The sequence below is a fragment of the Ascidiella aspersa genome, chromosome 5 (assembly GCF_963924565.1).
Source record: "Ascidiella aspersa chromosome 5, kaAscAspe10.2, whole genome shotgun sequence".
Classification (NCBI taxonomy): Eukaryota; Metazoa; Chordata; class Ascidiacea; order Phlebobranchia; family Ascidiidae; genus Ascidiella; species Ascidiella aspersa.
Window position 1 is genome coordinate 2199409 of NC_139451.1, and position 144179 is coordinate 2343587.

Genomic DNA, 144179 nt, shown 5'->3' on the forward strand with positions numbered 1-144179 from the left:
TTAACAGACAGCTTTCAAGTTTTAGCTTCACCTTCTTTTGCACACTGTGTTTTTGTGATTCAACAATGTTTCACGACTTTGCCCAATACAATATGGGTAATGCAATAGTGGCATAAAATCACGCGGGGGTATTTCACTTTGTTGTTCGTGAGCAAACAAGTATGTACATATTTATTGCCTTTTTTTATAAGTTTCCGATATTGGACGAAAACGTGGATTGCTTCGACTGGTTGAATTTTTTTTGTTTCGCTAGTAGACTTAAGAAACCTGCTGTTCCAAGGGAAACTGAAATGGAAAAACAGGTTTTCAATGAAACAGCCTAATTTTGAAAAGGTTTTCCATTTTTCAATTAATACTTCAAGATTTAAATAGGCACCTAAAACTAGTCAACGTAGCCCCAAATGTCCATGGACCCCAGTTTAAGAATCCCTACTTTAAGGTGTCTCCTTGGGACACATGGCAGTCTTATGGGGCCATGAGCATATATGATAATGTTTATTACCCAGTATAGAAACAAATTTGTGATTTTCATGATGGCTTTGTAGACCTCCACAGTGACTTTTCATTGGCACGTTTTTCAAAATGCTAAAATTACCCGAGCAATGTCAAGTCCTTTGAAAAGAGTGACTTAAGTGTACTTGGTAGTCTGTATGTATTAGTTTACTCATCTTACAGTTAAACTCTAAAAAGTGTTTTAAAGCATGACTTTAGATACATTGGACGTTCTGTAACCTATTTTTCAAAATGGTTAAAAAACTTAAGCCAAGTCAATTTATTTGAAAAGAGTGAGACTTAAGTGTTCTTGGTAGTCTGCAAACATTATTTAATCATTTTAGACCTTAAAATGTTTCTTAAAATATAACTTTAAAGGCCTTTTGAGGTTCTGTAAAGCATTTTTTCAAATGGTAAAAACACTTAGGTTCTATTATTTGTTGTAAAACAAAATTTATCATTTTTCACATTTTATTAAATTGTTGTTCCAGTATTGTTTGCGATAATCGGAGTGGCTGGTACAAGTCGACCATGCTTCAACCAAGCACCACAATGGCACCACAATGCAGACATGCAAGGGGCCTGTGGCTTGGAATCAGTGTTTTGAGGTTCGTACGATTTCCTTAAGTTGTTTGATGAATGTACTGTTGCTGTCAGGCATTGTATCAATTGTAAATTGTTTTTTCTTACGTTGTTTGCCGGCCAGAACTAAATGTTAAATTCTTTAATTTTAAGCATCATGGTCCAATAGCTAGAGTTTAAGTTTAACTGTGTTACTTCAACTTTGTAATTACCTGAACAAGTTTTCAGATTTGTGTTAATATTCCACCCTTGAAACACACCAACAATTAAAAAATCATTTGTGGTACACCTAACCAAATGTTCTAAAAACAATAATTCATCGGCTTTCTTTCACAGCCTGACTTTTTCTACATTTTTGCTTGACATAATCATGTATTCATGGCTGTATGTATACAGGGCAGTCCGAAGTAACTCATGTGTTTAAATAACTTATGCTTACACGTGTCAATATAAAGACAAAGGCGAAAACAACATTTCCAAAAATAAATGCGCCCGAGCATGTTGTTCTCGGGTTTACGAACTTTACTTTAGTGGACTTGCGTCGCAGTAGCTGGTCGCACCTAGGCTGAAAAGAATTTCGGATTTGAAAAGTCTTCAAGCGTTTGTCAGGTTTTAAAAGGATTTTAGCACAAAAGCACAGGTATGGGTTATTCTTTAAACGACGGATTGAATACAATTTCATTCAGTGAGCAATGTTCACGTGTATGGTCTTGGATTATATCCCCTTTAATGTCAGTTGCAATACAATAAAAGTAAGCCAATATTTCCAATTAACATCAAAAGGCGAAAACAATACATATGTATAGAATATCATCTTAAAATTTTTACATAAAGTACACAGAAATACGTTCGATAATAGTTGGAACTTTACAAGCAATAGAAAAGAAACTTGATATTGAAAGCGAAATAATACAAAGGTGTTTCCAGAGCGAAACAAAATAAACACGATTGTTTAATGCGACTATCCAATTTACAATAGGAAAATCAAATTAAATTAAAAGATTATACTGAACTTTGTAGATGTTCTAATTATGGCTTTGATTGGGTTGCGAAAAAAAAACAGAAAACTAAATCAAACTCAAATAGCCAACAAAATAACAGTGCTAGCTTAACATCGCAAGAACTCAAAATACAACACGGTTTCAGGAAATAAAACCGACAATAAAGCTACAGAAATCCCACAGATACTGCAAAATTAGTATTTACTTGTTATCCGCAAAAATGCAACTTTTTTGGCCTGTTTATAGCAAATTAAATTCAGGCACTTTAAATTACGCAGAAAAACACACAAGAAACCAAAATAAACGATCAAAAGCTCTTAGCGGTAGATTTCAGTAATTCATGGCGCAATGCATTTACAGTACTCGTATTGCACAAATAAAAAATATCAGACAACATCTCTTTTAATACTTTAGACGACATTGGTTTTTCGAATCAGCAAAACAAAATTAATTAAAAAAACGCTATTTGGGTGCAAAGAGATTTTAATTAAATTAGACCAGACTGATAGCTGTTGTTATATAAAGCGATGAATAATCGAAAAGATATCGCTTTAGACGGTGGTACTTTTTGACCCACTTTACGTATTGTTTTCACGTAACATCATCGAAAAAATACAACTATCGGGCAACCCCTAATTCATCGAAAAACAGAATCGGCTTTCCAATTCAGTTGTCCAATTATATAAATTGCGTCATAGCGTTGGCTAATACGACCAGTTTGTAGAAAGTTTGTTATAAAAACGTGTTTTTATCAGTTAACCAGTTACAAAAACTTGATTAAAAATTGTTCAATTTGACCAGTTTGCAAAACGTTGGTTGTAACAAGTTGATTTTTTAAGACGAGAATTGGTTGTGTATTGATTAAAAAGACCGTCCAGTTGACTAAATGCTGGTTGTTGATTGGTAATACAACTAACCAGTTTACGAAAAGTTATTCGCCAATCCAACAAAACGTTCGTTGTAATCAGGTTTACGTCTAGGATTTTTTTCTTGGCAATGTTGAGGTTGTAGTGGATAAGTACTGGGGGTTTGAAGACGACAAGTTGTTGACCCGAGATCCCAACTGGTCGTATTTGCCACAACTTATCTTCTTTAGGAGAGGGTGGAGCCACAACTTTCTGATATTCGGTTGGCGAAGGCAGTTCATGATAAACATGGAGAGTCCCTGTGCAATTACAAGAGTTTTTAGCGTTAAACTATTGATACTTAAGCCCTAATCGTTGGTCAAAATGCGGGGACTGAAGGGCCTAGATCACAGTTGTTAAAGACATGTGTGTGTGTATCGTACATTTAACTCAGTGGGTAAAGCGACGGTTACGGTATGGCCGGAGGTCGTTAGTTCGAACCTCACTGCGGGCTAGTTGTTTTTCTAGCTTGCCTTGCTTGCATCAGTGATCGACAGCTTCGGTGAAATTGTAATGGTTTCGGGTGTACTAGTGATACGTTAGTTGTAAAAGTGGGTCAAAAAGCAGTTTCAGAAAGTAGGTTGAAGGTTACTCAACACATATGTGTGTGTATTTATCCGTTTAACTAGTATCTTGTATTAATATTACGGGTAGTTGCAGCTCGAATTGCAAAAATCGTACAAACATGGTAAATCCTTTTTTTCTAATTGAGAGGCAAAAATTTTCTTTATTGTTAAGTAGTTTAGTTACCTTCAGTTGTTAACCTAATATTTTTCAATAATTTGCTTTTCAATGCAAAATCGCTGCATTGGATCACAAATAACGTCAAGAGTTCAATAATATGAAAATACTATTTGCATATTGCCCGAATAGGTGGTCGAATTTTGGTACTTGAATAAAATAAAAACTTTTTTCAGGCTTACTTGTAGAGAATTGAAGATCGTGAATAGCCAAGCCATTATTTCGATGTAATAAACGTTCTCGGAAAAGAGCATCAGAAATCCAAACACCCACGTCAGTCCCATCATAAGCACCAGCGTGACGACGACAATCAAGTCTTGTGACGTAGTGCGATCCGCTTTGGTTGATTGAACCTAAACAAGGTGAAAGTTTGCTTCTATTAACACAGTTATTTATCGTTGTGCTTCAAATTAAATTCCTTTTTATTGTGAAAAGGCGAGTTTCACACAACTTGAGCCAGAGCAGAGGTACCGTGTTTCAAACAAGTCATTTTGAAATGACTTAAGTCTTGCGACTTTAGTTCGCTTGAGTCAAGTCAACTCATTTATAAACTACGACTTGAGTGCGCTTAATCAAGTCAAGCCATTCACCAACAGTGACGTAAATGCACTTAAGTCATCTAAAAACAGTCATTTAAATGTCCCTAGTTTAAGTCAAGTCACGTAAAAACAGTGCCCAAGTGTACCCAAGTCATTACAGCACCGATAATTACTTACAGTTCTTCGTTTGCATGTGAGATGAACCGTGATAGTGATGCAGAATACGGCGTTGGTGAGGGCCAGAAGCACCATTGGAAGCAAGAAGGCAAAGTTGAAGACGTGCTTGCCAACAGCCAACCAGCAGATGTTGGAAGCTTTGTAGCCGGAAACGTAGAATAACTCGTCTGCAACGAACAATCAAAGTTAGTAGTTTGTCAAACAAATGCCCTAATACACGAACATAAGACGCCCCAAAATACAAAAAAAAAAATTAGTTCCAGGGCTTTAAATGAGTATTTGGAGCTGTGTGCAACAGAACACATAATCTGAAAATAAAACTTACCCAAATAGTTATTACCATTGATGGACATTTTTGTATTTAAAAAAAAAAAAAAACAATTTTGTATTTTGTGGCAAAAATGTTTCGAATTTTCTTAGCAAATGATACCATTAGATATTTATATTATTCTACGCGAAAAAAATATCTCGACTGGAATTTTTTTTACTTTCAAAACGCAAAAGAAAAAAAAAAGTTAAAAGTCATTACCGATAAAAAAGTCATTTACCGTTGCGCTTATTGATTAAAAACAATGCTAATTTGACTTCTTTTCGAAACGCCAAGAAAACTTACATTGAATGTTGTAAACAAGGCCCCAATATAAAACGCGTTATTCTATGTGAACAGATCTAAAAGTCATTAACAAGAAATGAAAAACTTATTTTCAGTACATACTATGCCTAATAACAACAACATATTTTATGTAGGCTGAGGTTGCAAAGAAATGATTAAACAAAGTATTTCCCCTGTAACCTCAACTGAAACATTGACATTTAATATAAAAAATAAAAAAGAACTTACTCTCAGTCAATTTTTTTCGACTTGCTTAAAACTTACTTCGCTCGTCGGGCAGAATCCCCGGTTGTTGGTCTCTGGGGTCCATGTAGAAGATAGTAACCCCAGCACTGAACGCCACTATTATGAATGGGACCCCGTATGAGAATAAAGCCGCGTACTTGCCAGTCGAAGGCGACGAGGCACCTAGGACCTTAAGCGAGAAAATTAAGTGTTATTTAGGCTTTCTGTCGTTATTAAATTATGTCATTTTTCATGCATTGTGCAGAGATATATATTTCGCAAAAAAGGCATTTTCGTCTCTTAATTGGATTGAATTATATTTTCAATTATAATTTCTATGAATTATATTTTAAGGGCAAGCTATCTTGTTTAGAAATATAAAAATAACGTTGAATCGAAGACAAATTGGCAGCAGGTTAGAACACTGCTCCGCTAATGCTTGTGTGAAAAATTAAAACTAAATATCTCCTTTACTTAATCTGTTAGATATCGACCTTTTTGGCTTTGGCAGTAATTATCAAGCTACATTACAGACCTCACCTTGACGAGCACGCGGTACATGTTGAGTCCATTTGCAGCCATCCAGCACCACGCAACCAGCAGGAAATAGTGGAGAACTACTGTGTTGAAGTAGCAGAGAGATGTGTGGCCCACATTGGTGACCCCGAACAAAAAGGTAAGGTTAACTGCTAGCAACGCGACGCACGTGTTTGCTAGGTAGAGGGTAGGCTGGCGGCTTCGAAGCTCTCTGTGGAAGAATGTTAGGTGTTAATCTTTGCAAATTGTCCTATTTGTCTAAGTCTAAAGATGGTAATCAGTTGGCAGTATATAAAACAAATTGTATCGAATTCTTGACAAACTTTCGCGTTATTAGGCCAAAGTAAATAACTTGGCTACTTTCCACATGATTTTCTACTTTGACCTGATAAAGCACGGTTGTGCGAAAGGGCACATGGTTTGCTTTCTATTTGACCCTTTCGTCCGGCTTAGGTGGTAATTTTTGTAAATGGCTGTATTTGTCCAATTCTTAATAGGGTAATCAGGCATAGGCGTAGCCAGGGGGCCACAGGGGCCATGCCCCTCATAAAATATATAAATATTTTACTCTTAATAATTTGTTTTGTAGCATTTATGAGCATTGCCAAATCAGTCGATCACAGGCATGCCACACCTTCAATTGTCATGCACTGTTACGTCACGAACGATGTAGTTATTATTACGTTTGCTATACTTATTAATCTAGTTTTGCTACTTTTAAGTCAGTTTGGTTTTGCTCTCTTGGGTATTGCGCTAAAACTCAGTCAGGTTCTGCTCATATCGGCCATCCTTAACCATTTTTTGACTTTTTTTTTTCTGGAACCAATTAATGCCTTAAAACCATGTTTTTACCCATTGTTTTCCTGGCCTAGACCAAATAAAAGCCTTGAGCCCATTTTTCCCGAGCCCAAAAAACACCATGACCAAATTATTTTACCCAATTTTTTTCCTGGTTTAAAAAAATGCCTTGCCCCAATTTCTGGACCCATTTTTTTGCTTGGCAAACACAGGTTAAAATAAAACTTACGGTACACAGACATAGACACAGAAAGTTATCAGGAGTCCAACTGTAGAAATGCCAAGTCCGATATAGGTGAAAATTGTGAGCGCTCCCGCAGATGGAAGGACCTCGGAACGCTGTCAACAGTCGAACAATTGAAACGTAACAATGGTAAAGAATGAATTGGAGAATCAATATCGAAGCCCATACAGAAGTGGGCGGCATTTTGTAAATCTTCGGAATAAATCCTAAGATGATGACTGGAGGTTGTAGTTAGAATCAGATTTCATATTCAAATTCATATTCATTCTACGTCTCACTACAACCATTAACCATTATCTTAAGATTTATTTAAAACGTTTAAAATGCTACCTACGTCTGTATGGGCTTTAATATTCCTACTGCTTACTACATATTTGTCATATAACAAAAATGTGACAGACTTACAAACAATGTTGAGAAGCTACCCAGCAAAAATGCTACCTACTTCTGTATGGGCTTTGATATTTGTTCTACGGCTTACGTTAAACCTCCAGCTGTTATGCTACAAAAAAGAGACAGACTTACAAACAATGTTGAAAAGCTCCCCAGCATGTTAGAAGGACACTCTTTGGCGCCGATGCTGGCCGATCGAATTCGTTCAAACTCGGCCAGTTTTTCGTTCCAAATCGTGCAGTAATGGATTGTGAAATTTCGCTGAAATCAAAAACATCTCCGTCAATTTTTATGGAACCTTTTTTTAATTATTTTACTGTATCTGAAACCATTGGCAGAACAAGTAGTGATCATAAATTTATTTCGCTTGTTATCTCATTAATAGGTTCTCCTATAACATATTGTACACATCAAGTAGTGGAAATCAGGCAGTCTTTAGCGATCAATTTTAACACAATCTCGACAAGCTTTCACACAAGCGTGCTTCGTCAGGTCAAAGTAAAGAAAATTACTTATTTTGGAATTTGTCGATTTTTTTTGAGATTCACATTAATTTTATTCATTTTGGTCAAACTACTTGTCAAGTCAAGTCATTCGAATATATAGATTTAAGTGCACTTAAGTGTAGTCAAGTAATTTGAATATATAGATTTAAGTGCACTTAAGTGTAGTCAAGTAATTAGAATATATAGATTTAAGTGCACTTAAGTGTAGTCAAGTAATTAGAATATATAGATTTAAGTGCACTTAAGTGTAGTCAAGTAATTTGAATATATAGATTTAAGTGCACTTAAGTGTAGTCAAGTAATTAGAATATATAGATTTAAGTGCACTTAAGTGTAGTCAAGTCATTTGAATGTATAGATTTAAGTGCACTTAAGCGTAGTCAAGTAATTTGAAAGCAGGAATTTGAGTGCACTTAAGTGAATTCTTATCATTTGAAATTCGGGACTTAAGTGCACTTAAATTTTTTAAATCATTCGAATTGACTTACCGTTCCTGTGTTAAATGACTTAACTTAAGTGACTCATAAATCTCTTGAAAATATGGACTTAAGCCAAGTCAGGTCGTTTACAAAACTTGCGATAGTAATGATGCCACATATGGTAACGTCATGCAGTAGTGACGTCACAAAATTTGAAGCTACCTTGGTTGAGTCTTTGCTTATGATTTGTCCGTCCGGGTTGGACTTGCTCACATTGAAGGAGGTTATCACGTCTTTTTTGTTTGGAAGGTTCGTAAAGTTCCCGAGAGTTATCATGATAATCTGAACAAAGTTAAAGTTGTTTTTAATAAACTGTTGTTACCAGGCATTATATTATTTTAAAAAGCCTCTCTGGAAGCTTATTTTCCAAAGTTACAGAAACTTATCTATTTCAACCTTGCAAGTATCACATACGACTATTACTAACAATTTAAGACAATATTAGTAAAATCACTAATTTCCAAAAATTTATTAATTTCCCTGAAACACAAAAATCGAATAACTCATTAATTTTAACCCTTGCGGAAATACGAGAATATATAAGTTTCAACAAAAAAAAACACAAACCTAGATTTATTTCATTTCAACTTCTGTGCTTAATATAAAGTGATAACTTCGCCTATGAACCGCTTAATTTCGACCTTTGTGCCTAATTAATTATTTTAGCCCTATGGAAATTCATTTTCTTCCAAATTGCACAAACCAAGCAACTTACAGAAGAAAAAAAAAATAATTTTCAAAATTTGTCTAACAAGTCTCAAAAGCCCAAGAACCAGCATAGTTTAACGACGTTAAATCTCCAAAACATCTAGATTTTTTTTTGGGGGGGGGGGTTGAAAAAATTGTTCAAATTTTTTTTTATTAATTTTTTTGTGGTAAGTTTGCGTAATTCATTATTTTATTCCCTGTGGAAATTTAAGAATGTAATAATTTAGCCCAAACCACAAAATTAGATAACATATTAATTTGAATTCTGTGAGCAACAAAATGTTGATATTAATACTTGTTAAAATGCAAGATGTTTTTGAATTTATCCCAAAAAAACCTAAAAAAACTCACTAAATAATATATTTTAACCTACAACCTCCGAAACACCTAGATTTATTTTGTTTCGACCTTTGTGCATGTGTTAAAGTGATAATTTCGCCCCCTGCTTACATCGGTCACGTGTTGTTTGGTCGGGTAGAGGTTCTTGTCGTAGAAAAGGACGAACGAAATCCTGACGTTTTTCGGCAAACCTTCGAATACACTCCCTGGAATGGTTGCGTTCACCGGAACACTTTTACCCTTGGCCTCGGATTGAAAGGTCACCGGTTGAAAGGTCGTGACCCCGCCCACTGTGATGTTCTTAGGAATTGAGATCTGTTGAACATAAGAGATTACCGATAACCGATATTTTATTCCTATACCGATACACGATATTTTGGATGACAAGTATCGCGACTCATTGCGATACCAAATGACGTCATTACTGTGCTCAACCAAGCAAAAAATACACGATTTGGACAAAAGTTTTGGAAGCCCTTTCTCATTATCATAGTTATATAAAGGCTTTTTGTGAAAACAATGATCTTTAAATGTCTTGCTCGTGTGTCCGCATGTTTGTTTGTGGTGATTTTGTGTGTCCTTGTCTTTTGGTGTACGTGTGTTTGTGTGTCTGTGTGTTGGTATACAAGATATGTTTGCCTGTTTATCTTTGTGTTTGCAGGTATTAAGGCAGTGCTTGTCAATCTTTTGGAACAGTACACACTTGTACGTTCACTGAAGAACTTGTACACCCCTGTCTACACAATGCATTGAACTTATAGAAGCATGTACACTGTTGTGCTGCAAAAAGAACTATTAACCGTTACTTATGACGAAGAACTAGTTTGTACCTCACAATAACGATTATCAAGAGAAATGTTGATTATGATGTCACATATAGAATGTAGAATTTTACCAGCTATTGTACGCTTAAATACCTGTTGTGTCGTGTACCAGTCACTCTGGTAATAAACCTGTTTATTTATTATGATACCTGATTATAAGCTTGTTGCAATGCGGTATCTCGTACACCCCAGCACTGCCTTTTAATGTGGCGCACCCTTTAAAAATTCTGGGACACCCTGGTATGTACAATACACCCGATTGAAAATCACTGTATTAATGGATGTGTATGTCTGTGTGCCTGCTTGTACGTCTATGTGTAGGGTAAGTATCTCTGTGTATGTCTTTGTGTCTATGTATCTGTACGTATTCGGGGTACCTCGTGTATTTGTGTGTGTTTGTGTGTCGGTATGTCTGTGTGTATTAGGGTTTACCTCACCTGCAGTTTTGTATCCTTGGTGGTCAAGGTCAGGCTGTGTTGGTTCGGAGGCAAAGTCACCTTTTTCGAGAAACTTCTGATCACATTGCGTAGTTTCGCCGTCTCCCTAAAATCACGAAAAATGGAGGTGTTCTGACGCGGCTGTGACGTAATGGTCATTATGACGCAATAAAGGCGTCATTGGTGTTGAAGTTGATGAAACATATAGCTTTTGAACTCTCTTCTCGTTTTAAAAAAGTTTTCTATGAACACATGTCCGACCATAGAACACCGAAAGCAATCGCAGGCTAATTTGTCGATAATCATTTCCCTTATTAATATTTCCGGTTTAGGTTATCGAAGCTTTATTCGAACATTTATTTTAAAAAATATGGCCGAACAATTTTATAATTGACACAATGCCAGAAAGCAACGGTAAAAACGCTTCTACCGGATTATTAAGTTTATTATTCTCACATAATTGTATTTAACGTGGATAGGATAGGTTAGGTAGTCAAATATATAAAATCAATAAATACCTTCATGATTTGTAATTTAAACTTTAAGTTATGCTAGACACTTAAAAACGCTTTATATCACTGACTCACGTTGCTTTTGTTTGTTGTGACGTGTCATTCTGTGACGTCAAGGTTCCCGATATAACGCTAACGACTGCGATCGTATTGTACAGGGTGGAAGCGGGAATCTGAAAGAACAAGGGTTGGCGGTTCGAATCCCACTTAGGTACATCTCATAAAAGTAAGTTACTTTGTTGTTCAGCGAGAAAAAGCTATGAGCTGTTTTGCAAATGAAGATGACATAAACACTGATTTTTATCAGAGAGGGACCTTACAAAATTTTCAGTGAAGAAAATTAGGTCACAAGAGCTTTGATGTTATACGTACGTTCTAGTAACGTTCTAGTAAAAAACAATTTGATTGCTGTATGTTGCGCTTTGTTTTTTATTTTAAGTTTTGCCTCAGGATAGGAGATGTTTGCAAATTTTATTTTTTGACTTGACTTCTTTTTATCCAAAGACTTGACTTGGACTTGAGTCATTTCAAAATGACTTATTTACAACCCTGTACATTACACAAACCTTCACGGTTGCTTTTGTGTAATAGTCGAGAACTTGTAGTGTTCGGCTGCTGTCCGCTTGCGTCACGTTAGTCGAGTTTGACGTCACAGTGAACAACTTGGCGATTGTGACGTCGACCTGTTTGCTTGTGACGTTTGCGGCGCTGCCTGTGGTCGTTACCTGAAGCGGTGTAAACACATTGGTGGTGATAATATTTTTTTCATATAAAGTTAGTTGATCACTCGAGTTAAAGTTTGAAGTAAAAATATAGTTCACAAAAGTTTTAAATTAAGTTAAAAAAGTGTTTTTTAACATTGAAGTTTTTTAGGTGTGAAAAGGTTTGCGTTACTTAGTGATTAAATTTTTTTCAAAAAAATTGGGTCAATTATTAAGTGATTGGAACAAAGTTTTAATTGAAACAACATTTGAAGAAATATTTTAACATTTTGAACATGGTAAAAAGTATAATACATTAGGTTAATTAAATTTTTTCTTCATTTAACTATTTTGTGTGTAAAGCAGTAGTGAATAAAATACAACTTTTTATGGAAAAGTTTTAGAAATTAAAGTTTTTAGTAAATATTTGTTTAAATTTTAGGTTAATGGTAAATCATCTAATCGGTCACTTCTAAAGTCGTCCGATACAAAACCTAAAAAACTCACGTTTGTAAGAACACTTGCTGCGGTGGCGGCGCAAGGCACAACGATTGGTGCGGTGAAGTCGGCGGTGGCGACGTTCGGGTTGGTTGTTTGCTCACAAGAGCTCGACGCGATCGAGCGGCCTAAAAAAACGCAAGAAATCGTGAAACTCGAGTCGAAAATAAATATATAAAAGAGATTTCAAGTATGGGAAAATAGTTTGAACTGTGGTTAGTATTATCGACATTGCTCTGCATAAAACGTCATTGTGCAATAGAACGAGGTCCACCTCAGAATGTGGTTCTAACTTGTTATAGAAGCTTAAAGTGTAATTATTTCTATAATATCACAACAGGATACCTAAAAAAAGCACAAAGTTAACGTGACGTCACATTTAGCGGTAAGGCGAATTTGCAAAAACGAACTTTTTGAACCCTGGAAAAACGGCCTAAAATAAACGAAACGACCCAAAAAATCTGCTATGGTTGTGTAACCGTCTGCATGACTTTCGAAAAGCTATGTATGTTTATGTATGAGTTTTAAAAAATTAAGTTTTCAAGCATCGCTAATTCTTTATTTTTTCCCCCTACACTTACCATCCGTGCACTTTTGTTGGGATAAGGCGGTTTGACCAACCAGAGTCTCATTAAACGTGTAATTACCGACGTCAGCTTGGACGCAAGAAACTAGAAAAATCAACAAAAAATTAAAATTAAATCCAATTACCAGCTGTTGTTTGACTATTGTTATGCCTGATAGCAACAGTTTATCTATTGAACCTAAGAATTTTTACAACTTGATATTACGGATTATTGCTATAAAAACAATACTTTCTTCATCAGTAAAAAGTTGTAAAATATACATTCTAACTAGTTCATTGTATAGGTCAAAAGTATTTAACTAAACAACTGTTTTTAGTAAATGAAAGATAGTCGAAAATTTAAAACAGGATTTAAACAACCGCAGTAAAATGAAAAAAATCTGAATTGAAAATTTGTTTTTAACAAAAAGGTAAAAAATCATAAAAAGTTTTCCCAAAAATTGGTATTCTTTCATAATTTTATTTTTTATATTTAATCAATAACAATTCTCACGCGTGCACAGCGTCTTTCCGTCGCCATGGTAACCAGGTAGACAGTTACAGGTGTGCCCTCCAGTGGCGGTATCGGGGGAGCAGGTCGCCGTCTCCACGCAATCGTTGTTCAGACAATAGTCGGGCACTAGGTGGCGGCAGAGAGGTAAAATATTTGTTGTAATTAGGATAATTTATGTTTGTTTATAGGCAACGAAAAAACATGATCTGATCTATCTAACTTCAAAAGCGCTTATTACGATCCCTCTTTGTTTCATATCCTCATTATTTCAGATTCACTTTTTTCCCGCGTTTGATACGAGCTTGAGTCATTATAAGTAAATGTAACTGACGAGTAATTCAAATCATCAAAAAAAAAAAAGGGTCTCAGTCAGAATGATAACAATTGCGTCCCACCTTTTTATGCTTGAATTACTTTAATATACTTTAGTTACATTAACTGATAAATTTGATAATGATACAAGTGCACATCGGAACGTCTTAATCACGATGATGTCGATCTACTCGACCTTTTCGGATTTAAAATTCATTATCAAGCTACATTACAGATCGGTGTACTGTACATAGTGTACCCAAGTAGATGTAAGTTCTTAAAAGTAATTTCGTGACTGCGTAATGTTGAGTACACATTTAAGATTTCTTATTCAGGATGTGTGTTACGTGCTTATCAACACGTTAAACAATGTGGCTATAATAATATTCAATTACTTAATAGTCCAGGCAATTTCAAACATGTGAGGATGCAAACCATTTTAATTTATTAAAACTGTCCGCGAGCATTTGGGTATAACGGCGTTGAACTGAAACATAAAAGTCGTACATACACACAATGTATGTTCCCATAATCAAGACATTCTGGAGTCGTACGTTTTAAATTCCTATCATGGTATTTCACAACTGACTGCCTCCACAACTTGTTCGTAATTTCTATAGCTAAACTACCAAATATAATACAAATAAGAACTGAAACGTTCATATACACAATGTGAATACTGTGACCAAGCCCTTCTGGAGTCGTATTGGCCAGCACTAACGGCTCACATTCTTTCAAGAAGGCATTTTGTGTACGTAGAGCTACATCCATTGTTTATGGTCGAACGTAGGTGAAATAACGGACCCTTAAAAAATTCCTACAATTTCAAACTCCAGAAGTAGAAAGGACATCCAAGCCCATAATACTGACAAGTTAAAGATAAATAAAGAGAAATGATAAACTAAACATTCAAATTGCTACCAGCCTTATACCTTTTTCGCAGTTACGACCTGTGAAGCCATTTGGACAAGTGCAGCTGTAGTCAGCAACCAGGTCGACACAGGTTCCACCGTTCTTGCAAAGGTTGTGCGAACATTCGATGGTTTCTAAACAAATACGTAAGTTGCGTTTGAAATTGTACGATAACATGAGATCGGAGCCGATACCCGATGCCAAGTGGTATCGGTACTCGTCCGATACTAGGGTGGTATAGGTAGTCGTCCAACTTGAATTAAATGTCTTTCGACTTTTATGATTTTTATCAGAAAAGGTTATGCCAAAAAATGATTTTTTTCGAAAGATATGCCAAAGAAAATAATTTTCCATTTACACCCTTTATGAGAACAAATTGCGATTTAAAGTAAATTTATTGTCTAAATAAAATGCAGTTCAAGTTCCCATAAGAGTTTTTTTTCTAGTTTTGCGAATCCGGTATGTTTAAACCTATACTAACATAAATAAACTTGAATCATCTAAAATTTTAATTCCAATCTCTTTTAAAAAGCTAAAGCAAATCAAATCTAGTTGTCCAAGCTTCCAGATTGCGACTTTCGTTCACAAAAGGTAAGTTACCGTTCCCGCAATCAGCACCCATGTATCCCAGGACACAAGAACAAGTGTATCCGTTTACTTTGTCAGTACATGTTCCGCTGTTCTTGCACGGATCAGACAAACACTCGTTGATATCTAAACAGAAATATTTCGTTTGAAAGCATAATAGCTGGAGGTTGTAGTTATGATCAATCAACTAAATGACACCGAGTATAGTTAAGACTTAGTGAGTATAGTTCGATTGAAAACTGATTGTCTAGTTGTGAATCTGGAAATCAGGTATCACCGTTTTTTTTTATTGATTTAACAACAGTCTTACGAACTAAAAAAACTTTTATCATGACACCGTTTACAGCAAAAATTTAGATACATAGCCTCGTTTATAATAAACGTTAAACGAAAACATTTCTGGAATCTCTTAAGTCAAGTCATTTGCCACAAAAATTCTAGCCAAGTCAATTTAGTGGAAAACAGTGACTTAAGTTATTCAAAATCAGTGATGTCAAATACCTTGGGTTTTAAAGAAGTGGTTTTCAGTAAAATTTAGCTAAAGTTTTGCGCATTAAACAATTTGATTGTTGCATATTGCGTTTGTGCTATCTTTAAGTTGAATTGTAGTTAAATAATAATCAGAAGAGATAACCAATTTTAATAGTTTACCAGTTAACTTCAAATTGACTTGCTCTCATAAAGCCTTGGAACAGTGATACACTAATTATACTTATGTACGTTATAAAACATGCAGTAACACACAAACCAATGTGTACACGAGATAAATTTGAAGTTGGTTGAGTGCATTCAGTTTACAAACATTTAAAATCTGCTAGAAATCGTGATAACACTTATTTTTCTCCCGAACCTAACGCTAGAACACGGAAGTACAGATTCGGCGCGCAAGGTTTCGGGTGTCTCGTCACAATCTCCATTATGACGTCATAACCTGTACGTGGCCAGTTGCATCATTCAAATATCCGCTGAGTGCGTTCATTGTTCGGGGCCATTGTTGTCAATAAAGGATCGTAGCAATCGACGCCTCGCTAATTTGCAACGCTAAGCGCCAGAATGTAGGGAGCAAGAATTGGTTGTTACGTCATATAGACCATTTGTAACATTATAATCGCGCACGCGGTGATTGCACCATGCTGCCAAATATAGGTCGAGTCCAAGTCATTTTGAAACGGCTTAAGTACCAATAAAGTCATTTTAAAATAATTTAAATCCAAGTCGAGTAATTTTGAAATGACTTAAGTCCCATTCAAGCTATTTCGAAATGAATTAAGTCCAAGTATAGTCATTTTGAAATGATTTAAGTCCCAGTCAAGTCATTTCAAATGACTTGATACCCAGTCAAGCCGTTTTTTGAAATTACTTAAGTTCCAGTAAAGTCATTTTGAAATAATTAAAGTCCTAGACCAAGTCATCAGTTTGCCCAAGTCAAGTCAAGTCTTTGTTATAAAAATAAAAATAAAAAACTATTGCAATTGGTACACTCTTTCGATTATGAGAAATGCCTTTATAAAAAAATAACGAAAACGCAACTTATAGAAATCAAATTGTTTTACTTAAAGAAATCGAATATATAACCCAATTTTCTGAAAAAAAAATTCACAATGAAACACTTCATTTCTTTTTTAATTCGTTTGGCCAAAATATCTAAGACGAGTCAACACACTTAAAAAATGGCGCACTTAATCGGTCATTGACTTAAGTCATTTCAACACTATTGTTTAGTATCAAGGCAGGGTTGCCAGTTAGGATTTTTTAAAGCCAAATTTGAAAATTTAGGCTTTTTTTGAACCTCTTTGGATTTTATTTTTTCAAAAAAAAATCCAAAATGAAATTTGGCATTTTTAGGCTTTTTTCGTCTCATTCCAAAATGTCATGAGTGTTATGTTAAGAAGAGATCAAACTAACACAAAAAAAGAAAAAAATTCCAAAAACTATCACAAAAAGAGAAAAAAATTAAGAAAATTTGCCACGAAAAGAGAAATTCAGAGTAGCAGCATGACTATTTATTGCATTTTTCATTTAGTTAAGGAAAAACATAGGCTTGTTAGAGTTTGTAGCAGATTTGACTTTTTTTGGCCTTTTTTTAGAGTAAGTTTGGCTTTTTTATTTTTTTCATCTGGCAACCCTGTATCAAAGGTGGTGTTTCTTTCACCTAAACAGTAAATTGTCGACTAAATTTGTAGCGTTTAAGCTTATAGCTAGACGAGAACGCCTATATTCGTGCAAAATTACCCTTGAGTCATTTAGAAAACCGACAAACTCTGGAACAGTTTTTTTGGAAGTAAAAGACTTGCTGTTCACAAATTTTATAAAAAAATAGTAAGTTTTTTTTAATTCTGACATCACAGCGACAGTACCTTCTTACTGTGTTCAAAATGAAAACAGATTATTCAAAACGTTAAAATGTCATCTGTAATTTGATATTTTCAGCACGAAGTAATTGTAATGTATGTGAAACATTTAAGTGTGTAATTGTAATTGCAATTAAACTAAATTAATGTAATTGATCCAACTCTACTTCGGTATGGGCTTTTATATTCTTACTACGGATGACCTAATTGTGCGAATGCCCATCGTAAAGTTTTAGTCATTTTGATCTGATCTATTTTTTATAATATGTCTATAAAACAGAGTTGGTTTACTTAAGGGTGTTGACAAACTTTACAAAATTTTTTTTCTTTTTAATATCATGTGTTTTTTTTTACAATAACCGAGTATTCGAATATCAAGGGGTTTACTTGATAATTTACAGGAATATTCCTACTTTGACTTACATGGCCTATATTAGACGTCAGTCAAATTAACGGTATTTTAAAAGATATGTGCTGTTGGAAATAAAGTTAGTCATTTCAAAATGACAGGTTTACAACAGTGACTTTGATAAACAAACAGTTGTGCAAAATGCTAATCGCAAATATTTGGTCATTTTTGATCTCAATTTTTAAATATGCCAATCAAACAGAGTGGGCACTAGCAAAATACTTTAGCAAATATATATTAAGATCTGTTTATTGTGTCTGACCTGTATTGCTAGATTTGCTAGAGAATTTTGAACTATTAATGATTAGGAATTAAGGTCGGCTTTTATTTTGCAAGGTTCAAGCTGATTTCTATTATCACATGTTCAGTGCTACAACCAGTGTAGGTTTACGTGAGGTAAACATCATTAACAGCCCCAATCGACCACCCATGGTGAAATTCCCTTTACTAATTGATTCGTCCTGTCGATAAGTGCTCCTCTTACGCGCCACTAGAGCAGCTACAGTGGCGTCACTGCAATTTCCGCTTAAAGTAACAGCTACTAGGTTGTATAGCAGCGTTTTGCAACAAAAACAAATATGTTAAAGTGAATGATCTTAGCCAAAAGCGCTGTATGCTAATTTGTAAAATCATTTACTCAGATTGGAAAATTTAGATATTTATTAAGGCGTTTATTAGTTGAAAATAATAATAAAGTTACTTTGACAAATTTTTTTTGAAGTTCAACAAGAGCCATCGCTTGTAGTAAATACCAATCGGACTATTCTTTAATAATTCATAACTGCTTAGGTTCGACATACCGTATGACCTTTCAAATTTAAAAGTTTCTTAAACAGCAACTAATATTTACGTTAGAGATTTGAAATTTTCAAACTTTTCTTGATTTCAATTCAGAAATTCAGCTCTCTCCCTTTTGGAAGAAAATATGAATAAAAAATTGATATTTCAATAAGTTTTTTTGCTAAAAGTGTGTGTAGTGCTAATTTAACTATAAAATGCCAAAAAGTTTTTGGCAATGAAAAGGCCAAATGTCTGTTTTTTGGTCGTAAAAAGGCTTAATTTCTAGTTTTTGACCGTAAAAAGGCCAAATTTTTGTTTTTTGGCCGTAAAAAAGGCCAAAAATCTAGATTTGGCCTTAAAAAGTCCGATCCGGTCTCCCTGGCTGTGCTTACCGATAGAGCAGTTCTTTCCTTCCCAGCCAGGATCGCATGTGCAGTTGTAGTCGGTCTTGGTTCCATGTGAACAGTTGCCGTGTTGGCAGGGCGAGTCGACACACTGGCCAATAACTGCGAGAAGTAACACGTTATAACAAAAGCATCGTTTTTAGGCTATTAAGTCTACCTATGTTTCTTGGCAGGGTTGAAAAGTCGGTTTAAAGTAACCCGAGCCCGACTCCGTCGAAATTTGTTACAAAACAAATGACTTATTAACGACCGAAAAGTCTAAAGAATATTTACTTTATTTTAAGTCATTGTCGTCGTTTGCTTGCAATGGTGCGGAGGTATATTGTTTATAAACATTCAGATATCCTTATTTAGCTTGCAAATACAATACCCTTAGTTCCAGATTACATTTCAACTCACAGTTAGTGCAGTTTGTGTCATTGTAGCCATAAGTGCAGTCACACTTGTAGGAATTCACTTTATCAACACAAGTTCCGTTGTTCTGACACGGGCTGATTACACAGTCGTCTGTATCTGCAAAAATATACAGCAAAACATTTAGTTCCAAATCAGTTTAGTTTAGATGAACGATACACACACATATGTGTTTAACAACTGTGATTCTCAACCTTTTTTAGAACCAGAGCCGCATTTCAAACCTATAAAGTTTGCAAGGAGCCGCATAAAAAAGGCATATGATTAAAAAAACATTAAGAAAGAAACAAGAAAACAACAAAAATACATTACGCTAGCAAGGCTAACTAATTAACACTGTTGAAAAAGCTATTGCTTGTTGATCAAGACTAAATATATTATGACGTCACAAACCACAAAATTATTTTAAAGAGCCGGACGAAAGTAACCCGGGAACATTAGTACTTCGTACTCGGGATCCTTTCTGATCAAATTCATTCACTTTTAATTTATTTTACTTTCTTTGTTGCAATTCTGCTACTTTTTAGTGAGAGCCGCAAAATGTACAGTTGAGAGCCGCGGTTGAGAATCACTGATCTAGTCCCTCTGAAGCTGGTTTTTGACCAACGATTACGTTTCAATATAGTACACCATCGCAGACTAACCGAATCGATCAATAATGATACACTCACACACACATATGTGTTGAACAACTGTCATCTAGCCCCTCCAGAACCCGCCTTTTTGACCAACAATTACGGCTTACGTCTCAATAGTACACCGAAAGACATCGCAGACTTACCGAATCTGTCGATCAATGATGCAAGCAAGGCAGACTAGAAACTAGCCTGCGGTGAGGTTCGAACTCACGACCTCCGGCCGTACTGGAAGTGTCCCTCATATGGGGACCATAACAGAATGTAGCAAGCATTTGGCAAAATATTTCACGACTTGCTTCCCTCTGAGCCTGTGTAGCTCAGTTGGTAGAGTTACGGTCCCCGTATGACCGAGGTCGTGAGTTCGAACCTCACAACAGGCTAGTGTTTTTTTGACCTGTCCTCCTTGCATTATTTATCGTTAGATTCGAGGAGTCCGTTCGGTGTACAGCTTAGTTCATTAGTGAATCTACTACTTTGGCCCAAAAAGTTAAATTAGTACAACTCACCCATTTTCCTACAATATTTAAATTTAGAACATTCGTGACCCTCCAACTAAAGTAAATTATCTTTTTAATAAAAAATCGGCTCCTATCCAATAATATCGGCCATCTCTAGAAGTGAAAGATGCTCACACATATGTGTTTTAACAACTGTGATCTAGCCCTTCTGAAGCTGATTTTGACCAACTTTAAGGCTTACGTATCACTAGTTATTAATACGAAATACTGGTTTAATGCACATATTTGTTTAGCAATTGTTAACTAGCCCTTCTGAAGCCGCTTTTTGACCAACTATTACGCCTTACGTATAATAAATACACCGATCAATGACCGGAGGTCGTTAGTTCGAACCTCACTGCATGGTATTTATTTTTCTAGCCTGTCTTGCTTAGATCATTGGTCGACAGATTCGGTGAGTCTGCAATGGCTTTCGGTCTATCTCTAGAAGTGTGTACTTACTGTTCTGGCAGTATTTTCCCTCGAATCCTGGTGCACAAAAGCAGTGGAAAGTGTTGACCCCGTCCATGCAGCTCGCTCCATTCAAACACTGAACGTTGTTGAGGCAGATGTCTCTCTCTAGAACGATAAAATAGCGGTGAGTTGCTTTTCTACGTTGTCTAAACAAGTCATATTGAAATAACTGAAGTCCCAGTCAAGTCATTTGTGAAAAGACTTAATTCCAAGTCAAAGTCTTTTTGGACAAACTCAAGTCAAGTCATTTTGAGTAATAACAAGTCTACCAGTCAGGTCATAATTAGAACAAGTCTAATTTAAGTTCTTGTCAAAAAAATAAAACGTTAATTTAGAAATGGTAAACTCGTCCGACTCAAAAAATAACATAAACGCAAACACATAGCAAGCAATTCGTTGCTTGTATCTCAAATAATGGTAGCAATGTGCAAAACTTAAGAATAGTCATATATCCGTAAGACAATTAGTTTTAAGTTTTTATTTATGACAAAACGTGACTTAAAGTAGACTTGGGCAACTGATGACTTTGACTGGGAGTTTTTCACAAAAACCTGACTGGAACTTGAGTTATTTCAAAATCAATTAACTCGAACTTAAGATATTTTACAAATCACTTGACTGGGACTTAAGTTATTTTACAAATCACTTGACTGGGACTTCAGTTATTTTACAAATCATTTGACTGGGACTTAAGTTATTTTACAAATCACTTGACTGGGACTTAAGTTATTTTACAAATCACTTGACTGGGACTTCAGTTATTTTACAAATCACCTGACTGGGATTTAGGTCATTTTACAAAAGACTTGACTGGGACCTAAGGTATTTTACGAACGACTAGAGTGGGACTTAGTTATTTTACAAATCATTTGACTTAAGTTATTTTTAAATGACTTGTTTACAACATTGGTGTATAGCCCGCCTTAAATCCCTTTTGCGCCTTAAATCCCTGTTTTCGTTTTCTTACCTCACAATCACATGCGTCACAATAATGCTTACTTGGTTCAAAGGTGAAGGCGAAATCTGACGCTGGGCAGCTGTTAGAGATCGTGACCCCGTTTTGCGGGGTTGATGAGGCGTAACTTGGTTGTTTCGTCACGCGGTAGAATACTACCTTTCCACCTACAAATTCAAAATACTAAGTTAGCATTAAATTAATCAACCGATTAGGAATGTTGTTTTATTGTTAACTGCATTCAATTTCACCTTGTTTATAATGAAACAAGCAAGGTACTGATCAAATCCAGCTCTTATCTATAGTTGAGCTACTTAATTTAAAACTGAATTTAATGTTCGCAAACTTCAAACCACAGTTTTTTTTCAATTACAGTCACAAGACTTGTTGACTGCTTTTTTTCTATTTTAAAGGATAAAATTATAACTGTAAATATCCTGACAACGATACCGAGGTTTAAAGTGTGTTTCTTTTACATCGTTGTGTCAAAAACTTGCAAGCTAGAGAAACTAAACTGCATAAATTAGGCGGACACAACATGGCCCTAGTACCAAACATGGCGTCCGATTTACTGACGTTTAAGTGAACTGATTTAAGCTTTAATGCAAGAACAACGTCCATCCGCATTTTGGTTTAAATAGATAATTAGCTCACTGCTGAAGCCCTTTGTTAAGTTAATGTATAAAGACTAGCAGATCTAATTCTGATGTAACTACACTGAAGGTTGCACTATTTATGGTAGCTCATTATTTATTCAAAAAGTGTATGAAACTTTCCTGAATTAATATATTTTGACTAGCTGGTTTTCATATTTTATAAATTCATACTCCAAATAATGAAAAAAAAAAAAATAGGCCTATGTTTGCTTGCAGCAGGAAAAAAAAGCTGGTGGAATATTTAAATTTATTAATATTAAAAAGGCTTGTTGAATACCTGCAGCTGTAGTCTTCCCGGCGTAGATAGCAGCCTTACAAACCGCGGAACTTCCTGAATAAATTTGGCTTCCACAAACTTTAGTGGAGGTTCCTGCGCAGTTCGACGGACAATTAACTGTGTTGATGTTGAATTGGGAATCCCCGGGTGTATCGCAAGTCACTGTGACGTAACAAATAACAAGGATTCAAATGTGGCCGATAGATGTTAAACAACTGTGTACAATGAAAGATACACCCACGTATGTGTTAAAAACAACTAGCCCGCGGTGAGGTTAGAATGCGACGTTAAAAATACTATTTTCAAAATATTTTTAATTGTGGTGACCATGGCATTTAATATTTCTTTGAAATTGCAAGCATGATAGCGGGAGGTTGTAGTAAGACATCAGATGTTGAAAATAAAAATGAATAAAGATTTATTCGAAACAAAATGAAACCTACTTCTGTATGGGATTTGATATTCTTATTAAGTCTTACTACAACCTCCAGCCATTATCTTAAGATTAATTTCAAATGTTCAAAATTACACCAACCTCTGTATGGGCTTTGATATTCATTCAATGTCTAACTAAGACCTCCAACCATACGGATTTAGTGGAAACATTCAAATTGCTACTTACTTCTGTATGAGCTTTAATATGCTTATAAAGTCTAGCTAACCAACATCTTATGATTTATTCGAAATGTTCAACATGATATCTTCTTCTGTTTTGGCTTTCATATTCTTATTACGTCTTTGAATTGGATTCGTAAAATTTTGTGGCAACCCTTCCCCGGTATAATTTAAAAAAGGTTTTATAAACGTGTCACTTACTGCTGAAGGAGTAGGTTTGTTGCATTGAGCAATTTTTCGAGCTCATTCCATGGCTCATATGTCCGCTAGGTGCCGCCATACCCGCTTTGTAGACTTTTACGATTCCACCGTTTCCTAAAAAGCAACAGCATGTTCGGTTATCTATAGTTTGGTTTTGATGTACTGTAATATTTTGTCAACTCAATAATCATATGGCTACACTATGCGCGGATCTGTAATATAGCTTGATAATGAATTACAAAGCCAAAAAGGTCGAGTAGATCGACATCATGTTGGTTAAGACGTATGATACAAGGTTTGTATTATCTTCAGATTATTAGTTCTTTCTGTTTATATTCTTCAGTTTATAGTTTATGTGAGATGTAATTACGGTTATCTATAGTTTTATTTTGAATTAGCGTAATATTTAACTTTATTTTAGTTAGATTTTTGTCTATATACTGATTCATTTTTGTACTGAAAGTCAAAATACTAATGTTCCAAACTTATAAATATATATAAATAATGTTGTTTCAGGACTTTTTAAACACTTTTAGTTGTTTAAAAAATGTTGATGTTATAAATGCGCAATTCGCAGCTCTGTTAATAAATAAATAAAAACACAGAAAAACAAAATAACTCTGCGCTTTTGATAAAGTTGTTTTATAACTTTTTAAACACTTCTAGTTGTGTTTTGACGCTAAATTGTACAATTATGCAGTTCTGATAATAACCAAATTGAACAAAAAAAAAACAACGCCGAACCTGCGGCAGCGCCGGAGTGTATTGCCGCCCTGCACACTGATCCACTTTCGCCGTAGAGCACATTTCCGCAAATATCTGGATTGCGTTGCCAGCAGCCTTCGGGGCACATCACATACTCCACAGAGAAGTTCAGCTGGGTGAAGGTCACGTTGCAACCTGCGTGTATGTTACGTCATAAACGTAAACAACGGCGATTGTGCCCCCGACAGAGAGTGTAGAACGCTTCGATTGTTCATTGAAATACTCTTGTTAGACTGCAGGGGTTCTTAAACTGGGGTCCACGGATCCCTTTGGGGTTCGTGAACTAATTTTAGGGGTCCATAAAGGCCAAATTGAAATATTAGTTTATATTTAGGAACTAGGCCTAATCAATATTTCAAAGAAAGAGTTTAATTAAACGTAAAACGTTTTAGCACTGAATGTATTTAGATTCCATTTAACTTAAATCACCAGCATTTTCTGAAAGCCAATTTGATTGTGACGGCTTTTTATGACGTCATTCATGAAATTTTCTTGCTTCGCGTGTCCCACGGTGAATTATAGCCCGTGGTAAAAAAATTAAGAACCCCAGTGTTTATTAAGTGTTTTTTGTAAAATGTGCATAAAAAGTTGTCACAACCACACTGAATAGATCTTTACCGTCGAATGTACTTACCGAATGTAAAAACACTTTTATTTTACGTTTTTGAGGAAAAAAACAGAAGTTAGGAAATCAAATTGCCTGGGGTGTACATTAAGAACAACTTTGGGAATTCAAAAATGCTAAAGGCGACTAAAGTTAAACGAAACCTTTGAACCTAACAAAATTTAAAAAAACATTAATTTTGGGACACAAAATTAAAAAAAAAGATTTTGTCCACTGTAGCAAATAATATTAGAAAAAAAAATTTATTAATTAAATAGCGTCTTGCAATACAAATTCTTAGTGTGCACAACGAATATGATATGTCACATAACGTTATAAACACGAGGATAAGGCAATGCTTTCAAAAGCTATTTATAGAACAATTGGGCCGCGATAAAAATATCACTCGACTGTTAAGTATGTGACGAGTTGACTGTTCATGTAACGTTTAGGTGTTTTCGTGCTATTTGCAACATACCTTTCCAAAGCATTTTTTTGTTTTTTTTTTAGTCAGACGCGCAAATGCTTTTGCATATATTTTGCAAACCAAATAAAATTTAAATTAAACTGATTTTTAGTTATCTAAGGTGATGTTCATTAGGGGTATCCGGTAATATCAAATTAGGGCCAATACCAGATGGCAAGTGGTAGTATCGGTACTTGTCCGATAATAGAATGGTATCAGGTATCCGATGTAATAGCTAAATTATTTGTGCCGTTCATCCATGGCTTTCTTGTTAGACAAAACGTGCTTTTAAAAGCCGCCAGAGAAGGTTCTAACTTAAAAAACCTGAAAAACGTCCATTTTTACATCTTGTTATTGATTTAAATATTGCATGTTTTTTACCCTTACTTGGATAATGAAAAAATTAATAGCGTTATTACAAAACAAAATAAAATATTAACAACAAAAAAGGGCATTTTTACATTTTTTGGCGGGGCTGTACATTTTGGGAAAAGGACCTTATTCCCCATAATTGCGACCCTTAAATATTTGTTAAATCTTACCCATGATTTTTAGATGAAAAATTATATAGCGTTTATGTATTAGCAAAAAATAACTTACGTATTTAGAAAAAAAAGAAGATTTTTTTCGGGATGGTGAGTAAAAAAAATTATTTAAATTTCAAATAATTTTTACTACGTGGATAAAAAACACCCTTGATAAAAAAATATACAGCACTTACGAGTACCAAAAAGTTAATTTTTTTTTATGGTTTTGATTTTATTATTTTTTTTGAGGAGGGGAGTTAAATTTAGGAAAATTAACCCTAAAAAAATAATATTATATTTTACCTTTTAAGAGTGCAGATGACCTTCCAATCCAGGAAATAAAAAGCAACGTCGCTAAAAGTCTCCACATTTTTATCAAACCTTAACTTAAAACTGTATTTTTGGTAAACTTCTTAGAATTCTTAAACGTCAAAAGAAAATCTGCAAAAAAAAAAACGTTATGTACAATATACATTAAGTACAGTATGCACCGATCTGTAATGTAGCCTAATAATAATAATGTACGTTCTGCTCAAAAAAGGTAAAAAAATCGCCACATTTTGCTCAAAAAATCAGCTCATAAATTATGCTTAAAAAAGGTAGAAAATAGCTACAGCAAACTGGCTTAATAATGAACGTGAAATCGACGTCACCTTAATGAAGACTTTTTGATACGAACTATAATATCATGATCAGTTATTGCGACTGAAATATGTTCAAATCTCACTTATAAGGTGGTAGCACTGAAAATGTGATAGTGGAAATCACTTTTGCCCTTGTAAGATAAATGATCTTAATTCCTGTTCAAGATTTATTCCAATTAAAATATACTGTCGATACCTTTGCCAGCGAAATATATATATTACCTTCATGAGCTTGTAACAGTGTCTGACCTGAATGGCTAGCTAGAGTATTCTGCTGTTATACAACACGTGACACAATTCAAATCATTCTTAAATTTTAGTCGCATAAACTGAGGATGATACAGTGCGTATTGATATGTCTTTATTTAGTCCAGCAGTTCCCAAACTGGGGTCCGCGGATCGACTGGGATCTGTGCAGCAGTTTCAGTGGGTCCGCAATTAGAATTAGTCTTTAAGTTAGACATTTAGTCTGTGTTTAAAACAATATCAGTCGTCTTTAGTTATGCATTATTATTCTATAATAAAGCGTGTTTTATGATGTCTCTTGTGACACCATAAAGTATCTATTATGCTGTACTATCTGCTATCAGCGAATCGTCCATATTAGTTAGAAAGTTGTTACATTAGAATGAATAGTATTGCACTAGTGTACTACAAGAAACATAGGTCAACTGACCCTTGAATTTTTATAGGGCCGCGAGATATCAAAATCATTGCTAAGATTCCGCCAGGCAAAAAGTTTAGAAAGGTCTGGGAACCGCTGATTTCGATGATTGTGCGTTTACTCAACCTATTTGCCTTTGACATTCTTCAGTCTGTGTTGTGTTGTTTAAACAAATGTAGTTGTTTGTTTTCACAAGGGATACGTCAGGATGTTTACAGCAAGTTTTATAGCTTCATAACATCTCTCCTATCGTTAAACCTTGGGCACTCCCAACGAAAAATGCTCAACAATTTTTGCCGAAACCAGACCCAAGGCGCCGGGTCGCGGGTTCGAATCTCACCACGGCTGTTTTTACCATATTTAATCCAACGACCACCTACGAGGCTAAAAAACGCCACGTATCTAAGACGAGTTGAACTAAATTAACATGTTCTTGGTGATATTCAGGTGTTTTTGTATGTTCAATAGAAACCCTAACACTATGTATAAGTTCCTTTGCATACCCTGTGATATTCATTGCTAGGGTTGTTTAACAAACCTTCAACGTAGCCATAATAACGTAATGTTGGAAACACACAATACGACCTAGAAAACAACAATACCTAAAGCAGAAAAATCTATAATACAACAGCATTAGAACCAACGAAACAATATTTAAATAAAATACGAACTAATAGCAAAGACATAACCGTATCTAAATAGACCTGTTGGAATACGTCCAAAACTCAGATGAATAAGATCCAATAATAATAATACTATTTCATCAACAAACTTCAACGTAATAAAGCCTAAATAGCCATAATTACGCCTGCTACTGTAGGGCGAGTGTATGGGACGTTTAGGGGCCATCGGTCTGGCATCGGCCGTTTTGGTGTCGAAGTTTGGGCGCCCTAGTTTGAACAGCGCCGTTAGGACTGTTGGGTCCTTGTTGTGGTAAGTGGTGGGCAATGACAACATTAAGATATTGTATTTAATAACAAATACAATCATTTAAAACCTGTACCTTAAATAATGTAAAATTTCTGCGTGTTTGTTTTGTCTACTATAAAAAAAAAACTCTAAATCTGCCAAAAACACGATAAAAACAAAAATAATATACCTCCCCAAAAATCATATAAACCCTAATATTTGTCAGAAATCATTACCATTTTAAAAACGTACGATTTACGAATATTTTGCCATTTTACTTTATTATACCAGACATCAGCTAAGCTAACCGAAACACTATATAAGCCAATAAAAATAATACTCCCAAATTCAGCAGTTTTCATAGACCTCTGTCAGTCAATGTAAACCATGCTAATAAACCTCTTCTAAAACTACATGGACCACAATATTTGTCATAGCTCACTACCATATTAGAAAAGTATGGGTTTTAGAATTCTCCAATATTCTACCGTTTGGCTTTTGTTGTATCTACTATATGATAAACGACAGCTAAACTAACCGCTTTTTTGCCATTTTGTGCAATATGTTATCTACTATATGCAAAACGGCAGCTAAACAAACCTAAACACAATAAGTGCCTATGAAAAATCCACTCCAAAATTCAACAGTTTTCATAGACCTCTGTCAGTCAAATATTCTTTAGAGTTTCCTGTCTAAGTCAAAGTTAGTCATTAATTAGTTCTGGTCTTTTAAAAGAGATATATATTGCGCCCCAAACTAAGGATATAACCAGTTTCTTATTAAAATAGGAATATTTTCTTCAATTTGAAGCCATTGTCGTCATTTACGTGCAAGAGCAAGGAGATATCTTCTTATTTCAACAATTCATTATGTCACCTCTAGCAGTCAATATACTCATTATACCACAACGCACTTTATTTATGAATTAAATTGGGTTAGTGTGCGGTTTAGAGTTTGGGTGGTTGAAGAATATTATGATTACATAAATTACTTGACCCATTCACACCCAGACCCTAACCTGCACCACGACTTTTTTGCCATTTTGTACAATATGTTATCTAGTATTTATTGCAAAAACAACAGCTAAGCAAAACAAAACACAATAAAATCCTATGAAAATTCCACTCCCAAACTCAGAAAATACTCTTATTTAAATAGAAACATTTGCTCCTATTTGAAGCCATTGTCGCCATTTAAGTGTTAAGTGTAAGGGCGAGGAGATATCTTCCTATTTTACACATTCAGTTTGTCATCTCTGTACTGTGCATAACCTCACCACCACATACGTATAGAAAGCCATTAAACGCCTCATCTATTTGTTTTCTACTGAAACGCATAGCTTCACACCTTCATGCCACCTGTCGTAGGCTCATTAAGCACTGCTTTCCTCAAATTACCGGGAAATGTTCGCATTTGTAATATTTTTCTAGTTTCCATCCTTTGTGTTTCACGATTGAAACCCATCGAACATTATGACGCAACAGACGCATTGTGACGTCATTTCGAGACGCATGTTGCTTGGGATTATTGGAACAATTAGATAGCCTATGATTTTTCCGGTAATATCGGATCAGAGCCGATACCCGATACCAATAGTGCTAGTATCGGTACTCGGTTGATATTGGGCTGGTAACAGCAAAACTAGAGAAATATCGAAATAACCATTACTGAAAGTTTCACACTTTAAAATATAGTTCTATTTTAATTTTGTTTACAAAGAACGTAAGTAAGTTTTTTTGCGCGTTTTTCAAGCATCAATTTGGTCTCCTTTGCTTGTTTGAGAATAGTATTAATCACATTATTTGGTATCAGATTAAAACAATTTTGGTTCGAAATGTCGGGTATCGAAAAAGGAATTAATTTTTAAACAGATCTATAAAAAATATATTCGAAACGTTTATAGATGCAACCATGGACTCATGTAAACACTGGAAGCCTTCGACAGGTTAACCGAATCTGTTGACCAATGTTGCAAGAAAGGCTTGATTAAAAAAACAACTACTGCGGTGGGGTTCGAACTCACGACCTCAGAATGGTTCGATTACAGTTCTTGTACACGTATGTGCATGTTTCTTTCATTAAATTCACATAATAAAATCAGTTTTACTAACGTAGTAAGAATATCTAAGCCCATACAGAAGTAGGTATTTCAACATATGTTGAAAATGAATAAAGATTTATACGAAACGTTAAAATAATACTTTCTTCTATATGGACTTTGATAGTCCTGCTATACGTCTAAGTACAATCCCAAGCCATTATCTCAAGATATATTTGAACATTCAAATACTACCTACTTCTATATGGACTTTGATATTCATTCTACGTCTAACTAAAACCTCCAACCATTATTTTAAGATTCAATTGGTGCGTTCACAAAATACTACCTACTTCTGTATGGGCTTTGGTATTTATTCTACATCTTATTCTTACTATACAGCCTCCAGCCATTATGCCCCAATTTTTAATTGCTCATTGACTTTAAATGTTTTTTACTTGATATGTAAAGGAACGCGTAATAGCATGGGATTTTATAGTATAGCGCTAGGTCGACATAATGCACTGGTAGCCAAGTCATTACGAATCTTAAAACGTGACCGCGTTAATGTTTATAGTTAAACAGCTTACCAGACGGCAAGATTTAGTAAGCAGCTTATCAACCTTAGAATCGGAAATAATTATATCTCTAAGCGTATGGTAAGCAGTAAGCGGCTAAGTTTAATAAACCTTCAACTGATATCAACAAACGAATAACAAAGCTCCTATAGAAGCTGGTTGCATCATTATTTTGAACTTTTCGAATAACACTTTTATTCGTTTTATACGTCAATGTCAATTGAGCAAAAATAGCACATTTAGAACGTTTCGCATATCAAAATATGCTACATTTATCGAAACGTTTAAAATGCTGCCTACTTCTGTATAGGCTTTAAAATTTGTTCTAGTGTTAATTACAACCTCCGGACATTATGTTAAGATTTATTCGAAACGTTCACAAAATGCGTCCTACTTCTGTATGGGCTTTGATATTCATTTTATGTCTAACTACAACCTCCCGCATTGATCTTGAGATTTACTTTAAACATATTATTCTGATTTCCGTCCAATTTTTGGCATATCAATATAAAAAGGTTCGTATACTGTGGTTTTCGAAGTATTTTGAATGCCTATATTTGAAGGTAATCTTAGTAATCGTTTAAATGCCCAACCCTTTACAAACTTTAATAAGTTTATCTAGTATCAGACAAGGATTAAAAGCTTTTGTTTGCGGAAAATCAATATTAATTAATCAAACTCTTTAAACCAGGGTTTAAATCAGGGGTGGGCAGGTTTCTTCTAATCGCGAGCCTTTAAAGTATAACCGTGTAGACTTAATGCAGCTTATTATAACAACCGCAACGACTGTTAATCAGGAATAACACTAGGGTGTTTTAAAATTTAAAGGGTGTCCAATTACATGTTATAATCGATGCAGGAACACGATTTGCGCAAAGCGCCAAATAAAATTGATTTACACCAAAAGTGTGAGAAATGTTTGCGTGTTGGGGCGAATTTGGACCACGGGCCGTAGGTTGCTTGGTCTAAATTAATTAAGTTTTTTTGGCTTGATAAGTAGTGTCATTTTGCCAATTATTAAAATAAATCAAACTCTGTAAATTAGGTCCCAGTTCAATAATTGAAAAAACTCGTGATTTCATTACGTGCGTAGATCAAGGCAAGAAACAATTTACATATTTCCCAAACTAAACGACACCAAAAATTCTGGGGCAAAGCACAAATTTCCGATTTACGTCAGAGCACGTTTGGTGCTTCCTTTAGCTGCCGCATGAAGAAGCTTGTGCATTAAGCGCACGACACTTTCATACTAGTCATTAATTAAACCGAAAAAAGTCAATTTTCACATCCCTAGAATAGACACGGTATAAGAAAGGAGTACAGTAGAAATACATTAACCTATTACATGTACAAAATTTTGGTAATTAACCATCATGTATAGTGTGAATGATTTACCTTAATGTATGCCAGTATACTTAGGTACACGATGCACGGATGTGTTATGTAAGTTGATAAAAAAAACTTCACGTCAATTTCACTTCCGTAAAATAGACACGGTATAAAAAAGAAGTACAGTAGAAATACATTAACCTATTACATGCACAACACTTTAGTAATTAACCTTGTGTATGTCACAAATGCACAAAACTATCTCTTGTTTTTTTTTCAATTTGCTGTCTGTAAATCTCGTAAATCCAAAGTTAACAAAATTTAAGCTTTTTTTCCCCCCTTAAAATCACCCCTTGGTTTCGGGGCACGAATGTTTTATTTTTTTAATTTAATTTTGTTTGAAAAAAAACAATCTTGCAAGGGTCTCTAACAGCTAGAAAAATTTGGAATACTCTGTGATATACATTTCGTGTATTCCACATGAATCTGTAAGACGCTTTCGTGTAGACCAGGGATGTCCAACCTGCGGCCCGCCTGAAATTTTTGTGCGGCCCGCTAGTCATTTTCACTCCATAGTAGTATTTTAAACGTTCAATATTAGCCTAATTAAAATGTACCAGTCAGCTTTCAGGGGCGCACTAATAGTATAATATGGGTAAAAAAAATATACATATACCGTATGGAACCTGATTTTAAAGATACATTCTAAAGGGCTTACTTTAAACAACGGCATTGTTTTACTCAAATATCTAAACCTTTTGAACAAAACCTAATTGATTGCCAGAATCTATTTTTCGTAATCTTAATCTCGATCATCGATTTTAAAGATATATATTCTAAAGGCCTTACAACGACCTTAAACGCCTTTGCTTATTAAACTTGCTTAGTCAGAGAAAGCTGATAAGTCGGCAAACTTGTGCGCAAGAGCGCTATACTTTAGTGGCACAATTACCTTAAACGTTTTTCTATTATAAGTTTTGTTAATTCAGAGTGGATCTTTCAACCAAGTCCCCCGAGCATCTTAAAACCTGAACCCGAAACTCAAATTTTAAAGAGAAACAACGGCTCTGTTTTCGATTTTAAAGATATATTCTAAACGCCCTACTTCATAGACAATAACTTTAAACTGATTAGCTCTTAAAAACTTGCTAAAGCATTGAAAGCTGGTAAGTTGGCAAAGTTGTGCCAAGTGCGCTATACTTTAGTTGCACAATTACCTTAAACACTTTTCCTTTATAAAAGGAAGGTTTATTAGTTCAAAGTGGTTCTTTCAACCAAGCGCCCTGTTTTAATTGTGTCTAAACTTAAGCGTGGAACCTGATTTTAAAGACACATTCTAAGGTGCTTACTTTAAGCAACGGCCCTGTTTTAAACAAATATCTAAACCTTTTGAACAAATCTTTATCGATTCCCTGCATATATTTCTATTAATCCTAATCTCGGTCTTAAATTTTGAAGATGTATATTCTAAAGGCCTTACTTTAGACAACGACCTTAAACGCCTTTGCTTATTAAACTTGCTAAAGCATTGAAAGCTGATAAGTCGCCAAACTTGTGCACAACAGTGCTATACTTTAGTTGCACTGTTATCTTCCGTTTATAAACTTCATTAACTCAGAAATAGAGTTAGCTCCACCAGGCAACATATCAATAAATATAAATCGCTCTTCTGGTGTAAACGAAGTATAAACCGACGTTTCGGCAGCAGATACCAGCTGACCCTGGATAAATCTGAGTACGATAATAAACTTCACAATATGTTGGCAGACAGGGACACTTACTGTCCTGTTACGGTTAATCCCACTAAAGGTATAGAAAAACAACTTAACAGGTACATGCAACGGCTGAAGAAAGAAGAGAAGGTGAACAACTATGAATGGAACCTTCTCAAAAGTTCTGATGCTACATCACCATTACTCTATGGGTTACCCAAAATACACAAACCGGAAATCCCGCTTAGGCCTATTGTTTCATTCATTGGGTCCCCCACGTATAACTTAGCTAAACGTATTTCTTTAATTTTATCCCCTCTTTTAGGTCAAACAGAATATCATGTTAAAAACTCGATTGGTTTCGTTGAAGAAATTACAAATTTTCAAATAAAAGAAGATGAAAGCATGGTCTCGTTCGACGTTACCTCCCTGTTCACCAATGTCCCCGCTAACCTGGCTATACAAGTAGCTAAAGAACGTCTTAACCAAGACAACACACTGGAAAACAGGACTAAGTTTAATATTAATGACATACTAGAAGGGTTAACTATATGCCTAGAATCTACATACCTTAAATTCAAAGGAAAACATTACAAACAGATATTTGGAACAGCTATGGGATCACCGGTTTCAGTAACTGTGGCAAACTTGGTTATGGAGGACATCGAACAACGGGCCATGAATTCATTCCATACCCCCCCGCGAATGTGGCGAAGATACGTAGATGATACGTTTGTCATAATAAAAACAAACTTGATACAGCAGTTCTTGGACCACTTGAACAGCTTGGAACCTACCATTAAATTCACTATGGAAACAGAGAACAAATGCTCAATTTCATTCTTGGATTCATTAATCACTCGTAACCGGTCAGGTAAATTATCTTCCAAGGTATTTAGAAAATTAACACATTCAGATCGCTACTTGAATTTCAGATCAGACCACCCTTTACAACACAAACGCTCGGTTGTGAGTTCCCTGCTACACCGAGCTTCAAAACTTTGCAGTAACTATCAGGACGAAGGCAACGAAATTAAACATGTTAAGAAGGCCATGAGATTAAACGGATACCCCGACTGGTTGTTCAAACCTCGTAACACAACCAACCAGTTAACATCTAAACCAGAATCTAAAGGTCTGGCCATTATTCCCTACATTCCAGGTCTGGGAGAAAAATTAAAACGCATTTTGAAGGGCCACCACATCTCTACAGCTTTTAAACCAGCCAGAAAAATTGGAAATATTTTACCTTCAACTAAAGATCCAGTCAAACCAGAAAAACGTCAAGGGGCAGTTTATGAGATTCCCTGTGGAGGTTGTTCAGCAACATACATAGGGGAAACTAAATGTTCCTTTCAAACCAGTAAACTCGAACACATGCGTGATGTCCGCCACGAAAAGGCATCCCGGTCAGCTCTGGCAGAGCATGCGGTTGAACTCCGACACGGAATTGATTGGGATAACTGTAAAATTCTAGACTGGGAACCGCACTATTACAAAAGACGGTTCATTGAATCATTCCGGATTGACAAATCTCCTAACACCATGAATAAAAAGGATTCATGGTATCCGGCAATCTACTCGTCGTTGTAGCTATACGCAATAGCTGATAAACGCCCGTTGTACGACGGCGCAGTTCTGCACCGGATGACTCCGGCGCGTCACAGCTTATCGCATACTTCAGCGACGTCTAGAATTATTAATTTTAATCTACGCTTTTACAATTTTTTACTTCTCAGTATATAATATGGCTAACGCACTCTCGTTTTAATTATTAACTCTGATGAGGTCAGCTGGTATCTGCTGCCGAAACGTCGGTTTATACTTCGTTTACACCAGAAGAGCGATTTATATTTATTCATTAACTCAGGTTGAAATGTTCAGCTAGGCGTCTCTGTTTTATACGAGTTCGCCATTTCAAGACATTTTCTTAAGAAGTGCTCCAAATCAGTGGATCGCGACCCATTGGTGGGTCGAAGCATTTCTAACTGTTACAGTTTTCTATTTGATCGGTAAATTATTGCATTATCATTACGTAACATTTATGCAACAATGTAACAAATACGTAACAATTAGATGTGTTTTGTCGCATTAACTATTTCACTACATACGCCAGTAGTAAAGATATGCACGATTTATGTAAAGGTTAATCTTATTTCCAATTAGTTGCATTTTAAATTATTGCTAAACAGTTTGGTCATATCTCATTGTGGGTCGCACATTAAAACTTGCAATAAAAGTTGGTCGCGAACTAAAAAAGTTGGGAAGCACTGTTCTAAAGGACTTAGTTATAACAATGACCGTTAAACGCCCTTTCTTTATAAAAACTTACCAACGTATCTTCAGTTCCACAACAACCTTAAAACTCTTTGCTTAATAACTTACTAAAGCATTGAAAGCTGTTAAGTTGGCAAACTTGTGCACAACAGCACTTTATGCAGCGCTTCCGCAAAAGCGCGCGCCTAATAAACGACCCTGTGTGACGTCACACAAGGATGCTGCTTTGGCGTCGCGAGCGGCGCTGCTGTGACATCGCAGGGGCCCTGTGTGACGTAACAAAGGCGAAGGAAGTGTCCGGACGTGCTATTGGTGGTTGGTATAGAAGGAAGGGCGGACTTTCCAGTGTGTTTATTTGCAAGCGAAACTTTTAAATGAGATCGAAAAAACGTGATGTTTTATCGTTTTCGTAACGGCACGTGCAAAATTAGTTTATTTTGTATCGATTAAATTTTAAGTTCGGAATTTAAACAAACTACAAAAAATGAGGAGGTAATTTATAGATACGGTATTTAAACAACAACAAAATAAACCGTTAAATTTAAATTTTCTATTGGTAGATTTACTTTGTGTTGTATCTAAAAGCAACAAGTTTTAATCATTTTTATTAGTTTCAGTTGTAAAACACAAAATTAACACCTAAAAAACGAAAAACCTATTGAAGTCCTTTACAAAAAAATTAAAAAACTGCAAACAAACATGAATTGTACAAAAGAGGCAAAATCGTGGCGTTTTATCGTAACCCCCACGTACAGATTTATTTTATTTTGTATCGACAAACGATGTTTATATTAATTTTTAAGTTGCGAAAACGCGATATGAATAAAGAGTTATTCGAAACGTCCAAAATGATACCTACTTCTGTATGGGCTTTGATATTCTTATTACGTTATACGTAAATAAATAAGCGTTTAATGTGACTTGTTTTCAAATTAAAAAACGTGGCATTTCAACGCATGATGAACAAAACTTAAAAGTTTGTTGTAATATATAATCTTTGCTTGACCTCAATAAACATATCAAAGCCATAATATTCGATAAAATCGACATTTCGTAATTTACAGACGTTTCAGCAATAACTCAAGCCATCAACAGTGTAAAAATCAAGTGCATACCTTTTTTCTGTGCTATTTTTGTCCCTTTTTTCTTTATTTCTACGTTCTATTGCTTTTATCTTCACTTGATTTTTACACTGAGGATGGCAATTTGTATTACTTCAATAAAAATATAAAAGCCATAAGATTTGATAAAATCGACATTTCGCAATTTACAGACGTTTCAGCAATAACCCATGCCATCATCAGTGTAAAAATCAAGTGAAGATAAAAGCGATAAAACATAAAAAGAAAGGACAAAAGGACAAAAATAGCAGCGAAATAAGGCGATGTATGGGTCAATGCGTAGCGCTAGGTATTAAAAAGATATAAAAGTGCCGAGGTTGTATCTATATTAAGTTCTGTTTGATGATGTTGGATCATCAGCGATTACAGCAAAAAAAGGCAATATTTGTCATGCGACGTTTTGTTTTGTGTTATCCTGGGCCTAAATCAAACGGATTTTGTTGAAATAATAACTATAGTTGCGAAATCTTAAAACAAAGTCTAAAAAGCGTAAAAAATGTGTTTGCAACCTTCAACAATTGGCGAATGGAATTTGTTTTTGCATTAACGTTGGTAAAAAAACATTTCCATCAGGACAAATCAAGAAAACTTTTAGGCGTATGGACAAATATTTATAGCTATTAAGAACCACTATACACAAGACTGTAAGGTTAAATACAATGACTCTTTGTTTTGTTTGCGAAACAACTTAATCACTTACACAGCATGCTCAAGCCTTGTATCGAAAATGGTTTTCTCAATTGATTTTTGCAGCAGCGAAACTCTATCTATAGCTTCACGAAAAAAACATTGCACACGAACCGTTAAACACGTAGTGGAATTACTTTCGCGTGTGTTCTAATGTTGTTCAACTTGCGTATACGCTGTTAGACACTTAGACTAATCGGCAACAAATTTCCCCGCTTCCTTTGCTTAAAATGCACGGCTCAAAGAAAAGCATCAATCAACCGCTATGGTGGTTTGCTTGCAACTATAACTCTTTGCTTGTAACAAAAGAACTGCTTAATATAGAAGTATGAAGCATTTTGAAAGCCAATGTAGAAGTGGGTATAGCATTTTGAAAGCAAAATTTTACTGATAATACAGTGTTTTAATATAGTTCGTTTAGATATTTTTACCTCTCAAATACACAACTATAGCACTCGAAAAGTTTATCAATCAATTAGGGTTAACTGCTTGTAACTAACTAACAATCTAACTAACGTTAGCCCATATAGAAGTAGGTAGCATTTTGAACGTTTCAAATGTAGCTTTATTCATTTTCAACATTGATTCAAAATGCTACCTTATTCTGTATGGGCTTTGATATTCGCTAGTGTTCTGCTAAAACATTAACTCTTTACCCAATTTTTACTGATTATGCCGTGTTTTATATTCAGTTAGATATTTTTAACCTCTCAAAATGGGCAACTGTAGCACTCAAACGTTTATCAATCAATTAGGGTGGTTTGCTGTTAATTAAATAACTATTTAGCCAATATAGAAGTAGGTGTCATTTTGAACGATCTTTATTCATTTTAAACATCTTGATTCAAAATGCTACAGACTTTTAATGACGGCCTGTTCCTCTCGTTTATAGACTAGAGTCTAGAAACACCGAAATACAATTAAACATTTCAGAACAAATTCATTTACCCGACGGACACTACTGTTTTACCCAGTGAAAATAAAATGACTTACATACTGAAAATTTAAGGAAGTCCTGGTGGTGTAAAGCGTTCTGCTAATTATGTCTAAATCCACTGGAAAATTACTGTAGATTTAATAATGATTTATTTTTAAAATTCGTGCGATTTTTAGTTTGGAAATCGTTATAGAAACTGTTTTAAAGTGAACCATGGCTAACACTTATTAAAATCAAAACTGTTTAAACTTTAAACACACCAATGTGTAGCAATGAAATCAAATGTCCAATAAAACTCTATATAAAATGTCTGCAATAAAAATTCATTCCTGATTTAGGCAGGGTTTTAATATGAAAAATAGCAACGCCAAAATACGTTTACGAAAACGTTTTGCATATGTTTTTCCAGGGAATTGTATACAATGTCATCAATTTATTAAAAAGTATATCTACAACCAGGGGCGCCCGCAGAAAATTTTCCAGGGGGGGGACAATCAGGGGCGTAACCAGAAAATCAAAAAAGGAGGTCCTGAATTTTCAACTTAGGGAATTCCCCTATGTTTCGTCTGACGTTAATGAATAATGACGCCATAAAACAGTGACAGTATGACGTCATAGAATGGTGATTGCAAGACGTGGTAAAAAAAAATAATCAGAAACAGCCAAATACGTCCAGCAAAAGCGAGCACGTGCGTCGTCGACAATCCTGTCAGGCGCCAGCTGCGAAATCACGGTGTGCAATCGTTAACTTCAGGCAAAAAAACAAACCAAGACCGTGAAATATGTGTGATTAATTGTGGTAGAATCATACATAATTCGACTATCAGTAGCGCAGTTTTCAAGTTCAATGAACAGAACGAGCGCTAAATTATAAGCACGTCGTTCACCACCTGCAATACTAAACGAAGATCGTTTTTTTCCGGATGTTATTATGCCACGATTAGCGCAACATCTGCGCCGAGCTATGTGCCAAGTCAGCTAAATTACAAGCTGCGGTTGAGGGGAAATAAGTTGTGCCCATTGCACACTTAGCACATGGTCTTGTGTATGCTTAAAGAGAGCATGCTTAAAAGAGCATAATTTTGCGTTAATTATCATTACTTAAAAATGGAGACTTTAAAACACGCACGACAGTCACCATTATACCTCCTTTTAAGAATCTGCTTCACTTAAACAAATGTCGATGTTACACCAACATCGGATTTTAGCGCAGAGACCGAACAGCGAGGTACATACTGCGTATAACTCGACGTTTTTTAGCGAGAAAAAAAGAAAGAAGGTTTGACTTAGCGTTGTCAATTGTCGAATACACCCTTGCTAATTAGTCAACCTAAACAAATAACAAAAGAGAAAAACTGCCAGCGTTTACGGTCGACCTAACAAAAGACGAAAAATATTGTATAATATGTTTAACCTTCATATACATATTACATTTATAAATAATACTAATAATCGCATTTTAAAATTCCAGGTGGGGTAAGCGCCCCCCTTGCCCCCCGTTCGGGCGCCCATGTCTACAACTGGATGTAACTAAACCCCTTTAACGCTAAATTGAGTCCTGGGAAGTTTTAATTTCATCTGTTTTCTTTGTTTACGCATAGCTATGACGTCATTTGGTAGTTGGTTGGATCGCAAAACTTAAAAAAATATCGAGTATTGAATTCAAAAACGTCGAATATCGATATTAAAGGCAATAAATAGCTTTATGGTTAGCGTTCCTATAACCCTTACTGCAGGATACATGGCTCGTACAACTTCCAATTCACGTTCAATGTTGCGCATAGCACGAAAACGTCGCGCTGAACTGTATACAAGCCTCGCAGTTAAAGCTATACAAAGTCGAACTTCCTCTCGACTGAATGGATACGCGAATCGCTTAATGTTAGCGAACACGGGATGGCCAATGACTTTCATTTCAGTGAAAATAAATGCGAAATAATTAACTCTCGAAGATGCGGTTTCGGTTTGCAAGAATGCGTCTAGTTTACTGACTTTACACAGCACAATAAGGCAACAAAATTTTACTTAACACCAAACAAACAAGTCATTTCGAAAATATCCAAGTCAAGCATGTCGTAAAATAACTTAAGTCACAGTCAAGACTGTTGTAAAAACTTATATTTTAAAGTTTTTTGTAAAATAACTTATGTCGAGGTCAAGTTTTTCGTAAAATAACTTAAGCTTAAGTCAAGTCCACTGTAAAATCATCTAGATCCAAGTAGAGTATGTTGTAAAATAACTTAAGTCACAGTCAAGGTTTTTGCAAAATAACTCAAGTCCAAGTCAAGTTTATTTGACTTGACTTGACTTCAGTCACTGATTTTAAATGGCTTGACTTGACTTGAGTCGTTTGGGTGAAACGACCTGACTTAAGTTTTTTAGTCATAATATTTGACGTGACTTTCGTATAACTGACTTGACTTGGAATTAATTGGTGAAATTCTATCAATGTTTATTTGCCCTAATTTTTGCTAGTAAAACAGTTTGCGTAACGCGTCTCGTTTTATGTTGTTTGTAAATTAAAATATCTCCCAGGATCTGTTAAGTTGATAAATTTGAATAACTAGGATTTTATTTTTTATTTTTTCCTGTTTTAACTACCGTACCTCCAGGTTGGAAAGTTTGGCCTGCGCGGGGAATTTAGCACCTTCAGCCGCGGTCACAGCTGCGCATTTTATCGAAAATGTGTTCAGCCGCGCAAATCTGACTCGAGCAAACGCGCGAAACTTCAGCCGCGCAAACTTCTGTATGAAACTAAATTACCTAAAACTGAGTAATGCTGCTAAAATATAAATACGGGCTTTAACAAACTTTACTATTTACGAGTTAAGTAAATTAACATAATAGAAACGTTAGTATGGCTCCTGTAAAACTGACGTCACATTTATTCACTCATCAGTCATCACTCGTGTATGACCGAAAATGTGTCACCTTCAATCAGGCCTGCACAACTAAAATGGTACAAGGGCCACAACAAGCACAAAAAAAATTGGCGGGCCGCATACTGAAGTTGCATAACATTTTTTAACGCTAGTTTGTAAGACGTATATAATATAATGCATCATATGGAATCCCCTGCGAAACGCTAAAAACGCACAGTTTGGCGTTTTGGTCACGCATCAGTGGACAACGGTCACGTGTATAGTGACGTCAAATTAGGCAATATCGATGCAATATTTTGCATACTAAATGCTACACTATCAAACTTTTTAAATATTTAGCTGCGCCCGCACACCAACCAAAAATTGCTCAGTGCTTCAAGTATTCTATGAACGCTGTAAACCTGTAAGTTTAATATAGTATCGCAACTTACAACGTTCGGTAGCCTGGTGGTTTATTTTCAGCCGCGCAAGTTCAAGTCGAAATTTTATTTTCAGCCGCGCAATTTTTTAGCTGCAAAAAAGTTTCCAATCTGGCCGTACCTAAGTGTAAATATTTTTTTGGGGGCGAACTTTTATAATATTTCTACTTTGCAAACTGGTTCCATCCCAAAGCGTCTCATCGCACCATCGAAAATAAACGTTTGGGCAACTTAAACAATATAAAAGGTTTTTTTCACTTTGCGCTAATCGATAACATCTTTGTGATGTGGCTGTTTTTGTATCGAAAGTAACAACTCTACAAGCCTTAAAATGTATGACGTCACTTCTAAAAAATGTTATCTTCTAAACTGAAATCGTGAATGTGCGCCTGATCTTAAAACTGGTCGCGTGGCGGAGGAAAGCAGTATATTCCAGCTCAGTAAATATTTATTACTTATGCGAGTAGTTTTATGGCAACATGTCGTTGTCAATTGCTCATTCCAAGCATAACGTAAACATTCACTTTGACATGTGCTAAGTATTTGCCATAAACTAACGTCACTGCATTTTTATAAACGGTTTACCTTAAGTGCGTCGGTAATGTCTTTGAATACTTACAACTGTTTATAACGCTCCTCGCACATAACAGTAAGCAATTGAACAAATCATAGTCAACACCATTTCCAAACGGGAGAGTTACAAGTTGTTTTGTAAGGAAATTAAAAGTTTTGAAGAGATCCACAATGCAGCTTTTTCCCAATAGCTTTCAATATGTTGACAATTATAAAATATATGCAATAAAATCCAGGTGCTTCCAGCTTAGTGAATATTTATTACTTATGCAAGTAGTTTTATGGCAGAATGTCGTTGTTATTCCATCATTCCAAGCGTAACGTAAACATTCTCTTTGACACTTGCAAAGGATTTGCCATAAACTAACGTCACTGCCTTTTATTGACGGTTTATGGTTCAGAACGCCTATAAGTGTCAGCGATAAACTCAATTCTGACACTTAGTGGACGATTTGAAATTGTTAAGTCGCCACTAGTTAGCGCATTGTGTCAAAGGTCGCTCGTTATTTTTTGTGTCCCTTGGCGTGTTTATGGAAAACGTGAGCGCGTGATTAAGTGTGAAACTTAAAATATCGTGTGTTTTTTCCCCGAGAAATTACTCTTCGGAGTGCACAAAAACGAACCGTGCAAAACATTTATGAATTGTGTCCTTTTATGTGCAATGTAGGTCATTTATCAATGTAAATATGCCCGAAAATACCACCGACTATGACAGGCTTTTTCGCGACGTTATCTCCGTGCGAACTTCCGAGCAATAATCGGCTTTAAATGGAGGAAATATGGCGATAATGGTCTTCAGCTGGATAAGAACTTCCAGTTATAATTTCCTTGGCTTGTTTCGCCATTGCAAACCATTTGAAAGCTAATCGGCTGGTCGAATATATAAAATCTATTTAACAGTAGGTTCAAATGATCCCATCTGATTAATTTGTGACGGAAAATGTTGTGACGGAAAATTTAATTAATGTTATGGCTTGTTTTTAGACTTTTAGTAATTAATTGTATTTATTTTTTGGATTTCAAAGTATTTATACTGGTGTGCTTATATTTTTTTGTTTTGTTTAGGATTGAAATGTAACAAATCAAGAATGCTTTTCTTCTAAAGTTTTTTTTTCAAGTTCGGTATAATGAGAATTTTGGAGGAGCGAGATTTTTGCTTCACTCGTTTGAATTATTCGTAGCCCAGGGATTATATGTTAACTTGTGAATTATGTGTTGTAGATAGAAGTATGTCTATTTTTTAGTTATCTTTAGTTGTTAACCTACTTATTTAGTGTTGGATCGGCACCGATACCACTCTAGTATCGGACGAGTACAGATACTAATACTTGGCATCGGGTATCGGCCCAGATCCGATATTATCGAACATTCCTGGTACTTATGCTGGTTAGTTTCGTTTAAATGAGAATTTTGTATGTGAAAGATGTTTGCCTGTAACCATACAAGGCATCCTTTTGACTTATATTTAGCATCAGTTTTGTGCTGTAACTAGTGGATTGTTCCTCATGTTATGTGTTATTTCTAAGGAAACGTGACAAAATAGCTTATTCAACTCTAAAGGTTAATGGGAAATTTAGGAGATTGTTTTACAAATCTTTTAAATTCCCTGACTTACAAAAACTTCAAGTAAACGAACGAATTATATCGTAAAATCGTCCAGGTATTAGGTCTACCAAAAAATATATAGTTCAGTTAAAAGTTCGTTTTTAAAAAATTGTTTTTGGAAAATGTGAGTTTATTTTTTTGGTGTGAAACGATTACGTAAAGCGATTTCCAAATAAAGTAACACTTTTTCTTTCCACGTGATTTAGCCAAATTCAAATTACGATTTTCCAATTTAAATTTTTGAAATTTAAATTTGAAGCCTAAAGATTTTCAAAACACGTCTTTAATCATCTTTGAATTTTAATTGTTAAACATTGACACACAATACATCATCAGCATACGTATTTCGACAAGTACATTTGGTGCGAACACACACATAATACATGTGCTAGCAAATTACAATAAACATACGGTTTTGAAATATATTACAATGAACAATGAGGCGGAGGTTTTATTGCCACGCCCCCCTAAGAAATGAAACTGAACTATTATTTTTTCGTGTCTGCCAAGCGTGCTGGAGAATGCAATAAAATGCTTATTCAGTGCGGGTTAAATTTAGAAGGAAATTCAAAGTCGTTTAACTTTTAATCGATTTGTCCAAACTCGGATTTAATTGTTTCTCGCTAAATCCGCTTCCCACTTTCAATTTTGCCGCAAAATGCAGATTTTGCCGAACTGGTGCTAATTTTAAAAACTTATTAGCACAAACAGCCTATAAATATCGTAATCACTCCTCCCAATGCTAAAGTCGTCTCGTGCAGGCTTTTCTTACGTCACAATCGACATTCTTGCGCGCCAATGTGCACCCGAGGCAAGCATGCGAAACAATTACGTCACAGACGGCTTTGTGGTTGTAGAACGCAGCTGCAACATTTAAAATTTTACTGAAATCGGATAATGTGTTGATCAAAAGTGTGTCAGCTGTATGCAAATAATTAAAATAGTTTAATAAAATGGTGATTTTTGAAGTAGTCTTGTAATGAGCCCCGAAAATAACTAAAAAAAGTGATTTTGTAGCAAACTTATTTTTAATATAGTTACTATGTTGAAAATGAATTAAGAGTTGTTCCAAACGCGCAAAATGCTACCTACTTCTGTACAAGCTTTTACGTTCATTCTACGTCTAACTACTTCAAGCCATTATCTTACGATTTATTTGAAACGTTTAAAATGCTACCTAATTCTGTATAGGATTTGATATACGTATAACTACAACCTCCAGCCATTATCTTAACATTTATTCGTTCGAACGTAATGCTCCCTACTTCTGTTTGGGCTTCAAAATTCTTACTACGTTTTACTGCAGTTACTCTTCTGGCAAAACAAATTAAAATACGAAAAAGTTTACAAGAAATTTCAAAATCGAAAATACAAAATAATAAATATAAAATCAAGAAATCTTTTCAGTTGTTTTGTATCTTTTTAACACGAATCTTCTGGAATGTTTAACAAACAATAACTTACTTCATCGTAACATGCATAGACTTTAAAATAATTAATAGCTTAACAAATGAAATAAAAAATGAAAAATATTTTAAGGAATAAAAATACAATTACATACAGCCGTATAAGAGTATTTTGCGCGGTAAAAGTCAACAATGTTCTACTTTTGTATTGGTTATTTGTGTCGTTTTGTATGCACACCATATAATAACGTTATGTCACATAACATTCCAAATAAATTACAAGCTGAGTAAGTGTATCTTTGGCGATAGGAGTAAAAACAATTGACAATGATAGTTATATAATTATAGGTTTTATTAAACATAGTGTGCAAATTAATTTTATTTTGACTCTTTTGTTCTTTCCGTAACCACAGAATTCAATGACGTCATAACACATATTATTTCATCGGACGTTCTTCGGTGGCATTTACGGCGTTGGTATTCATTTACAAAATATTACAAATTTATTTCAGTTATTTTATGAATCACTTAATTCTAGCGCCAAATCCATGGCGTGATTACTATTTAGCCGCAATAACGTGGAATTACTAATCCCAAAACAAGTTTTAAAATGTCGTGGCAAATGACGTCACTAAAGATATATGCAAAAATTTAAAGAACATTTTGCGTGAAAAACCTTTCTGCTGACAAATTTTGGAATGTTTTCAAATACATTTGGAAGGTCGTGAGTTCGAACCTCGCCGTATTTCGTCTAATCCTAAATTAAAATAAAACTGCCATTATTTTGAGCAATAATCCAATCTTTTGAATGTGTTCAATGCGTCACGTATCCTTTTGAAATAAAAGTTTTGCCAATTTTAAGAGAATAATCGTAATTTTTTGTAAAATGAATATCAAAGCCCATACAGAAGAAGGTAGCATTTTGTGAACGCTTCGAATAAAACTTAAGATAATAGCTAGAGGTTGTAGTTGGACGCAGAATGAATATATAAACCCATATAGACGTAGGTAATATTTTGAACGTTTCCTCTTTATTCAAATTTCTACATCCATGCTTTATTATGGGGTTGGATATTCTTACAAGTTCTTTTTTTGTTTTCTGGATATGGCTTTTCCGTTCAAAATTATTTTTGCTGACATTTATTTCTCTAATAAAACTTTAGGATATATGTTGTTATGCTGTACAAAAATATCAAAAAAGGTCGCATAGTAAGATTAACGCGTTTCAAAATGAATAGTTACAACGCTACTTGTTATTATCCAAAATCTAAATTGTTATAATCAAATTTCGCAGCAAAAAAAGTCTATTCAATAAACCATTTGCTGCAGTAAACCAGTCGTGTTTATGACGTAACAATTACGCTTGTTTTCATACTTTGTTATGCTGTAACATTCAGTTTTAAAATTAATTATTTTTGCCTTTCTCGAGAACTACAATCATTTATCAGATTTGGTTTCCTAAATAAAAATAAATAAATAGAGACGTCGTTAAAACATAATTTCCTTTTGCAGTTATGCATTTATAACTCCTACAATCGCACGACAAATAATTAAGACCGATTAAAGTCATATAAAGTTCACTGAATTGCGTCATTGAAATGACAATTGTCAATTAAAACCAAATTGCCTGCCTGAAACAATTTGTTTTCGTTTTTTGATTAATTTTAGGTTTTTCGGGGTTTGACTAAATTAATTAGTTTTTAACGAAGTAAATAATTATTTTAATATTTATTTCATCAAACGGTTAGCGTTGATCAAAACGACTTTGGAAAAGGCTTGATTTCAGTTGTTTACGTATGTGTATTTGTCTTTGATTTATATCACTGTTTCATAAAAATTAAGTGGCTGGTAAGAAATAAATATAGTTGGTTTTATAATTAGACAAGCGCCGAACATTTCATAAGGTTCATTCTATTCAATGGTATATCTACTGAACTAACCTATGAAGCATTTGTTTTTACATATTTAATGGTTGGAGACCAACTTTTCCTTAACAAATTTGATAAACGCGAATTTAAACAAACAATTTATTTATTTTTTCAAAAGTTTAAACGAACTTTTGATTTTCACCAATTACGCAAAGGACCACCAATAAGCAGTGCCGGATAAACCATTAGGTTACTAATGCTATAGCCTTGGGAAAAAATGCACCCCTTAATTTGTTTAAGGGTTAGATTTTGGTAATGCTAATAGTGATACAGACCCAGTACGAGTACAGTACAGTTTTGCCTTACAAACGAATGTTAGTAAATAATTTCAATTTTGTATGTGTTTTTATTACTTTTTGTAGCTTGGTCTGCGAAATTAGGTCCTTCTCTTGTAAACAGCCATAGGCCTACAGTAACCTTAATCCGCACCTGCCGATAAGAACAATAAGATAAATAAAAGAAAGTGATTTTTGCATTTAGAATATCTTTGTTGTTTAGGTTAAACGGAGTTTGGATTTTACCAATGATTACAAAGGAACAACCAATGAGATTTAAAAGTAAGTCATTTCTGAATTTCAAACATTTGAACAAAATGTGATAAGATAAATTTGCTCTGATTTAGGCGTACAACTGTAAAACACTTTAATGGACTTTTCAGCATGAATTGCGAAAGGTTGGGCGTTCAATCAACAAACGACCTCCATTAACCTTTAGCGTACCTACTTTTGTAATTAGGACCTAACTATTCGACTACATTAGCTAAAGAGCGCCCCGCCTAACAACGTATATTGCAAAATTCATGTAAACAACAGCATAAGTGACTTGTACGTATTGTGCAATCCTTCAAGGACTCTAAATGACTTGATACATTGGTTCAAGCCTTTTTTATCCCTGCTACTTAAAAGTAAATCCCTCCTTAGAACAACAGCGTTTTGTGGGGATGCGAGAAACATTAACAGTACAGCCAGTGGACTCAGTGGAGGTGTAGGCCTATGACATTGTTGTAAACAAGTAATTTTAAGTCATTGTAAAATTGCCACATCCCCAGTCAAGTCATTGGTAGACTAAATTTCCGAATTAAGTCTATTTAAAATAACCTTAATACAGAGAGAATATAAGTTTTATTAAATTTTAAGCATTTGAACGCTGTATCAAGTTTTAAACAATCAATTTTACATTTCCACGATAAAACTGGCTTCGTGAAGTCGTATGTATATTGTGTAGACAAGTAAGCGAATCAAATTGAAACCTGCCAAGGTCTTTTATTAACGGAAACTTATATTTATCCCGGGGAATCTTAGCTACGTTTCTTTTAATGGAAAGATAATTGCACTCAGCTTATCAAGTGGCTATAAACAATTTTTTGGTTCTCCTACTTGGTTTATCCTGATAAGTGAATTGTAGTTTTTGCACAAAGGCTAAATCATATATTTAAAAAACTTTTTTTTAACAACGAGAAAAACGAAGCAGTGTTGTAAAACCAGTCATTCAAAAAAGTCCCATTTAATTAGTTTGTAAAATTACTCAATTCCGAGTCAAGTCTTTTTGAATAAACAACAAGTCAAGTCCAAGTCATAATTAGAGCAAGCCAATTTCGAGTCACGTCCTTGTCATAAATATAAAAAGTTAAACTTTTCGAATTTTTATACTCGTACGATTATGAGCAATAACTGAACTAAAATATAAGCAAAACGCAACATACAGCAAGAAAAATAATTATGAGCAAAAATTGGAATAAATCGATTTTATAAAACAATACTTAAAGAATACACTTCATTTCAACCCAATTTATTTGTCCAAAAGACGGCCAAGTCATGTGAAAACAGTGACTTAATGCACTTAAGTCAAGTCATTGCCTTGAGTCATTACAACACTGGTGTTTAGCCTGGATATTGTCATCGAAACACGCTTTCATCATAACTTGCTTAACCTACAACGTGTTTCTTTTAATTAGAAGAAAATTGAAATCAGCTGATCCAGTGGCCAGCTCATAGTTTGCCCCCCAGAAATTTTCTCCCCTCCCCCACCACGTTCCACGCTGCAAAACACAAACGCTGCAAAATTAAAAGTCAATTTGTCGAATTTGCAAACTTTCCGCGCAAATCAGCGGCAATTATGTCGTCATTAAACGCCGCACCCTCAAAATCGCGTTTTATTTCCAGTAATTCAATCAGTTGTGACGTTATAATGGCCCGACTTGTTAGTATTACCCCGCCGTTTGTGACGTAACAGTGAGGTATTGACACACGCGTTCGACAGCTGTCATGAAGCGCGCGCGCTGTTCGAAACAAAACAAATATCGTATAGGGGTTTACTCCTAAATGTTCTGCTAGAACAGGGTTTATTTCCCAACGGGGTGGAAGAAACTGTGCCAAGGGGTTGTGGGGATGTTGAATCAGACACAAAAAATATATATTACTGTCATTTATTTCTTAGCTTAATTAAATGTAAAACTAACTCACATTTTGGTATTGTGTTGTTGTGTTATCAGTTATTTGTATAAGCATTTTTAGAAAGGGGTGCGAGAATTGGTTGGTGCCTTAAAAGTGGTGCGGCAAGGAAAACGGTTAAGAACAGTTGGAGAATATTTTTTTGGCAAACGAAAAATAATACTGTAAATGAAAAAAGTATTAACTTATTTTGTTTATAAGCCAAAGTCTGCGATGACCGGTGTACTATGTAAAACCTTCTTGATTTAATCAGCAACTTTGGTTATTTTTACACTTGGAAGTTTCTTAGCCGTTAGGAAAGTCAAATTGTAAACAAATGCGAATGTGTATTGTTGGTTAGCTGTTTAAAGCTTATTATTCGTTTGAAATGAAAAAAATCTTATTATGCCGTGTAGAAAATTTACACGTGATGTTAAACCAGCAATATCTCCAATAATAGAAAACCGAATGTGTAAAATAAGAAGATATCTCCTCGCCCTTACACGTATATGACGTCAATGACTTTAAATCACAGCAAATATTCTTAAGACTTTCCTGCCTTGGTCAAAGTCAGTCATCTATAAGTTCCAGTCATTTAAAAGAGAAATATATTTTTTGCTAGACAATAAGGAATCATCAGTCTCTAGAAAAAAACAAAACAACGCACAAAACAAAACACATAAAAATATCTCCAATAATGGCAGATTTGTAAATCAGTTTAAATTCGTGATCTATAACTTTTCCAAATTAAATTGTGTTCGTGGCGCAGCTAAAACGCCCTAATATGTCCTTTCGATTTTATTGGTTTTAAATTTGTATTAAAATCAGTTTATTTATAACTTTTATGAATTGTTCAGCCCCTAGAAGGGAGTCAGGATATCCCGTTGACGTCAATCAAGGTTTAAAAGTAATAAACAATTTTCACGAAATCTATTTTTACCCCGGTATTAAGAAAACGGGGCAAATTAACTTCAAGTGTCCGTTTTACCCAAGTTAAAAATAAAGCAGACTGCTTGCGTTTTTGTAGCTTTATCCAATAACGTTTCTTTCAGCTCACGATCTTTCACGAACGGAAATTTCGGCCAAATTACTTCCATATTTGGAGTTATGGGATTAATGCTTGCTACTAGTCTGCGGTTTTTGGTGCAATTTAGAGCTTTACAGCCCAATATTTCTTCACAGATTTAGCGTGATTTTGGAATTTTGCATTTTCGGCATTACTTCATTTATGACACAGCAACAAGTTTTAAGAATTCGTCTGGTTTATTGCTTTAATTTTGGCGAAAAAGGGATTTGTAATACTTCTTTTTATACTTATAAGTATGTGTGATTTGTTGCATGAAAAAACGTATGCGCGCCATTTAATTGATAAATTTCGCCCAATTTGTTTGAGGAAAAAGGCCTCGAGCCATAGGTTTATGATCCCCAAGCCCCTATTTTAAGGGAAATTAGCGAATTGCAAGTTTTGTTTCTTCGAATGAAACAAATTTGATAATTTTTCGTGCAGTATCTCACACTTGTGATTCTTTTCTTCGTGATTGTAAAACATTGTTTTGAAAATTACGTCAGCATTACGCCACGAATTCGCCGAACTCGATTTACATTACTTAAAAGCAGACAAGACACGAAAAAGTTATAAAAAGTTGTTTCCATAATGAGTCAATATAAAGCAAAGTTCAGTCGCAGTGTAAATATTTAGCCGCGTACTTATTGTTTTTTGGATGCGGACGGCGAAAGACGGATATAGGACGGACACTGTCGCACATAATAATTGGCTTTTATTCGTTATGCCCCCCACTTAAGAATTTATTCTTTTTGAAATGGTCGCGAAACTAACTTGTTTTATTTCACTAGAAAATATTTCTTTAAATAAAGAAAATAATAATATCTTTAAATAATAAACATATTTCGGGGAAGTGGAGGTTTCGTTTATAAAGACAATATTATTGAACGCGGTCGAAATGAAGAAAACGCGCTAAGAACAGACGTCGTGCTATCATGTTAATTTTTGAAACAAAATTTTACAAAATTTTCATAAACTTGAATTACTGTGAAATATGCGAAAAAAAACTCGCTCTAATAATAAAAAAACAAAAACTCGTTCACTTGCCATTGTGCAAATAGAAAGAAGATCTAGAACTTCTTGATTGCTCATATTTTCCTTTTCTTAATTTTTATTTTTCTTAAGGTACTTGTAACATTTTTCTCGCTTTTCCGTGAAACTTGTTGATAAAGTAAGAATTTTGGCCTTTTTAAATGCGATATTTCGTAAAAGGTAAAAGTATTATCGGTAATATTTCCTATAAAAGTTTTTAATGTTGCACTATCAATACATTTTCGATATAGGTTTGGTATCAGGCCAATCAGTACAAAAAACACGTGTTTTTTAACCTAATAACGTGTTTTTTACCTTTAAATAACCTGTTGTGTTTTACGCTCACAACTATTTATTGGATTAAGGTTTTTACTTATATGCTATTTTTGCCGGTATTTTGATCTTTTTATGAACAAAGTTTTTTGGCTGATATTACGATTACGTCGGCATTACGTCATTAATTCGGCGAACTTGAGTTATACAAGATTACTCAAAACAGACGAGACACGAAAAAGTTATAAAAAGTTGTATCCAAAATGAGTCACTATAGGCAAATATAGGATAAAAAAATATTTTTTTAATATTATGACCATTTTTAAAAAACAACAGTTCGGCCTTAGAATATGTTTGATCAAATTTAAATCTTTACTCCTTCAACTTTTAAAAACTAGGTTCGGCTTGTTATTCGGGGTCTTTTGAATTTCCCGGGTATTTTTTTTTTCCAATTAAGTCCTAGTCTAGTCGTATTGAGAGCAAGTCAATTCCAAGTCAAGTCCTTGTCATAAAAATTACACTGTAAGCTATTAAAATTGGTCTTAAGCTAGTCCGATTGTAAGCGGTAACTCAACTAAAAATTACCCAAAGCGTAACGTATAGCAAGCAAATCGTTTATGTGGAAAAAATAAGATAAAACACTCAATTTTATAAATAAAAATGCGTAATGAAAACACTTCATTTCACCCAAGTTACTTGCCCAAAACACTCCGGTCAAGGCAAGTCATTTGAAATCAGCGTATTAAGTCATTACACCACTGATAAATGTTCGACACATCTTTAACAATCTGAGAAATATTCCAAAAGTTTAATCGATTGGCGTTCATTTTCGACGACGATCGTTCGATGTTATTGTTACGTCGCACAACGCGAATCGACGTATTTAAGCGAACAGGACGCGAAGCCCGACTCAATTACGAGCAAAAAAGCAAAACGCTCAAAGTCAAGTTAATAACAATCGGGCGAATATTACGAAATAATGGGCAGCACGACGACGATTCGGTCCACGTCATTTTGCGCCCGCGGCCATTGTAACGTAACAACCGCACAATTTCTAGAACCTTATTTATTGTTACGCCGGCGGCTGGCCAGTGCCAGTGCGTACCTTCCAGAATCGCTACTCGCTCTGTGACGTCACAACCAACAGGTGTGACGTCACAGTGGGAAAGTCGCGACGCGCGATTGTCCGGGCCTTTATTTGCAGTTGTCGCGCGACCAGGCTGGGTGTGCTTGTGACATCATAGTCGACTGCCATTGTTGGCCGCCCGTGCATGTGGTTTGTGACGTAACAATGGGTGTCGCGGGCGTTGTATAAAGCGTCGAGTTGCAAGAATGCAGCTTGTCAGTTGATTTGTGCGCGACAGCAGTTAATCGCTCGCGTTTTAGCGCTTTGAACGATTTGAGCTGCGAAGTGCTGATTTGAAAGGGGATATTGAGGCAGAAGAATGATCTAAATACAGATCTCATAAAATGAAAAAGTCCGCAGCGGGTTTTTGTATCCCTGGCCATTTAAATGACCTCTAACACCAGGTTTAAAAATGTGAAGGGTCTCTTCTACATTTAATGCAATAGGAAGTAACGTGCTGCTTGTCTAAGTCCGATGTAAATGTAAACAACAGCAAACTATTTAGAGTTGAAAAAGATTGTGGCGTAAATTTTTTCGCCCGCAGATTGTTCCAATATTAGAAACCATCCGAGTCAGTTTCGTCGGTTTTCAACAATGTAAGTTTGTGTTTAAACCCACATTAAAATATTAGGAATTACGTTTGAGGGCAAATTTTTTGGCTTTCTTATGTAAGCAAAACAAGGAAGGATTAAAAATACTATAAATGTGAGTATAATTAAAAGGGCTTTATAAGTTCCGTACACATGGCGAACATGTAAGTTTCGTATAAAATTAGTAGTATGCCGTAATCGTTGGCCAGCGTTGCTTTCGAAATACATAGCCATGATTTCATAGAGTAGAGTTGCTCCCAGCAGGGAAATTTTAAAATAATTTTTGTATGATGTCAACATGGCTTTAAGTAATAATTCTATCGCTCCTGTTGTTGGTCTTGTGCTTTCGAAGGATGCATTTTTTTTTTTAAAAACGTTTTTTTTTTTCGTCAAGTGAAATTGCTGTGACTGAATCTTTTTGAGCGGAAAAAGGCTTTTATTGAAACGTTAAGTGAAAAAATTGCCAAGTTGTGGACCGTCTTCGCATTAGCGGGAAATTCACGCGCAACTTACACAGATTAATCGATAAATCTAAGTGGCTTGTTATTTGCTTAACACCTCGACCCAAACATAACATTTTGGTTTAAACAATAAAACATTTCATTTAGATCGAGGATGATGTTCTGCTTGTCTAAGTTATTATCTGATTCAAACGTTAACAACAGCAAACTTTTCAGGTGAAAAAAAGGATTGTGACGTCAATTATTTCGCCCTCAAGTTGTTCAAATATTATAAACTATCTGAGCGAGTTTCCTAGGATGATGTTTAACAATAGTGAGACTTTATAAGTTCTGTAGATATGGAGCACATGCAAAATTTAAGCTAAGTTTCTAATATATGACATTAAATTGGGTTTAATTTTGCCCTTAAATAGTTTGAGTCAATATTTATAATTGTCAGTTGTCGCTCAGTTCAAATCAAAACGGTCTTCCTGCGAATTAAAAAAATCAAATAAAAATTAAATTTGTTCCATGGTTTATTTTAAATAGTTGGATTGTCAAATTTTACAACCAGCTAAAGGGACAAAAAAAGTATACAAAAAATATCCTAAATAAAAAAAAATAGTTTATCACTCGGGCTATTTTTAAATATAGGAAACTTTCTAATCCATACAACTCAAACCGGTTAATCGTTGTCTAGTTTGTAAATTAATATTTTTTTTATTATGAATTGCAAATCCAAAAAGGTAAATCGACATCATCGTGATTAAAACGTTTTGATACAAACTTGAATCATCATTCAATTTTTCGTAAAATTAAAGCTAAGTCAAGTCTGTAAGAAACTAACTCATTTCAGTTGATCGTTGTCTAGTTTGTTAAATGCAAGCGGGAAATGTGCTTTTACATTGGTACTCAAAGTAATTAATTAAAAATTCGAATGTCACAAGAAATTTGGCTTCCGGCGATTTTCGGCGGTTTTGTGGCTTCATAAGAGTTCGCGCGTAAACATTAAAAATACTTGTGAAACTTTAAAGCATAATGGCCGGAGGTTGTAGTTAGACGTAGTAAGAATACCAAAGGCCATACAGAAGGTAAAAACGCTACCTACCTGTATGGCCTTTGATTTTCTTACTACGACTTTTGAAAGCCATTGGTTGGCAACGTCCGTATTTACTTTGTTTTACATTTGGAATATGAAAAAATGCTTAACTGATATTAAATATGGCATTTATAAGAGAAACAATTTGTAGCGCTAAAATTAGGCTAATTTTTTAATGAGTTCCCGATATCTATCTTTCAAACTCCATTTAAAAGTATTTGGAGTAAAGAAAATTGAATAGCATGGCAGGAAATAAATTTTAGTTCAATTTCAATCAAGAATTTTGAGAAGTTGTCTCGTCTAATAAACACCGATAAAAAGAAAGTAATGCTAAAAAATACATCGGTACGCGCATCAAAATACTGGACTAAAATTCATTGTAGTGAAATCAGAAACTAGAAAAGTCAGTTTCGTGGAAGCGTGGCGCACTTTGATTATTTCTGAGATAAAATTGGGATGGATTTTTCGTTTAAGACTGCAAAATGTTGAAAACAAGGCAGCAACCTTCTTTGCACTTTCAAAGTGACTTTCAGTAGTTTTTTACATTCGAAAATTCTTAAACCGAATCAGCGGGTAATTAGTAGCAGCACGTCACTTGCAGATAGCATATTTTCATCCGACCATTTGTCTTTGTCATGAAATTTTGTCACGACGCTGTATAATTGATTTATGGGAGATTGTAAGGAACGAAAGGGCGTATTGCGGTAAATTCTTATCAGAGGAAGATTAGGTCAGCGAGAAATTGCAGTGTTTTAAAGACTTAAGGCACTGCTTTCATATGACTTGGCTTGACGACTCAAGTCTTTTGGACAAGTTAATTGACTTGAACTTTAGTCATTGCGTCAAATAACTTATTGTAGTAAAATTGTTTTAATAAAATCGGGTTATTTATCTCATTTTTTGCGCGGAACTAGTTTACCAGCTTTCTTGTTTAACGTTTTATTTTTATGCCGATGGTTAGACTTAGCTAACTTGCTCTAATATTAACTTGTTAAATTGTGTGAACGTTTTGAAAAAAGAATTATATTTGTCTTTGTCATCGCGCTAGGTAAAACTTTCTCTATTCTCTACAAAGTCAATCATTTAGATCTTGGTGTTAAAGTGTAATATTTTGATGAGTTTAAAAAGACTCTTTTAGGGGCTAAAAATGTTCTTCCATAGGACAGTGTTTTGAAATTTCCTAGAAATAAAAAAATGCAGACTGGCAGTAAATCACGTTTTGTGTGTTCTACTTTGTGAGAAATGTCATCTTTCGCTGCGGCAAATGCGACATTCGAAATTCTAGAAGGTAGTGAAAAGTTTGCAAGAACATTGGTGCACAATTGCTGGAGGTTGTAGTAAGAAGACGTAGAATTAATATTAAAGCCAATACAAAAGTAGGTAGCAATTTGTGAACGTTTTACATTAATCTAAAAAGAAAATCGTAAAACCGGGGACACAATTTTCAAGAAAGTTGTAGCTGAAAACGAACATAGTATAAAACGAAATGCTGCAATTTACGAGGAGTGTCCAGAAGTCGGGTTTACTAACAAATTTTTGTGTGTCGTAGTTCTTTTTAAGCGTTTTTTTATTTTATCAGGCACTTAGGCATGAGCTATTAACGTTTAGAAATCACAAAAAAACTTTTCAATTTTTAACAATGTTCTCACTTAAATGTTTGTTTTTGTAGTTTGGATTTAGTTAAAAAAGTTGATAAATACAGTGGGTTAAAGCCTATAGTCACTTTTTTCAAAATTAAATACCTTGATTCTTGTTGTTGGACAAGATTCCTAATTTGGCCTGACTGTGGTATTTCGAGCCATAGAATCAACCTGTGTGTAAGGTTTTTCATTAAATATTTTTTTAATTTGCTCAATGTTAGAACGATTTATTGGCATAACAATAATCAAAGAAAAAATGTACTATGAGCGTTTACCTAAAAAGGCGATTTAAATAGGTTGTCGAAACGATGATTAACAATTACAAATACTGGGGAACTGTCATTTGTGATTAATATTTAGCATCAGTATACATTTATTAGACTGAATACAATATTTTTTCATTCACCCTGGAGAAGGCGATTTAAATAGGTCCTCGAAACTTTAATCAGTAACTACAATTACCGAAGGAGCTGTTTTTGGTTAACAGCATTACAATAATAGAAACTAAAGTCCCTAACAGTGCAAGAAAAATCAATTCATATATCGCCCCACGTGCTATAATTACATCAGCAGCTTTGTACAAGATGTCTGTCGTAAACTTGAAGAGTATGTAACTAGCTAAGTATAGCAAGTCGTAAACTTTAAGAGGCTATGAGTAAACATGAATGCGGTTACAACTGTTGTAATAAACTATGACGTCACTTACGTGGAACGTCTGTTTATTCTTGGATGCAAAAATCTTCCGATTAAAACTTATGTTGAATAATTACATCGTTCACCTTAGGCTTTTTGTGACTTAAATTTAACCGGTCAATATCCTTTATGAGAGTTTGACAAGTTTTTTTCCTAGAAAACATTTAATTGCAAAAGTTAGTAACATTAGACCAGTGTTTCTTAACCCATTGGGTTGCCGACTGTATAGTTGTTCACATGCTTGGGTATATTGAAATAAGGTTTTTACCCCTTCCTCGTCTAAAATCACATTTTTTGTAACTTTTCTTGCGCCTTTTAGCACTTGTGTAAGGTAAAGTAATGTTTTGAAAATGTTCCATGTAACAAAAATAAAAAATCACCGCTTTAACCAATAAGATAAAGACATTTTTGTATATTTTTATCATGTAAACCGTTTTTTTATCACTTGTGTTTACAGTTAAGATTGGTTTAATTTTTATACGTAAAACCCATGTTTTACCACTTGTGTTGCTTCTGCGGTGAAATATATTCAACCAAATTACGTTATAACCCAGGTGCGACCAGTATCCAGCAAGTTTAATGTGTATAAAAAATACTAACCTTTTTGAAAAAAATAAAATAAAAACTCAAAATTTAATCACTTTTTATCACTTGGATTTGTAAAGATATTTCCTGAGTTTTTTACGTAAAACCCATGTTTTACGACTTGTGTTGAGTAAAGTTTTTTTTTTAAGTTTTTTCCACGAAAACCTCTAGTTTTACCACTTCTATTGCTTTTGTTGGTTGAAATGGCTTCACCAGAGTTCCGTTATACCATGAAAGATCCAGGTGTTGTGCAGAAAATTTGATTAATTTGAATGATGTTCCATGGCACACCGGTCGAAAATCACTGTTTAACAATAAAATGAAATTTTGAAACTCATCCGTTTTAACACTTGTGCTGCCTCTGTTTGACTTTTTCCATAATTGCGTCCACACTTGTTAAACCAATGAGATAAAAACATTTTTGGGCGTGTAAAACCGTCTTTTTATCACTTATTTTATCTAAAAATACATTTTTGAAGCCTTTTTGCGCAAAAAGTCGTTATTTGTAAACAGGTGTGCGTGTAATGATTTTAAGTTTGTAAACAGCTTTCAAGTCCTTTCACTTTGTACTTTCTTGGTGTGTGTATATTAGAAAATATGGCAGTGTTTTGAAAAAAACGGAATTGAACATAACAAGGTTTAGAGTTAAACACCGTTGTTGGATTTGAACGGTTTAATTTTCTAATTACGTAGATTGTTGGAATATTTGTGCATTGGCTGGTTAGACTAGTTGTAGCTGGGTACAATTTTGTCTTTATGTTAAGATTCTTTGGTAAACTTTTTTAGGTTTTATAAGTAATACATTAGCTTTTCTGGCAAAAAAGAAAAACGTGTTAGAACCGATTTCGGCCGGGAATCGTATGTCATTAAAATATCGGGTAAAATTTAATAAAAAAGCTCTATTTAACCAATGAGATGAATATTATTTTTAAATTTTTGCGTAAAACCGCCTGTTTCACCATTTGCGTTGCTTCTGTTTAGTTTCCACCCAAATCCCGTTAAAACTCGTACAGCTGCAAAGCATGTCGGGCCAATGTTAAGCGAGGTTAATACTGGGTTGTGCGGCCAGCAATCAGCCGACTAAGAGAGGTACTTAAATATAGTTTGCGCACAACGTCACGATTAAGTGTAGGCGGCTTCACCAGTCCTAGTAGCCCCGGGGCACGTCGTATATATAGACCTACAGATCCTACTGCTGCCGCTTCTACAGCGGATATGTCAGCTCACTCAAAGTGTTCCGTCGCTTTGTGATCAACGTAGTGCTTGACGATTTGAAGGATTAGGGTTTTTGGCTGAGATTTAAAGAGATTGTCAGCGTTTCTGTTGGTTTTATTAGTTTTTTTCTTGTTTTTGATCATTGGCTACTGGTGTTTTTCAGGGTTTTTATTAGTTTTATATTGGTTTTAATAATGACTAGTGTCGAACAGTTTAATTATTACATTTTTAATTACTTTTAAAACTGTTTTCTCCTGAGATTTTAAGAGGTTTCACTGGTCTTTGTCGGCGTTTCTGTTGTTTTACTACCTTTTTTTTGTTTTTGATAACAAGTAGTGTCGAAAGTTTATTACTTACACTTTTAACGTACTTTTTAAACTGTTTTCTCTAACTCAAAATCAAAGTGCTCCGTTGCTTTGTGATCAAAATGGCGCCTTGACAATTCGAAAGAGTAGGGTTTTTTAGCTGAGATTTTAAAGGTTGTCAGCGTTTTTCTGTTGTTTTTATGATGTTTTTTCGTGTTTTTGATAATATCTTGCGTCAAAGAGTTTATTACTTTACATTTTAACATGTTTTTTGAAAGAGTTTTCTCCTGAGACTTTAATAAAATTCACTGGTATTTGTCAGCCTTTTTTAGTTGTGTTTATTGTTTTTTCTAGTTTTTGATAATAACTATGGTATCGTAAAGTGTAATATTGACATTTTAACGGATTTTTGAAACCATTTCCAAATAGGTGGTTAGAAAATTCGAGATTTTGGTTGTTTATATATAGGCCTATATATATATTTTTTTTTTTTTTTTTGCAATAAATGTTGTCGAAGGGTTTAATAATTAAACTTTTAAACGTCGAAACAATTATTTGCTTTAGTTTGAGAAGTTTAAATAGGTGGGTTGAAAGCTCTTGCTAGTTTATTAAGTTATTTTTTCCCTTTTTTTGTTACAAATATTGTCAAATTGTTTAATATTTACCTTTTAATGATTTTGATAAACAATTCCTTTGCTAAGATTTTAGGAGTTTCAATAAGTTGGTGTAGGTGTTTGAGTTTTTGGTTTATTAGGCTTTATTGAATTTTGCCTTTTTTTTATTAATAACTAGAGTCGAAGTGTTAAGCATTAGATATTTAGGCCGATATTTTTAATATTTGTCAGTCTTTACTTTTTATAACAAATCGAGCTTCCTTCTCCATTATTGGTACAAGTTCGTATCTAATCGTCTTTGGGACATAATGTAAGATGTAAGAGATTTTAAGAGGTTCGCCGTGGTTGTCAGTTTCAGTTTTTGTCTGCGTTGTGTACTTTAGCGGTTGTGAGTTAAGTATTCTGAGTTAAGTATATTCTCTTGTTTTTTTGGAACACTATGCACGGATCTGTAATGTAACTTGATGATAAATTTCAAAATCAAAAAAATCAAAATGGCAGAGTCACATTAAAAAAAAAAAGGCGCAAATGTTGCTCGACATCATCTTAATTAAGACGTTTCGATACGAGTTTGTATCATCTTCAGTTAATGTGAGTGAGAAGTAAATCGAAGCATCACTTATAAAGGTGGAATGATGCTTTGATTTACTTCTCAGTCACATAATCTGAAAATTATACAAGCTCGTATCGAAACGTCTTAATCAAGATGATGTCGATCTGCTCGATCTATTTGGCTTTAAAGTTCATGATCAAGCTACATTACAAAACCGTGCGTAGTGTAGACACGACCCACGTAAATGTTTAGCTGTCATAAAATTATACATGATAAGTTCCTATCGAAGTGTCTTAATCAAGATTATGTCGATCTATTCGACCTTTTTGGCTTTAAAATTCATATTAAGATGTTGTTTTTGTTTTATATAAAAGTTTTTGTGACTTGCCTAACATATCTTACTAAACTTTTTAGTTGTCAGAAAACGTTTGGTTAAACATGCGAATGTTTGTGTCTTAATACGCTACCTTTAAAAGTGTAGGGAATCTAATGTAGAACAGATTAGATCAGTGGTTCCCAAACTTTTTTGGCTCGTGGCACACTAAAATGTTTTTAACTGTTTTGCGGCACACTTAACTGAACAACAATATAGTAATTTAATAATCGCCTTTAACGTGTACGACAAACTATATGTAAATGTCTAAAAATTATTAATTTGTAATGAATGGTGCGTACTTTTAAAATCCTTGCGTGTAAGCCTATTCGTAATACAAATACTCTTCTTTTCTAAAATTACAAAAAATTTCGCGGCACACTTGACAATCTCTCGAGGCACATTAGTGTGCTAGGGCACACAATTGGGGAATCACTGGATTAGATTTTAGCCGGATTTGCACCTTCAGTAGTTGATGTTGTTAAATTAGGGTTTTTTTTAAACTATTTGTAACGCGGACCCCCTAAAAAAATAGGTTTTCGTGGACAAGGGTCGGCCTGGCATTTGTAGAAAAAGCGTAGTAAAATGACGTCACGAAACAAGTAGACTTAAAAAGCTATTTTCGGCTTAACAAATCTAAATTTAAAATGTAGCTTAAATACATAAAACTTGCCAACGGACCCCAGTTAAAAACAACCTGTTGTAAGGCAAAATATCGGAGACAAGGTTGAATGAAAAATATTTCTCGGATCCACCTTAACTTCAAATAACTCTGTACTGATGCCGCCTACTTATAGCATTGTTTAGTCTGTAAAATTTGAGATCAACTATAATCGGTCTAATTTAGATTAATCTCTAATTTGTGACTTGTAGCACAAATAACTAATAGTTTTTTAATTCACATAACTCTGCAGCCTGTTTTCATAGCATTCTAGCCGGCAAGAGTGATGTAATTGGCGGTAGTGATGTAAACTTAAAACATACTAAATAAGTGCGGAAGAATGCCTTTATCAGGGAGTGTTATCTTTTTTGTGTGTCGTTTTACTTTGCGTGGTGTTGTTGCCTTCCCTGATAAAGGCTTCCTAGATATAGTAGCCGAAACGTTTAAACGAACTTCTTTTAGTATACATAAGTCAAATCAATTCTTTTTAGATGAATATATAAACACGTACAGTAGCACGCAAAACGTTACTGACTGCTTTCATATGTTGTCATTGTAATTCGTTTTGATCTTCGTTGATAAAGTATCTTTTTGAAAGCGAAGGCTGCAGTTTCACCAAATAAGTCAAGTCAATTAGTTTTAGAGCTAGACGACAGTCAAATATTTCAAAGAATGGATGAATTGACGAAACTGAAACAACTGTATCGCGTAACATTGCGCACATCACTCGTCTAGTCTTATGACTTGGTCGTGCTTAGTTGCAGGAAACAGGTTTTCCGCTAGCACGTTTAGTTCAGGAAACGATGCATTAATTTACGGGACTTTCTACTTATCTGGAAGCGAATCTCAAACTTTGACGTGTTTTGCCTAAAGGCCAAAATCTCTGATTGTCAGTCAGAGTGATTAAGTTAGCATCGGGAGATACAATCTTTACTCTACTTTTTTGAGACATAGACATTCATAGATCGTAGCGATGGTTGTTTGCTTTTATTATATGATTCATCAAAACAACAAAGGCCCGTTTAAACATAAAACATTTAACATAACATCACAATATTACCGTTCACACTTGAATTATACAACTACTCACTCTACAAAATCTGTCTAATGGTTCAAACACCAGTGTTGTAAACAAGGAATTGGAAAAGTTTTAGTCGGGCCATTTGTAAAATAACCCAAGGCCAAGTCCAATTTTTTAAATAACAAGTCCCAGTTAAGTCATTATAAAAGCAAGTCAACTTTAATTCATTCACTTTAAGTCAGGTCATCGTGTTGTATATAAATTTAACAAAAGTCATTGGACTGAACTTAGGTCCAAGTTAAATTGTTTGTCAAAATGACTTAAGTCAAGTCAAGTCTAAACAGTGACTTAAGCGCACCCAACACGTCGTTGTCCCAACTTCCACAAAGATCAAAATTCGAGAACCACTGACTTAGACGCTAATAGTAAAACATATGAAAGTCCACAGTAAATATTTTTTTCATATTCATTCTATGTCTTCAAAATTCCAGCCATTGGGCCCCGAAAAATATTAAAGTATCTGACTCGTTTAGTTGTTAATAAAGCGATTGGTTATTGCGCGCGACGTCGTGACTAATTATGATCCAAAACCTTTGTATTAAGTTGGTTTTAGTCTTGAATGCAAAATTATGTTGCTGGTGTCTGAAGATCGATATGCTTACTACGTAGTAAAACGATCAGTTTTTTTTTGCAGAAAAAACAACAAATTAGATTAAAAGCTGCTGAAAAGTTTCCGCCTTATTGTATTTGTCTGATAATTTCAAACTCAACAAACTTTTGACGACAACGACTACAAAATGCATTGCCTTAACAGGGCCTTTGTGCTTTCTATAACATTGTCAGGTAAGTGGCAGTTGTCTATAAAGTTCATTTGCTATAATAACATTCGCAATGCGTAGTAAGGTTATCAAAACCTATACAGAAGTAGGTATAACGAATAAAGATAAATTCGAAACGTTCAAAATGATACTTACTTCTGTATGGCCTTTAATATTCTTGCTCGTTTTGCTACCTCCGACCATTATGATAAAATTGATTGGAAAAGCAATTTGATATAAGAATGCAGTATTTTATATAAGCGTTTTTGAATAAAATGCATCATTTTCTTTTCTGTAGTTTTGTCAATTCTATTTATTAGTAATGTCATTTTTTCGCAATATTTTTGTCAACCAGGTTGCCTTGAAGTATGCTGAGCATATTGTTTGGAAAGCATAGTTTAAACCTACTTAATCACATCGAAATTACAGAAATTAAACAATATGCTTAGGTGCACTATGCACAAATCTGTAATGCAGCTTGATAATGAATATCAAAGCAAAAAAGGTCAAAAATCGACATCGTCTTGATTGAGACGTTTCGATACGAACTTGTATAATGTTCAGTTAATGTGATGTTGATTTACTCAACCATTTTGGCGTCGACCTTTATTTTCAAGCTACATCAAACAAACTACCTATCATTTCCAATTACCTTGCTTCACGAGTATTTAAAGAAAAATTTTCTTTAATTTGCACTTTGCCTTATTTAAATTAACGCAATTGTGACACAAAAATTGCTACGGTTTTCTGAAATGGCGGTAAGCTTCTTTTGATCGTAGTTTTGTGACCTCATAATTCTATCTTGTTACGTAATTATGCCGATAAATATCACTTAGTCACGATTTTTTACTCTGTCACACGGTAAGAATCAAATACAGTTATTTAACAATTTATTTTAACTGGGGTCATTTAGGGCAAAAACAATTTAGAAAATGGTGGTAAACATACAGAATTATTTCGTATTTTTATGATTTCGAATCGTTTTCGTTAATGTTCTAATCGTCGCCCAAATTATTTACGTCATTTTATTGCTTAAAGGGGTTGTTCAGCCCCCTGAAAGGTAATTATGATTGGTTAATGCAGAATAATTATATTCTAATGATATGTTAATAATTATCTTTGTAAATAACCGAATTGGTCTAATTCTAAATAGGTTAATCAGGTGGCACTATATGATTCTTGACAAGCTTTCGCACAACCTTGCTTCATCAGATTTGTACTTTGACCTGATGAAGCACGGTTGTGCGAAAGCTTGTCAATATTTTAATAGAATTGTCTTCATATTGCCGCCTGAACCTCTTTTAACTTATCATATAGTGCTGAGTTAACGAAACTGCATATCGTTACGCTCATAACCAGTGTTTTTTTAAAGGTGTTTTGGGGGACCGTTTCGGTAAATTTTCCAGCGGTTTCCCAAATTTTGGACTTGCAACTTTTTGGTATTTATGAAACACTTGCGGCCACTTGAAACTACTTAGCGGTCACCCAAACCAAACCTTAAAAAAAACCTGGCTCATAACTAAAGTGCCCAAGTCATTTTTTCCAGATTTTTAATTTTTTTCCTTAAGTCACTTCTTGTTATTATCCCCATACATAGAAACAGTTTCTAGGTCATTTAGCATGTGCAAAAAAATGACTTAGGCACTTTGGTTATGAGCGTAACGATATAAAGGACGGGTAACTGAAAGACCTGACAATCGCGGGACGGATATAAAATTTTGTGTTGGCAATAACTTGATTATTATGAAACGACGGAAAGATAATCAAAAAAGTTTTTCAAAAGTTATCAAAATAGTCTCAATTGAAACGTTTAAAGGTCTGATTTTCGTTTTATTAGGCCAAAACTTGTCTTGGCGTTGAAAAGTTTAGTTACGGCCAGTTGCTAACCTACTTAATTTAGGAAAGAAAAAAAAAGTTTTTCGCATTTTTTGTTGTTGTTGGAACTTTCTCGGTGCCAGTCTGCGAGGAGTTCGTTACCGGCCCTGATCGTCTGGTAGGATTTCCAGATTAAAATTTTGATCTAAACCCGAACCGTACGTAAAATGCCGAAAAAAACTAGAAATAAGTCAAAAACAAATAAATGTAGTTATCTATTCAAAACACATTAACTTTCGTTTAAACATACTTCATGGTTATGATAAAAAATCTCAACTAGTATTAAGCACTCTTGAGGTTCAAAACAAACCAGTGTGCTGTGCCCATATGAGATGGATTGCGAAATGATTTATTTTGATGTTCAGGCTGGAGAATTTTACAAACAAACGTGTGTATTTTAAATTGTCCATTGAAAAAATGTTTTAATAAATTACTTTTACTGAACATTTGTTGTTTTTTAAGGTGGGTCCGCGGCAAATTTTTAGTTTCAAACCGGTCCGCTGGGTCAAAAAGGTTGCCGAAACCCTGATTTAGGACATGTCTGGTGCCTATGTTACGTAACAATGGGCAAGTCTAAACAAGTTTGCCACTAGAAGCATTGTTTAATAAAAAGAAAACACCATTCAGAAATTTACCACTAAATATAATAATGGAGCAAAACTAAAATATCTAAAAGTATGTATAATCATGCCTGAATAACAATGTTGTTTATTCTTTTAGTGTTTCACGTGACCACCGCCCAAGAATCGAATTTTATAAGCCAAAGCTGTAAGTTACCGTTAAGTAAAGTAAAGAAACATACACATTTTAAAACTAATATTTATCAACCCTAACTTACTTTTTCATCCTCCCTAACCCATTAGCTGATCCGCTTTAATATTATTGAGTAGCTAACTGATTATTTTGTTTATTTAATTGTTCTTGTTGTTTATTTAATCTATATCTATAGCTTCATATAATACTCGTCTGTGACCTAATATTGTTAAAACCTATAACTAGTACACCGATGCCATCTCAGTCCTTGATGCGAGGTGTGGTTGCAAAATGTAAAAAGCATTGGCGCATGGTTGTTTCTCGACTCGCTCCCCTCTGAACCTGTATAGCTCAGTTGAGCGACGGTCCCGGTAATGACCGAGGTCGTGAGTTCGAACCTCACTACAGGCTAGTTGTTTTTCTAGCCTGTCTTGCTTGCATCATTAATGGACAGGTTCTGTGTGTCTGCGATGACTTTTGGTGTACTATTGATACGTAAGCTGTAATCGTTGGCCAAAACGCAGCTTTTTTGTGTGTGCATCTTTCATTGAACCTATAACAAATTATCTTAAACTTCCTTCACCCCTTAACCTCAATATTTTACCCCCTAACTTATTATCTTTATTCCAGCACCACTGCCGGCCCCCAAGAAGCTTTCAGTTGCCTACTTTCCATTCGCCCGCTCCGTGCGAAGCGCCAACCTTGTCTGTGATGGTCATCCGCTCGCAAACTTCTTCATATTCAAGATATACAGGTAAACCATGTTTTTGAGTTGCACGCTATGCAAGAATCTGTAAGGTAGCTTAATGAATGTTAAAGTCAAACAGTGCAAGTAGATCGACATCATCTCAATAGCGAGCTTGTATCATCTTCACGAAATTGTGATTATTCTGAGTTCCTATGCTCTGATCATAAATTAAACGTTGACACCTTGTAAGCACTGCGGTGTTAATTAATGCTATAACCAAGGACTTCCCAAACTGTGGTCCGCGGACTATTGGTGGTCCACGACGACTGCACAGGTGGTCCGTGACGATATGACAATAAATTAAAAAGTCACACATATACGTTGTACAGTACCTACCCTTTCAATAATGGCCGCAGTTATTTACAACTTAATTATTTCAAAAGCTTTCGCTATCCAGTATCGAAAATCTTACTCGTTGCGCGAAGATTAGTGAGTTAAAAGTTTGTTGTGAGGCGAAAAGAAGTGAAGTTAAAGAATAATTTAACTGTGTATTTATATTGCCTTTGAATTCAGTAGCTTAACTTTAATTGTATTGCGGTCCGCGAAAACACAGATTCACAAATAGTGGTCCGTGGTCCAAAGTAGTTGGGGAAACCCTGCTCTTACCGATTAGAAACTCTAAATGATAAGAATTTTTTCACACCCTTTATAAGTGATGCTTCGAGTTACTTCTCAGTTACATTACCTCAAAATACAACTTCCTATCGAAACGTCTTGAACTTAAGGTATTATTTAAAAGACTTGACATAGACTTAAGGTATTATTTAAATGACTTGACATGGACTTATTATTTCAATGAAAATGACTTTACTGGAACCCAAGTCTTGCCAAAATGACTTGTATACAACACTGCGAGTAACATTTAGTCCTGTGTGGTTAATTTCAGGCGGTCTGACTTCTTTGCAAACTTCGACAATATTTTGACTTTTTTGACTCACTTGTTACGATTTCTGTTTAGTTCTGGTGGAATCCTGCAACACGAGTACACAAACCGACCGACTTGCTTCGTGAACGCGACGGGACTCGAACCATCGACCCTCTACAACGCTACGGTCACCGGTGTGATCAGGAAAGTCACTGGAACTACAACTCTCGATATCCTGACTGCTGAGAGCGAACCTTACGAATTTCGAACCGGTTCGTTTTAGTATTACTATTATTTTAATAAGCCTAATAATTCACTCCAATTAGGATGTACTTATATAAAGACAAATTGTATTAAATCCCCGACAAGCTTTCGCACAACTGCGCTCCATCAGATTCCATTTTAACCTGATGAAAACACAGTTGTGCGAAAGCTTGTCGAAAATTCTTTACAATTTGATAATGAATTGCAAAGCCCAAAAAGTTGAGTAGATCGACATCATCTTGATCGTTTAGATACGAACGTGTATCATTTTCAGTTGATGTGACTGAGAAGTAAATCAAAACATCACTTATAAAAGGTTGAAGATAATACAAAAGAAGATGATACAAGTTCGTATCGAAACCGTCTTCATCAAGATAATGTCGACTCGACCTTTTTGGCTTTGCAATTATTCAAGCTACATCCATGCAAAGTGTACTCCATTATTATTTTTGTTGTATGTATAAGCCCGGCTTGGAGGAAATCGTCGTGAAATTCGTTCTAGCTCAAAAAATCCATAAAACGCACCAAACTTTCGCGCTTACAGCCGTGTAAATTTCAGCTGTAACTTGACTGCACTAAATAAAATGATAATAATATTATTAATTTTATTAATTTTATTGCTTATATATGGATCTTATTGTTGTTTCAACACATCATCAGTTCTTTCTAAAAACTACACAAAGAAAAATATATAAGTGATTTAACAAAAAGAATTACTTTAGTATGCAGTCGAGATGTAAACTCGAGGCTGTAGTAAATAAAATGAAATAAAGAACAAATACAACCTGAAACATTCACACATATGTGTGTTAATAGCTGAGATCCAGCCCTTCGAAGCTGCTTTTTGACCAACGACTACGGCTTACGTATAATTAGTACACCGAAAGCCATCGCAGACTCACCGAGTCTGTCGATCTATGATGCAAGCAGAGCAAGCCAGAAAAACAACTGGCCTGCAGTGAGGTTCAAACTCACGACCTCCGGTCAAGCCGGGACCGTCGCTCTACCAACTGAGCTATGCAGGCTCAGAAGGGAACGAGTCGAGAAACAACCATAAGCCAATGCTTGCTCAATTTGTTAGTACAAGCATATGCTAAATTGAGCAAGCATTGGCGTATGGTTGTTTCTCGACTCAAATACAACCTGTTTACCAAACCGCTGTCAAACTTTTACGTTCTTTTCATGGGAGGAATTTAATTTACATGATAAATATCAGTGTTGTAATGACTTTAGTCAATGACTTGAATGACTTGACTTAAGTGCACTTATGTCACTGTTTACAAATGACTTGACTTGACTTAAGTTGTTTGAAGAATATCACTTGACTTCACTTAAGTCTTGATTCATTTGGACAAATGACTAGGGTTAAAATAAACTGTTTTCTTAAGCAATTAACTATAAATTTGATTTAATCTTTGCACATAAAACAATTGCTTGCTATATGTTGCGTTTATGTTATTTTTTACTTGAGTTATTGCTCATAATCGAAGGAGTTTGCCAGTTTTAATATTTTAAAGTTTTATTTTCATGCACAGGGTTTGACTTGAAGTTGACTTGCTTTAACTTTGGTTTAACTGGGAATTGACTTGTTATTTATTGAAAAGACTTGACTTGGACTTAAGTTATTTTACGAATGACTTGACTGGAACTTAAGTCATTTTAAAATGACTTATCTACAACACTAACAAATATATAAGTTCCGCACTTTGTTTTTATCTTAACTAAATATGTGCATTCTGTGAGCAGATTGTTCAGACTATTGTCCTTAAAGTATAACACAACCCAATATCCCGTGCTTATTGACAAAATACAAAGAGGTAAAACAGTGGTTCTCAACCGGGGTGCCGCGACACTCTAGGGTGTTATTTTTAATGCTCAAGGGTGCCGAGAGATATCTTGAGTTCTTTAGAATTCAAATTTGTGCTCTATTGGTAAGCTTCTTTTATTTATGTGCGACAGTTAAACAAACCAAAAAAGGTTGCGAAACACTAATTAAGAAAAAAACGAATACTATACAGCCCCTGTGTAAACCCGATGCTGTAGTAAATCATGCACAAGAAAGAACAACCATAAGTGGTTTTTATTTACTGGTTCCAAACCGTTGTCAAACTTTTCCTTACTTTTGCAGGTGACGAATGCAAGGGGGGAAGTGTGTACACCCAATGTTCCGGACACTGCCTTTCGTCCTGTGATGACCCTGACCCCGTCTGCTCACGAATTTGCACCCCAGGGTGTAACTGCGTGGACCAAGCCGTGTTTATCTGGCACAATAACCTCTGTATCCCAGCGCCCCTGTGTCCACCCAAGAAAGGTTGGTAAACGGTTGTGTGTTTTTTAAAGGTTTATGGACGTATAAATTGCTTTTTTTCGCACTTTTTTCCCTTAAGGTTGGTAGACTTTCGAGATAATGTCGGTTTTGCATTTTTTTTGGGCAAACATAAAGGGGGGAGGAGGTTATAACATAATTTGTTAAGGATTGTAGACATTTATGGTATACTTTAAGTTTTACAAATGTCAAAAAAATTGAAGGTTGGAAAAATTTAAAGCGTTTAAAAAATTTTTGATGTTTTTCTTTTTTTTTTTCAAGTTTTTACTTTTTTCAAATTTCTCTGCTTTTCAGAAAGGCACAAATTTAGTTCTTGTGTAGGAACGAGAACAGCGAACTGTTAAGGTTATACTTGTGCTATGATGTCATGTTGTGACGTAAATTTGTGACGTCATTTTCTGATATTTTCATGCCTTTGTGCCTTTTTATATGCGAGATATACGAAGTCATTAATAAGTTAGTAAAGCTATACAATATACAATTTTTGAGCGGTAATGGACCTTAATGTTTGCAAAAGTTTGTAAATTTGTTACGTATTATTTGTTTAAGCCTTTCTGCTTTTTTATTTGAGGTAAACAAAGGTATTATTAAGTTTTTAAAGTTATAAATTGGAGAAAAGGGTGAAATAGAAATGTTCTAAAGACCTGTTTAGATTTTGAGTTTTGGAGGATTAACAAACATTACTGTTTACAAAACTTTGTAATTTTGTTACGTCGTCTCCTATTTTTATGCCTTTTCTGCTTTTCTATTTATGAGGTAAACAAAGTTATTAATAAATTGTTGAAGTTATAAATTGGAGAAAAGAGTTAAATTACACTGTTCTAATGACATGTTAAAATTTTAATATTTTGGGGGTTAATGGACATTAACGTTTACAAAAGTTATAGATCACTTAACATATTTATCTTTTAAAACTCTGCATGTTTTTTTTTATTTTTCAGCTCTTGTGAAGAAACCTCGCAACCTCAAGATATTCCAACTTCAGAGCCAGGGTTCCATCCTTATAAGCTGGGATGAGGTGGCCAACACTAAGTACTACACTGTCAAGGTACTTGAATGTTTACATGCTCCCATATTTTACTGGATATCAGTCTTTTGTATGTCTGTCTTTCTCTTTTTCTGAATATGTGGTCTTTCTGATCTATCTGTTTCTGAACTTCTGTTTTTTTGTCTTTCTGTCTCTTTTTCTGAATAGCTGTTTTTTTGTCTGTCTGTCTCTTTTTCTGAATAACTGTTCTTTTTTTCTGACTGTTTCTTTTTCTGAATATCTGTTTTTTGTCTGCCTGTCTCTTTTTCTGAATTTTTTTTGTATGTCTGTCTCTTTTTCTGAATATTTTTTTTTGTCTGTCATTCTCTTTTACTGAATATCTGTTCTTTGTCTGTCTGTCGGTTTTTCTGAATATCTGTTTTTGTCTGTCTGTCAACTTAAGTTTGTCTGTCGGTATACTTTTCTGTCACTCTGTCTATTATTAGTATTTTGTTCTTTTCTTTTAATTTTGCTTCTATATTGGCTCTTTAAATTAGTAACTTTAAGGAATCTGCTGTTTTTTGTTCAAGAAACGTAAAAAAAATAAATGAAGTCAAAATACATTGAAGTAGAAAGTCCTAAAGATTTTTTTAATTCAACCAACAGCCACCATTTATTTATCTCAGGTGAGACGAACTTCAGATCGTCGCCAGCTAATTCTTGACGTCACAGTCGAACCTCCTCAAACATCACGCCTAATTACGGGGCTTACCCCAAACGAAGAGTACATTTTTATCGTCGGGGCCATCCAGCGACCCCCCAAGGGCGTCAGACCCAGGACTCCCGGCGTGGTCGGAAGGGGCCTTCAAGCCCCAACCGACGTCACAATTAGTGACGTCAACGACGAAGGTTTTACCGTTAGGTGGGGCTACAACCAAAGAGCAAGGGTAAGTGAATAATGTTTTCTTTGTTGCTGCCTTTTTCTTCAATTTTTTTATTATTTTATTTGGGTAAACTTCAGTTGTATTTTCTCTTGTATTTTACGAAAACATTCTAAATGTTGTTAATGCTCAGGTACTCTAAATCAAAAGTCTAAATCTATTCAAAATTTTTCAATTGTGGCCAGTCCTCTTCAAAACCTTTTAAAACTTTATCCAATCTTAAACAAAATAACTTTACTATTTCAAAGATACATCATCTTAATCTTGGACAATCAACCCTAATTTAATTCAAAATTAAAAAAAATCATTTTTTCCCGTTGTGGTCAGTCTTTAAAACCCTTTTAAATGTTATCCAATCCCAATCCTAAATAAAATAACTTCACTATTTTAGATGTACACATTGCCTTACAGATTACATCTATTTATGGCCTAAAACCCAAAGTTTATTTTAGATTTATTTTAAAACAATTAGGTTCCTAATACAACTTGAATCTGAATTTTTTTTCCAAAAAATTTCCATTTACGGCCAGTCTTCAAAAGTCTATTTATGACAGAAAAAACATAAAAGTGTAATCTACAATTTCAACCAATCCATATAAAATGGTTAATTTGAGACTAAAACTCAAATTTCCAATTATGGTTATTCCCCTTCAAAACCTTTATAAATTAATCCAATCTAAAACAAAATAACTTTATTATTTCAGAGATACCCATTGCCGTACAGATTACATCTATTTATGGCTGAAACTCTAAAGTTGATTTTTTGATTGATTTTAGAACAATTAGGTTCCTATACAACTTGAACCTGCAAATTTTCCAAAAATTTTCCAATTATGGCCAGTCTTCAACAGTCTATTTATGACAGAAAATCATAAAAGTGTAATCTATATAAAAAGTTTAATTCTCGAATTTCCAATTATGGGCATTCCTCTAAATCCTTACAAAATTTACCCAACCTTAAACAAATAAAAACAACTTTACCATTTCAGAGATACGCAATCTTAATCTTGGTATCTAATAAAAAAATAAAATAAATCCATTTTTTTCCAATTGTGGTCAGTCTTCAAAACCCTTACAAACTTCATCCAATCAAAAAAATTCGTTACCATTTTGGTGACTCACCATCGTTATCTTGAACAATGAACCCTTGTCTAATTCAAAATTAAATAAAATAAATCCTTTTGTTTTCAATTGTGGCCAGTATTTAAAATGTGCGGTTAGTGTCGCGTATCGAAACGTCTTAATCAAGGTAATGCCGACTCGACCTTTTTTGGCTTTGGCATTCATTATCAAGCTAAATAACAGATCCGCACATATACAAAAAATGTGCTGTTTAACCGTTTAAATCTAACGACTTGTTTTGGATTAAGCTAAGTTTTAATTTTTATATCAGGCAGAAAAATCCGCTATAAATGAAATTTGACTTTAATTAAACAAAATATAGGTTAATTTTAGCAAAATAAATGTTAGCTTTTAAAATTACTATTTATGTTAAGTTTGCACAAATTTACCCAACCTTACCAAAAATAACTTTGCCATTTCAGAGATACGCCATCATAATCTACTTGGCAGACAAGAAAACCGTCATATACAGCAACGACAAGCTTTCCACCGGGCTAGTGGAAATCGACAGTCTAGCCCCTGGTTCAACTTACTACGTAGGGGTGGCTGCAGCTTCGTACGGGGACAACTTAGGGGACCTTAGTGTGGTTCAGGGGGTAAAAACCACTGGGGAGAAGGACCCCAGCTTCGATTATTACAGTTCCTCTGTCACCGGAATGTTCCAACCCCCCCAGATCACCACCTCGACCCCCCCGACCACCACCGCCGAACAAACCGAGTAAGTCCCTGCGATTGTTGCGTCACAAGGGCGCTGTTGTGGTTTGAATTTAAATCCTTAAAAATCGATTTATATGGCCTTTGTTGGCCTAATAAGCATATCAAAGCCTATACAGAAGTAGGTTTTAAACGTTTTAAATAAATTTAAGATAATGTTTGGAGGTTGTAGTTAGACGTACAATGAATATCAAAGCCCATACAGAAGTAGATAGTATTTTGAAGTTACGAATAACTCTTTTTTATTCATTTTAAACATATAATTTGGTTTTGATATTCATTTTATGTCTAACTAAAATCTCCAGCAATTATCTTAAGAATTGTTCGTTACGTTTACAAATTGCTACCAACTTTTGTATATGGTCTTTCATATTCATTCTACGTCTAACTACAACCTCTAACCCTTCAAATAAATCGAGCGGCTATATTTTTAAATAAGAAAAAGGGTAAATAAAAATTGAAAAAACGGAAAAAACAACAACACATTTTTAAATACCTTTTCCAAACAACAATTATGATTTAATCACCTGATAGCCAATGTTTGATGCCAATTTGTTTGATAGCTACAACATACAGCCATTATCTTAAGATTTATTCGAAACGACCACAAAGTGCCAACTTCTTCCGTATGGGCTTTGGTATTCATTCTACGTTTGGTACAACCTCCTACCATTATGTTTCATTTTTTATTTGCCTTGCTATATACATATATATAATTGTGTCCAAAACGTCGGGCATCAAAAAACAACAAAACAACATAACCGGACAGCGCTAACTTTTATTACGTCACAAAGGTGTCTCCGGAGGTACCAGTCGGTGCGACAGTTCTACGGCAACCGGCCAAACGTCACCGACGGACCCGCCTACCCTGTGTGCGACTCAAACGGGCTCTTTGTGACGACAAAATGCTCGACGCGCGGCGCCTGCTACTGCGTGGACCCACAGACGGGGGTGAAAAAGCGTTGGAGCGATTACGGGGGTGGTTTTGCAGCCATACCCCTCAACTGCGAGCATTGTGAGTTGAAAGCATTGTCTGCGGTATTCCAGTAGAACAATACGCATTATGACGTCATTGGCATTGTGTTTTATTTGAAGCAAAATGATCACATATCCACTGATGGCAGTTTTGAAGCTTAGGCTTTTGCATATAGAGAAGTTAAAAGCTTTATTTGGGTGTTTCAGTAAAACAATACGTATTATGACGTCATATTGTTTGTATTTTTGTATTTAGAAATAGGATACAACATACTCAAAACACATATCTAATAATAGCAGTTTTAATGTTTGTGTTTGTCTATATATAGAAGTAAAAGCGTTGTGTGGACATTCCAGTTAAACAATACGCATTATGACGTCATTGACATTTTTTATTTACATACATGCTACAAAGTAGTCAAAACCTATACGTTTAACTCTTATTTCTGTGCATATAGAGATGCTATTTGTTCAATGTATATTGAAAATTTGTGAAAATATTTACGCAAAATCTGTTTGTAAACTATAAATATATGTTTTAAACTATAAATATATGTAGTTTTTTCTAACCAAACGAACAAACGGGTATTTTAGGTTCTAAGTTGTGTGTTTTCTTTTTACAAACTGGTTAAAAACAATAGCTGTTATTAAATCGCAAACTTGTTTAATAAATAGTAACAATAAAGCATATAGGATACTAAAGCATTGTTTGGGCATTTCAGTAAAATAATACGACCAATTCCGTCATAATAGGGGCATTGTTTGAACTTTAACTTTTTAACCACGCCCACTAAACCGACCAATCGCTTTCCTTCCAGTTGGGACTTTCCCGGGAGTTCTCAACCCGTCTACGTCATCAGTTCGCGCCATTGAGGTCACGGTCGACTGGTCAAGAGTGCCGGACGCTTTCGGGTACATCCTTATTGTGACGTCACAAGGCCAGCCGTCGTTTACGAGGACCGTTGTCAAGACGACGAGCGATACGATAAAAAATCTCACTCCCGCCACTACTTATGACATCATAAGTGAGTAGACGCACGATACCCGATATTTTATTCCGATAACGATACCCGAAACCCGAAAAAAAAGTTTATGACTTTAGAAAGTTTATGACCAGTGGTATAGATACTTCAAATATAATGTCAGACAAAAAACGATATTTTAAACTTAGTTTTGGACGAGTAACGATACTTTGACCCGTAGTATCGGATAAATAACGATATATTGACTTGGTATCGGGCAAATCTCGATATATATGTCTAAATATAATATCGGTCAGGTATCGATACTTTCATTTGCAGTATCGACGAATGTAACGATATTTTACGTGGTTTTGCACGAATAGCGATATTTTTCATATTTCCAAATCGATAATTTATAAAACTTTATATCGGATATCGGTCCCGATCCGATACTATCGGACAACTTTAATGATTTTTTTCATTTTATCCAGTGTACGCGGTCAATCAGAATGGTTGGACAAGCGCGACTGCTAGCGTTCAAGTGACAACGGCCTACGTAGACGCAGCCACTGGATTGAAAATAGAGAGCCAAACCAGTGACAGGTATGCCTGAAACTCTTTAAAACTGATACTGTAGTCCAGGGACCAGGGGCGTGCAATGTTTTTTTTAATATTTTTACCATTTAAAAAAAAAAAAAAAAGTGTTTTATGGTTAAAACGTGTTTAAACTGTAGTGTAGAGCAGGGGCATGTAACTTTCGGCCCGCGGGCCAAATGCATCCTCTCTTTATTTGCCCAAAAAATGTTTCATTTAATTCCTGCAAAATGCTTTATTTTAAAATTGTCTTTTATTGCATCACCTTATGAAGGTTACGAAGCGTGTAAGTCGTGTGCTTGAATATGTTGCTACCACTGCGTGTATGAAATCCATGCCCACTTAATTTCGATGGACAACATGTTGACTGACATATTTAAAATAGGTTCTTCTGGCATATATTTCTTTAACCAACGTTTCGGCTTACTATCCGGCAAGCCTTCGTCAGGGACTACACTAAAACATTAAAAGCTGCATTGGTCGCAGGCCACGGTTGTCGAACATATCGCCCTATACCAGTGGTCGGCAAACTGGGGCCGCGAGTTACTTGAAAAGTTTACTATAAACATGGAGTTTTGGACGCTTGATAGCCGCACTTGATTGCACTGTATTTTGAAATTTTACATGGGTAAGAACTTTCATATTGTCTCGGCGATGGGCCTTGCTGTACAGCGCCATGTTAAGAGTATGACCTAAACGAAGAGACCCTTGTAACAATACTAATGTAGTTAAACCTTGGTGAATTTGATTCAATTTGCTTTACATCGAGTGACCTTAACGAGACACAAGTCACATGTCGCAAATACAATAACTGAACGACACGTCACAACATGTTGCCTGGTGGAGCAAACGTTATGATTATATCTTTATTTATTTTTAAATTTTTTTGGTTTTATGCAATGTAACTGATAGAAAACGTGACCTAATGATGTCAGCTGGTATCTGCTGCCGAAACGTCGGTTCGAAACTTCGTTTACACTAAAAGAGCGATTTCCATCTTTTGATATGTTGCCTGGTTTAGCAAATTATCGTTCAATGTAACCAAAGTTTATATTTCCACAGTGTCACAGTGCAGTGGGTGGCAAGTTTATCTGCATCAGCGTACAGACTCGAACTTTTACAAGGCGGAGCTGTTCTTCAAACTGTCGAAACGACTAAACTAACTGAGACCTTGACTGGAACAACGTCGGGCTCTTATGTAATCCAACTGAGGTCAGTCAAAGTCCCTGCGGTGTCTTTTACAGAAGAAGTCGCGGTTCTTAACAAGTCGTTTTGAAACTAAATTTAAGTTATTTTGAAACAATTTTTGAGTCAAGCAGGTTTAACTAAACAAACAAGTCATGTCAAGCCTAGCAAAGTAATTTTACAGAAATAGTCCAAATCAATCATTCTAAAAATTGCATCTAAGTTAAGTCAAAACATAAACAGAACAACAATAAAGTCCAGTTGAAGTCCTTCAAAAAATATGACTTTTTACTCAAGTCATCTTTAAATACAAATCTGTTCGGATCATTTTAAACAACCAGTCTACTAAAGTAATTTGCAACAATAAAGTCCAACTCAAGTCACTCTAAAAATGACGTTTAAATCAAATCATCCTTAAATCAAGTCATTGTAAATTTAAATCTAATCTAAAGTTAAGTCCAGTTGTTTTAAAAATAGTTTTGGAGTCAAGCAATTTTAAAATTGACAAAAAAACAGGTCAAGTCAAGAAACCTTTGACCTTGGTTAATCTATTAGGGTTTCTGGTAACCTATTCTTTTGCAAGTTTAGGTTTTTCCTGGCCCAGCGCACTAGTTGTTATTAAATCAACTTATATTAGTGGGATGTGGCAATGTTGCTAACAAGTCATATTTAAGTCCCAGTGAAATCCATTTGCAAAATAACTAAACTCCGATAAACAACAAGTCAACTCCAAGTGACTTGTTTGGCAACTTAAACTATAGTGCGACAAATGTCTTCTCGTCATGTATAGTTATGTTTTCAATCTTAGCACGGTTATAAATCACAATGGGAAACACGCCTTTTCAACGACATTTGTGTGAAAAATCTGCGTAACAGAAAGTCTTGATTTACAATAGTTATAAATTGATTTGCAAAAACAAAGTGAAAGTCAAGTTATTTTAAATATGACGTCACAGTCAAACTTGAAAAACAAGTCAAGTAAATTGCAAAAATAAAGTGTCAAGTTATTCTAAAAATATGACTTTTAACTCAAGTCATACTCAACTACAAATCTAGTCAAGTCATCAATACAAAGTCCAAGTCCAGTCACTCTTAAAATTACGTCTTAGTAAATATTAATTTAAAAACACAATACAATATAAAGCACGAAGTTCGAAATTTGTTAATAAAACTCAAACAAATACATTCTGTTCTATTTTTAAATATTGATAATGCTCATGGGAGTAAATCGTGCTTATCGCAAGGTTTCTGCAAAGTTTGAAAAACATGGACATGGCTTAAATTAATGATTTATTTATACTATTGTCTTATGTTTATTCACTTTAGGCTTACAAAAAGTTTAGAGAAGATAATTGAGTCGCCAAAGCTTTGCTGTAAAACTTAAGTTTAGTTTTCGGTCGCCGCGAAAAAGGTTGAGAAACACTATTTTCATCCCCAAAAAGTCAAAGCGAGTTTTACTAATCAAAACAATTTACAGAATATGAATTTTTTAAATGTTCCAAGATAAAAATTATTAGTCAAAATCTTTCAAACTAAAATTTTAATGTTTCAAGATAAAATTGTTTATAAAATCAAAATATAAGTTAAATTTTTTCAAAATGAAATGTAAGTGTTTCAAAATAAAATTGTTTTTAAAATCAAATTATTATAAAAAATGTTTTAAGATAATTTAGTTGTTTCTTGGTGTGGCTCTGAAAATAATTTCAGAAAATTGATTTTTTCCATGCAAAAAAGTGTGAATTTTTTATCGAAATTTTGATCAAAAGGTGTCATAGAATTACAATTAGTATTTGGCCGCAAAAAAGTTTGAGAAACACTGCTTTAACCCTAAAATAAGTCACAAAATGCAAAGCTTTAAAAGCCCTGCTTAAAATTTAATTGTTTCTTGGTGTGGTTCCAAAAATAACTCAAGAAAATATTTTTCTATGCAAAAAAGTGCATTTTAATCAAAAGGTGTCACAGACATCAAGTTTCGGAAGCTCTGCTCTATTCAGCACAAACCCTTTCATGACGTAACAACTGCTCAATTGTTGCAGGGCTCTGTCGACCATGGCGAACCCAGTGACGGGGGCTGACGACGTACACGTGAGTGACGCAATCGAGCTGAAGTTTTTGGCCAGCTGTGAGTTTCCGCTTTTGGACATTTTGGTTTCGTTCGACATCTCCAGGCAATTTGGTTATCTCAATCAAAACAGCTCCAAGTACATGATCGCCAATATGCTGCAGAAACTACCTGGACTTGAAGCGGGCACGAGGGTGGCAGTCGTCAAGTACTTCGACAAAGCAGCGACTCTTTTCACCTTTACAAGGTACAGTAGCACTTTAAATCGCCAAGAATTGCGTTCAATCTTTTTAAGTAAGGTTCCGATGTTGTGTGTGTGTTAAATTACTTGATGATGATACAAGTTCGTATCGAAACGTCTTTTTAAGATGATGTCAATTTACCAGGGAGGCTACAGCAGCACTTTGAATGTTACTTTTCATGTTTGTTAGCTAGTTATGCCACTCTAACTTTGCATTCTGTAAAAGGTTTATGTATTTTTCCAGTAATAAGGAACACTAGCAAAGATTATGCTACTCATTACAATCAAGTCTTGGTTTAAACGCTTGTCTGTTTATTATATAGTATTTTCTCTTTAAACAGCCCCAAAATTTGTTTATAAGACCCAGTATTTACCATGCAAACTTATAACTAGCTAAAACTTGTCGAGAAACGAGGGAAAAAAAGTTCGTATCGAAAAGTCTTAATCAAGATGAATGTCAATTTAATAAATCCAGTTGGAACACTTTATTTCAGTAAAAAATCTTTAATTTAGTAAAAACTTTTTGATTTGGCATGAAACGTTCTTTAATCAATGACTTAACATCCAAGGGTCATATGGACCGATCAAGGTCGTACAAATCACCAAGGTCATATGAACCCATTAAGGTTATATGAATCGACCAAGGTCCGACTAGGGTCATAAACGACTAAGGTGATGTGAGACGATCAAGGTCATACAAACCGATCAAGGTCATACAAACCGACCAAGGTTATGTGAGCCGATCAACGTCATATAAATTAACAAGGTCATATGGACCCATTAGGGTTAAATGAATCGACCGAGGTCATATGAACCGATGAAGGTCATATGAACCCAGCAAGGTCATATAAATTAGCAAGGTTTTATTAACTGAACAAGGTCATATGAACCGACCAAGGTCATAGAAATCAACAAGGTCATTGTTACGACTTTACTAGTAATTCTAGAAAATTACCTAGACCTCCTGTAAAGTCGCTGTGAGTTCTTATTTTCGGGCAATAAATAACCTACCAAAGAGAACTTATATTAAAGACCACAACAAGAAAACCCAATGTACAGATGTATTGGTTGCAAGAGTAGAATATTACCACACCACAAACAATAATGACACTTAGACACACACAATTACTTACAAGGGCGACAGACAGAGCATAATGAAACTTGAAGTTTTACTCGCTAATTTCACAAGGCTACACCCAGACGTCTCTCTCCGCTGTAGGCGGTAAGCCGCTCGTAATATACGCTAAAACAAAACTCCTTTTCACGAGAACCGACGCCCTCCCGGAAACCCCAGGCCTGCCTTACAGGGCGGCCGTTTCGTGGAAAGATAACATTGGGCGGACCTTTTAGTGAGAAGTTAAACCGCGCCGGAAAACAAGCGATAAATAATCGTGAGATTTGCAGAAATGTTTGGAGACAGGAAAAAACATGTCTAAAGTTCAAATAACGGCGAACACCACAGCGCACAAGAATATTACGTTAATATACAATTATACATGTCTCGAAATGCGAAAACCTAATTCCTAGCCCTACATTTAAGAACAAAGGCGCAAAATTAATAATGAATGTTAGAATTTACAGTCGGCGTAATTAGCAACCGGTGATAATTTTGTAGTGCTAATTAAGCACGTAACAGTCATGTAAACCGACCAAGGTCATGTAAACCGACCAAGGTCATAAACGACTAAGGTGATGTGAGACGATCAAGGTCATACAAACCGACCAAGGTTATGTGAGCCGATCAACGTCATATAAATTAACAAGGTCATATGGACCCATTAAGGTTAAATGAATCGACCAATATCATATAAATTAACAAGGTCTTATCAACTGAACAAGGTCATATGAACCGATCAAGGTCATATAAATCAACAAGGTCATATGAACCAAAGAAGGTCAAAAACGACCAAAGTGATGTGAGCCGATCAAGGTCATACAAACCGACCAAGGTCATATAAAAAGTTTATAAATTTTCTTTTTTTGTTCTTTCTTTAGATTCAAGCGCACCAGCAACATGATAGGGGCGGTGAAATTCTTGAGGTACGTTGGCCGGCCAGCCAATCGGCCCAGAATGGCCAAGCTCATTTTTAATGAGTACAACTTCAAGGGCACCAAGGGTCTTCAATCCTATAACAAGGCTGTTCGCCCAGGAGCTTTGCCAATTGTCATCGTCTTCGTCGGTAAGTAAAACTTATAACTTTTTTGTCTTTAGGCTGGTCACGACTTTTCTTACATGCAAGATAAAGCCATTTCGTTCCCGGTATAACTGAGGTTGTGAGTTCGAACCTCACCGCAGAGTAGTTGTACGAACAGGATGCAACAGGCAACGGTGCTATCGTTGTTTTTCGACTTGCTTCCCTTCCTGTGTAGCTCAGATTGTAGAGCGACGGTTCCGGTACAGTGGCGTAGCCAGCCGAAAATTTTGGAGGGGGCCAAAAAGTTGGAATGTTTTGTTTAGCTCGTAGCATTGTATCAACTGCCGTAACGAACACAAGTAACAATGCCAGCAAACCGTTTCGAGCAGCAACTGACTGAGTGTTAACGCAATACTAAAAAAACAGTCAATGAGCAAAAACTGTCTGAAAGTAGTAAAAGTACATTAATGTATAGTAACTATATTAACTACATCGTTTGTGACGTAACAATGCATGACAATTGAAGGTGTGGCATGCCTGTGATCAAATGTTGTGGTACTGCTCATAAATGCTACAGAACAAATTATTATATTTATAAATTTGGGGGGGGGGGGGGGCATGGACCCTCAGGCTTGTAAATTCGAACCTTATTATTAACGGTGGTATGGTCGTTTATCGATTTGCTTTCTCAATATTTACACATTAAGTGCGTCAGTAGTGACTGCATTTAAGTCAAGTCACTGACTGAAGTCATTACAACACTGGCAATACTTGTACATTGAGTGCACTTAATTTTTTACAACACTGTCAATACTTAAATATTGAGTGCATTTAAGTCATTACAACACTGACAATACTTGCACATTGAGTGCACTTAATTTTTTACAACACTATCAATACTTAAATATTGAGTGCATTTAAGTCATTACAACACTGACAATACTTGCACATTGAGTGCACTTAAGTCATTACAAGATTGGCAAAGTTTTTTAACGTTTGCTTTGTGTTAAAGGCGGTTATAACAGGAACCCAGTTGGAATCAACCCGAGGGACTTTTCTTTCTACAAGAATCTGGCCAGAACGACAAACGTAATTGCAGTTGGGGTTGAAGGACAAGCCTCTCCTAGAGCAATGGCGGAAATTCCCTCGCCTGGACTTGCAGTATGGGCCAAGAACACAAACGATCTGTACAAACTTGACTCTACATTACTAGAAAAGATTTGCGAGATCGCCAAGTCCAGGCCCAATTCTGGTTAAACAGCGACACCGGGTGAACGTTTTGTCGCAGGATAAACATCGCTTGGTGACGCTGTTAACTACACTTGGTACTTGCTATTGTTAATATCACGAACGTGTTGAAAAATGACTGATACCCTAATTATCGTGTATTTATTATTTGCTATGTAGTGAGTTGTGTGGCTTTTTAGTTTTTAAAGTAGATAAATAAGTAAACCAAATGTGAATTTCTGCATTGGTAAAAGTGCTGATAATAGTATTTTTTTTAGCAACAAACAATGAATATATAACAAACGACTTATTGAATCGTCGAGTATAATGTAGTTTTGTTCTGTTTGTCGTATAATGTTCTCTTATTTGCTGGTTCCTGTATTAAATCACCAATGTCAAGTTTCATGTGATGTGTTACGGCTTTTAAGGAATTTTCGTGGGAGATTATTTGTCCTAATTGTTAAATCTTTAAAATTCAAATACTAAAAACCTACAAAACTATTTTTAAATGTTTAATAAAATGTCTAGCATTGTTTTTGCGTGTCGTCGAATTAAATTACCTGAAACGTTGTGAAAATAAATGGCAAACGCACGTGAAAACAGTGGTGAATTTACAGGGCAGGTGCGGTTTAAAGTTGTTTTAGAAAATATGGCTTTTTAATTAAAAGAAAGTTGTCACAGACAAGACAGGCAAGACAGGCAAGACGAATATCAAACAATGATTATTTTTAGATTTTTAAATAATTTTTATTAAACGTTTGATAAAATAATAATTTTATTATGATAGTTGTTATTTTAAGTTATATTCCACTGATGATGTAATTTAAAGATTCTGGTCTACCCTTGGAAACCAAAATTAGAAAGTTAGAAATATCTGATGCAATTTTATGAAATTGTGTGCGAACTTCAAATTGCAAAACTGACCAATATTACACTAAAGTAAAACTAGATAATAAAAATTAAAGGGCTGATCTACAATCGTATCACAACGCAGGGTGCGAGTTAGCGTTTGGGTGCGGGTTGCATTCTGTTACAGCTGACAGGTGCATACACTAGAGACTTTTTTAGGAAATTTGTATATGCATACCATTAGAAATTGCACACCTAAATTTCTAAAAACGTTTGGCGCTTGTGAAGAATCCTACAGCATTGAAACAATTATAAATTCAACGCACATTCTATATTTGGCTGTTTGATTGAGGGCTGGTCAAGTCAAGTGTTATTATTTGATAGTATTGTTTAACCTACCCAAACTAAAGTTCCTCTTTTTCCCGGATTTTTTCACTCACAGGAATTAAAAATAAAAATTCCCAGGAATCACGACGAAAAAAATTATATTTAATTACGTTAATATTATGTTTAAAATTATTTTGTATTATAGCTCTAAACATTTAATTAACCTCATTTATGTTCTGCAGTATTGCTTCTGCATTCTTACATTAAAAGACCTTCTTGTAATAAAGGCTGCACCCTCCATTGTTTTTATTTAAAATAAGCGCGTGCATGGCGCATTTTTATTGGTAAAAATAAATTTAAATAATCAGTTTTTTCGCTGGTAAGCGTAAATAAAGCTCAGGCAACGAATTTAATAGGTTTGGGTTTTTTTCTTTATATCACTCAAAAACGACATTTTTTTAAGTTTTGCTATTTGCCGAGTAACCGGGGTTATAAAAAAAATTTCCCGAGATTCAGGTTTGTTAATTCGCAAAAAATCCTGGGAATTTTTCGTTTAAACATTCCCGGAGAGGAACCCTACTAACATTATTAGAGCCGTGCAAATTTGGGCGGAATTGTTATTACAGTCGTGCAAATTTGGGCGGACATGTTATTACAGTCGCACAATTTCAAGCTGCAAAATCGTCTCCTCTGTCCAAAATTTCAATCTGGCAGCTCGCATAAAACCTTGGGCTCAAACCCACAATGTTAAAGAAAAGTTTACTGATGTAAAATCTCACCACTTTTTTACAGTTGGTAAAGTTGAAATTGCAAGAAAAGGCCACTGTAAAAAGTATTGCAAGTGCACCTGCGATTTTTTTTTCAACCTTTTAAAAGTGCATCCCAAATATGTAAAACGCTTGTGTGGCATACGTTGACAGTGCGTTTTTTGCAATAACCCCCTCCCCCCCCGAGCGAAAAAGGGGTAGGATTTTAGAAATAGGGGTAGGATTGAGCGCCAAAGCTAACTCTCAGTTTAACCCAAATAATGTTAGCGATATAAAAGTTTTTGTTGTGGATTCTAAAGCTAAGCTGTTGTTTTTTGCAAACAGATTTTAACTCAGAGCTGCACAAAACGGATTTGGGTTTAGGATGATAGTTTGGGTGGGTCAAGTAGTATTATTATATTTATGCCTTCCTTGCAATTTCAACTTTGACAACTTGTTCGCTAGTTTTAAAATAAATGTGGTGGGATTTTAGACCAGCCTTTTCTTAGAATAATGTTCACTGTAGATTTTATTCATGTTAGTCCAGTATTCTCAATCTTTTTTTGAGGCGACCCAAATATGAAGCGTAAATATATTACTATGGATATTGGTTTTCATATTCCTTTTTTCTCATTTTGTATAGAAATTCTTTTGTCGAGAAACAATCTCAATAAAAAACCTCAACCAAAACAAACGGCCACTCAATTTTGTTTCGCGACCCATAGATTGAGAAACACTGTTAGCAGACTTGTTTGAAAGTTTAGTATAAAAAACAGTTTTACTTGAAGATTTACTTAATGTCAGACCTACTTGTCTTGAAGGTTTAGGATTATGGATGGTTCAATACTGGGTCGTTTTTTCGGTGGTAAAGGGGCCGACATTCCTGATATTACGCTTGACCCGTCAAACATACCCCCACCCCCGAAACCCCCAAACAATGACAAAGATGAAAACAAAAAGAAGCCGGGCGACAAATGGTCGAACTTTGACCCTACGGGACTTGAACGTGCTGCCGCCGCTGCTAAAGATCTCGACAGATCAAGTAAGTTGGAAGCTAAAACTAATTTTTTCTGCAATGTCTGATTATATTGGATGGGAATCAAATAGAGATCGACCGATCGACCAATGCCCAATTTTTTACAATTTTGTGATCCAATACCCGATACAGATTCCAATTTATGGCGCTCTTTTACTATTGTACATAAAAATTAATAAAAAAAAACTTTCTTCAAATGCCGCATACCACAACACATATTGTTTGGGTTAGGGTGCGGGTTAGCGTTTGGTTGAGGGTGGGTCAAGTTATTATGAATAATAAACATAATATTGCTTGACCCACCCTCACCCAAACGATAACCCAAACAATATGCGTTGTGGTATGCGGTATTATTTTGTTTTGTTTATTGCATAACGTTTCACGTACATAAGTGAAAGAGCGCCCAATTTTTTTATATACCTGGGAAATGTTTAAAACTTGAATAATTTCAAATAAAATCGCAAATTAACTTGGCGTGATCCTAAAACCCAAATTTTATTTAACCAAGAATGGGTATGTTGTTTGTTGTACAGGAAAAATTGTATCATATGTTTGTACTAAAATATCGGCAAAAGTATCGGCCTACATTTACCAATACCGATATATCGGTAGATAGATAGATTGATTTAAATCAAGGGTCTCAAACTCAAATTGCTCTGAGGGCCAAATGAGGACGTGTAAAATGCCCAAGGGCCGCAATTCACAATAAATAGAACACAATAAAATATAAACACATGTAGGCTGATTTTAGGCTATAGTTATTTGTTCTGGCTACTTTACTGGCAGCGTTTTTCAAGAACAAGGATCTCGATATTAGGCTTTAAATTGTCAACAGAAACAAATCTTAGAGTTGCTTGCAGATGTGGACTGCCTAATATTGGCAAAGAAAATTCTTTGTTTGCAAAATGCTGGTTTAACTTTTTATTTTTTTACTTTGCCCTGGTAAGCATATTATTTATCGCGGTGCATGGTTTCGAAGTGCAAACCCTTGTTATACTTCTTCATAACAGCGATCTTCTGCTGGCAAATAAGGCAATAACTAGTACCTCTGACCGCGGTGACAAAATATAACTCCTCCCACTTATCTTGAAAAACTTTTCTTTCCTCTGTGATTTTTCTCATTTTTGAAGCAAAAGACAAGTGTAATTTAGCTTTTTAAGCTATATAAATTTATTTCAATACTAGAGTAGAACAATCAAAGCCTACAACTCGACAATTAATTTATACATTATGAGATGACCAATTACACTAACACCTGACTGACGCACTTTCCAGCGTTATTGTGACAACTGTACAGAGTTGAATAGGCAATGTGACGTAATAGTAGATCTTTTACCGCATAAATGGTAGCATTTGAAAGTGATATGACAGTGAAGTTTGGTGAGTATAGTTTCAGTTTTTTGAAGCAATTTTAGAGTGAATTTTAACTTTCAAATCTGATAAAAAAGATATGTGGCACTTAAATATTGTTAAATACTTGGAAATCCAAAATTTCTACACGGGCCGCACAAAATGTTCTCGCGGGCCGCATGTGGCCCGTTTGAGACCCTTGATTTAAATTGATTTCGGAACAACGGTACTGGTATATGCATGCAAAATTTGAAATAAAAAAGAAGCGTCAGTAGTTCCCAGGGGACGGCGAAAGACTGCTAAGTCATCTAGTCAGCTGCCCCCTGGCTGTGATTCAATTTGTGGTAAGCATTTTTTTATGGAAAAGAAAAAAAAAGACGAAGCAAGATACATTACAAAAAGAACTATTCGTAAATACAAGCCTGACAGAAAATACACAACCAAATACATTATATTAAACACAATTAGCGTTTCATTTGAAAACTTATTTAACATTTTAGTGGTACGCAGCGAGCCCACTGTGGATAGATAGATTAATAAATTTGAAATTCTTTCAGCACAATGGTATAAAGGTCTACATGTAAAAACAGAAAAAAAGCCTCCGTAGATTCCAGGGAAGTGAATTTCGGCCAATATTATCGGTAAATCGATCTCTAGAGTCAAATAACTGGTGCCAGAATGTTTCCAACCTTTTGGTGACCAGCATGTTTTGCCCAAATTTTGTTGTTGTTATTTCGGTCCAATTTAAACACTATTTTCGTCCGACGAATTTGTAAACCTTGCCTTGTCTAGGTGATAAACAATGAAATAATCGTCCCCTGAATCTACTTAATACTTTACCCTTTTTGTTTTTAAAATCCAGTTCATTCCGATGTGCAAATGAATTTTGTTTTCTTTTGTTTCCAGAACATGCAAAAGAAGCATTGGAACTCGCTCAGTTGCAAGAAACCACAAAACAAATGGAATTCCAAGGAAAAGTCAAAGTATGTCAATCATTATAATTATTCTAGTATAGAGGAGGTTGTGAGTTCGAACCTCAACAACGCAGGCTTGTTCTTTTATCTAGCTTGGGTTGCATGAATATCCCTAATCGATAAATTTGGTTAATCTGGTGATCTGTAAGCCGTTATTGTAGATTAAACAACTTTTTAGAAGGGCTCTATCATAGTTATTGTACACGCATGTGGTTGCATCTTTCTATGTCAACCATGATTAGGTTAAATTTAATAGAAATTTTGGTATTTTAGTTTTTGCAGAAAATATATTAGTTTTTGGTTAAGTTTTTTTTCTTTTTTGAGGAATGAAAATTTGTGTTTTTTTTGAGAATTATTTGTAAAATAAGCTATTGTTGCCAGGCATAATATATAACGGAGTGTTGCTCTTTCAGCAGTATTATAATAGTTCTTTGTAAGTTTAAAAAAAGTTTTTTGTTATTGTTTCTTAAACCTTGTGTCAGTGGTTCCTAAACTTTTTTACTTGCGACGCCTTTGCAAAAGTTTGCTGTCGAATTAATTTTATTAATTTATATTGAATTGCTTGTCATAGATAATCACAATCAATCGCTATTTATTTCAATTCAACAATTCCAATAGCAATGGTCAAGGGCAAAGAACTAGGATTTTTATTAACACAACTGAGTTCAGATACAAAGTGAATCATTGTGTACCAAAATATTGCACCAGTGCATCACACAGTTTGCAAACCTCTGCCTTACTTCATCATTAGTTTAAAACAAAATTTTAGGCAAAATGGCTGCAGGTTTCAGTTAGATGTAGTAAGATAATATCTCTTGCGATATATTTAATACATTCAAAATGCCACCTTCCTCTATTATGGGCTTATAATATTCCTACTACAGAAAAACAACAATAAAAAGTTATGAAACATTAAAAAAAAACATTTTCAGGTTGTTTTAGTTATACTTAATGTAAGTCTTGTACATATTGCCGATTTGTGCAGACCTGGGTAACTAGATAATTAAAGTTTTCTAATTCAATGAATTAGAGCAAAATGCATCTTATTTTAGTTCTAATCTAATTTGGAAAAACTTAGTGATTTAATTTTAATTCTTACGTATTGTTGAAAAGCTGAAATAAATCTAGTTGTCCAAGTCTGGATTTGTTTACATCTAACAAGGCAATAATTATGTGATGTGTGTTATTTTTAGGAGTACGAAATCTCCTTGGAACAAATGAAAGTGGAGCAAGTGAAGCAGCAAGGCGAAGAAAGAAGAAAAACTATGGGTCAGGACGCTAAAATCAAGAAAGAGGTATGTATCGGACAAATTGGCAACTTCAAAAAATAGGAAGTTGATCTGTTTTGGAGGAAAAGTTTCAATAATATTTTTTATAGTAAAATGTCTGTCCCAATTTTCCGATAACGATATACCTGTAATAGTTAATTAAAAAGTTGGTTACCTGAAAAGAATTAAAAAAACAAATGAGTTATAAGATATCCACCTGTTTATAACAGGGTTATCACAAATTTTTGAATAGTCTTAAATTTTTTTTATATGCATCTTAATTTATTTGTATTGAAACCAGTGTAGTAAAGCTACATTTTAATTTAAATAAGTTGTGTTGACTGTGATATTCATACTGCTCTGTTTTCAGATTGTATTAAAAAAGAAAATTTGGGGTCTTTAAAAACCAATATTTTTTTCTTTATTAAATGTGCGGCAACAGTAGCAAATTAGAGTTAGGAGAATTTTTTTCTCTTGATCAAGAATCCAGAAAACAATTAAATGAAAATTATAGAGATTTTAGTTAATTTGTTGCAGCATTTTACATAATTTGTTGTCAGCATAATTTCAATTGTAAAAGTATTTTTTCAGGAAAATTTGCCTTTAGTTGCATTACTGTCTTGGAAAAGATTGCCCTAACAGGTGGTAGAAACATTGCTAATTAAATATTTTGGCAGAAGTACAATTATACATTGTTCTGACAATCTGAAAAAAACCTAATGAAAGTGTGAAGCACGTTGTATAGTGTAGAAAAAGGCAGTACAAGACAAATGGATTGCTTATTGTTTTAAAAAGTACTCAATTTCAAACATAGAATTGTTGTGTGTTTGCGGTTTTACTTTGATTGGCAGCGCTAAAGTACTTCCTATATTGACTAAAAAAGTTCTAATTCCAGTTAAATAGACAAGTATGACATTTGCATCCATAGGCGGATCCACCAGGTCATGCTTCTCCACTTAATAAACTATATTTATTTTCTGCTTAATTACGTTAATTCAAAAAATTAAAATAATTTTTTTTCAACAATGTTTTGGTTTTCTGTCTAATTCTTTACCCGACATAGTCGTCGAGTTGCCAGCATTCTGCCATATCAGCATAATTTTTCCAGTAGGATGACTAATTTATACTTATGGCACTTGCCATTTGGGTGAGTAGGTGTTACTCTGAATTTGCCAGGAGGGAATTGCACTCTCATTGGCGAGCCGGCAAATGTAAGGTCTCATTTATATATTTTTTTTTTCACAGCAAGCAGAGTACCAGGACGTCCTAGCCAGACGTCGTTACGACGACCAGCTGAAGCAGCAATCAATGATGAACGAGGACAACTTGCGACGACAAGAAGAGTCAGTCGAGAAGCAGGAAGCAATGAGGAGAGGTAAAAATGGTTGTCAAGGTTCAGAGGAGTAGGTTCACTACTGGTGGTAATAAACTTATTATAACCACAGCAAATTCTGCCTTAAAAGCATAAAAAATATCTTTAAATTTTATCTACTTTGATTTTTCGAGCAGTAATGATGTCATTGGTATTTGATCACATCGCAATCATTTTTGTTTAAAATATTGAGTATTGGTTTTGATTTAAAATGGCAAGCATCCCTAATAAATACCAATAGTTAGATATATATTACTCCACATATAAACTCTAATTTCAGCAGGTTTTTAGTGACGTTATTTTTAGCAGGAAATTTTAAGCACTCCTCTAAAGGGACTACTGCTGTGTCGTTAGAGAAACTGTTTTAGTTTAATTTTTTGATTTAACTCAATCAATTTGATTCTGAATAACCTTTAGACTCGATTAATTTCAACCCTTATTGTTCAAGAACTGTATTTCATAAAAAAAATGTAACTTTTGTTTTCTTTTTCAGTAAATAATTGAAGTAAACGGATTTATCACCCTAGTGGTGCGATTGTTGTTCCAGAACACTACTTTTGTTACTGCGTTTTTTTTAGCCAGTTTAAAAAAAAACGCAGTAATCAGTTTTGGGCATAAGTTTTGCTTGCTGGACTTTATTGTTTTTAATTTGTTATTTTTTGGTTTACTTATTTTGTTTTTTTTATTGCTTAAAATGCGGAAAGATTCTCTCGGTATCTGAAAACAACACTTATCAAACGAGAAAAAAACAGAATGGTAGAAAATTTATCTTTTTGCTATTTACCTTTTGGTATTCTAGTTAATGATGCAATACTACGCAATATAAAACCAAATCGCTCAAAAAATCATGCAGCGATGAGAAAACTGAGGCTGCGAAAGGCACACAAAGTCCTATAAACCGAGTCGGCAGGTAGCCTATCGGAACAGATTTTCTCGCGGCCCAAATTGTGATATAGCCCTTCTGAAGCTGCTTTTTAAAAGGCTAAGTTTATCGACTTGCTGCCCTTTTCTGAGCCTATTCATCTCAGTTCGTAGAGCGCCGGTCTCAGGTATGACCGAGGTCGTGAGTTCAAACCCCACCACTGGCTAGTTTTTTCTAGCCTGCCTTGCATTATTAATCAACAGGTTTAGCGAGTCTGCAATGTCGTTTGGTATGCTTTTCTAGCTTTTGGGAATTTTGTTTTTATTTTGCAGCAACATTGGAACACGAGATGAAACTTCGTCGCGACAACGAAATGGCTCGAGCTGAGGCCGAAGCAATCGCTCGAGCAAAAGCAGACCGACAAAATAAAGATATTCGAAGGGAAGAAATCAAGCTAGAGGCAGCAGAGAGAAGACAAACGATACTTGAATCGATAACGTAAGTCAAAACTAAAATATGTTCAGAAAGTATCGCCGTTCTCATAGCTATTTAGTTTTCTTCAAAAAAAAACCTTATATCAAGGGTCTTAAACATGTGACCCGTGGGTCGCATGCGGAATATTTTGTGCTGCCTGTGTCAAAATTTTGGATTTCCATGCATTTGATAATATTTGAGTGCCACATATCTTTTTTCAGATTTAAAACATTAAAATTCACTCTAAAATTGCCTTAAAAACCTGAAACCAATCGCCAAACTTCACTATCACATCTCCTTATCTCCGTTAAAGCTACCATTTATTCGTTAAAATAACGTTGGAAATTGCGCCAGTGCGGTGTTAGTGGATTTGGTCATAATGTTCAAATTGATTGTCATGGTTGTAGGCTATCCAACTATTGAATTAAGTGCTATAGTTTAAAAGCAACCTTTTTTGCCAAAATGTTTTTTTGCCAAATGCTTGGTGAAAACAATGACATAAAACCGATTTAAATACCCCAGTTAAACCAGATCAGAGGTTTTTTGTTTTTACTTTGCTACATTTAATATGCATTTTACTTTACTTAAAGATGCCATTTTAGGTGAAATATATATTCATTAAAAAAATGTCCGATTCTGGTTTTACTTTGGTTTTTAAACTTTTAGTTTTTTTGTTTATATACGCGTCAGCGGAACAGTGATCGACAAGCAGAAACCTGCTGCCAATGGTTAGGATTCCATAATTATACATAATTTTATATATTAAGTCTTTGAATTGATTTGCATATTGAATAGTTATTTTAAAAAACCCATGCTTTTCCAAAAGTATATATTTGAATTTATTTTATGTCAAGCTAGGTATATGTTAAAAAAGTGCAGTTGTAAAACCCGTCTTGACTGTGGCATTTAAACTTTTTTTTGAAATATATTTAAAAAACGTTAAGCTAATTTTAGTGAAGCGTAATTTAATAATCTGGCTATTGCAAAGTTTGTTGTTTTACAGAACGGCAGGCAGCGTTCTTGGCGAAGGTGCAAAAGCATTTCTTACAGATTGGGACAAAATCACTGCCGCTGTAAGTTTTTTTTCAGCTAGATTTATTGCTGATTTATGCTGAACTTGCGGCTTTGTCTCTCCTAGTACTATCGTTCTTTCTATAAGTTTGTTAAGAAGATTAAATTTTTGTCACTGAAAAAGGAATTTGCATGAAATATGTGTGTTTTGGCTTATAGATGTCATTTATTATATCCTTTTATTTCACTAAAATGTGCGAAATCAATTTTTCCAATTGCTTTGATTAATAAAAGTATGATTTGTGCCAGCCAGTGATTAAATTTGATCAAATCACCTGGCCACACATTTCTGCATTTATTTCAATGCTGTTAGTGCCAGTGACCAAATAAAGTTGAACCAAGCTGGTTTGAAGGTTGGCTTTGCTATAATCCTGTTGGCCCACATTCTTATACTTATATTAATATACTAGAGATAGACCTATATAATATTTTACTGGTGAAATTTTATTATGAAAATATCGTTACCTTAAAACCTGAAAAAAAAAAAATTCTTAGCAATGTGCAAAATTAGAGTTAAATAAATTTAGGTAGATACCCACCCCTGCTCTAATATATACTTTTAACTTGTTTTTTTCGCTGTCCATGTGCAATTTCTTTTGTTTGTATTTATTATTTTTTTTAATGTTCTCAATTGCTCAAAAAATGCCTCTGAATCTGACATAAAATTACTTTTAACTTGTAAACCGATTTCTGACCCTACTTTTTTATTTTAGGCTCTAGGGCTCACTCTAGTGGCAGCTGGTGTGTATACATCGAAGAATGCGATTGGGGTTGCAGCGAGGTACGTGGAGGCGCGCTTGGGTAAACCGTCGCTCGTTCGCGAAACAAGTCGTTTTACGCTGATCGAGGCCCTTAAACATCCGGTTACCACGACAAGAAGGTACCTTAGCAAGCCAGAAGACGCGTTAAAGGGTGTTGTTCTCAAGGTAATTGTTTTTTTCTTAAACATTTGTTTTTTTAATTAAAAAAGTTTTTTTTTAAATTTCTTACTAAAAAATTAGATTAATTTTAGTTGATAATATCTACAACTTATTTGCAAGACCGTTTTGTGAGGATCAGATGGTCTTGCACTGCACAATTTTAAACTTCTGACTAAAAATTTTGAACAAGAATGTTTTTAAGAAAGCCTGTAATTATGCTATAACACAAATAACAAAATATTACCTTGACACAATAAGAAATTTAGGTCAACTTTTATCAAACATTTCACACTTTTTGATTTCTAATAGTTCTTGATAGTGTTTTGTACGAGGAACATATGTAAAAACTTTAATCAAGTTATATTTATTTTACAATCATCGTTATATATTTTTTCCAGCCTACTTTAGAAGAGAGAGTTCGCGACATCGCCATAGCAACGAGGAACACGAAACGCAACAAAGGAGTTTACAGAAATATTTTATTGCACGGTCCACCGGGCACAGGGAAAACTCTTTTCTCAAAGGTTCGTGAAAAACTAATGGATCCGATCCGATACTGAAGTTTTTATCAGTGTACAGGAATTTATTAATAACACACAAAGGCTTAAACAAGTGGATTCATATCTTAATTCGAATGAATACAAAACAATGTTATTCAAACAGAAACAGCATCATTGAAAGTTAATTATCATCGCTAAATACTTTAAGTGACTAACAATATAAGCTCCTGCCGCGACAAGGTAGTAACACCAACTGCAAACTACAATGTCATCAAGGCACCATGTGTTCAGTGACCTTTGACCGTTTGACCGCAAGTTATAGAATGTTTACACAATTAAATAGGTCATAAAGAACTTACGGCCAAATGCGCTTTAATTTTAACAGTTAGTTTTTGAAGTATAATAAAATGTGTAAAAAATAACTGATGTCTTTTATCCACTGGAGGTTCGGTTAATCTTTATACTAGAGATCGACGATAGGACTTTTTTGAACTGGTGCCGATTAGAGATTTTTATCCAACTTCCAAACCACTACCCGATTTTTTTTTATATTTACTTGACTTCAGGACAACTTTCACAGAGATATCTTGGTCTATCTTTACTTTAAACCAGTGCCACTTAGTCTTTTCACCTCACGGGGCACCTGTACACCTCTAAAAGCGTTTTCAACCAACAGAAACTAGCGATGCATTCTGGAATGGACTTTGCGATAATGACTGGTGGCGATGTGGCTCCGATGGGTCGCGAAGGGGTCACTGCAACTCACAAGATGTTCGACTGGGCTAACAGCAGCAGAAATGGGTTGGTGCAGAAAAATTGTTAAAAAAACACATCGTACAGCAATATAAAGGATTTAAAAAAAATTAGCGTTATTCTGGCATATTTGGTGGGAAAAGTAGAAATCTTCACTTGTTTTGTTTTAAATGTGATATTTGCAAAGCAATATAAAATACAGTTTCTGAACTGAAGGAATAACTCCCATTTATAATATTTACGTTTTTGCAAGTGCCCTAGCCTTATAAAAATACAGTGGAAATGGTAATTTTTTGCAAAAAAATCTCCTAATTTTTGACTTTTTAAATCCTCTGGATTTTGCAATGCTTTTATAAATGAACGTATTCGTTGTCATTATAGTTAAATTTACAAAACTTAACCAAAAAACATGATTTTTTAATTTTTTAACTAGCCTAATTCCGCGGAAGTAAAGGCCTAATTGTTTATTGCAAAAAACAAAACTATTTCCCAAAATATATTAATTTAAGTATTATTTATATTTCAGGCTTCTTTTGTTTGTTGATGAAGCAGATGCATTTCTAAGAAAAAGATCTACGGTAAAATATCTTGATTGTTTTATTTTTACTAGGAAAGATCGTCTATTCTAAATGCGACTGACATAAATATCCTTATTTTGATCTCCTAATTTATTTTTAAATCTTATTTTTAAAATCGGCTAAATTTATAACTTCAATAAAAAATCATTAAATTGAGGAAATAGAAAACTTTGTGTGTGGTTAACTTTATAGTTTTGTCACATAAACAATAAAGTAGGCGAAAATATTCAACCAGCTGCCCATAATAAACGTTAAAATTATGGTGCAAATGCAATTATTTATTGTTTTTTCAGGAGAAAATTAGCGAAGACCTTCGTGCGACCTTGAATGCATTCCTTTACCGAACCGGAGACCAGTCTAGCAAGTGAGAAACTACTTCGATGTGTAGCTTATCGATTGGGCAACTTGTGTACGTTATAACTCTATCCTGGGCTGCGGAGTCGGTTAAAAACAACTGCTTGGTAATCTGACCAAGAAAAACTTGGGCTAATTTGCCAATTCGGTCGAGTCCGCAGTCAGAATCCAAGTAATGGGGTAGCATATAATTGATCCATCCGCAATGCATAGTTGGAAAATGCTATTCTGGAGTCCAGACCTGACGCCCAGTATACATACTCGTCTCATACCAAATTAATATAAAAATTGATTTATTGCAATCTACCTTGAAAATTGAATTCGCAAAAATAAATTTGTTAACTACTAATTTTCTTGAACCTGGAAAATATTTTCGTTTAATTGTTTCAATTTTTTGTTTTAACTTAGTAATGACGTCATTTGATATCGAATCGTGATTCTGTCCAAAATATCTGCTTTCGGTAATAATATATAATATGTTAAATATCGTACATTCCTACGCAGTACTAATCTATTTATGGAAACAATTGTTTTTCTTCAGATTTCTATCGATTTAGGCTAAATTATTTCTACTTAAGTAAACGTTAGCAACAAAACAATTGTTGGTCAAAACTTAATGTTTATTTTTCTTTTTTTGATCGATTTAGGCTAAATTCTTTCTACCTAAGTTAACTTCAGTAACAAACAAAAAATGTTGGCCATAACTTAATTTTTCTTCGATTTTTATGGATTTAGGCAAATTCTTTCCAAAGTTAGCAATAAAACAAATGTTTATTCGCAGATTCATGCTTGTTTTGGCGAGTAACCAGCCAGAACAACTTGATTGGGCGATCAACGACCGACTCGACGAAATCGTGGAGTTTGACCTTCCCGGCAAGGACGAACGGGAACGCCTCGTGCGACTTTATTTTGACAAATACGTTCTCGAACCAGCTCTAGACTCAAAGCAGTAAGTTCGTTTTTTCAAAAAGTTTGAAAGTTTTGGAGCATAATGGTTGCAGTAAGACATAGTAAGAATGTCAAAGCCTCTTTAGAAGTAAGTATCTTTTTGATGTTGAAAACGAATAAAGAGTTATTCGAAACGTTCAAAAAGATACCTACTTCTGTATGGGCTTTGATATTCTTATTACGTTTCAAAGTTTTCTTTTTTGTTGTGTTTTAGCTAAAAATAGTTTAAGCTTTATTCGCTGTAAGTACAAAAATAGAATATTTTAAAATGTTTTTACATAACTTTTATAAGAGTCTTTAAAATTGATGTAAGCTGTCAATTTTTTAACAACGCAAAACTGCGGAATTTTTAATTCACTTTTAACATTTGAAATAAAAGATAATATAAAAAACTACAGAACAGCAAAATACTCTAGCAGAATAAAATCTATTTGAATAAGATATACTGACGATGCCTTGGTTGGCGAAATATATATATATCTTTTAAGATCTGTTTATTGTGTCTGACCTGAATTGCTAGCTTTGCTAGAGTATTTTGCTGTTACTGATCAGGAATTAAGGTCGCCATTTATCTTGCAAGGGTCAAGGTGATTTCCATTATTCACATATTTAGTGCAACTACAGAACAAAGATGAATTTTAAACCTTTGGTTTATTTTAATAACTGAAAGATTTGCAAAGTGATAAGTTTATTATTATTTTAATTTGGTTGTTTAAATTGGCTTTTTTCCGAACTTTTATGGATTTTTCTTACTTTTTTTTACTTGTATCTTTGCTAAAAATCTTTTTAATAAATAAGAATTTATAAACTTGAATTTACCGTTTAGTTAATTGTTTGAGTAGTAAAAGTTCTGTGGGTTAAACTTTTTTTTTGCAAATTCTAAAGGCGCCTGAAGCTGGGTGATTTCGATTTCGGGCCGAAATGTTCGGAAATCGCTTTAAAAACTGAAGGAATGTCTGGACGTGAAATTTCAAAGCTGGCTGTTGCTTGGCAGGTATGTTCCTGTCTATGTCTGGTGTATTTCTGTTTTAGAGGCATTAAAACACGAATTGTCGACTAAATTTTATTTCATCAAGTGGTGAGTTAACTGTATTGCACAATGTAGATGTAGATCATGTTTTTGAGCTGCAGATGTTTCTATCTAATTATATAATATGTCTCCTTTGTTTGTATTTTTTTAAAACCTAAATTTTATTTTATCAATTCGCGTGTTAAGTAACTAAGGTTACCACTAAGCCTTAAAACTGTCTTTAAAATGTTTGTATCTTAAAAGGTCTTTACACAACTCCTATGTTTTTTTCAAAAGTCTTGGAATTTAATAAAAAAACAAACATTTTAGCTCTAACATTTGAAATGATGTCCCGGTCATCTCATATTTTGTAAAATAACTCCAGTCAAAGTCTTTTCGAATAAATAACAAGTCAAGTCATACTTTGAGCAATTCACACATCAAGTGTTCTTATTTCACCACAGTAATGACAAAATTATTTTTCCCAAATGAATAGGAAATTCAAACCTTGACATATTTTCGTAAGATTTCAGTAGCTCTAATGTTCAAAATGCTACCTACTTCTGTATAGCTTTCGATATTCTTACTATGTGTTACCTGTCCCTGTTTCAATTTTATCATTTTTTCTCGTTTCACAGCAGTGTTTCTCAGCCAGGATGCCATTTCTAATACTCAAGGGTGCCGAGAGGTATTTGAGAATCTTTAAGAATCTAATTTTTGCTCAATTCTTACAACTTTTTGTGTAAGATTAGAGTGGAATAGATCCAATTGTAACTCCCTACGTTGTGTAGAGTTGATGTGTGGTGTTCCAGTTTCGTTTATTGTAATATTCTAATGAACTACCTAAGGAAAAATCTTGTAAGGGGTACTGCAAGCTATAAAAGGTTGAGATCCACTGCACCACATTAATGACAACATGCTTTTTTTTGTATAAATATGGAATTAAAACCTTGACATATTTTTCTTAAACTTCAGGCGATCGGTTATGCATCGTCCGACGGTTTGTTATCTGAAGAAATGATCGACGAAAAAGTTGACGACGCTGTCCAACAGCACAAACTAAAGCGCGACTGGCTCAGACAGCACACCCCAGAATCACCAAGTGGTGGTGAAACTGTATCGAGCAAAAGCAGCGATTATGCCTCGACGACTTTGTCGAAAACATAGAGTTGTTATTTTAGAGAAAAAAGTGAAAAGATGATTTGCAGTGAAATACATATACTGATGTTTGCTCCTACAGTTAAAGTGAACAAAAATGGCGGAAAAAAATGTGCTTAATCTGTTGCCTTCTAATATGACAAGGTCTAATTAATGGTTATGTTTTATTTTGTGTATGTAGCAAATATCATTCAATTTTTGCTCCTAAGCAGATAAAGTAAGCAAAAATGGCGGAAAAAATTGTGCTTAGTTAAGAGCTACTTTATAATCTGACAAGCTTTAGCTAAAAGTTATGATGTTTTATTCTGTTTACGTAGAATATATCATACATACTTGCTGCTTCTAAACAGCTGAAGTGAACAAAATGGCGGAAAAAATTGTGCCCAATTTATAACTTTATCTTATATACATGTTAAGAGCTACCTTTTAATCTGACAAGGTCTAATTAATGGTAGTTTATTTTGTTTATGTAGCAAATATTATAGAACCTTGCTGCTTCTAAACTGCTGAAGTGAACAAAAATGGCGGAAAAAACTGTGTTTAATTTAAAACCTTATCTCATATGCATGTAAGAGCTATACCTTCTAATCTGACTAGGTCTAATTAATTGTGTTTTATTTATGTAGCAAATATGAAGGCCATTTTTGTTCTGTGCTCGAGTGTTCTATTATTAGGTAATTACACCTAAAATCGTAACGTTTTTCTTATGCCTAATAAACATGATTGAAATTCTGTTTTCGAATTTTGTATTGGACTCCAGCCATAAGACCCCAGTAAGAACATCAACGTCTAATAGTTAGAGACCTACTTGACCTACCCTTAAGCACACATCACCAAACTCCCCAAATAATTTTAACCCTAACCTCAAACATGGGCAAAAAATCCGGTGCCAAAATACTTATTCCGGCGGGTTTAGGTTTTCAGACGATTTAGAACTTATTCTGTCGTGGATTTGCGTATTTAGCATTATTATGTCGTTCGCCTTGGATATTGTTGCCTTGTAAGTCCCATCGTGTGTGTTTTTTTCAATATTTTTATTAGGAAACAATGTTCAAAGGGTGCGCAATTTCAAACAGGTTCGACTTATTCCTAATAATCTCAAGTGTATCTTGACGAATATCCAGCTTCACGCTGTGGTCAGGTTTTTTGTTTCTTCTTGGCTCTTATTTCGTTCATGGTTTTTTCAATAGAACGTTGGTCCCGCTTATTTGTACTTGGAACTGAAACAACAAAAAATATGACAAATAAATATTTCAGTCATTTTAGAAAGATTGCGGAGTCCCGATCTAGACTGCTGAACAGTGTTCCCTTTTAAGGTGCGCAATTGCGCAGTAAAATTCGCTTTTGCGCACTTAAATTCTTAAATTAAAACTAAAATATCTTCACTTTTTTGCAACAACTGTTTAAGCATTTTGCTTTGGCCATTTGTTCGTTGATGTAAGCCACGTAAACAAATCAAATCCGCATTGACGATTGTGACGTAATAAATTACTTTGTCTTATTGGTTTGTATCGTCCATGCTGTGTATGTTTTTTATTCACGTAGCGTAGATCAACTCCGGAAAATCGAGCTTAAAGAAAAAAATAGGTTTAGAGCAGTGCCGACAATAATTCGGGGTCATGAAACCGAAGTGCATCCTTATAGGACGAAATTTTTTAACACAATTGCAGTTTTTACACGATTTCTGTGCAAATACAGGTGATTTTTGATTGTGCGCTAAGGCTTCACGCATCCTATTTAGACATTTTGTCAATTTAACCCAAATACTTGTATATTTTGTTCGCGCGACCGTTTTGTTGCTATATCCTTGACGTCAAGTTTTTCGCCAATTTTTAAAATTTTCACGCCTCCCCCAAATACAAAAAACATTGATCTGCCGCGGACCCCTGTCAACGCAGCCTTAAAATAATCCTGCGCACTACAAAAAAGTATTTGCGCAATAGAAAATTTTCTTAGAGGGAACTGCTGCTGAGCCAAATTTGCCGAGTCCGGCTCCGACTGTACAGCCTACATTTCACCCATTTAAGTAAATAATAGAAGGTGGTTTTGTAAATTGCGAAATATCGAAGCCAAAATATTCAATAAAATCGACATTTCGCAATTTACAGACGTTTCAGCAATACCTCATACCATCATCAGTGTAAAAATCCAAGTGAAGATAAAAGCGATTTGAAATTACTAAAACAACCCGTTTATTGTGTTCCAAAATATAAGTTGGATTTTTAGCAATCCACTCCTGGGGTTTTCACTATATTCTACTGCAGTGCTTGTCAACCATTTTTGGAACAGTACACACTTAATTTAAGTTGCAATTTTAGACAGAAATCAAGTGTTTACTTAATTGTAAAAAAGCTATTAACCGTTGTGACAAGAAATAGTTATTACATCACAATAACGATTATTATCACGAGAAATATTTACGTATGATGTAAAATAGTATTTTATAAGCTGTGTACATTTAAATACATGTTGTTCGCTATGTATTGTACATTCCAGTCCTCTTAACCTTTTTTGTATGTTTTACCCTTTCAGCAACAACGAATATTTACCCCAATATAGAAAATGGTGCTCATACGTAACAATAGGGGAACTAAAAGATAAAAAAAAATCAATTAGCGAAGCATAAAGTTACCGACACTTTATAAAGAATCAATAGGCTACTATAGGCTTGCTTCAAATTAGGAGTTAATCTGAACAAGGAAAGTAGGCCACCAATACCTACAGCTGGCACAACTTTTTAACTGTTGATTGATAGCATTTACCCCAGGTTAAGAAAGACTGCTCCAGTAAGCCTGGTCATAAACCTGTTTATTTATTGTGATACCTCACCATAGGCTTAGTTTTTACTGCGGTATCTTATACACCCCGTCAATGTGGTACACCAACAGGTGTCCAAAAAACCTGTTGAAAAGCACTGTTCCATTAACAGCGCCTTTACAATTTACAGTTTGCGGTCTCGTCAGTTTCAAATTTGGCACTGTGCACGCCGCGCTCTGGTCGTCAACTAAGTCCTAGTTCGACTCTGTATTCACCTAAAATAGGGAAAAAATACAGTAATCCACCTATATGCAGTGGTGGGATTCAATTTTTTTGTCAGCCAGTTTTATCACCAAAGTCATATATTTCTGCCGGTTCTGTTAAAAAAAGTCATATTTTACGGGAAATAATTAAAGTAGTTGCAAGAACAGCATGCAGCCCAGGTTCCAGCAAATGTTACGAACAGCGAACCGGCTGAATCCCATCACTGCTAACAGCCACACTAAAAATCAGCAATCGTCTCATGACTTGCTCTTATGACGCAACAATTAAATTTTCAGACAAAACATTACTACAATTATAATAATAACCACAATGGATGACTGTTACGTGCGACCTTGACCATTGCACATTTTGAAAAATAAACCAACACGTGAGCTACTTGGATCTCAAAACTTAATGTATGGAATAAGATGCAAAAATCCTGGGACAGTAACCAGTAATGCTAACCGGTTCGCTGATCTCATAAAATTTTGCGAGACGGTTCTCTAGAACAGGTGCGAACCGACTGAATCCCACCACCGCCTATATGGGGTAGTCAATCATCCACCCACAAAACGTTGCTATTCCACCTTTATGATTAAATGTTTGCGGCCTTTTCGGTTTCGAATTTGCGTTTGAACGGACTCGGGACTTGGGTTATCTTACAGAACTCCGCAGCCCCGTTTCAAAAAATTGTTTCTGTGCCAGAAATGTTTCTAAAACCTGGAAAAAAATTTTTTCGATACCTATTTTTTAAACGTATACCATTGCCATGAAATCATGGTTACAACCAGGAAACTTAACAAAAACTAAAAAGATATTAAAACGGTGGAGCATAATAGTTGTAGGTTGTAGTAAGACATAGGTTACAAAGTAAGGTAGCATTTTGAACGTTTCGAATAACCCTTGATTCATTTTCAACATCGTATAAAGTGCTACCTACTTCTGTATGGGCTTTGAAATATTTTTACCACGTAAAAGAAATATATTTGCTATCAAACAGCATTTCTAAAAAAATCCATAGAACAAAACCTACGTTGAATTGTAATTACATTGTTCCAGTATTTACTGTTTTTTCTTTAGAAACAATATAGGCCTATCTCTATCATAACAACAGCTTATTACGACAATAAACAGTAACACCCACCCATTCCAAAGGATTTATTTGCTTCTGTTTTGATAGCTGCATCTTTTGCGGATGTTGTTCCAATGATGTGATTGTATTTGTCCCGGTAATTGGTCGATGGTTCACAAACTGTTGGTTTAGTATCTGGCATTTCTAATCTTTCAGCAACCTGAAATAATATTGCAGTTTTACAAAAATTAAATCAAAAAAAAAAATATGGATGTGCGATACTTGAAATTTTATTGCGACACCCGATCATTTATTTATATGTGTGTTTTGGTTGGAAACTATTCAACCTTGACGAGGAACAGTTCACGGCCTTATTAATTTTAAAATTTGCTTCAAATCATGTTTTTTGTGCTTGTTTAAGTACGACGAGGTGGCATATGTGAAATAGAGTTGGATCAATTGAAATTACAATGTAATTGAGGCATTTTCATTCTGTGTTGTAATTTGCTAAAATTTCGGCTCAATACTTAGATATTGAGAAAATTGAAGTTTCTGTAAATCGTTTGTAATTAATCAATTACAGTTTTTAATGTAGCCTAATTGTATTTTTAATGTAATTGAAACATTTAAGGGAGCAATTGTAATTGCAATTTAACTAAATTAATGTAATTCATCCAACTCTGATGTGAACCACACTTTTGTCAGGCCTTTAACGACTTTCTGGCCAGAAATACTACACTTTTTCTTTTAAATAGTCACTTTGCTGTTTCTTAGGCCTTAATACTGTTTCAAAGGTTTCCCGAGTGCGTCGTGCGCATGCGCAGCACCAATTTCGAGCGTCGTTTAAAGAGAAATAAAGTAAAGAAAGGTTCGTGAAACCTACGAGTTGATTCTAGTGCTTCTCACTAAATGTAATACAAAGCTGCTTCAGAATTTTTGTTTGCCAATTTTAGAGCAATGGCATTTTGAACATTTTAAATAATTCTTTATTCATCGAAAATACTTCTGCATTGGCTTTGTACTCTTACTACGTCTAACTACGCACGTCGGACTCTGATAGTCTTATACGTAGTCTTCCTCGAGTCCTACTTTGGCCAAATGTGCGATTTCGTCGCGTCCGACTCTACAGCCTATATTTCACCCATATACCTAACTAAAATAATAAGGTGGATATAAAATAATAAGATATGACTCTGGTTGTATAGCTTGAATCCGACTCCGCAGCCCTCTTACGCGCAACAGTATCACAAAATGTCGGGTAAGATTAAACAGGTATCTGAAAATACAAACACCAGCCACCAACCTTTAGTTTCTTGACTTCCTCTTGCTTGCTTTTGTCCCAAACCTCCCCTCGTTTATAAGCTTCGAGTTCTTCGTCAGTTGCTGGATCTTCACGCTTAAACAGCATCACATGCCTGGCAAAATTAGAATGTAAGCGTACATCAGTGTTGGAATGAGTTAATTCTTTTCGGTATATTACTTGATTTCAAATCAAATGTTTTTAACATTTTATCAGTGTTAAGTATTGACTTGACAGCATCACATACCTGGCAAGTTACCAACAGAATGTTTGTACATAAGTATTTCGGTAAAACGACCTGATTTGGATGTTTTTATAAAACATTTTACCAGTTGACTTCGGTCTTTACGCTAAAATGACTTGACTTGGACTTTTAAGTCAAATGACTTTGGTTAAAATTTAACGCTTTTATAAAAGATTTTATTAAAAATTCAGCTGTTTATTGCATTTTTCGCACGTAAAACGATTTGTTGTTTTTTTGGTTGCGTTATTCTAAATCTGTCGAGTTTTTTTAGCACAAACCGGTTTATTTTTATGTGAGTTATTTGGCTTCGAATTGACTTGCTCTAATAATTACTGGACTTGGGCAGCTGATGCTATTTTTCGAAGACGTCTTTTTAAAATGACTTGTTTACAATTCTGGAAGTTACCAACCTATGTGTGCATACATCAGTGTTGTAATAAATTGAACTGAAGTCACTTATGGCGATGTGCTCATATTTTAGACTAAAATCACAGCGACCCGATACCATTGACGTCATTACTATGCTCAAACAATCAAAATAAATCAAAATCTTAAAAAATATTTTTTCTTAGGTTATATGCCAAAATTTGCTATAACAGTAATACTGTTAACCAAAAATTCTTGACGAATTTACATGGGTAGAAAATTGCTGCATTAGGTTAAAATACCTTTATTAATTTAGTATCAGAATAGCACCGATACCATGGTAGTATAGGAACTAGAGATAGACCGATATATCGGTTTACCGATAATATCGGCCGATATTTGGCTTTTACCGATATATCGGTATCGGTAAATGTGTGCCGATACTTTTGCCGATATTTTAGTATGAAAATATGATAAATCTAATTTTTTTTTTCCTGTAGAGCAAACAAATTACCCATTTTTTAACAAAAAAAATTGGGTTTTAGCATCACACCAAGTTAATATGCAAAATATTAGTTTAATAATTAATAAAGGTATATAATCTAAAACGTTATTTGGATTTTATTTTCAATTAATTCAAATTTTTAACATTTCTTTGGTATATAAAAAAATCGGTATCGGTTGACAAAATTGTAAAAAATCGGGAATCGGTATCGGTCCAAAAGAAGTGATATTGGTCGACCCCTAATAGGAACTGATACTACCATTTGAAATTGGGGTTCGGTTCTAATCTGATATTATTATACATCCCTAGTGATTTACGCAAATCACTTACAATAATTTTGTGTAAAAAACGGGTCAGTTTGTAAATGTAAAAAAAAAATTGCTCGGAGATTTGTTTTAATTTTGATGTCACTAATATTGTGAATTTACCAACTTTCCCTCACATTTTGACCTGGTATTTATTGAAAATGACTTGACAGATACAAAATTATTATACAAAGTTTCAGCCATGATACCTTAAGTGTCAATTTTCAAATAAAATTGCTTAACAACTTGAGGTAACTAAACATCTTAACCAGTGCTTTTCAACCCGTGGGATGGTACGCACTTATGAGTATGAAACAAACTGTAATGCGGATGACAAACGTTGTGCGGATGAAAATGCTGTGCACATTATTATTTTTAATTTTGTGTAATACAGTAATCAAAACAGCTGGTGTGTCCACTTATGCGTACAGCAATATAGTCTCTCAGCGGTTCCGTGCAGTTATCTATTTCATATTCGTTAAGGCCCACGTTTTATTACACAAAGCCTTTCATTGTTATTTCACAAATAAGGAAAACTAAAGGTTACACACTTACTGTGCTTGTTTCGTGCGGATGAAAATTTACGGAAATAACAAAGTGCGACTGGTTCTTTTGAAGGTTGAAAAGCACTGTTCTAAACGATAAAGCAAATTTTAACCTAATAACCTAGAAAAAATATATTTGACAATTCAATCATTGTATGTTGCTAGTTTGAGCATTGTAATTCTGTCCAAAATATCGGTATCATTATCTAAACAAAATTTCAGTATCGGACATCCCTAGTTGTAGGTTAATATAATTCCAAGTGGATTAGGCAATATTTAACGGAAGCAAAATCCAACCTGTCATGATCTTCTTGCCCGAAAGCTTGCGAAGTAAGGCCTGCTTCATCGCACATCTCATGTCTATAAACAAATATAAACATCTGTTATTAAACAAATGAGATTTAACTAAATTAGCCTATACCAACAATCCTTCTTATTATATTAGCCGAATTGATAACATAGTTGTGACGAATTGATAACTTAGGAGCATAATGGTTGGAGGCTGTAGTAATTCATACTAAGAATATCAAAGCCCATACAGAAGTAGGTAGCATTTTGAATGTTTTTAATATCTTTTCATTCATTTTCAACATGACTGTGAACATGACTAGGTTGAAAATGAATAGTAAAATTTGGTCAATTTTTACATGTAAACATCCTAATTGTGTGTTAATTTTGATGTTTTTTTGTAAATACTGCTCATAATGGACTGTGTTTCCATTTTGTAAGTAAAACAATGGTTTTATGACAAAGATGTGACTAAAGTTTGACAAGACATTTTAAAATTGCCTATGTACAAAACTGATAATAACCTTCTTTTTTAACTAGAAAAACTGAGAATTGCTTAGTTTTAGAAAAATCCAGAATGCTCCGAAATAAGGCAAAATTGGCATGTTTATGTCATTTATAAATAAAAAAAAACTTTGGTTTTTATTAATTGATGTTTCATATGGAAAACAATGCTCAGAATAGAACCTGTACCTATTTTGCAAATATTTATTTTGGATGGCAATGACTTGGTTATTTTTATTTGTTTAAAGCAGGGCTGCGGGAGTCCAAGCCAGACTCTACAGCCTGTATTCCGCCAATTTATGAACTAAATTAAGGTGGATATTATTCAATCCACTTATAGGGGTGTCATATAATTTATCCACCCACAATACAAGGGTGTAAAATATCCACCATATGCTATTCCGCCTTCTAATTTTTACAATTTACAGTTGGCAGTTTCAAAAATGGGTTCTGTGCATGTGCACGTCGGACTCTGGACTCCGGTAGTTTTACGTGGTCTTACTCGAGACCTGAGCCCAATTTCTGCAAAAAAAACTAAGTCTGCTGAGCCCCGAGCCTGAAGCCCTGGTCTAAAGTAACAAGTTGTTTTCTGAATGACTTAACCGGAATTAGCAACACCGATATTAGCCTAAATTGCTTATTTTTAGAAAAACAGAATTTTCTGATATACTCGATGGAATTGTTTTAGAAAAGACCAATGTGCTTGCTTAGTTTTACAAAGGATTTTACTTTGTTAAAAAAGAATTGTCTTTTACGAATTTGTTATCTGTTTGCAAAACTTTTATGAGCCTTATTTGAATTGCTTAGTGTTAGAAAAATACAGAATTGTTTGATATCAAGAGTCATTAACTCACACAATAGTTCGTTTTAGTTTGTTCATCGGTTTACAGCGCTGCCTCGTGTTCATTGCATCTTTAATAAAGTTGGAAATAATCGTCTCCACTTCGTTTCGGAACTTTTCCTTCTCTTTGCGTTCTTTCGTTTGAATTTCCTTCAAATTTTTTTGTTCCTCTAAAAATAAAATACTTTTAGGAAAATAGGAAAAGGTGAAACGCTAAGTTTTAAATGAAGTAAAACTTTAAACAACAAAAAGTATTTTCAGTATAAACATGAATTAGGTTGTCAGGTTATTCATTTACTGGCGATAAAGTATGTATATTATTGCATAAAGTAACAAAGTCTCAGAAAAGCAAAATGTACATATACACTAACTATGTTTCTCTTTGGACATAAAGAAGACTATTTATTTACATGTGCATTATTATTTCAAGTAACAAAGATTCATCCTAAATGAATTTTAATCCTTTACGAGATTTTTTTTGTTAGCAACTTGCAATAGGCCTCTTATTGTATAAAATAAGACCTTTTATTTATGTCAGAAATGCTATATCATGTTAATAAACTGGCATTTTTATGCTGATTAAATTCACAATGTCATTCTGCCTTTACCTATTTTTTCGTTTTTTTCTTTAAATAGGCTTCTCAATGATTAAATGAGACTCACTCCCAGTGGATGCTTTACCTACTTGTATAGAATCGTGCACGTTTTTTTCTAGTGAAAAAATGGTTTGCAGAGGACTGTACGCAGCCTCTACTGACTTGCTTGGCAATTCCCACCATTTTTAAAGAACCCAGCTACATACAACCCCTACATTCTTTTACTTACTTATTATTAGGTAAGTTCACTATTGGTGGACAAAAAACAACTAGAAATGAGACTTTTCCATGAGTGTTGGATTTTTTGTCAAGAGGCATCTATGCTACTTACTTAATTAGAGGTTTGATCACAATTTTTACCTTTAGCTTTTTTTCTTTCCTGTTCCGAAGCTGTCGGTGGCGCCTGCATGGAACCGAGGATTGAACCAAGTAAATCAGCCATTTTGTTACTTTAAAACTAATATCTAGACATAAAATAACAAATATAAGCCCACACATACCAGTGTTGCAAGTCAATGACTTGAATCAACATAAGTAAAGTTTTAAGTCTTTTGGATAAAATCAATTGGGCTTAAGTGTTTTAATATATCATTATTTTTGTAAAATTGTGTTAATTGGCTTAATTTTTGCATACAAAACAATTTGCTTGCTATGCGTTGCGTTTTTGTTATTTTTTACTTTAGTTATTTCTCATAATAAACCAACCAGTTTACCAATTTAAAGCTTGCTTTTGATGACCAGGACTTGACCAGAACTTACTGTGACTGAAGTCATTTAAAAGTGGTTGTTTACAACACTGGTGCATACTATAAAGTTGTTAAGAAACATACAAAACAGTGCAGCACAAACAATTGTAGTCGAAAGTTTGTAAAGTAGACATTTTAAACAGTTAAGAATTGCTGATCGCAAAACAACTTTGGACAAAAGTAAACCTTGGTAAAACAAATAAACATGAAAATGTAACATACCATTTATATTAAGGTAAAAATGATAGCGTTTTACACAATTTTAACAAATTATTTAAATAAATATTGTCAATCAGAATACACGTAAATAATCTGCTTAAATAAAATCAAAATCTTTAGTTTATTCACAATGGAATGCGATCTGACCATTATAAACATTTAAACAATTACAGAGGTATGGGTTAGGTTAGAATTTTACTATTGCATATATATCTATACATATGATAGTCAAATAACAGGCTAAACCCTTACAATGTTATATAGCTATATTTAAAAGATTTTTGATAGTTTGTAGTTTGTAAAGATAATTTGCATATATTTAAAAGTAGCCACAAACAGATAATTTATAATAGAATTGCCTAATTATACAAACAAATGTTACACTTTAATTAGTCAACTTTTTTGCAAAATTATGGTTTTGAGTCAAATTACAATGTTGTCAAAAAAGTTTTATTTTGTCAACGGTGGTTTACATTTTCCGAAAATCGATTCGTCAGATTTAGTTTCAAGCGATGGTCCTAAATAGTTGATGTTAAAAAATCCCTTAAAAAGTTGTGTCCACGATTTATAAATGTCTGTTTTTCCTTGCATTTTGTCTGACGTCATTTTGCTAAATTCTTGTTCAAGTTGAGCTAGTTTTATCTGAAGTGATTTTACAGCTTCCAACGCTGAACTGTCATCTTGTTTTTCTTTTTTTACCTCTAAAGCAGTGATTTTTTGCTTAATAGCAGTCCTTTCCCTGGAAATAAAAAAAAAAGATATTGTTAACAGACAAAATTAAAGGTGATGCTTTAATTAAGTAACCATAAAAAATAGTGTTAAGGTTTTAAACTAAACACATCTGCTTATATATATATTTAGGGCATTTTTTTATAAATTAAAAACTTTTTTGCTATTTTTGGCATATCTGTGTTTCATTACAGTTTTTTTTTTATAAATCGCATAACATTTTTTTTCTATTTTTGGTTTATCTATGTTTAACAGCATTTTTTTTCACAAATTGCAAGAAACATTTTGCTATTTTTGGCTTATCTATGTTTCACAGCAGTTTTTTTTATAAATCACATAAAACCTTTTGCTATTTTAAGCTTCTGTTCCACGTCAGTTTTTTTCTAAATCTCATTAAACTTCTGATAATTTTTTTGTACTTTTACTCATTTCAAAGCATTTTTTTTATTAGTCACCTAAACCTTTTTGGTATTTTTTTTTCCTTTTTTATCTCAACATGATGCAAAATCAGTTTTTGTTTTATTACCTGACATTTGCAGACAGTTTTCTCAGCAGATGTGCCTCCTTCAACGGATCAACATCCGCTGATAGCTCAGGACAGTTGCATTTTAACCGAGTCATTTTCGCTTCGGGCAGATTTTTCTCCAGCACGGCGGCTCTACGTTCGTTACTCGGGTGAGTTGAAATGTACTCGATTTCTCCGAGAAGGTCGTCAGAGTTTGCATAAGAATCCCAAGCAGCCTTAAAAAGTATTTGATAAATAATAATTAGTGTAACTTGGTTTCAAGTTGATCTATAAGGTGCTGTAAAAACTTTAGAGCTATATAGTTCCATTAAAACATTAAGTGCACTTAAGTCACTGTTTTCGGGCAAATGGCTTTGGTTGAAATGCAGTGTTTTTATTGCGCATTTTGTTTTGTAAATTGGATATTATAGTGTTACAGTGTTTTTATTGCGCATTTTGTTTTGTAAATTGGATATTATAGTGTTACTTGGTTACAAAAAAACTAGGTAATTGTCTATCAGCAAAATATATTTAAATGAAATAAATGCACTGGAAATGTACATGGGTAACATATCTCGAGTGTCATTGTCTCTCAAAATAAATAAAAACTACTAAAAGTTTTTTTTGTAATTGAATTCTGTTGCTTTAGTACCTTTAATTGTCCCTAATTAATAGATAATTATATATCTATTAAAAGTAGAACTTTTGTTTTTGGTTTGTAGCATTTGGTTGTAGCAGTCGCTTATGTTACCGTTAGTTTTTGTATACAAATCCCAAGCTGCCTTTAAAACAAAGTATCTTCATTAGAGACTAATCTTTAGGTATCTTACCTGCAAAACTTGACTGGTTTAGGAAAGTTGTGCTTAGCAGAAATTGTTAACCAGCAAATAAGCGACTCTGGTTGGGAAAACACGCGTTTTGAGAATATAATATAAAACACACAGATATTAGAGTAAACTGCAGTATTTAATAATGTGTGACACATTGTAGTAAACTAAATTGCCATAAGATGCAAACGTAAGAATTGTTAGGGATTATTTTTTTGTTTTTGTTTGTTACATTAATGTATTGGGCCCAAAGCGTTTGTGTAATTACCAAATCAATGCACATTATTTGGGTTAGGGTGCTGGTAATGTTCGGGTGGGTCAAGTATTATTAAACTTAATCTTCTTATGCAGATTTGCTAAGTGAAATTAGTGCATTGTCCAAGGCCTCAAAGTTTAAAAGTCAGCCTTCTTGATCCTTTGGCACAAATTGTCGTAGACCTTTTTGCCTAGAACTGAACTAATTTCTGACAGATCGAGTGCACAGGCTCTACTAACTTGCTCAGAAATTACAGGCGTTTTACAAGAACCCAGCCACAACCTACTTTAAATGAGACTTTTTCATGAGTGTTGGCATTTGATAACTATCCTGTTAAAATACTTCTTTATTATGACTTTAAGGCGTCCATTGAAGCATGCATGACATATTTTTTCACATTGCGAGCATGTGGTCACAAAGTGTTGAGAGCTGATACAAGGAGGAACCAAACATGTCTAAATTGTTCCCAACATTTTATGAGTCATGGCAAACTTGTACAGAACTTGCTAAAAAGAGGGGTCTAAACCGTTACAAGGCCGATTTCTAAAGTCATAGTTAAAACAATAAATTTGAAATTAACTATATAACAAATAAAATCGAACATGCATTTGACCCCCTGAAGACTAATTGCTACCGTTCAGAAATGGTGCACTCAAAAAAAAGTTACAAACAAAAATTCAGGCTTTTCCAAAAAAATGTATAGCCTGCCAAAAAAGACTTATAAAATAGAATCGCTAATTGTTGGTTTAATATAATTCAAAAACAAAACAAAATGAAAGCCATGGTAACTACGATAACAACTAGTAAAAATGATTTTTTAACCGTAAACTTAAAGCCGCACATAAAATACATTTAAAAACTTTCGGAAAAACAAGTGGTTTACTTTAAGACTTTTTAATAACAAATCATTTCAAAGATATTCAAAAACTTTATAAAATTCAAAGACTTAGTGGCAACTAGGGATGTTCAAAGTAGAATATTGAATCCTTGAATTCGAATCCAGATAACGTAATTAAGTGTCAATCAAGCGTTGTATTGAGCGAGGTTATGCAGTTATGCACACCTTACTTGTCAAGTATTTATTATGTCAATAGTAACTTTGTATTCTTCGCAGTACATTATTTGACTCCATAACAGATCACGTTAGTCAAAAACCAGCCTTAAGACCCAACAATGCTTTAAAAAACAGGACGGAATAGGTAAAGAGTTCTGTATGCAGTGTTGTACATTACTATTGGCAAAAATATAAGTTTTGGCAACAATCTAGACCAGCGGTTCCCAAACTTTTTCGAAAATTTTGCCTGGCAGACCCTTTGCAGTTATTTTAATATCTCGCGGCCCTATAAAAATCAAAGAATGGTATACGAAGAATGCAAAAAACGAACCAATGAAAGAAAAAGCAAAAAATCACCAATTACGCGTTCAATGAGATGGGTGCACTTGTTTTGCTGCAATTAACTCTTCAATGTTTGGTTCAGTTTTAGATAGCGCAACTCTCATGTTGTGTACTACATCAAGCCGGTTTCGGTATTTGTTTTTTATATTGAGGAGAGTGGAAAAAGCTGCCTCACACTCATAGGTGGTTACAAAAGGAACAAGGACTTTTAGAGCCATCTTCGAGAGATTTGGATAGGACTGACCCATTTCTATTCAAAAGTCACTACAACACCTTTCTCGGTGAAGAAGTTTTGCGCCACCATCGTTAATCATATCAATAAACTCTTCTTGAATTTCGGTCGATTCTGAAGGTAAATCGTCCAACTTGAGTGTAAATGGGGTGTTAATAAAAAGGTGCAATTTGTCAACTTCATTTAAATTTGGAAAGTAATGTGAGATTTCTTCACTGAGAATAGACACGTGTTGTTTCATCACTTCAATAATATCATCATTTGCTTTAATTTTGTTTTCTTCAAAAATTGCTTATGTATTTCTTTCCGTAAAAGGAAAACTCTTTTTAGAACTTTTCCCTTTGATAGCCATCTGACATGTGTATAAAGCAAAATGTGTTGAAATGCTGAATCGCTTTCTTTGCACATTTCTTGAAAAAGACGTGAATTAAGTGCATTCGCTTTAATGAAATTCACTGCTTTAATTACAGTTGTAAAAACGCATGACAACTTATCGGGCATCGTTTTGACCATTAATGCTTGATGATGGAGAATGCAGTGCGTTCCAATTGCATTTGGAGACCTTTCTTTGACCAGAGTCTAGAAACCAGAGCGACACCCAAGCATTGCTGGAGCACCATCAGTGCAAACACCAATTACATGCTCCCATCGTAGATCATGATTCTGAAAAAAATTGTCAACTTTGTTGAATATATCTTTTGCTTTTGTAGTTGTGTCAAGAGGTTCACAGAACAAGAATTTGTCTTCCAAATGTTTGTCATGTACGTAACGCACATATACGCAAAGTTGAGCTAGATTAGCAACGTCTGTTGTTTCGTCAAGCTGGATTGAAAAAAAATTAAACTTTGAATTGTGCATCTTTGAGACCACTTGTAACAGAATGTTATTTGACATGTCAGCTATTCGCCTACTAACACTGTTGTCTGATAGGGACACTGTTTTAGTTTTTCAAGTTCAGAATTTCCCAGAAGGTTTGAAATTATAATTTTACAGCAAGGCAAAACTAACTGCTCTCCGATAGTGTGTGGCTTTTTTGCAATTGCTATTTCTCTTGAAACCTCATAAGAAGCTTTCAAACACGCTACATTTTCCTTAAAAATCATTCCTTTGCTATCCAACCTGGAATATTTTAAATTTTGGTCTTGACGTTTGAAGGAATCTGTGCCTTTGTGTTGCAAACTTGAATGGTTAGTTTCCAAGTGTCTCTTTAACTTGCACGACTTTAGTGAAGAGCTTGCCAAAACATTATGGCACAAAATGCACTGTGATTTTTCTTCACCACCAGACTTTATCACGATAAACCCAAATTGGATGAACGAATCGTCATATCTGAATTTCTTTTTGGGAGGCATTTATAATAATAATTTATTATAAGTTTACTGAACAACATTAACAAAAATAAACAGAACTAAATTTAGTAGCTGAAAATGTGAAGGAACTCAGTTATTCAAAAATCACCAACTCTACTTTCTACAAGTCATGGTTTCCTAGTATTACTTGAAAGTAACTCTCTTATCAACTAACACTAAGTGCTACCAACTCTGTCTGCTACTACATCTACATCGCCAAAGCCAGTCCTCCGTTCAAGTGTTAGTTGACCCATGTTTCTTGCAGTACACTTAGTGCGGTCACGATTCTTTCCAGTGTAACAACTTTCTAACTAACACAAACCATTCGCTGATAGCAGGAAGTACAGCACAACAGATGCTTTATGATGTCACAATACACCTCATAAAACACGCTATGATCAAACAATAAAGCATAACTAAAGACAATAATGATGACAGATAATGCTTAAAACATAGACTAATGTTTTAAAATATTTGCTAAAGCCTAATGTTAAAAAACGTAAAGACCAAATTCTCCTTGCGGACCCTCTGAAACTGCCGTACGGACCTCATTTGGTCCGCTAGCCCTAGTTTGGGAACCGCTGATCTAGACAGTTGACATATTACAGTTTGCAGAACTGCTTTAAATGACGTTTGTTAAGAATGGTAAACACATGGGAGATTTTTTTTATTATAATGTACAAATGTATGAAAATTGTTTGGGCGATTTATTGCTGTAGTCCAGTAGGGTAGATTTAGATTAATCCCTTCCCCAAACAAAATCGAGGTTAAAAAATTTAATAAAAATCTACTAGGATTCAATATTCTGCATTCATTCTAAATTCGAAACCTATTATTCTAGAATACCTTGGGATTTTCCTAGTGGCACATACTATACACATATACTATACCTTTAATGCCATCTTGTCCCAAAGTAGCACGCTGTATCTAGGATCGTAGCAAGCCCTAGAGGCGAGCATCAATCCCACTTCATCGGCTTCCATTTCCAACATCCGGCTGAACGGTAGATTAAACCCGACCTCGAATATCAGCTTGTAGGCGTAATGCTGCAGAGAGTAGACCAGGAAGGCGGCAAAGTCGTCAAAAACAAACCAAATAAAAGAGAGAATTGGCACCATAAGGAGTTCACTGAACACAGCAAAACTTTGCTGTTCCTGTGAAAAAAAAAATTCTACGATGTCTACTTTTTCTATAAAGCTTCGGACAAAAAGTGGTTTAAAAAATACAAAAGCAAACCAAAAAAATAGCGGCAAAAACAAGATATGTTCGAAAATAAATGTTTTACCCATGTAGAAATTGTTTAACAGTGCAAACTTTCGCTGCAAAGTTTTTTAAAGCAATATATTACATAGTTTTAAATATTTCTTCAATGATTAGCCACAATTTGTGTTAAAAACAACCAGAGTCCAACCCCTGCATATAAAAACTTTTAAAATTCCGAAGTCCAGCTATGACTTTACCACCTAAGTTCAAATTTACATAAATAAAATAATGTGGATGTACAACAATGGACTCAAATGAATGTCATATACCTTCATCCAAAATATTCTACTTTATGCTGTTAAATTTGTGGCCAAATTGGTTTAGAAAATTTTCTATTTCCATGAGCCAAGGCGGGTATGCATTCTGTGGCAGGTGCACATACTTGAATTTCACAGAAAAGATAAATTGTGGTAGGATTTTAAACATAAGATGTGTAAATAAACACAATAACGCCCCGCAAAATTTGGCGCTACACACCTGAAATCTCTGCGTTAGGTGCAATGAAATGCAGATAGGAGCCAGGCTGGTATGGAAAATTTGGCAAGTGCACCCGGAATTTATTTTTAACAGACTAAACCTGCACCCTTCAACCACTGTGCATCGGAAAATCATTAAGCGCACCCGGAAATTTGAAAGTGCACCCAAAGAGCACTTTTTTTACCTTTGTTGCAACCGGTTCATTTCAAATTTTCGGCCCCGCATCCGCGAGATTTGCCAGACTGGCCCCCCGACAATGAATATACACCCAATTTTCCCATTAGTTATAGTAGCGGTATGCACGCCTAAAATATCACGGGAACCAGTTGCAACAAAAGTCAAAAAAGTACACCACCGGTTTTCCCATAGTTTGCATTTAAAAGGTTTTATTCAGTGTGAACACTCGTATGAATGCTCAGATCTCTATTAGTTCCGAACAGTATAGTAGCGGGAATTTTGTCGTAAGTAGATGTACATGGTCACTCTAATTTCTGTTAACATCTAGATCTGCAATGCATTCTAGACGGGACGCCAAGGCCTTCTTATATGATTTTATGATTTTTGCAAACTTTATTTAAAATTTTACCTGTACATGTCCAAGAATGGCGTGAGACATTTCGTGCCCGATAATCATCGCTAATTCTTCCCAATTATTCAACAACTTCAGCATTCCAGTGAACACAAAAATATCTCCGTTTGGCAAAACAAAAGCATTGTTCGTATCGTCATCTTCAACAACTGTTAACCTCCATTTGACCTTTTCAACTTCGGGCAAGTCCAAGTTACACTTGATTATGTTCTTGACGATTGCGTTGCATTTTTGATAAAGTTCTGAGTCAGTTTGCAAAAATCTGCTTCCGTAAATTCCTTTTAGTTCTTCGTTGTTGATTTCGGCCAAAGCCAGGATTTGGTCTTTTGTGAATGAAATCCACCTTTTTCTGCCCGTTATCGGACAAGTGTCGTAATGGACGTACGAATAATAAGAAATATAAACAAGAGACAACGAAGCAAGGCTTAAAGACACTTTATGCTTCGATATAATGTTTTGATATTGTTTTGGTAAACGTTCGTACCATTTACGAGAAAACCTTCCAAACAATATAGAACCACCTTTTAAAACTTTTATACCCTTGGTTTTGAGGAGAAGTCCAAACAACGGATTTATCTGGCGTTTTGGGGAAGTTTGAAAACTTTTAGTTAAGGTTGTAAAAGGTGGATTTCTGCTCTTAAATTGCAATCTTACTTTAGAAAATTGCTGACTTTTTGAGTTTATAAATTCAGTGGAAAAAGATTTGAAATATCGCGAGCCTTTTAACACCAACATTATGTGATTTACACCATTTTTCTGCTAAATACGAGAAAAACGGACAAAGCGAACAAAACGAAGCAAAACGAACAGTGAGGAAAATAAAAATCTTCATCAATGAAAGGGAATTTACCTTCGGCGAAAGCATTTGACAAAACATGGCGAAAACATATTGTTTTGGTTTTTCTAGGTAATACTATGTTGTTTGATGGTCACACGAATCCCTTGAAAAAATGTCTCAAATTTGAATTATTTTCGTTTAAATAAAAACATATTCTATTTGTTATTTCATTTCAAAACTTAACTCTGTAGACGTTTTTTACCAGTTTAAAAAAATATTAAAGTATTCTATTTGTCATCAATTGCAAAATTTGACTCCGTTATAAAAAGATAATAATGTATCTTTATAAACGTAGTCAAAGTTATGTTATAGGTAAATTAATAGAATATTACATTAATACCTTGTTTATGTTTGTTAAGTTATTAAATCAAATAATGTTTCTAAGTTTACTCTGCATTAATAACCTGGAAAGAGTTTTTTGCCTTAGACTGAATCCCCATCGGTTAGACCAGAGGTTCTCGAGCTTTCATGAGTCGTAGCCCCTTTTCATTAGCACTAAAAACTCCGTGCCCCCTCCCCTTGCTCACGAATTCGAGAAACACTTTAAATAACATTATAAGAGAGGTCTTTAAAGACGTAACGAAAACAAAAAAAATAGTTTAACAGGCTAATTAGTAAACTAAGACAAGCTATTGTGGCCCCTTGAAGACTGCTCCGTGGCCACTGGGGGACCGAGAACCACGGTTGAGAAACGCTGGGTTAGACAAAAACGCTTTAAAGCAGACTGATAGAGACTAATGAGATGGAACGCTGCTTCTGCTATTTAACTCAAACGTATTATCACGTTTATTTTAAATAAATTTATTATATGTTTGTCTTATCCCTGTTAAAAGAAAACTAAATTAAGTGATTCAGCACTTCAAATTGCATCATATAGAAAGGCGTATCTTTATGAAATCCTAAACCATTGACAGCAGGTTTCTGCTTGTCGATCATCGTTTCGCTGACGCGTATATAAACAATAACACTCAAAGTTTAAACACAAAGTGAAAGCAGGATCAGATATTTTTTAAGAATTGTATATTTCGCTTAAGTGTAGCGAATCTACCTCTGCGTAGTGCAGGTCTGTGCAACATTCGGCCCACGGCCAGGTCCGGTCCTCCCAAGGAATTTAATCCGGCCCGCGGTTTATTTTTCCTAAAATACAAATAAGCAAAAACAAGGGCGAGTTTCTACATGTTTGGTTGTATTTTAAAAACTTTTTCCAGGGACGGATCTAGTCATGACCCCGCAAAATTCTATTTTAGCCTGTTTCAATACTAAAATGGAAGTTGTTTTTGCGCTTAGCGCGAGCTCTTTAGTCTTTCTCGTAAGTTCCACCGATTTTTTGGCATCTTAACAGACAAAAAGCGTCCTCTGCTTATGGTGCTCTTTCCATCGAGTTTAGCAAACTTATGCTAATATTTATATATTTTTGGCTATTCCTTCTATATAAAATATGAACCAAATCCCAGTCGTTTTCGTAACTCTGAAATATACCGATTTACATTTTGTAAACCTAATTTAGTTAATGAAAACTATCCCGCCATTGCAATATGGCCGTTGTACCGCAAGTACCACATCGGTAAAAAATAAACATTGTATAAGATTTTGTGAGAATTTTTTACGTTTTTAATCTAACTGTTGGGTCAACGCGCCCTAAAACGTGATGAATGCCAATTTTTCAACAAGATATGTACATGCTTTTATCTGTGCTCAATGCGTCACGTCCACCCTCTAAATCTAAATTAAAGTTGGCATTTTAAAACAAATATAGTGGCATTAATTTTTTCATCAACCAGTTTCAAGGCAATTCATGCCGCGATCTCGGGTGTGCAGCAATAAATTTTGAAGTGTTTAAATGCGTAATCATGTTTAGCACACCTATCCTACCCAAGTTTAAGCTATTTTCTAAAGTTTAGATATGCAATATACTAATTCAGGAACGCACCAAAATTGGCACGTCGGCATGTTTGAGTAGGACAGCCCTGCATTAGTGGTATGGATAGCGGCGTGTGAATTTTAAACAAAACAAACGCTTTTTTTCGCGCTTTGCGTCAACACTTGACTGCCTTCAGGTAATTAAACACGTTTCAAGTGCAAAAACGACCCGATGCCCAGCTGATTCAAAGTTGTTCTAACATGAAAATAACACAATTCTTAGCTATCAAAATTTTGTGCGGCCCGCATAGATCTTCTGAGTTTGGTTTTGGCCCGCGACTAGCAAAAAGGTTGCCGACCCCTGTTTTAGGAGAACAATGAGCAAAGATTAGAATGGATATGAAGAACTGATAAAAAACAGTATTATCTTTTGTGCCATATTGCAAATTGTTTTTCTCCCTTTCAAGAAGCCGAAAAAACTCTACCTCCATCAGCTCACTTTAAACTTACTGTCAGGCTCAAACCAGGGATCAGATCCGCGAAGGGAAATCACAAACCTCAAAAAAAACAAGTAAAAAGTAACAAATTAATAATGGGAACCAAACTCTAAAAATATTTACAAAGGAACAAAAACAAAACAAATGTAAAAATTAAAAAGGATGTATTAAATCTTTAAAATCATAAAAAGGTATTAAACAAAAATTTACAAAACAACAGAATTTTAAATATAAAAGCATATTAAAAAAAAACAATTTTTCTTTAGAAGTGTATATTCAATGAATAACACAAATCCAACATATGTTAAATGGAGCACATTCAAAATAAATAATAAAAAGTATGAAAACATGTGGTTTGCATTAAAACTCACGTCATTGGCAATTGAAGAACTAAATTACGGCGACTACAGTGGAACAAGTGACGTTTGTTAATAACACGGGGAAGTACTTGTCGGGGCTTCCCCTACGGCTACACATCATAGAGTGCATAAACAAGAAGTTTATCATCGAACAGAAACCAAGAATCATGAAAAAGTTATGTAAATAAATTTTACTAAGCACAAATTTCAAAAGGGTATTGGAAATAATGTAAAAACAAATTAAATATATGAAGCATGTGATGAAACTGAAACAACTAGAACTAAATGTTGACAGCAATGAGTGAAATGTGGAACATTCGGGATTCTACCAGAAGTGGACTCTTTTCTCCTGCAACAATACAATCGTGTCAGTGGATTTCAAACTGTGTCGTGGCTGACGGTAAAGTGCTTTGTAAATTGTAACTTATCAACAAAAGTTGAAACAAACTTGTTCTCACAGGTAAGTTGAGTTCCCGTAGTTTCGACTTGAGGATGTTTTTGCTTTTGCCAGAAACGTGCCCCGAGAACCCACCAACCATCAACAACTCGATATTGTGCAAGCAGTGAGCGAGTAAAGTGGCGCTTGTTTCATTGACATTATTACATCGCACATTCAACAGCTTCATCTAGATACAAACAAAACTATAATTTGTAAATTAGCGAAAGTTTGTGTCTCTGTGTTCTGTATGTTCGTTGCAAGAAAAACGCGTAGGCTGGCGTGACGAACGATCGCTGCTCTGTCTGGGATGAGACGGAGCATAAACGCGTCGCTTTACGTTATTGCACCTTACTGAGGAAACACAATTCGGCGCTCGGGATACGAAGGTAATAATCGTGTGGAACAAAGGACGTCGAGCGACGGGCATCGCGATCCTTGCACAATAAAACACGACAAATAGAGTTTGGAGACGATGGTATGAATATCAGTCATTTCTGTTTACGGCAGCAATAATTACGTGGTTGAATATAAACTTAGTTTGATAAAAGACGTAAAATGTTCGGATAATTTGATTCTAAAAAGACTTCAATGTTTGCAAATAAACTTTTTATTTCGTTCTGTGGTCAACAAAGCACAAACGGAAATACAACGCAACTTAATCGTTTCAATCAAACAAATGCAAGCCACTTTGTTGTGATAAAGTCAGCGGCAAATACCTTGAATAATGTTGTTCATTCTATAAGCGATAGGCACCTTATTATACAATTGTACATTTGGTTCATGTTAGTGGACTTTACAATTTAGACTTATAATTAAGTTAATTTTTACTTTCCCTATACAGTGAAATGCCTATATGCGCTTATATAATGAGCTTAAAAGAACCTGTATTCTATACGTTATTGACGCGGACGAGTTCTTACCACTTCTATACGTGTTTCTTTATGGCGGACGTGCATAATAGTTATGACGTAACAATAGCCAGGAAAGTCATAGTTCCCCTTTGTTTTCAAACTCAGGGGGCGTGACCCCTCGTTCCCCAGGAATAGACGCCAGGGTTTTAAGGTAAATGTAAAACAGCAAAATTACGATTAATTTAGTAAAAATAAAGGCTTCCCTCAGTGTTCTTCTCAATAAAACACTGTTTTCTATGTTGTAACATTATTACTAGATAATATTGCAACACAATTTACGAAGGGAGTCGGCGTTTGCAGCAAAGTGTGGTGTGGGTGAGCAACATGCTTCAGGCAACACGTCGAAACTTGTTGTGCCCAGTCAAGCTTTAACGACAAAGGTCAGGGTTGTGGGGAGGTTGGGCTTGTGCTTGCTGCGGGCTCCACACCACAACTATTTACAATATACCACATGTTTTACGCCTTTGTGACAATTCTATAATAAAATGTGCGTGAATGAAAAGGATGGGAGCCGATGCACTTGTGACAGCTACCAACAAAGCCGCCGAGAGTGGCGACGGGAGCCGGGGCTGCGGATTGTAGCAAACCACAACGAAACCTCAGACTGACTAGCTACTTTTAATGTGCTACAACAAAGAGCAGGCGTGCAACTAGCAAGTTTGTAGCGTAACGTGGCTTGCCGATTTTAATGCTCAAGGGTGTCGAGAGTCATTTTATACTTTTAGTTGTTAATTTTCGTGTAGCACGTAATGCGGTGCTTGGAACTTGGTGTAAAAAAGCAGCAGTGACGCAATATACGTGCTATTGTGACTTAACACGCATAGAACTGCTGGGCAAAACTAAGCAAGCGGCTTTAAAGTTTAACGTTGTCCAGAAGTATAGGGACTACCCAGCTGAATTTTCCAATACATTACTGAAGAGTAAAATAACCTATTTAGCAAACTAAACTTTATTAAAAAAAAATTAATTTACACACTTATAAATATTTAGTCCGAATCTTGCTTTAACATTAAATGTGGTATTAATCACATCGAATAAACCCTTCTCTTCAAAATGAGAAATGACTCTAGCGCAGTTATTCGGGAGTGGGGAATTAATAGTCGTTCAAAGAAAATAAACGGCAAAATTTCAATATGAACAAGAATTTTTAGTTGAAAAATTCAAACATGAAATATATTCAGGAAGCTTTTCAACGTTTTCAAAATTCGCGGGCATTTTATTATTTTGGAGTCGCAAGTGTTTTATAATTCAGCGTTAAAAGAAATCCAAATATTAACTTTTACAATCTCGTAGCAAACTATTGAGGTAAAAACACAACTCGACAAAGTTCAAATATAAACTGTTGACGAGAAACACATTGGTTTTATAAGAAATAAATTCAGCGACAATCCTGTAACAATTAACAAATAGCACGAAACTGCAAAATGCTTGCACGATTTGCAGCACTGTAAAAATATGAGGCATATATTGCGCACATTAGAACCTGCATTCTATACGTTATTGGCACCGACGAGTTCTTATCACTCTGCATTCTATACGTATTTATTTATGTCCAAACGTGAAAAACAGTTACACCGTAATAATAGCCAGGGCAAAAATGGTTGAACCTTATTTTCAAACGCATGGGGTCGTTCCCCAGGAATAGACGTTAGGGTTTCAAGGTTATGTTTACAAGGAAATGTCACAAACCGGTCGTTTTAGTTCCTTGATTGACTTGGCCAACGTTTGCATCGCAGCATTTGAAAGCTCACAATCCTTAAGTCTCAGCTCCTCAATATTGTGGATGGCAGCAGATATTGCACGAGCACTCTCATCATTAACTTTGTTGTTGGTAAGATCGACTAACTTCATCTGTGGGTGAGATGAAACTTTGGTTTTAGTAAACATTTTATCACAGCAAAATTACGATCAATTTAGTAAAAATAAAGGCTTCCCTCAGTGTTCTTCTCAATAAAACACTGTTTTCTATGTTGTAACATTATTACTAGATAATATTGCAACACAATTTACGAAGGGAGTCGGCGTCTGCAGTAAAGTGTGGTGTGGGTGAGCAACATGCTTCAGGCAACACGTCGAAACTTGTTGTGCCCAGTCAAGCTTTAACGACAAAGGTCAGGGTTGCGGGGAGGTTGGGCTTGTGCTTGCTGCGGGCTCCACACCACAACTATTTAAAATGTACCACATGTTTTACGCCTTTGTGACAATTCCACAATAAAATGTGCGTGAATGAAAAGGATGGGAGCCGATGCACTTGTGACAGCTACCCACAAATCCGCCGAGAGTGGCGACGGGACCCGGGGCTGCGGATTGTAGCAAAGCACAACGAAACCACAGATTGAATAGCGACTGTTAAGGTGCTACAACAAAGAGCAGGCGTGCAACTAGCAAGTTTGTAGCGTAACGTGGTTTGCCGATTTTAATGCTCAAGGGTGTCGAGAGATATTTTATACTTTTAGTTGTTAATTTTCGCATATTGTTAAACCTTTTTATACAAATGTATGTATATGATTGGAACTTGGTGTAAAAAAGCAGCAGTGACGCAATATACGTGTTATTGTGACGTAACACGCATAGGACTGCTGGGCAAAACTAAGCAAGCGGCTTTTTTTTAGCAAGGGGCAAAATGGCCTTATTTTCAAACGCATTGGGTCGTTCCCCAGGAATAGACGCCAGTGTTTTAAGATAAATATAAAATATATGTTTACAAGGAAATGTCACAAACCGGTTGTTTTAGTTCCTTGATCGACTTGGCCAACGTTTGCATCGCAGCATTTGAAAGTCCACAAAGCCTAAGTTCCAGCTCCTGAATATTGTGGATGGCAGCAGATATTGCACGAGCACTCTCATCATCAACTTTGTTGTAGCCAAGATCGAGTGATTTGATCTGTAGGTGAGATGAAACTTTGGTTTTAATAAACATTTTATCACAGCAAAATTACGAATAATTTAGTAAAAATAAAGGCTTCCCTCAGTGTTCTTCTCAATAAAACACTGTTTTCTATGTTGTAACATTATTACTAGATAATATTGCAACACAATTTACGAAGGGAGTCGGCGTCTGCAGTAAAGTGTGGTGTGGGTGAGCAACATGCTTCAGGCAACACGTCGAAACTAGTTGTGCCCAGTCAAGCTTTAACGACAAAGGTCAGGGTTGCGGGGAGGTTGGGCTTGTGCTTGCTGCGGGCTTCACACCACAACTATTTACAATATACCTTGTTTTACGCCTTTGTGACAATTCCACAATAAAATGTGCGTGAATGAAAAGGATGGGAGCCATGTACTTGCGACAGCTACCCACAAAGCCGCCGAGAGTGGCGACGGGTCGCGGGGCTGCGGATTGCAGCAAAGCACAACGAAACCACAGAGTGACTAGCGACTGTTAAGGTGCTACAACAAAGAGCAGGCGTGCAACTAGCAAGTTTGTAGCGTAACGTGGCTTGCCGATTTTAATTCTCAAGGGTGTCGAGAGATATTTTGTACTTTTAGTTGTTAATTTTCGTGTAGCACGTAATGCGGTGCTTGGAACTTGGTGTAAAAAAGCAGCAGTGACGCAATATACGTGCTATTGTGACGTAACACGCATAGGACTGCTGGGCAAAACTAACCAAGCGGCTTTAAAGTTCAACGTTGTCCAGAAGTATAGGGGCTACCCAGCTGAATTTTCCAATACATTTCTTAAGAGTAAAATAACCTATTTAGCAAACTAAACTTTACTAAAAAAAATTTAATTTACACACTTATAAATATTTAGTCCGAATCTTGCTTGAAAACTAAGTGTGTAATTAATCACATAGAATAGACCCTACTCTTCAAAATGAGCAATGACTCTATCGACAGTTATTCGGGAGTGGGGAATTAATAGTCGTTTAAAGAAAAAAAAATTAAAATATGAACAAGAATTTTTAGTTAAAAAATTCAAACATGAAATATATTCAGGAAGCTTTTCAACGTTTTTAAAATTAGCGGGCATTTTATTATTTTGGAGTCGCAAGTGTTTTATAATTCAGCGTTAAAAGAAATCCAAATATTAACTTTTACAATCTCGTAGCAAACTATTGAGGTAAAATACGACTCGGCAAAGTTCAAATATAAACTGTTGACGAGAAACACATTGGTTTTATAAGAAATAAATTCAGCGACAATCCTGTAACAATTAATAAATAGCACGGAAGTGCAAAATGCTTGCACGATTTGCAGCACTATAAAAATATGAGGCATATATTGCGCACATTAGAACCTGCATTCTATACGTTATTGGCACCGACGAGTTCTTATCACTTTGCATTCTACACGTATTTATTTATGTCCAAACGTGAAAAACAGTTACACCGTAATAATAGCCAGGGAAAAAAATGGTTGAACCTTATTTTGAAACGCATGGGGTCGTTCCCCAGGAATAGACGTTAGGGTTTCAAGGTTATGTTTACAAGGGAATGTCACAAACCGGTCGTTTTAGTTCCTTGATTGACTTGGCCAACGTTTGCATCGCAGCATTTGAAAGCTTACAATCCTTAAGTCTCAGCTCCTCAATATTGTGGATGGCAGCAGATATTGCACGAGCACTCTCGCCATTAACTTCGTTGTTGGTAAGATCGACTAACTTGATCTGTGGGTGAGATGAAACTTTGGTTTTAGTAAACATTTTATCACAGCAAAATTACGAATAATTTAGTAAAAATAAAGGCTTCCCTCAGTGTTCTTCTCAATAAAACACTATTTTCTATGTTGTAACATTATTACTAGATAATATTGCAACACAATTTACGAAGGGAGTCGGCGTCTGCAGTAAAGTGTGGTGTAGGTGAGCAACATGCTTCAGGCAACACGTCGAAACTTGTTGTGCCCAGTCAAGCTTTAACGACAAAGGTCAGGGTTGCGGGGAGGTTGGGCTTGTGCTTGCTGCGGGCTTCACACCACAACTATTTACAATATACCACATGTTTTACGCCTTTCGGCCAATTCCACAATAAAATGTGCGTGAATGAAAATGATGGGAGCCGATGCACTTGTGACAGCTACCCACAAATCCGCCGAGAGTGGCGACGGGACCCGGGGCTGCGGATTGCAGCAAAGCACAACGAAACCACAGAGTGACTAGCGACTGTTAAGGTGCTACAACAAAGAGAAGGCTTGCAACTAGCAAGTTTGTAGCGTAACGTGGCTTGCCGATTTTAATGCTCAAGGGTGTCGAGAGATATTTTATACTTTTAGTTGTTAATTTTCGTATAGCACGTAATGCGGTGCTTGGAACTTGGTGTAAAAAAGCAGCAGTGACGCAATATACGTGCTATTGTGACGTAACACGCATAGGACTGCTGGGCAAAACTAACCAAGCGGCTTTAAAGTTTTAACGTTACCTACAGTTATTCGGGAGTGGGGAATTAATAGTCGTTCAAAGAAAAAAAAAATTAAAATATGAACAAGAATTTTTAGTTAAAAAATTCAAACATGAAATATATTCAGGAAGCTTTTCAACGTTTTTAAAATTCACGGGCATTTTATTATTTTGGAGTCGCAAGTGTTTTACAATTCAGCGTTAAAAGAAATCCAAATATTAAATTTTACAATCTCGTAGCAAACTATTGAGGTAAAATACGACTCGGCAAAGTTCAAATATAAACTGTTGACGAGAAACACATTGGTTTTATAAGAAATAAATTCAGCGACAATCCTGTAACAATCAACAAATAGCACGAAAGTGCAAAATGCTCGCACGATTTGCAGCACTATAAAAATATGAGGCATGTATATTGCGCACATTAGAACCTGCATTCTGTACGTTATTGGCACCGACGAGTTCTTATCACTCTGCATTCTATACGTATTTATTTATGTCCAAACGTGAAAAACAGTAACACCGTAATAATAGCCAGGGTAAAATGGTGGAACCTTATTTTGAAACGCATGGGGTCGTTCCCCAGTAATAGACGTTAGGGTTTCAAGGTTATGTTTACAAGGAAATGTCACAAACCGGTCGTTTTAGTTCCTTGATTGACTTGGCCAACGTTTGCATCGCAGCATTTGAAAGCTCACAACCCCAAAGTCCCAGCGTCTCAATATTGTGGATGGCAGCAGATATTGCACGAGCACTCTCATCATCAACTTTGTTGAAGCTAAGATCGAGTGATTTGATCTGTAGGTAAAATAAAACTTTGGATTTAATGAAAATTTTAAACAATCATCAGCGCCCACTTGTGGCGGACATCGTCTCAAGCAAATAAGTCAAGTGGTTGTTACAAAATGTCGCGCGCATTGTTGGGACTTCCCCGAAACACCCAGAAATTACGCCGTAGGGGGCGAAGAGGGGGTATATTGTTACAGTATTTCAGGGGTCGGCAACCCGTGGTACGCGTGCCACTTGTAGCACGCGAAATGATTTTTCAGGGCACGCCAAATGATTTAACGCGACCGTTATATCACATTAAGACGTGCAACGATTACATCACTAATACATCATTAACATTATTGTTATATCACTAACACTAGCGCTAACTAATTGGCTGCACACATTGCCAATTCGTGTCACAAATAAGTGTCTTAACCAGGGCTGCGGAGTCGGTTAAAAACAACCCGAGTCCGACCCCGGCCAAAAAAATACACCCTAATCCGACGCCCAAGTCCCTAGTCCGACTCCAAATGTAAAATTTTGTCGAGTCCCGAGTCCAGCTCTGACTCTACAGCCTGTATTTTACCCATTTACACAACTAAATTAAGGTGGATTTTCGGCAATCCACTCATATTGGTGTCATAATTGATCCACCCGCATTACATGGTTTAAAGATATTTCACCATTTGCTATTACACTTTTAAAACTTACATTTTGCCGCCTTAACAGTTTTTAAATTTGATACTGCGCATGCGCACGTCGGACTCGGGACTCGGGTAGTTTTACGCGGTCTTACTCGAGTCCCGAGTCCGACATTTTTTTGTTAGCGTTAAACTTGTTGTTTACGACTAACCGTTCGTATTACGTCACAATGCCCCAAAATTGGCGTGACGTTTACCACGTTAAAGCAGGGCATTCCTCATCAGTGGTTTTCAACCGCCGGTCTGCGTCAAATTTCCTGCTAGTCCGCAATATATGTTTCAATCTTATATCTCAATTGCAAAATGCAAGATGCGGAAGGCTGCTTGTACATCAAATTTAAAACTTCAGTTACGTAATTCGCCAGTTTCGTAATTTGCAGCATTGTGACGTAACATAGAGTTAATGGACCACTTCGGAATTTATCGTACGCCACAATCCTGCAAGTGTTGTACCCAACTGTTTAAAATTAGGCTACAACTCGTTTAAGTCTAAAACTGTCCAGTTGTACTTAAAAAAAACTTTAGTAGAACCACGTATGATATCAAAAAAACAGCAGCAAATTGCTCATTACATTGAAGTTTCCGGTATTTGCTTTTAAGTTGCATACTTTTATCGTAATTACATTTTGGGTTGATTTTATTTTTTGAAGGTCCACCGGTCCGCAAAATTTGATTGAAAGTTTTACCGGACTGTATGCTAAACAGGTTGAGAACCACTTTTCTACATTAAAGGAAAGCACGTGTGTATTTGTGCGACTGAGAAGCCAACTAAAAGCAAAACTAATAGTTAACACTTACATGGATCGGCTAAAAACAATCGAAGTATATTTCAAAAAAGATAGATAAATTAGATGTCAGATCACAGTAGGGCTGCGGAGTCGGACTCGAGGCGTACGTTTGCGCATGCGCAGTACCAGATTTCAGCAAAAACGGCAAATTGCTAAGGTGGAATAGCATATGCTGGTGGCATATTTTACGTGAGCCCTATAAGTGGATTGCTGAATATCCATCTCTATAAGTGGATTGCTGAATATCCATCAAGTTACGTAAATTGGTGAAATACAGGCTGTAGAGTCGGAGCCGGACTCGGGACTCGATGAAATCACATATTCGGCTGGAGTCGGACTCGGATTGTTTTTAATCAACTCCGCAGCCCTGACTGCCAGTGCAAAACTAAACATAGAAAATTGTTTGGCACGCGAGTTGTTAATATTGTGAAACTAGTTATAAACTGGAACACTGATTACGAAAGGTTGCCGACCCCTGCAGTATTTTATACTTTTTAAAACTTTAACCTGATTTTGTGTTTGTAAGTTTCTCTCATATTTCAACTTGAATATGCCAGCTTACCAGGATCCATGACACGAGTATTTAAATAACTGTAGCGACCAAACGCAGTGGGGACACTTCCCGATGTATTTTACCACACAACTTAACCCTTAACCTTATGGGGGAGAACCTGGGGTTTACAGGATATTTTAACAAAATTTTAGCAAAAATTTTTATTTAATTAGGACCAGTAAAATATTATAATCAACTGAAATCTGAACCGATAGTGGGATAAACTAGTCTAAGAAGAAAAGTTTAGGGCATGTTTAAGAAAGAACAAATAAAATCAAGTTGTGTAATTGCTAACTTGTTGTCTTAAAATTTGAATAGAACATTATAGCTGCCAATAAATGATAGTAACATTATTGACTCACTGGTTTATGAAGTTCAGCAATGGCGTAAGCAAGTTCTTGTAAATCATCACTTTGCATTTTTGATGAACGCAGATTTACTTGATCAAAATGTTGCAAGCAAATAGACAGGATTGCCACAACATCAGATCTTGGTAGATTTCGTTCCAACACAACAAATTCATCAACGTTGAAATTCCTTGACTAAAAGCAAATTTAAAATGTCACAAGATCCACTTGCACCTCTATAAAGATATTTGGCATAGTTTAACGTAAATATATAGCCTCACTATAAGTTGTTACGCCAAAATATTTTTACTTATATAAGAAAATAAATTGTAGTTTTAATAAGAGAGAATGGTGGTTTTACAAAACCAAGAATTTGATTTTATACAATCACCCAGGTAATTGCAATAAATTCGGACACAACCAGCGGCAAACAGTCAAGGAACGACCAGCGCTTTAATGTTTTAAAATGTAAGCTACACGTTCCACGAATGATCACGAATCCGAGTATTTTTCTTTAATTATTATTTACCTTCTATTTTTTTGGTTGAATATTTATACTATATATATACCAGTTAGTGACGAAACAGCAATATAATAACAAAAATTGTTCACAAATTTTTCCAGCATATCTATGTGCTCTAATAATAAAATCAATTTTTTTTATATTAATTGACTAACATTTTAAACAACATAAAAGCAGTTGTTTAAATATTTATGAACAACTACACAAAAAAACACATAAAACATAATATAAATACCAGGTTGTTGTAATTTAGTCATGGTAATTTACTCATAAATTTAGTTTGTTTTTGTAAGGTATTGTTGTGTTTTAGTTTTACATTAACTACAAACGTGCGTTAATTAGGCAGGTAAATATTATGCTGCAAAGAATACAACGTTATAACCAATACTTGGCAGTTACGCTATGCTTAACCTCGCTTAATATTGACCTTAAATAACCCCGTGGCGAACCTTGCCCATGACCAGCACGTTTTTTGATAGAATGTTACTTTTGCAACTTGACGTATTGTCCTTTTCGGACCCCCCCTTTTCGGAAGTGACATTAACGTTTTTTGTTCGTTTTTGTCAGGGTTTACTTTCACCGTCCGAAGCTGCGTGTATTTTCTCAGTTTAATTGGGTCACACGTCTTGCTAATGCGAAACCAAAATCAAACGCAAAACGCCTTTTTCGTTTCTTGTTTGGTCGACCGTGAACTAAGCACATTTTTTTCTCTTTCGCCTTTCGTTATTCGTTCGGGTTGGCTGATCAACAAGTGTGTGTTCGACAATTAATAACAATCAATCAAGCGGTCTCTGTAATTCATCTGGCCCGCTGCCTCTTCGACAAACTATACACGAGTCCATTTCAAATACTTTTTGACTATTTTCACAAGGAAGTGCGAAAAATTTTCGCGCTTCGCGCGAATTATCTTTTCACGTTTTGATGCTCTCTATTAACTAGATTAGTGCTTCTCTACCGTTGCGCCGTGGAAGGCTGCCAAGTGCGTCGCAGACACACAGAAAACGTATTCAAAAATATTGGACATATATTTTTCAACCTTTCTTTTATTTTTATTTTCGGCAATGTAATAATAACTTGCAAGAAATTTAAAAAAATGCCTTTTTCCCCCAAAACAAATTTGCGCTCCCTTCACTCGCCAGGTGTGTTAAAAAGGTTAAAAACACTCAGCTAGATTAACTATTGAAGTGGCGTTTTTGCAGATGTTGCGCTAATTAAATAACACCGGGGAAAAGCGATTTTCGTTTAGTATTGCAGGTGACGAAAGACGTGCCTTTAATTTAGCGTAGTCCCGTAAATGGATCTACCAAAATCAATCACATATATTTCACGGACTTGTTTTCGTTTTTTTCCTGAAGGTAACGATTGCACACTAAGCGGTTTCGCAGCTAGCGCCTGGCAGGAGTGTCGGTGACGCACATGCGACGGTGTATTTGGCGTCTAAAAGTTTGCTTTTGCTGGACGTTACTGGGCTGTTTCTGATGATTTTTTTTATTATTGATGACGTCATTGCAATCGCTGTTTTATGACGCCATATCTGTCACTATGTTATGACGTCATTAACGTTGGATTTCTGGATACGCCCCGGCTACCCACCACTAACTCCAAGCAGAGGCAACAATACGGTGCCAAACAGGGGCGTAACGAGAAATCAAAAAAAGGGGAGTCCTGAATTCCAACTAAGGGAATTCCCCATTTTCCCCGTCTGACGTTAATGACGTCATAAAATAGTGATAGGTATGACGTTACAAATAATAAAAAAAAAACGAAAACAGCCAATTAACGTCCAGCAAAAGCGAACTTTTAGACCCTAACGTCGCTACCCAACGGACGATGCCACACCGACGGCCCCCGATTGTCCCATACCCTCTCATTACAGTTTCAGGCGTTATTTTGGCTTTTGGGCCTTATTGCGACAGATAAAGGTTTTACACATACAATTTAGATCCTATTCTGTCGTGGATATGACTGCGTATGACTTCTTTTGTCGTTGGTCTCAAGATAGAGATCAACCGATGTAACTTTTTCGGGCCGATACCGATATCTGATGGTTAACGTTTTTGCCAGTTACCCGATACAGATTTTTTTATATGTGGAACATGGTTAAAAATACAAATACTTGAAAAACTATTCTAATTAATCACATTTCAGTTTATTTACTTATATTTATTAATTTTTTATTTTGCTTGTTAACGTGGCTAAACAATAAAATAGAAAATTTGTTTAATTTTCAGAAAAAAACTACATATCCTACTTTTGTAGTAAATATCGGCAAATTTTTTGTAGATATATTGGTCTATCTCTTATTCATATTATGGTAATACAGATTATCCTGCTAGATATAGTTGTTTTGTATTGTTTGTTTTCGATGAATTGTGTTATTTTGTTTAATGATGCAAATTCAGGTAGATTGCAATTTATTGCGCTTGTTACCTTAGATTTGTTCACAACCAGCTTTTCCATTAAATCAGTTTCATTATTTTCAATCACGACATCACCATGCTTGGATATTTTGCCTTCATGGATCACATATGAAGTCAAGACAAGCTGATCAATGTTGCACTTGGACAAAGCGTCTATTCCTGACTTGCCGATAATGTTTCCAGTAAGATCAAGCGTAGAAAGCTAAAACGTTATAAACGAGATAGCAGGGATTTATTAAAAATATATCTTAATATTAGGAAAAATTATTCCTAAATGTAGAGAAGATTTGAAATGCTGTCAATAATATTTGAGTATACAAGGCAGATATTTATTTGGCATTTGTTGCAATGTAAATAAAAAATTATGATTGTAAATAAAAAATTATGATAAACCTTGGTGTTTGATAATCCCTTAGCAATGTACTTGGCACCCTTTGTAGTTATTCCACAGCCAGCCAATTTAAGACTGTCAATATTTGTCAAAAAATAAGCGACCATCAAAGCACCTTCATCACCAATATCATTATTGGAAAGATCAAGCGTTGAAATCTGTAAATGAAGGTAAAGTTTGCAAAATTTTAACAATGTTGAATAACTTTAGGGAACAAAAATGGAAAATAATGGTAAAAATATTAAATAAGGGTTTAATAAAACAAATACATATATATATTAAAACTGAACCTTAGTGCGAAACAACTTTGATGCAATGGACTTGGCTTAGTAATTAGTATTAATATAAATTATCAGTGTGAAAGCAAATTAAGAAAATATAGTTAAAAATGACTGCAATATACATAAATAGTTTTAAAGTTACACTGGATACAATTTAACCTTGATACTTTCCAGTCGAAGTGATTCCATGAAAAAAGAAAATCCTTTTCCTTGAAAGTGTTTTATCCCTAAGTTCATGGGATCACTTATATGTTCAGGTTCTAATCGAAAAACAAATAAAATTAATTTAAAAATTATTACGTGTATATGATAATCACAACCATGTAGTTTAAGTCAGATGTGTTAAATTCTGAAATACGATTTCAAAATAAAAACTTCAAGTTTTGTTGAAAACATAGACATATGTTATAAACCTCCACTTAAAAAAGTATAAATGTGAGAATCCTAAACATAATATGGTGATATATGGGCAAAAACAATTTTAACTTGCAATAATTAATAATTTACTAAGACCTACAAAATCCAGCAGGAAACTTGGTAAAAGAGATTTAATCTCCACGAACCAGAATGTCACTATCATAATCATAATTATGGTTGAGGTGACTCTTAACAAAACTCATAATAAAAAGGCCTCTATCAATTACGATAAGGGTCATTTAAGGTCAACCACACAAAGGTTTTAACAAGAGATATGCCGATATATTGGTTTACCAATAATATCGGCCGATATTTGGCTTCTACCGATATATCGGTATCGGTAAATGTAGGTCCATATTTTAGTACGAAAATATGATATAATTTTTCCTGTAAAACAAACAATTACCCATTTTTAATAAAATAAATTGGATTTTAGCATTACGCACAGTGAATATGAAAAGTAATACTTTAACAATTAATAAAGTATATAATATAATACTTTAACAATTAATAAAGTGTATAAAAACCTACTATTCTAGAATACCTAGTTTTTCTTTTTGTAGCATTTTTTGCTGATTAAAAGAAACATAATTAAAATACATTGTAGGTTCAAAGTCCTGCTGAAAATGTGCGTCTGTGGTCAAACCTAATGGTGCTTGGTATTAACTTACAATAATTGTGGGTCCTGTAACATTAATGACTTGGTTTATAAGCACCTGTAGGTAAATAAAGCGAAACAATTCAACAAAACTAAAATTTACTGTCACAAATTCAAGCTAACAAAAAAAGTAAACATTTGAACCTTAAAAGTTAACATTCAGACAAAATACTTTGCTACGGTAAAATATAGTGGGGTCAAAAAACATTGTAGAATAATTACCTTTGTTACTGCTTATATCAAGTGATACAGCTTTGATTGAGAGCAGATAGACAAGACTGGGGACATCAGATGGTAAGACGCGTCCTTGAAATTTGATTTGACTCGGCAAGTACTCGGCAAGTACTCAGCAATCTTTTTATCGAGTTCTGGATCTCTGAGCTCGTTCAACCAGCCACTGATGGTTATAAGCTTTTTTGTGTCAGTTGAACTAATTTGCTGCATAAACTGAACTGCAAAATCAACTAATTTGGATCTTTTGGCCTCACATATCTGATGGTTGGGATTGCAATTGCATGCAGTGAGAAATGAGCTAACTGTTGAGTTCAGTGCAATGTTAAAATATCCAAACATGAATCTTGACACAACTTCCCATCGACTTTCAGATAGTCTTGGAAAAATGTTAATAAATTCATCCAGAGTGGAATAAAACACCAAGTGAAGAGCTGAGAAGTTTTCTTGGAGTAACAAATGTGTGAAGCTTGTTCGTTTAAAACCTTCCAGGATTTTTAAGCTAACTTTAAACCTTGGATCAACATAGTGCATAAGAAATGCATCTGCATCACTTTGATCCATGCCTACATCACTGAAGTTCTTGGCTATGAAAGTAAGATCTCCTATTTTAAATCCATTCCATGCCAAAAGAGCAATTTTGCTTAGGTGAGCATGTTTTTCCCTGATGTGTTCACTTTGACAGAAATATTCCAAAACTTTGAAAAAAAGATATGTGAGGGATTCTATTTCAAGCTCTTTACCTTCTGCATAATTTTTGTTTATGACATACATGATGATTATGCAGAGAGCAGGGACGTGACACAAAACAGCAATGTCTCTCTTTCTTTCCAAATAAGCCATTACTAATGTAACCTGTTCTGCTGTTTCACAGATTTGTTTACAAATATTCTTTTGTGAAGCAGCTGAAATACCTCGAAGGTTTAAGACTGATGCTGTTTGAATCATTTTAGTCATATTGTGAAATTGACCAGGCCTACAAGTATAAACTTTTATGGATTTTTTCCAAACTTTAGCTTTAAACAGCCTCTTAAGATGAACATCAGCTGTTGCTATTTCATCTGATGGTAATGGTTCATCTGTGAAGAAAGCATCAGTATTTGCTTCGTCTAAACCATCACATACAAATACAACATTTTCACCGTCCCCAATTGTTTCCAATAAAGCCTTTTCTGTAGTTTGCTTGTGTCGAAATTTGATATTTGTTCCATTTAAGCACATTTGTAGAAGTGTAGTTTTGATTTTAAAGTTAATTTCCCGACAAAAAACAAAGAAAATGTACTCGCATTTTGGAAAAAGCTTTTGCTGTAGAACCATTTCAACTATCATGCGAGTAAGAGTGGTTTTGCCAATACCAGCTTGTCCAATAAACACAATGTTGTTGCCGTTTCGGTCGATGTGGTCCTGTCTGGCTTCTTCAGAGGCATGTTGTCTTGCATCTGACTCTGCTTGTTTAAAAGCCTGCTCTATCGCTTCACTGATGCCAAGGCTTTTTGATTCAAGTAATAAAAGTTGCTGGAAATCTTCTCGTTTACTGTAATGCCCTTCTTCATTGAGTTGTTCGATAGATTTTGGTTCATTTTTAGTTAATGCAACAAGCACCAGCTGAATTGGCTGGTCACGATCAAGTTTGATTGGCATATTTCTTATTCCTGATAATAATTGCGCATGTTTTCGCAAATTGTTTCTTTGGCTTAGTTGCCATACTAAAAAACAAGCATTTTTAAAATTATGTTAGAGCCTAACAACATTTGATTAGAAAATTTAGCGTAAAATACACATAACATACTTTTGTCGGGAATAAATTGTAAAACTCTAGTTAATAAAGAAGGCTCTGGTTGGTCGGCCAAACTTTGATGAACAATTGCATCTGGTTTTGCTTCATTTGGAACTGTAAACAATGGAAAGAACAGTTGTTTCACAGTATGCAAGTTCTTAACACACGTATCTTACTTGCAGTATATTGAATTACTATTTTCTAAAATACCAGATTTATAATACTTTCTATTCTAGATGAATATTTTAGTTTCAAGCTTAAAACCAGGGGTCGGCAAACCTTTCCAAGTCGCGGGCTTGACCTAAATGGCAGGCCTAGGATTTTTGCATTTAAAAAAGGGTCTAATTAGCATTTCAATAAAAAACATGAGTTTGTTTGGTTTAAATTCGAGTTAACACAGCATCTGCCATGATCACAATAGAAAGGGGTAACAAAAATACTTTCGGGAAATTTGATAAATTTAATTGTCAATCGAAACTATTGATTTTAATTCAAAACGCAAACATACTAGATGTGTAAAAAGGAATGGCGGGCCAGATGATTTACATTAACGAGCTGTTGGTTGCCGGCCTCGTTTTAAACAAATGGTTTAAGAAGCAACAAACTTATGGATCACTAATTGTGCCTTCCAATTATGTTTAAACCAATGTTTTGTAAGGTATGGAGAAAGTTTGTAAATGATTAAACAGTTGTTTAATGAGTGATTTCATAAAATACTTATTTATGACTAATCATTACAAACTTTGAAGTAATTTGACATAATCATTACAAACTTTGAAGTAATTTAATGTAATCTAATACAGCTTCATTAGTGAAAGCATCAAAATGACTGTTGAAAGATACAATTCCTAGAAGCTATATTATAAGTAGGGCGATTATTTTTAGACCTCAAAAATGGAAATTTTGACCTAAAAATAATTTAGACGATTTATGTGCATTTTTATTAGATTTTGACTTGAAAAAATTTTAACAAATTTTGACCTAACGTGTAAATTTTGGCAAATTTTGACCTAACGTGTAAATTTTGACAAATTTTGACCTAACGTGTAAATTTTGACAAATTTTGACCTAACGTGTAAATTTTGACAAAATTTTGACTTTTTTTGACAAGTCAAAAAGTAATCGCCCCAATTATAAGATATCGTTTTCAACTCATGAGATATCAATTAAAAATGAAAAACAACAATGCACTTTGATACATACAGTTGTAAGTTAAAATGTTGTCTCTCCCAGCTATATTTGCATTAGAGAAATCTGAAAAAAAAAACAGTGCTACAAAGCCTCAACAACAAATAGAATGTTCCAATAGTAAAAACATAAACTCACTTAGATGATCTCCATTGAATTCAATACCCCCATGTGGACCTAAACACAAACCAGCGATGAATGATATGTAAAATTCAGGAACAACCCACACAGATATTAATAAAGCTACTGTTTCTAGAACTTATCTATTCTTTAATAACATATCGCTCACACGAAAGAAGTAAAAATCTATTCTTTGGGCAATGAAAGTATTTTTTTAAATTACAGAAAAATTATGACAAATTTTGTCAGCAAATTGCAGTTATTTCTTTGTTCGAGTTAAGTGCAAGACAAAATGTGTCAACATGCTGTAAAATTCCACTTTTAGCTTTCTAAGAGTGCTAAAAAAAACTCTAACCCTAAAGCTGTGTACAAAGCAAACAACACAGTTTTTGATTTAAAACACACTTTGTTCAATAACATGAGTTATGCAATGAAAAGACCTGACCAATAGTGACATTAACAAGTTAAATATAGCTTTTTATGTTGTATAAATTGGTGAATCACAGAGTTGCTTAAGTTTTGCAATTGTTCGCACCAAACGTATTTTGAAAAAAAAGGTTGGCAGGGAATTAACTTTAAGTGCTATCACTGATTAAATCAACTAAAGCAACTAGCTACACTTGAACAAATATCATAAATTACCTTGATTGGAAGTCCCTGCTCTTGATTGTTGATCAGATTCATGCTGAAACATAAATTAAAATCAAGATTATAAAGAGCTGTGTACATTTAAGCAGGGAGTCAAACCCGAAACTGGAATTTTGTAAACCTGCTTCGAGCCAATTTTTTCTTGAACTGTACAGAACCTGAACCGTTTTTTGTAAGATTTTAAAGAGTCAAACATATAAAAAAACGATTCACTCCAGCAAGACGTTACAAGTTCTATTTCACAGAGTTAAGTTACAAGAATTTGAAAAAAAAAAATATTTATAAAAAAATATTGAGTTTTAATTTTTCAGATGTTTTAATAATGAGTTGCTTGCAACTTATAGTAACAATTCAAATGATTATTCTCTCCATTTATTGACCCAAATTCTTAGTTTAAACGCAATTTCAAACTAACAATGGTTAATCTGCAACTGAACTTGAACTCATGAATTGCTTTGAACCAAAACTAGACCTGAACCGGATACCGAAAAAGGCAAATGGTTTAACTCCCGGTGATTTTAATGGCAAAGAATCAATTATATAACAATGTTTTATTTACATCGCTGCATTTTGTCATCAATTGCAATTTCATACTAAAATTGTTGAACTATAATAATATGATAAAACCTAGAAGAAAAACTATCATTTTGCCTCAAGAATGAGTAAGTATCAACGAACAATTAACTTGATAAAGGTTGTGACCGATGTCTCCAAAAATACATTTATTTCTAGCAAAACACTTTAAAATAGAAATAGAAAAAAGCAGACTTACCTCAAAATGTTTGTTTCTTGTATGTTTATCAGACATTTCATAGTTTAAACAAATTTGCAAAATTTCAACATGCTTGCAAACCTAACACTGCAATTTAGAAGCAGCCATTTTCATGCAAAAGGTGTTAATCTATTCAAAATAATCACATATTATCTGCATTGGAAAGACATAATATATTTACAAAAGGTTTATTATGAATAAAATTAAGGTTAAGCAGTCATCAATGCAACACTACATGAATATTAAGATTTCTATTATAAACTTTCATACAATAGCTATACTGAAGGTGAATGAAAAATCGGTTGAAAAAAGTCTAAAATCTCCTATAATTGTATCTTAAAGTTGTTTATAGAACAAAACTATTGTTATGTAAAACAAGAAATGTTTGCTAAATGTTGCAAACAATGGCGAAAAGCCTGCAGAGAAAGGGGCACTGCTATAGAATCCTATCAACTTTTTTGAAGTACTGAAATACAGTTACAAAAACCAGTCATCAGATTTTAAACTGGGAGAATCAATATAATACTTGACACAACCAAACCCAAATAGCATCCCGCAGCCTAACTCAAACATTGATTTAATAATTCAAACACTGTGGTAGGATTCTAAATTAGTGCCAAGAAAAGATACTTAAAATCAAAAGTTGTTATTCAGAGAAAACAAAATAAAAATACTGTTTTTTGAAATGCTCATTTTTATGTGTGATTTTTCATCTGTGATGTATAAATTTGGTTAGAATGTTTGAAACATTTTTATAAATGATTAATAGAAACAAACATCGAAGTTAGCAGTGCTTAACCACAAATCGGCTAAAGGATAGGGTGGTATGTGTTGTTGGTAGCTGGTAATTGGACACCATGAATTTGCCATGTACCAAATGCAAAAAGATTGTCCATCAAAGTCATCAACAAAAAAATAAACAGTATTGGAATCATTAGAGATCGCCAAACACCAACTTTGCTGTTCCTGGAAACAAATTACTTAAATTGTTCCGGTTTGAAATAAGGGTGTGAAGCTACCTTACAAACAATTTATAGCTAGACTATCAAAATGTTGCATTTTACTTTGAAATATTTCTTCAATGAACAATTGAAAATACTTTTCAATTAATCACAATGTAACCGAAATCCGAGTCCTGTATAAAAATAGAGTCCCAAGTCCAGCTATGACTCTACTACATAAACTTATTGAAACAAAATTTGTTGGATATACAGCAATTCACTTGAATGGGTGTCACATAACTTATCTACCCACAAAGGCCACAATATGTAGCTGGAAATATTCCACAATGTGCAATTTATTTATGAATTTGCAACCGGCTCTGCTCTAGAATACTACCACACAACTAGTATTACACAACTATTTGTTCATCGCAAATTGTTTGGGTTGGGTTAAGTTCTAGTATTCATATTTTGTTTATTATCCCAAATTTATTTCTCCCTCATAATTTAAATTTTGACGATTCGTTTCGCTACTGAACAAAGTGGTAGTGTGGGGCACGTGATTAGTTTAGTTGAAGCTTCTGACTCTCGTTGTAAGGTTGCGTGCGTATAACTCGTTAGCCAACCACAATACCTCTGGTGATTATTAATTGTATTATCTGATAAGCGAAACACCCAGTTGAAACTATAGAAGGCGGACAATCAACACTGTTAACAACACAGCGCTGTCAACCGCACAACACGTTAACTGAGAAGAGGTCTCATTTACAAGCGGACAGCGGCCTAAGCAGCCACAGACAATCAAACTACTGACCGCCGAGATAATCGCGGGACAGCACATTTAGCATTTACACTTTGGTGCGATTAAACAATAAATCTGGGGCATAAGCCGTTACAGCGTAAATTGCACAATAAACACAAAATCTCTTAGTCGGTAAATAGCCGTGCGCTACAGTAGGACTCTAGACCAGCACCCCAAGGCCCTAAAATTTTTTAACTTTTGTATCTCGACAAGCCAAGGCCTTCTTATATGATTTGGCAAACTTTTTTAACAATTTTGGCGATGTCCTAAAATCCTACCACAGCGTTGTAATAATAATTACATCAATGCACAACAATAGTGTTTTGATGTGTAAGTATTGTTCTATTTATTATTTAAAAATAATACTTGACCACCACCGACTCAAAAAATTAAGACAGTTTATCGTTTTCTGTCCGTTTTAAGCCATCTTGCAACCCTGCAAAAAACGGATTTATTTGACGTTTTGGGGAAGTTTGAAAATTTTTATGTAACGTATTGAATTTCTGCTTTTTAATTG

General features: G+C 34.8%; 6 protein-coding genes and 1 non-coding gene across 7 annotated transcripts; 3 read left to right on the forward strand and 4 right to left on the reverse strand.

The window, feature by feature from the left end:
- Positions 1–2878: 2878 nt before the first annotated feature.
- Positions 2879–5422, reverse strand: LOC146141461 (adhesion G-protein coupled receptor G7-like). The gene is made up of 4 exons (XM_083390380.1): positions 5315–5422; positions 4438–4604; positions 3904–4074; positions 2879–3240 (listed from the first exon to the last, which is right to left on the reverse strand). The coding sequence occupies exons 1-4, from the start codon at positions 5358–5360 to the stop codon at positions 3052–3054; spliced, it is 573 nt and encodes a 190-aa protein (XP_083246506.1). The 5' UTR covers positions 5361–5422; the 3' UTR covers positions 2879–3051.
- A 375-nt stretch (positions 5423–5797) lies between these two features.
- Positions 5798–23923, reverse strand: LOC146141462 (uncharacterized). Its single transcript, XM_083390134.1, has 19 exons — positions 23814–23923; positions 22998–23159; positions 22109–22231; positions 21098–21214; positions 19486–19599; positions 19075–19188; positions 15155–15268; positions 14575–14688; positions 13331–13456; positions 12833–12922; positions 12261–12379; positions 11619–11777; positions 11128–11225; positions 10541–10646; positions 9391–9594; positions 8395–8514; positions 7380–7508; positions 6840–6949; positions 5798–6023 (listed from the first exon to the last, which is right to left on the reverse strand). Exons 1-19 carry the CDS (start codon positions 23890–23892, stop codon positions 5798–5800), a joined length of 2424 nt encoding a protein of 807 aa, XP_083246260.1. The 5' UTR covers positions 23893–23923.
- Trnat-cgu (transfer RNA threonine (anticodon CGU)) lies at positions 20445–20518 on the forward strand. Its single transcript has one exon. It is a non-coding gene; the product is annotated as a tRNA-Thr (tRNA).
- Positions 23924–34094: 10171 nt separating the features above from the next.
- On the forward strand, positions 34095–84964 carry LOC146141464 (collagen alpha-1(XII) chain-like). Its single transcript, XM_083390135.1, has 17 exons — positions 34095–34230; positions 34375–34514; positions 34650–34780; positions 34985–35514; positions 67673–67796; positions 68749–68927; positions 71048–71230; positions 72187–72293; positions 72899–73159; positions 74698–74993; positions 75784–76004; positions 76783–76989; positions 77418–77529; positions 78583–78732; positions 80742–81014; positions 83004–83188; positions 84156–84964. Exons 1-17 carry the CDS (start codon positions 34095–34097, stop codon positions 84398–84400), a joined length of 3480 nt encoding a protein of 1159 aa, XP_083246261.1. The 3' UTR covers positions 84401–84964.
- A 2157-nt stretch (positions 84965–87121) lies between these two features.
- Positions 87122–101165, forward strand: LOC146141465 (ATPase family AAA domain-containing protein 3-like). Its single transcript, XM_083389409.1, has 14 exons — positions 87122–87334; positions 89585–89661; positions 90846–90947; positions 92166–92295; positions 93487–93652; positions 94632–94701; positions 95413–95625; positions 96018–96143; positions 96796–96920; positions 97399–97450; positions 97744–97814; positions 98586–98753; positions 99638–99746; positions 100737–101165. Exons 1-14 carry the CDS (start codon positions 87124–87126, stop codon positions 100926–100928), a joined length of 1812 nt encoding a protein of 603 aa, XP_083245535.1. The 5' UTR covers positions 87122–87123; the 3' UTR covers positions 100929–101165.
- Positions 101166–102039: 874 nt separating this feature from the next.
- LOC146141466 (sperm-associated antigen 7 homolog) lies at positions 102040–111002 on the reverse strand. Its single transcript, XM_083389724.1, has 6 exons — positions 110867–111002; positions 109924–110080; positions 108575–108637; positions 106316–106427; positions 105085–105232; positions 102040–102139 (listed from the first exon to the last, which is right to left on the reverse strand). Exons 1-6 carry the CDS (start codon positions 110946–110948, stop codon positions 102057–102059), a joined length of 645 nt encoding a protein of 214 aa, XP_083245850.1. The 5' UTR covers positions 110949–111002; the 3' UTR covers positions 102040–102056.
- Positions 111003–111917: 915 nt separating this feature from the next.
- Positions 111918–119877, reverse strand: LOC146141467 (metalloendopeptidase OMA1, mitochondrial-like). Its single transcript, XM_083389723.1, has 4 exons — positions 119092–119877; positions 117656–117919; positions 112727–112941; positions 111918–112210 (listed from the first exon to the last, which is right to left on the reverse strand). Exons 1-4 carry the CDS (start codon positions 119827–119829, stop codon positions 111922–111924), a joined length of 1506 nt encoding a protein of 501 aa, XP_083245849.1. The 5' UTR covers positions 119830–119877; the 3' UTR covers positions 111918–111921.
- Positions 119878–144179: the final 24302 nt, after the last annotated feature.

Excerpts from the sequence above, each read along its gene's own strand:
- LOC146141466 (XM_083389724.1), bottom strand. The coding sequence starts at position 110,948 with ATGGCTGATTTACTTGGTTCAATCCTCGGTTCCATGCAGGCGCCACCG. Across the intron at positions 108,638-109,923 it reads AAACTAAAACGAACTATTGT|ACATGAGATGTGCGATGAAG; the intron begins GTGAGTTAATGA and ends ATTTGTTTATAG. Across the intron at positions 105,233-106,315 it reads AGGAAGTCAAGAAACTAAAG|GTTGCTGAAAGATTAGAAAT; the intron begins GTTGGTGGCTGG and ends ATATTATTTCAG.
- LOC146141464 (XM_083390135.1), top strand. The coding sequence starts at position 34,095 with ATGTTGGCAGACAGGGACACTTACTGTCCTGTTACGGTTAATCCCACT. Across the intron at positions 77,530-78,582 it reads GAGAGCCAAACCAGTGACAG|TGTCACAGTGCAGTGGGTGG; the intron begins GTATGCCTGAAA and ends ATATTTCCACAG. Across the intron at positions 83,189-84,155 it reads AATTGTCATCGTCTTCGTCG|GCGGTTATAACAGGAACCCA; the intron begins GTAAGTAAAACT and ends TTTGTGTTAAAG.
- LOC146141462 (XM_083390134.1), bottom strand. The coding sequence starts at position 23,892 with ATGGCGGCACCTAGCGGACATATGAGCCATGGAATGAGCTCGAAAAAT. Across the intron at positions 15,269-19,074 it reads AGGAAAGAACTGCTCTATCG|ATATCAACGAGTGTTTGTCT; the intron begins GTAAGCACAGCC and ends ATTTCTGTTTAG. Across the intron at positions 6,024-6,839 it reads TGTGTCTATGTCTGTGTACC|AGAGCTTCGAAGCCGCCAGC; the intron begins GTAAGTTTTATT and ends ATTCTTCCACAG.
- LOC146141461 (XM_083390380.1), bottom strand. The coding sequence starts at position 5,360 with ATGGACCCCAGAGACCAACAACCGGGGATTCTGCCCGACGAGCGAA. Across the intron at positions 4,075-4,437 it reads TCACATGCAAACGAAGAACT|GTTCAATCAACCAAAGCGGA; the intron begins GTAAGTAATTAT and ends CACCTTGTTTAG. Across the intron at positions 3,241-3,903 it reads CGATCTTCAATTCTCTACAA|GGACTCTCCATGTTTATCAT; the intron begins GTAAGCCTGAAA and ends GTAATTGCACAG.
- LOC146141465 (XM_083389409.1), top strand. The coding sequence starts at position 87,124 with ATGGATGGTTCAATACTGGGTCGTTTTTTCGGTGGTAAAGGGGCCGAC. Across the intron at positions 94,702-95,412 it reads GGGACAAAATCACTGCCGCT|GCTCTAGGGCTCACTCTAGT; the intron begins GTAAGTTTTTTT and ends TTTTTATTTTAG. Across the intron at positions 96,921-97,398 it reads GCTAACAGCAGCAGAAATGG|GCTTCTTTTGTTTGTTGATG; the intron begins GTTGGTGCAGAA and ends TTTATATTTCAG.
- LOC146141467 (XM_083389723.1), bottom strand. The coding sequence starts at position 119,829 with ATGTTGGTGTTAAAAGGCTCGCGATATTTCAAATCTTTTTCCACTGAA. Across the intron at positions 117,920-119,091 it reads CCATTCTTGGACATGTACAG|GAACAGCAAAGTTTTGCTGT; the intron begins GTAAAATTTTAA and ends TTTTTTTCACAG. Across the intron at positions 112,942-117,655 it reads GGGACAAGATGGCATTAAAG|GCTGCTTGGGATTCTTATGC; the intron begins GTATAGTATATG and ends ATACTTTTTAAG.